The 144,179-nt window shown below is 37.2% G+C and overlaps 7 long non-coding RNA genes across 7 annotated transcripts; all 7 read right to left on the minus strand.

The window, feature by feature from the left end:
* Nucleotides 1-8,853: 8,853 nt before the first annotated feature.
* Nucleotides 8,854-11,133, minus strand: LOC141560872 (uncharacterized). Its single transcript, XR_012487853.1, has 3 exons — nt 10,449-11,133; nt 10,120-10,247; nt 8,854-8,973 (listed from the first exon to the last, which is right to left on the minus strand). It is a non-coding gene; the product is annotated as an uncharacterized LOC141560872 (long non-coding RNA).
* An 8,960-nt stretch (nt 11,134-20,093) lies between these two features.
* Nucleotides 20,094-24,107, minus strand: LOC141560871 (uncharacterized). The gene is made up of 4 exons (XR_012487852.1): nt 23,453-24,107; nt 23,124-23,251; nt 21,856-21,975; nt 20,094-20,406 (listed from the first exon to the last, which is right to left on the minus strand). It is a non-coding gene; the product is annotated as an uncharacterized LOC141560871 (long non-coding RNA).
* Nucleotides 24,108-46,099: 21,992 nt separating this feature from the next.
* LOC141560861 (uncharacterized) lies at nt 46,100-50,189 on the minus strand. Its single transcript, XR_012487841.1, has 4 exons — nt 49,486-50,189; nt 49,157-49,284; nt 47,887-48,006; nt 46,100-46,414 (listed from the first exon to the last, which is right to left on the minus strand). It is a non-coding gene; the product is annotated as an uncharacterized LOC141560861 (long non-coding RNA).
* An 8,939-nt stretch (nt 50,190-59,128) lies between these two features.
* LOC141560866 (uncharacterized) lies at nt 59,129-63,207 on the minus strand. The gene is made up of 4 exons (XR_012487847.1): nt 62,504-63,207; nt 62,175-62,302; nt 60,914-61,033; nt 59,129-59,441 (listed from the first exon to the last, which is right to left on the minus strand). It is a non-coding gene; the product is annotated as an uncharacterized LOC141560866 (long non-coding RNA).
* An 8,944-nt stretch (nt 63,208-72,151) lies between these two features.
* LOC141560864 (uncharacterized) lies at nt 72,152-76,230 on the minus strand. Its single transcript, XR_012487845.1, has 4 exons — nt 75,527-76,230; nt 75,198-75,325; nt 73,937-74,056; nt 72,152-72,464 (listed from the first exon to the last, which is right to left on the minus strand). It is a non-coding gene; the product is annotated as an uncharacterized LOC141560864 (long non-coding RNA).
* Nucleotides 76,231-85,173: 8,943 nt separating this feature from the next.
* LOC141560868 (uncharacterized) lies at nt 85,174-89,257 on the minus strand. The gene is made up of 4 exons (XR_012487849.1): nt 88,555-89,257; nt 88,226-88,353; nt 86,960-87,079; nt 85,174-85,487 (listed from the first exon to the last, which is right to left on the minus strand). It is a non-coding gene; the product is annotated as an uncharacterized LOC141560868 (long non-coding RNA).
* Nucleotides 89,258-98,201: 8,944 nt separating this feature from the next.
* On the minus strand, nt 98,202-108,091 carry LOC141560865 (uncharacterized). The gene is made up of 4 exons (XR_012487846.1): nt 107,565-108,091; nt 107,216-107,340; nt 105,927-106,046; nt 98,202-98,515 (listed from the first exon to the last, which is right to left on the minus strand). It is a non-coding gene; the product is annotated as an uncharacterized LOC141560865 (long non-coding RNA).
* Between the last annotated feature and the right edge of the window lie 36,088 nt (nt 108,092-144,179).

Here is a 144,179-nt window from a genome sequence, read left to right on the forward strand (position 1 = left end):
AGCCAGTACCAAATGGTTTTGGTGACTGCTGCTATATAATATAGCTTTAGATCGGGTACACTTGGACCACCTTCCTCTGACTTTTTTTTCATTAGTTCCCTTGCATATTCTTCCAAAAGGATTTTGTTGTTATTTTTTCTAGATCATTAAAATAGTTTCTTGGGAGTCTGATTGGTATAGCACTAAATAAATAGATTAGTTTGGGGAGTATTGTCATCTTTATTATATTCGCTCGGCCTACCCAAGAGCACTGAATGTCTTTCCAATTATTTAAATCTGACTATTTTTGTGGCAAGTGTTTTGTAATTTTTCTCATATAATTCCTGACTATTCTTTGGTAAATGGATTCCCAAATACTTTGTACTCTCAACATTTGTTTGGAATGGAATTTCTCTTTGTATCTCTTCCTGTTGCATTTTGTTGGTGATATATAAGAATGCTGAGGATTTATGTGGATTTATTTTGTATCCTGCCACTTTGCTAAAATTCTGAATTCTCTCTAATAGCTTTTTAGCAGAGTCTTTGGGGTTCTCTAAGTATACCATCATGTCATCTGCAAAGAGTGATAGTTTGATTTCCTCATTTCCTACTCTAATTCCTTGAATCTCTCTTGGCTCTTATTGCCGAGGCTAGCGTTTCTAGTACTATATTGAATAGTAATGGTGATAGTGGGCAACCTTGTTTCACTCCTGATCTTACAGGGAAAGGTTGCAGTTTATTTCTATTGCATATTATGCTTACTGAAGGTCTTAAATATATGCTCCTGATTATTCTAAGGAAGAATCCATTTATTCCTATACTCTCAAGAGTTTTTAGTAGGAATGGATGTTGGATTTTGTCAAATGCTTTTTCTGCATCTATTGAGATGATCATATGGTTTTTATTAATTTGATTATTAATATGGTCAATTATACTAATAGTTTTCCTAATATTAAACCAGCCCTGCATTCCTGGTATGAATCCTACTTGATCATAGTATATTATCCTGGGGATGATTTTCTGAAGTCTTTTTGCTAATATCTTATTTAAGATTTTAGCATCAATATTCATTAAGGAAATTGGTCTATAATTTTCTTTCTCAGTTTTCGATCGACCTGGTTTAGGTATCAGTACCATGTCTGTGTCATAAAAGGAGTTTGGCAGGACTCCTTCATTCCCTATTTTTTCAAATAGTTTATATAGCATTGGGGCAAATTGTTCTTTAAATGTTTGGTAGAATTCACATGTAAATCCATCTGGTCCTGGGGATTTTTCCTGGGGAGTTGATTAATACCTTGGTCTATTTTTTTTTTCTGAAATGGGACTATTTAAGCAATTTATTTCCTCCTCTGTTAATCTAAGAAGCCTATATTTTTGGAGGAAGTCATCCATTTCACTTAAGTTATCAAATTTATTGGCATAAAGTTGGGTAAAGTAACACATTATTTCTCTAATTTCCTCTTCATTGGTGGAAAGGTCCCCCTTTTCATTTGTAAGACTAACAATTTGATTTTCCTCTTTCTTTTTTCTGATCAGATTTACCAAAGGTTTATCTATTTTATTGGCTTTTTCATAAAACCAACTCTTGGTTTTATTTATTAATTCAATAGTTTTTTACTTTCAATATTATTGATTTCTCCTTTTAATTTTTGTATTTCAAGTTTAATTTTTGGTTGGGGGTTTTTTATTTGGTCTTTTTCTGGCCTTTTAAGTTGCAAGCCCAATTCGTTAATCTTCTCTTTCTCTATTTTCTTCATAGAAGCCTCTAAAGATATAAAATTTCCCCTTATTACTGCTTTAGCTGCATCCCACCGATTTTGGTATGATGTCTCATCATTGTCATTATCTTGGGTGAAATTATTGTTTCTATAATTTGCTCTTTCACCCAGTCATTCTTTAAGATGAGTTTATTCAGTTTCCAATTACTTTTTGGTCTATTTATCCCTAACTTTTTACTGAATGTAGCTTTTATTGCATTGTGATCTGAGAAGAAGGCATTTATTATTTCTGCCTTCCTACATTGAATTTTGAGATCTTTATGTCCTAATATATGGTCAATTTTTGTATAGGATCCATGAACTGCTGAGAAGAAAGTATATTCCTTTCTATTGCCATTCAGTTTTCTCCAAAGATCTATCATACCTAGTTTTTCTAATGTTCTCTTTACTTTTTTAATTTCTTTCTTGTTTGTTTTGTGGTTTGATTTGTCTAAATCTGAGAGTGCAAGGAGGAGATCTCCCACTATTATAGTTTTACTGTCTATTTCTTCTTGCAACTCTCTTAACTTTTCCTTTAGAAAGTTAGATGCTATACCACTTGGTGCATATATGTTTAGTATCGATATGGCTTCATTATTTATGCTACCTTTCAGCAGGATATAGTTTCCTTCCTTATAACTTTTAATTAGATCATCTTCGGCTTTTGCTTGATCTGAGATAAGGATATCTACCCCTGCTTTTTTGGCTTTACCTGAAGCGTAATAGATTCTGCTCCAACCTTTTACCTTTACTCTCTCTATATATATATCTCCCTGATTTAAGTGTGTTTCCTGTAAACAACATATTGTAGGGTTCTGATTTTTGATCCAGTCTGCTATCCGTCTCCATTTGATGGGAGCATTCATCCCATTCACATTTACAGTTAAAATTACTAATTCTGTATTACCTGCCATCATATTATCCCCAGATTATGCCTTTTCCCTTGACCCCCCTGAACCCCTTCCCCGATATTTAATTTATAGACCCCCCTTGTGACACGCAGCCCTCCCTTTTTTTTGTGTCCCTCCCCCCTCCCTCCACATCCCTTCCCTTATTCTCCTTTTCCTTTTCCTTTTTCCTCTCCCCCCTTTTAATGAGGTGAGAGAGAATTCTCTGAAAAACAAATATGACAATTATTTACTCTTTGAGTCTCTTCTGATGAGAGTAAGATTTACACAATGATTCTCCCCCTCTCTAAATTCCCTCAGATATGGTGTATTTTCTATGCCTCTTCCTGGGATGTAGTTTCCCTCTTTTTATCACACCCAACCCTTTTTCTGATAATACCCCCTTCCTTTTACTACACCCCCTCCTTTTTTTTTTCTTTTATATCAGTAAAATCAAATTATCCATGTGTACTTTCTATATACCCACAACAGAGATATAGTTCTCAAGGGTTCTGTGTACCTTTTTCTGTTTCTCTTCAGTCTTGTGGATATAGATCAAATTTTTTGTTTAAGTCTGGTTTTTTTCTTAGAAACATATGGAATTCCTCTATTGCATTGAATGACCATCTTCTTCCATGGAAAAAGATGCTAAACTTAGCTGGGTAGTTTATTCATGGTTGCAATCCTTGATCTTTTGCCTTTCGGAATATCAGGTTCCAGGCCCTTCTATCTTTTAATGTGGAGGCAGCCAGATCTTGTGTGATCCTTATTGTGGCCCCTTGGTATTTAAATTGTTTTTTTCTAGCTGCTTGCAGGATTTTCTCCTTTGTGTGCTAATTCTGCAGCTTAGGCACAATATTCCGTGGTGTTCTTTTTTAGGGTCTATTTCAGAAGGAGTTCGATGAATTCTTACAACATCTACTTTCCCCTCTGTTTCTATTATCTCTGGACAGTTCTCTTTAATAATTTCCTGTAAAATAGAATCTAGGATCTTATTTTGGTCATAGTTTTTGGGAAGTCCAATGATCCGCAGATTATCTCTCCTAGATCTATTTTCCAGGTCTATAGAATTTCCCAGTAAGTATTTGACGTTATTCTCCAGCTTTTCATTTTTTTTTTTTTGTTTTGTTTGACTGATTCTTGGGTTCTCAGTGAATCATTCATTTCTATTTGTTCCATCCTGAATTTTAAGGAGTTATTTTCTTCATTCACAGTTTTTACTTCTTTTTGTAAATGCCCAATTTCATTTTTAAATGAGTTATTTTTGCTCTATTGATTTTTTTTTCCATTTCCCTAATTTTTTTTTTGAGAATTATTTTCTTCTTCCAATTCAGAAATCCTATTTTCTTGGGACTCTTTTATGTTCTCCAATTCAGAAATACTATTTTCTTGAGATTTTTTTATCTTCTCCAGTTCAGAAATCCTACTTTCCTGTTTTTTTTTTTACCTTTTCTAATTCACTAATTTTGTTTCCCTGCATCTCCTGTGAATTCTTTATTTTTTCCAACCCCAATTTCACAACGTTGTTATTCTCTTTCCTTTCCCCATTTTTCTTCAAACTCTCTTAACTTTTTAATAGTCTCTTCAAGGAGAGAGTTATGTGATGGGGGGCAGGAATTATTCCCCTTTAGGTTGTTATCTGCTGACTCTCTGCTGTTAACTTCCTTGGGCTTGGATACCTGCTCTTTCTCTGTGTAGAAGGAATCTATATTTTTGGGGGGCTTTTTGCTCATACTTAAAAAATCTTTTCGGGTCTGTCCCTGGGGTAGGAAATTATTTCTTTCTTTCTTTACCACTTCTTCCCAGACTTGATGGATGCAGCGGCCCCTGCGCCTGAGCTAAGAGAGAGCTCTGGGAGAGAGTTCCCCACCCCCTCCCTGGAAGTGCCTCAGAGGCGATCAGCAGTGCTGTGCTTTGAGGGCACTGTGTTCTAGTGGCTTCCCTGATGTTTGAGACTGTACAGTAAAGGCGACTCAAAGCCTAGCCTATGTGTCCGGGTGAGACGTGGATGTCTGCAGCAGGTGACCTGAAAAGCCCCTGCGCTCACACTGGAAGTGTCTGCCAGAAACCGCGGTCCCTAGTTCAAAGGTTCTGCTTCTCTGGGACTTCCATTCCACAGCCTCTAGCCAAGCCAGGCAATATGAGTTACAGCCCCGCCCACTTTTCAATCTCTTAACTACCCCCCAGGTGAAAGCCTGGATTGCCTATGTCGGCCACACCCACCAGTGCCAAGATGTGCTGAGTCACCCCCGGGATCCAGGAAGATCCAATCTGGTTTTAAATTTTAAAGTTGCTGAGATTTCTCTTCTGAACTGCTGTATTATAAGCAGAGAAGAGCTAACAGCCTGTGCCAGATTCTTCTATCTCAGTGGATTCTCTGATCCCAGAGCCCTCCCCAGCGCGATCAGCGCAGTGTGCCACCACCCCACCGTCTGCACTGGCCTCTCTTCTTCCTCCCCTGGGAGCTGACCTTTCCTGTTCAAATTCCAGATTCTCTTCAGCTGGTAAGTCGTGCTTCCAGTCCTTGTGGATTCTATCAGTCCAGCGCTATTTCTGAGGCTGAGTAAATCTAGTTGGTTGTGAGGGAAGAAAGGAGCTTACACAGTCGCGGTGTATCTTCTCCACCATCTTGGCTCCACCCATGAACCAAGACCATTTTGTTTTCATCTTTATGTCTCCAAGGTCTAGTGTAATACATGACCCCTAGTAAGTATGTAATATATGTTTGCTCCTTGTTTAGTTGTGCTTTGCTGATTGAGTAGTCTAAGGAAGATGGGTGAGGTAGGCTACCAAATGAATGATATGGTCACAAAAGACACAGGGACCAGAAACTGGGGACATGAGTAGAAGCAGCCAGCGGGAAAGGGAGCTAAGCCCCCATATTGCTCTTGGGATGGAACCTACGTTTTGGCTGAAAAGCAAGAGGAGCTAGGGCCACAGTTAAGACCCCAGACAGCTTTATCAGGTAACTTTCATCATATAGAATTTGGAAAACACCCCATTGAACGCTGCAGATCTAGAATCCCCTTGTTAATTAGGCCAGAGTTGTCTGTACAAGACAAGATCTGTTTCAATCTAGCCTCTATTTTGCTGACCTGTTGCCTCAGTTTCTTTAACTGAGAATGTGGATAATAGCACCTACCTCCCAGTGTTGTTGAGGAGAGAATATATGTAAAGTGCTTAGCACAGTGCTTGGTACATAGGAGTTTAATAAATGCTTGTTTCCTTAAGAAATATTGGTAAATTGGAAGTGATTCGAAGTGGAAAAATGGCAGAGCTACCACGGAAAAGCTCCAACAGTTCTTGCCCTCAAGGAGGTGGTTTTCTGTAGATGAGACCCTCCAAGCCCAAGCCCAGAAGTGGAAAGCCCAAGATGGAGGATGAGAAGGTGCTGTCAGAGAGCCATCCAGACCACCTTCTCTTCCACACCCTGGGAGGATTCCCAAGGCCAAACTAAGCACTAGCTCTGGAAGCCGGCTTGACTGGCTTGTCAAAGCCTTCTGGGGCCCTTCATCCAATGAAGGCTGCATTCTGCTTGGGAGTTAGTTTGGTTTCATTTTATTGCCAGGGCCTGTACATCAATTCACAAGAGGTATTGTTCCAGCTTTATCATTCAGTGCAAACATCTTTTGTGGCTAACCTGAGGTTTGCCACTATCTATGGAATCAAATCAGAAGGGGTTTTCCCATCTCCAATCTTGCTGGCTCCAGAGCACCCATTTGCTTTTCTAGCACTCTTACTATCCCCCTTCTTCATCCAGGGGATTTAGGTTCCCAACTTCTGAAGAAAGGTTAGATTTTCAGAAACAGAAATTTTACATTTCAGTCATATAGATTATAATGAGCACAAGTCAGGCAGAAGAAACTTCAAAGGGGGAATGGGGGGCTCTAGCACAAGCCTGTGGGGACACCAATTATTTTCTGGCTCAGCCTTCGCCTGGAGCTGAGGGGAAGCACCTGGATGCAAATCTCTAAGCCAGTCCCTTGTCATTCTGAATTGCCCTCCAGGTATGGAATGGCTGCTCTGCTCCTCCAGGAAGATCCAAAAGACTTCAGCAGGGCCACTTCCTAGCTTCTCTGGGACTTCTCTGGCTAGAACACAACAGACCTGCTGCTTGTTAACCCCCAATAGCTCTTTGCTCCCAGACTTTCAGACGGTCCCAAGCCTCTGATGGCAAAGGTCCTGGTTACAGTTGTTTCACAATCTCAAAGAAGAAGAAATCTGCCTCCCTCTCTTATTCCCAAACCCAGATAGGATATAGCCAGCTTTACCCATCAGCAGTATGGGCTAGCTGCAAATAAGGGAAAAATTTAATTTACCCAATAAGTTTGCCAACAAGTATTTCTTTAGATTAACGAGCTGGCAAATCTAATCACTAGATAGCACAGAAGAAACTGGGAAATATCACTAATCATGTGGAAGCTGAAAGAATGACAACTTGACACTTTTGGAAACAGAAAAAAACTTTTTTTTTTAAAAACCCCATCAAACTCCGCAACATCTGTCCCCTTCCCCCCACCAGTACAATAAACTCCAAAGTATAGATCAAAACTCCCCAACAACAATCAGCAACATCATCTGTCCCCTTCCCCCCACCAGTACAATAAACTCCAAAGTATAGATCAAAAATCCCCAACAACAATTTAAATCCCGTTTGAAGTAGATCTTCAAGGCCCGAAAACATGTGTTCAATATCGCCAGAATCTGGTCACTCTGGGTTCAGTATCTCCTTTGCTTCAGTATTGGCTTATAGGTTGCCTGAAAAGGTAAAATGTTACAGCATAAGTGAAAGATATGTGTCCTTTTAATATACTGGAAAAACCATCCATAAACTGCAATATTTTTGGGGGGGTGTTTGTATATTTTAATCCAGCTATTCATTCTCTTCTGCCTATAAATCTCGTTTCTACCTATAAATCTCTTTTCTGCTTATAAATCCCTTTTTTAATCTAAAAATCTCTTTTCTATTATAAATCACTTTATTATAAATCTCTTTTCTACCTATAAATTGCTTTTCTTCCTATAAATCTCTTTTCTACCTATAAACATTTCTACTACAAATCTATCTTTTCACTTATCTATCCATCATTATCTTTTTAACTATGCATCAAGTGTATCTATTCAATCTATTTGTGTATCCTATCTATCCCATCCATCCATCACCAGTTTTCTATGTATCTAGTCTATTGGTCTATTTGTCCACTCATCCATTCTCATATTCACATACTACTCCCTTTGCTGTCAGGATCCAACTGGGTTGTTGTGGCGAGATCATCACCTTTAAGTCAGAAAAGTTTGGGTGTTCTCCGGCGCGTCACAATGAGCATCACACAATGAGGTCTCCATGGCCAAGGTAAGCAAGGAAACTGCTCATCAGATGAGGATTGTGCCAGGCTTTATGCGGAGGTTTTCTTTTAAAAATATTTTTTAGGAAACCTTTTTATTTTAGAAAACATATGAAGGGGAAAGTTTTCAACACTGAGCCTTGTGAAACCTGCTGTTCCAACATTCCCCCTCCTTCCTTCCACCTCCTTCCCTAGATGACCGGTAATTACATGTTAAATATGTGAAAATATATGATAAATCCAATGTATATAAAAATATTTATGCAATTATCTTGCTTATGCAGAGATTTTCTTCCTACTTCTTTTTTTTGTTGAATAAGTAGTAAAAGCAATAGTAATAATACTAGGAATAGGAGTTACACTACTAGTAGTAGAAATAGTAGTAATAGTAATAGTAAAGTAATAGTAATAGTAATAGTAAAGTAATAGTAATAGTAATAGTAAAGGTAGTATTACAAATAATAGTAGTAGTGGTAGTAGAAGGAGTATTAATAGGAATAAGAGCAATGATAGTAGTAGTAGCAGGAGGAAGAGAACTAGAAGGAATGGGAGTAGTATGAATAGTAACAGTAATAAGAGTGGGAGTAATTGTAGTAGTTGGTGGAAGAGTAATAGTAGTAATCTTAAGAGTGATACTAATAGGAGTAGGAAGAGGAGTAATAGTAGAAGTAGTAGTAATAATAATAGGTGTAAGAGTACGAGTAATAATAGTAGTAGTAAGAATAGTATCTGACATTTACACAGTGCTTCACCATCTCCAAAGTAATATAGACCATGTTTTCTCTGATGCTACCCCTAAGGCTCAGACCCACCCTTATGGGAACAGCCAGACTCTCCCATCCTTGAGCCAGGGAGATGCATGTCCTGTTATTTAGGGTTCAGTACCTGTGTTCCAGGCTTCAGGGAAGAAACAAGATCTTTCACCATTTTGGCTTCCGATATCGTTACCCCACCAACCACAAAGAGGATCTGCAGTGGATGATCACCAGGATGAGGTCGGCTCACCTGTAACATTCACCATAACAAGGATGGGGTCAGCCATCAGACAAGCATGTCAGGTTAATGTATGACTCATTAATGATCAAATAAAGATCTTACGTTAGGACATAATGTTCGTAGATTTTCAGCTGTGGAATCAGAACTTTAGAACTAGAAATGTAGTCTCCTTGTGGTCGTGGAGCTCAAGTATCTCATTTAACATGTGAGGAAACTGACGCTCAGGGAATTTAAGTGATAATAAAAAGTCATGCAGGTAAGAAATAATCAGCACAGCAAAATTCCACTTGTTTAATGTTACTTTATTACAGTGTCTTTCCCGTATCCCATCCCACCACCTTTTTTTTTTTTTTTTTTTTTTTAAGAATTAATATGTTTAGCTGTAGGTTAAAAGATTGAAGTATGGAAATACACACACACATATATGCACACACATACACACATATGTAATGAACACTTAGAGTTAACATGATAGTATAAACAGGATCTGTTTGACTCTTGTCTCTGCCTTTTACAACCTGTATGCGCTGGGACAATATACTAAATATACTTAACCACCCTGAGTCTCAGTAACTTTCTCTGTAAAATATGGAAGCAGAAACCCTGAAATATTCCCGCCAGCTCAAAATCCACGATGCTGTGACTCTACTTGAAACCAAGTATTTCTCAAAGGCTTATTCTCGGTGGAGCAAAAATGATTGTACCATTCCCATTTTACAGATGAGGAAATTGAGGCAAACACAGATTAAGTGACTTGCCCAGAGTCCTACAGTTGGTGTTTGAAATCAGGTGCTGATTCAAGTGTGGTCCAACAGTGTTATCCACTGTACCAGCCAGCTGCCAATAATTTTAGAAAAGGTCTTCATCTATATGTAACTGAATTCAACAAGCATTTATGAAACCTCTAATATGAGCAAGTCATCTTGTTTCTGGGAACCAGGCATAGGATGATGAAAAAGAAAATAGTTTCTGAACTCAAAGAATCTGCTTTTGATTGTTTGTTTGTTTGTAAAGGTAGGCTCTCTATTTCCCAGATTATTTGTACTTCTAGTACATATAGGGTTAGTCAGCAACCTGGCCCTACCTTCAACCCCTTATTAACACTGACTGCAGGAGGGAAACTGAAGATAGATTATCTCTATATAGCTGCTTTACCTTCATGAACATGCTAAATCCCAGTTTATGTAGATCACTGAGGTCCGAAGACATGCCTTCAATATCACCAGCATCTGGTCACAAGTGGTTCAGTATCTCCTCTGCTTTAGCAGTGGCTTATAGGATGCCTGAAAAGGTAAAATGTTACAGCATAAGTGAAAGATATGTGTCCATTTGATCTACTGGAATAACCATCCACAAACTGGAATTTTTTGCGGGTGGGGGAAGAGGGAAGGAAAGAGAAGTCAAATATTTCCCAAGCCAGATAGAAAGCAACCATTTTAGCTTCTATAATATTGAAGAATAAAATATAATAGTTTAATACTGACCTGAAGGCAGTCTCAATCTTTGACAGGAGCACTTGGTATGATGCTGATGAGGACCAGAAAGGATCTCTTTTTCCAGTAATTTATTTACTGATTTACCTAACCCTCCATTGACTCAATCATTATCTATGTATATTTAATGCAGCTATTCATTCTCTTCTGCCTATAAACCCCTTTTCTACCTATAAATCTCTTGTCTAATTAAAAATCACTTTTTTTATCTAATAATCTGTTTTCTACTTATAAATCGCTTTAATTACTATAAATCTTTTCTACTTATAAATTGCTTTTCTTCCTATAAATCTCTTTTCTACCTATGAATCGCTTTTCTTCCTATAAATCTCTTTTCTGCCTATGAATCGCTTTTCTACTTATAAATCTCTTTTCTACCTATATATCACTTTTCTTCCTATAAATCTCTATTCTACCTATAAACTTTTCTACTATAAATCTATCTTTTCACTTATCTATTCATCATTATCTTTTTAACTATGCATCAAGTGTATCTATTCAATCTATTTGTCTATACTATCTATCCCATCCATCCATCACCAGTTATCTATGTATCTAGTCTAATAGTCTATTTGTCCACTCATCCATTCTTCTATACACACATCCTACTCCCTTTGCTTTCAGGATCCAACTGGGTTGTTGTGGCGAGATCATCACCTTTAAGTCAGAAAACCTTGGGTGTTCTCAGGCATGTCACAATGAACTAGAGCATGTCACAATGGGCATCACCCAATGAGGTCTCCATGGCTAAGGTAAGCAAGGCAACTGCTCATCAGATGAGGATTTTGCTCAGGCTGTATGCGGAGGTTTTCTTTTAAAAATATTTTTTAGGAAACCTTTTTATTTAAAAAACATATGAAATGGCAAGTTTTCAACACTGAGCCTTGCTAAACCTCCTGTTCCAACATTCCCCCTCCTTCCTTCCACCTCCTAGCCTGGGTGACCTGTAATTACATGTTAAATATGTGAAAATATATGATAAATCCAATGTATATAAAAATATTTATACAATTATCTTGCTTATGCAGAGATTTTCTTCCTACTTTTTTTTGTTGACATCATTTTCCGCAATAATATGTAAACTTTGAGGGCAAGACCATTTTTTTTAATTCATTTTTCCAAATTATCCCCCCCCTCCATTCTCTCCCCCCCCCGATGACAGGCAATCCCATACATTTTACATGTGTTACAATATACCCTAGATACAATATATGTGTGTAAATACCATTTTCTTGTTGCACATTAAGTATTAGATTCCGAAGGTATAAGTAACCTGGGTAGATAGACAGTAGTGCTAACACTTTACATTCACTTCCCAGTGTTCCTTCTCTGGGTGTAGTTATTTCTGTCCATCATTGATCAACTGGAAGTGAGTTGGATCTTCTTGTTGAACATGTTGAACATTTCCACTTCCATCAGAATACATCCTCATACAGTATTGTTGTTGAAATGTACAGTGATCTTCTGGTTCTATTCATTTCATTCAGCAACAGTTGATTTAAGTCTCTCCAGGCCTCTCTGTATTCCTCCTGCTGGTCATTTCTTACAGAGCACTAATATTCCATAACCTTCATATACCACAATTTACCCAACCATTTTCCAATTGATGGACATCCATTCAACTTCCAGTTTCTAGCTACAACAAAAAGAGCTGCCACAAACATTTTGGCACATGCAGGTCCCTTTCCGCTCTTTAGTATTTCTTTGGGATATAATCCCAATAACAGCAATGCTGGGTCAAAGGGTATGCACAGTTTGATAACTTTTTGGGCATAGTTCCAAATTGCTCTCCAGAATGGCTGGATTCTTCCACAACTCCCCCAACAATGTATCAGTGTCCCAGTTTTCCCACAGCCCCTCCAACATTCATCATTATTTGTTCCTGTCATCTTAGCCAATCTGACAGGTGTGTAGTGGTATCTCAGAGTTGTCTTAATTTGCATTTCTCTGATCAGTAGTGATTTGGAACACTCTTTCATATGAGTGGAAATAGTTTCAATTTCATCATCTGAGAATTGTCTGTTCATATCCCTTGACCATTTATCAATTGGAGAATGGTTTGGTTTCCTATAAATCAGGGTCAGTTCTCTATATATTTTGGAAATGAGACTTTTGTCAGGACCTTTACTTTTAAAAATATTTTGCCAATTTGTTACTTCCATTCTAATCTTGTTTGCATTACTATTGTTTGTAGAGAAACTTTTTAGTTTGATGTAATCAAAATCTTCTATTTTGTGATCAATAATGATCTCTAGTTCTCCTCTGGTCATAAATTCCTTCCTCCTCCACAGGTCTGAGAGGTAGACTATTCTCTGTTCCTCTAATCTATTTATGATCTCATTCTTTATGCCTAAATCATGGACCCATTTTGATCATGGTGTTAAGTGTGGATCCATATCTAATTTCTGCCATACTAATTTCCAGTTTTCCCAACAGTTTTTTTCCGAATAATGAATTTTTGTCCCTAATGGTGGTATCTTTGGGTTTGTCAAAGATTAGATTGCTATAGATGTACCCTTTTTTGTCCTTTGTATCTAATCTGTTCCACTGATCTACCGTTCTATTTCTTAGCCAGTACCAAATGGTTTTGGTGACTGCTGCTATATAATATAGCTTTAGATCGGGTACACTTGGACCACCTTCCTCTGACTTTTTTTTCATTAGTTCCCTTGCATATTCTTCCAAAAGGATTTTGTTGTTATTTTTTCTAGATCATTAAAATAGTTTCTTGGGAGTCTGATTGGTATAGCACTAAATAAATAGATTAGTTTGGGGAGTATTGTCATCTTTATTATATTCGCTCGGCCTACCCAAGAGCACTGAATGTCTTTCCAATTATTTAAATCTGACTATTTTTGTGGCAAGTGTTTTGTAATTTTTCTCATATAATTCCTGACTATTCTTTGGTAAATGGATTCCCAAATACTTTGTACTCTCAACATTTGTTTGGAATGGAATTTCTCTTTGTATCTCTTCCTGTTGCATTTTGTTGGTGATATATAAGAATGCTGAGGATTTATGTGGATTTATTTTGTATCCTGCCACTTTGCTAAAATTCTGAATTCTCTCTAATAGCTTTTTAGCAGAGTCTTTGGGGTTCTCTAAGTATACCATCATGTCATCTGCAAAGAGTGATAGTTTGATTTCCTCATTTCCTACTCTAATTCCTTGAATCTCTCTTGGCTCTTATTGCCGAGGCTAGCGTTTCTAGTACTATATTGAATAGTAATGGTGATAGTGGGCAACCTTGTTTCACTCCTGATCTTACAGGGAAAGGTTGCAGTTTATTTCTATTGCATATTATGCTTACTGAAGGTCTTAAATATATGCTCCTGATTATTCTAAGGAAGAATCCATTTATTCCTATACTCTCAAGAGTTTTTAGTAGGAATGGATGTTGGATTTTGTCAAATGCTTTTTCTGCATCTATTGAGATGATCATATGGTTTTTATTAATTTGATTATTAATATGGTCAATTATACTAATAGTTTTCCTAATATTAAACCAGCCCTGCATTCCTGGTATGAATCCTACTTGATCATAGTATATTATCCTGGGGATGATTTTCTGAAGTCTTTTTGCTAATATCTTATTTAAGATTTTAGCATCAATATTCATTAAGGAAATTGGTCTATAATTTTCTTTCTCAGTTTTCGATCGACCTGGTTTAGGTATCAGTACCATGTCTGTGTCATAAAAGGAGTTTGGCAGGACTCCTTCATTCCCTATTTTTTCAAATAGTTTATATAGCATTGGGGCAAATTGTTCTTTAAATGTTTGGTAGAATTCACATGTAAATCCATCTGGTCCTGGGGATTTTTCCTGGGGAGTTGATTAATACCTTGGTCTATTTTTTTTTCTGAAATGGGACTATTTAAGCAATTTATTTCCTCCTCTGTTAATCTAAGAAGCCTATATTTTTGGAGGAAGTCATCCATTTCACTTAAGTTATCAAATTTATTGGCATAAAGTTGGGTAAAGTAACACATTATTTCTCTAATTTCCTCTTCATTGGTGGAAAGGTCCCCCTTTTCATTTGTAAGACTAACAATTTGATTTTCCTCTTTCTTTTTTCTGATCAGATTTACCAAAGGTTTATCTATTTTATTGGCTTTTTCATAAAACCAACTCTTGGTTTTATTTATTAATTCAATAGTTTTTTACTTTCAATATTATTGATTTCTCCTTTTAATTTTTGTATTTCAAGTTTAATTTTTGGTTGGGGGTTTTTTATTTGGTCTTTTTCTGGCCTTTTAAGTTGCAAGCCCAATTCGTTAATCTTCTCTTTCTCTATTTTCTTCATAGAAGCCTCTAAAGATATAAAATTTCCCCTTATTACTGCTTTAGCTGCATCCCACAGATTTTGGTATGATGTCTCATCATTGTCATTATCTTGGGTGAAATTATTGTTTCTATAATTTGCTCTTTCACCCAGTCATTCTTTAAGATGAGATTATTCAGTTTCCAATTACTTTTTGGTCTATTTATCCCTAACTTTTTACTGAATGTAGCTTTTATTGCATTGTGGTCTGAGAAGAAGGCATTTATTATTTCTGCCTTCCTACATTGAATTTTGAGATCTTTATGTCCTATTACATGGTCAATTTTTGTATAGGATCCATGAACTGCTGAGAAGAAAGTATATTCCTTTCTATTGCCATTCAGTTTTCTCCAAAGATCTATCATACCTAGTTTTTCTAATGTTCTCTTTACTTTTTTAATTTCTTTCTTGTTTGTTTTGTGGTTTGATTTGTCTAAATCTGAGAGTGCAAGGAGGAGATCTCCCACTATTATAGTTTTACTGTATATTTCTTCTTGCAACTCTCTTAACTTTTCCTTTAGAAAGTTAGATGCTATACCACTTGGTGCATATATGTTTAGTATCGATATGGCTTCATTATTTATGCTACCTTTCAGCAGGATATAGTTTCCTTCCTTATAACTTTTAATTAGATCATCTTCGGCTTTTGCTTGATCTGAGATAAGGATATCTACCCCTGCTTTTTTGGCTTTACCTGAAGCGTAATAGATTCTGCTCCAACCTTTTACCTTTACTCTCTCTATATATATATCTCCCTGATTTAAGTGTGTTTCCTGTAAACAACATATTGTAGGGTTCTGATTTTTGATCCAGTCTGCTATCCGTCTCCATTTGATGGGAGCATTCATCCCATTCACATTTACAGTTAAAATTACTAATTCTGTATTACCTGCCATCATATTATCCCCAGATTATGCCTTTTCCCTTGACCCCCCTGAACCCCTTCCCCGATATTTAATTTATAGACCCCCCTTGTGACACGCAGCCCTCCCTTTTTTTGTGTCCCTCCCCCCTCCCTCCACATCCCTTCCCTTATTCTCCTTTTCCTTTTCCTTTTTCCTCTCCCCCCTTTTAATGAGGTGAGAGAGAATTCTCTGAAAAACAAATATGACAATTATTTACTCTTTGAGTCTCTTCTGATGAGAGTAAGATTTACACAATGATTCTCCCCCTCTCTAAATTCCCTCAGATATGGTGTATTTTCTATGCCTCTTCCTGGGATGTAGTTTCCCTCTTTTTATCACACCCAACCCTTTTTCTGATAATACCCCCTTCCTTTTACTACACCCCCTCCTTTTTTTTTTCTTTTATATCAGTAAAATCAAATTATCCATGTGTACTTTCTATATACCCACAACAGAGATATAGTTCTCAAGGGTTCTGTGTACCTTTTTCTGTTTCTCTTCAGTCTTGTGGATATAGATCAAATTTTTTGTTTAAGTCTGGTTTTTTTCTTAGAAACATATGGAATTCCTCTATTGCATTGAATGACCATCTTCTTCCATGGAAAAAGATGCTAAACTTAGCTGGGTAGTTTATTCATGGTTGCAATCCTTGATCTTTTGCCTTTCGGAATATCAGGTTCCAGGCCCTTCTATCTTTTAATGTGGAGGCAGCCAGATCTTGTGTGATCCTTATTGTGGCCCCTTGGTATTTAAATTGTTTTTTTCTAGCTGCTTGCAGGATTTTCTCCTTTGTGTGCTAATTCTGCAGCTTAGGCACAATATTCCGTGGTGTTCTTTTTTAGGGTCTATTTCAGAAGGAGTTCGATGAATTCTTACAACATCTACTTTCCCCTCTGTTTCTATTATCTCTGGACAGTTCTCTTTAATAATTTCCTGTAAAATAGAATCTAGGATCTTATTTTGGTCATAGTTTTTGGGAAGTCCAATGATCCGCAGATTATCTCTCCTAGATCTATTTTCCAGGTCTATAGAATTTCCCAGTAAGTATTTGACGTTATTCTCCAGCTTTTCATTTTTTTTTTTTTGTTTTGTTTGACTGATTCTTGGGTTCTCAGTGAATCATTCATTTCTATTTGTTCCATCCTGAATTTTAAGGAGTTATTTTCTTCATTCACAGTTTTTACTTCTTTTTGTAAATGCCCAATTTCATTTTTAAATGAGTTATTTTTGCTCTATTGATTTTTTTTTTCCATTTCCCTAATTTTTTTTTTGAGAATTATTTTCTTCTTCCAATTCAGAAATCCTATTTTCTTGGGACTCTTTTATGTTCTCCAATTCAGAAATACTATTTTCTTGAGATTTTTTTATCTTCTCCAGTTCAGAAATCCTACTTTCCTGTTTTTTTTTTTACCTTTTCTAATTCACTAATTTTGTTTCCCTGCATCTCCTGTGAATTCTTTATTTTTTCCAACCCCAATTTCACAACGTTGTTATTCTCTTTCCTTTCCCCATTTTTCTTCAAACTCTCTTAACTTTTTAATAGTCTCTTCAAGGAGAGAGTTATGTGATGGGGGGCAGGAATTATTCCCCTTTAGGTTGTTATCTGCTGACTCTCTGCTGTTAACTTCCTTGGGGTTGGATACCTGCTCTTTCTCTGTGTAGAAGGAATCTATATTTTTGGGGGGCTTTTTGCTCATACTTAAAAAATCTTTTCGGGTCTGTCCCTGGGGTAGGAAATTATTTCTTTCTTTCTTTACCACTTCTTCCCAGACTTGATGGATGCAGCGGCCCCTGCGCCTGAGCTAAGAGAGAGCTCTGGGAGAGAGTTCCCCACCCCCTCCCTGGAAGTGCCTCAGAGGCGATCAGCAGTGCTGTGCTTTGAGGGCACTGTGTTCTAGTGGCTTCCCTGATGTTTGAGACTGTACAGTAAAGGCGACTCAAAGCCTAGCCTATGTGTCCGGTTGAGACGTGGATGTCTGCAGCAGGTGACCTGAAAAGCCCCTGCGCTCACACTGGAAGTGTCTGCCAGAAACCGCGGTCCCTAGTTCAAAGGTTCTGCTTCTCTGGGACTTCCATTCCACAGCCTCTAGCCAAGCCAGGCAATATGAGTTACAGCCCCGCCCACTTTTCAATCTCTTAACTACCCCCCAGGTGAAAGCCTGGATTGCCTATGTCGGCCACACCCACCAGTGCCAAGATGTGCTGAGTCACCCCCGGGATCCAGGAAGATCCAATCTGGTTTTAAATTTTAAAGTTGCTGAGATTTCTCTTCTGAACTGCTGTATTATAAGCAGAGAAGAGCTAACAGCCTGTGCCAGATTCTTCTATCTCAGTGGATTCTCTGATCCCAGAGCCCTCCCCAGCGCGATCAGCGCAGTGTGCCACCACCCCACCGTCTGCACTGGCCTCTCTTCTTCCTCCCCTGGGAGCTGACCTTTCCTGTTCAAATTCCAGATTCTCTTCAGCTGGTAAGTCGTGCTTCCAGTCCTTGTGGATTCTATCAGTCCAGCGCTATTTCTGAGGCTGAGTAAATCTAGTTGGTTGTGAGGGAAGAAAGGAGCTTACACAGTCGCGGTGTATCTTCTCCACCATCTTGGCTCCACCCATGAACCAAGACCATTTTGTTTTCATCTTTATGTCTCCAAGGTCTAGTGTAATACATGACCCCTAGTAAGTATGTAATATATGTTTGCTCCTTGTTTAGTTGTGCTTTGCTGATTGAGTAGTCTAAGGAAGATGGGTGAGGTAGGCTACCAAATGAATGATATGGTCACAAAAGACACAGGGACCAGAAACTGGGGACATGAGTAGAAGCAGCCAGCGGGAAAGGGAGCTGAGCCCCCATATTGCTCTTGGGATGGAACCTACGTTTTGGCTGAAAAGCAAGAGGAGCTAGGGCCACAGTTAAGACCCCAGACAGCTTTATCAGGTAACTTTCATCATATAGAATTTGGAAAACACCCCATTGAACGCTGCAGATCTAGAATCCCCTTGTTAATTAGGCCAGAGTTGTCTGTACAAGACAAGATCTGTTTCAATCTAGCCTCTATTTTGCTGACCTGTTGCCTCAGTTTCTTTAACTGAGAATGTGGATAATAGCACCTACCTCCCAGTGTTGTTGAGGAGAGAATATATGTAAAGTGCTTAGCACAGTGCTTGGTACATAGGAGTTTAATAAATGCTTGTTTCCTTAAGAAATATTGGTAAATTGGAAGTGATTCGAAGTGGAAAAATGGCAGAGCTACCACGGAAAAGCTCCAACAGTTCTTGCCCTCAAGGAGGTGGTTTTCTGTAGATGAGACCCTCCAAGCCCAAGCCCAGAAGTGGAAAGCCCAAGATGGAGGATGAGAAGGTGCTGTCAGAGAGCCATCCAGACCACCTTCTCTTCCACACCCTGGGAGGATTCCCAAGGCCAAACTAAGCACTAGCTCTGGAAGCCGGCTTGACTGGCTTGTCAAAGCCTTCTGGGGCCCTTCATCCAATGAAGGCTGCATTCTGCTTGGGAGTTAGTTTGGTTTCATTTTATTGCCAGGGCCTGTACATCAATTCACAAGAGATATTGTTCCAGCTTTATCATTCAGTGCAAACATCTTTTGTGGCTAACCTGAGGTTTGCCACTATCTATGGAATCAAATCAGAAGGGGTTTTCCCATCTCCAATCTTGCTGGCTCCAGAGCACCCATTTGCTTTTCTAGCACTCTTACTATCCCCCTTCTTCATCCAGGGGATTTAGGTTCCCAACTTCTGAAGAAAGGTTAGATTTTCAGAAACAGAAATTTTACATTTCAGTCATATAGATTATAATGAGCACAAGTCAGGCAGAAGAAACTTCAAAGGGGGAATGGGGGGCTCTAGCACAAGCCTGTGGGGACACCAATTATTTTCTGGCTCAGCCTTCGCCTGGAGCTGAGGGGAAGCACCTGGATGCAAATCTCTAAGCCAGTCCCTTGTCATTCTGAATTGCCCTCCAGGTATGGAATGGCTGCTCTGCTCCTCCAGGAAGATCCAAAAGACTTCAGCAGGGCCACTTCCTAGCTTCTCTGGGACTTCTCTGGCTAGAACACAACAGACCTGCTGCTTGTTAACCCCCAATAGCTCTTTGCTCCCAGACTTTCAGACGGTCCCAAGCCTCTGATGGCAAAGGTCCTGGTTACAGTTGTTTCACAATCTCAAAGAAGAAGAAATCTGCCTCCCTCTCTTATTCCCAAACCCAGATAGGATATAGCCAGCTTTACCCATCAGCAGTATGGGCTAGCTGCAAATAAGGGAAAAATTTAATTTACCCAATAAGTTTGCCAACAAGTATTTCTTTAGATTAACGAGCTGGCAAATCTAATCACTAGATAGCACAGAAGAAACTGGGAAATATCACTAATCATGTGGAAGCTGAAAGAATGACAACTTGACACTTTTGGAAACAGAAAAAAACTTTTTTTTTTAAAAACCCCATCAAACTCCGCAACATCTGTCCCCTTCCCCCCACCAGTACAATAAACTCCAAAGTATAGATCAAAACTCCCCAACAACAATCAGCAACATCATCTGTCCCCTTCCCCCCACCAGTACAATAAACTCCAAAGTATAGATCAAAAATCCCCAACAACAATTTAAATCCCGTTTGAAGTAGATCTTCAAGGCCCGAAAACATGTGTTCAATATCGCCAGAATCTGGTCACTCTGGGTTCAGTATCTCCTTTGCTTCAGTATTGGCTTATAGGTTGCCTGAAAAGGTAAAATGTTACAGCATAAGTGAAAGATATGTGTCCTTTTAATATACTGGAAAAACCATCCATAAACTGCAATATTTTTGGGGGGGTGTTTGTATATTTTAATCCAGCTATTCATTCTCTTCTGCCTATAAATCTCGTTTCTACCTATAAATCTCTTTTCTGCTTATAAATCCCTTTTTTAATCTAAAAATCTCTTTTCTATTATAAATCACTTTATTATAAATCTCTTTTCTACCTATAAATTGCTTTTCTTCCTATAAATCTCTTTTCTACCTATAAACATTTCTACTACAAATCTATCTTTTCACTTATCTATCCATCATTATCTTTTTAACTATGCATCAAGTGTATCTATTCAATCTATTTGTGTATCCTATCTATCCCATCCATCCATCACCAGTTTTCTATGTATCTAGTCTATTGGTCTATTTGTCCACTCATCCATTCTCATATTCACATACTACTCCCTTTGCTGTCAGGATCCAACTGGGTTGTTGTGGCGAGATCATCACCTTTAAGTCAGAAAAGTTTGGGTGTTCTCCGGCGCGTCACAATGAGCATCACACAATGAGGTCTCCATGGCCAAGGTAAGCAAGGAAACTGCTCATCAGATGAGGATTGTGCCAGGCTTTATGCGGAGGTTTTCTTTTAAAAATATTTTTTAGGAAACCTTTTTATTTTAGAAAACATATGAAGGGGAAAGTTTTCAACACTGAGCCTTGTGAAACCTGCTGTTCCAACATTCCCCCTCCTTCCTTCCACCTCCTTCCCTAGATGACCGGTAATTACATGTTAAATATGTGAAAATATATGATAAATCCAATGTATATAAAAATATTTATGCAATTATCTTGCTTATGCAGAGATTTTCTTCCTACTTCTTTTTTTTGTTGAATAAGTAGTAAAAGCAATAGTAATAATACTAGGAATAGGAGTTACACTACTAGTAGTAGAAATAGTAGTAATAGTAATAGTAAAGTAATAGTAATAGTAATAGTAAAGGTAGTATTACAAATAATAGTAGTAGTGGTAGTAGAAGGAGTATTAATAGGAATAAGAGCAATGATAGTAGTAGTAGCAGGAGGAAGAGAACTAGAAGGAATGGGAGTAGTATGAATAGTAACAGTAATAAGAGTGGGAGTAATTGTAGTAGTTGGTGGAAGAGTAATAGTAGTAATCTTAAGAGTGATACTAATAGGAGTAGGAAGAGGAGTAATAGTAGAAGTAGTAGTAATAATAATAGGTGTAAGAGTACGAGTAATAATAGTAGTAGTAAGAATAGTATCTGACATTTACACAGTGCTTCACCATCTCCAAAGTAATATAGACCATGTTTTCTCTGATGCTACCCCTAAGGCTCAGACCCACCCTTATGGGAACAGCCAGACTCTCCCATCCTTGAGCCAGGGAGATGCATGTCCTGTTATTTAGGGTTCAGTACCTGTGTTCCAGGCTTCAGGGAAGAAACAAGATCTTTCACCATTTTGGCTTCCGATATCGTTACCCCACCAACCACAAAGAGGATCTGCAGTGGATGGTCACCGGGATGAGGTCGGCTCACCTGTAACATTCACCATAACAAGGATGGGGTCAGCCATCAGACAAGCATGTCAGGTTAATATATGACTCATTAATGATCAAATAAAGATCTTACGTTAGGACATAATGTTCGTAGATTTTCAGCTGTGGAATCAGAACTTTAGAACTAGAAATGTAGTCTCCTTGTGGTCGTGGAGCTCAAGTATCTCATTTAACATGTGAGGAAACTGACGCTCAGGGAGTTTAAGTGATAATAAAAAGTCATGCAGGTAAGAAATAATCAGCACAGCAAAATTCCACTTGTTTAATGTTACTTTATTACAGTGTCTTTCCCGTATCCCATCCCACCACCTTTTTTTTTTTTTTTTTTTTTAAGAATTAATATGTTTAGCTATAGGTTAAAAGATTGAAGTATGGAAATATACACACACATATATGCACACACATACACACATATGTAATGAACACTTAGAGTTAACATGATAGTATAAACAGGATCTGTTTGACTCTTGTCTCTGCCTTTTACAACCTGTATGCGCTGGGACAATATACTAAATATACTTAACCACCCGGAGTCTCAGTAACTTTCTCTGTAAAATATGGAAGCAGAAACCCTGAAATATTCCCGCCAGCTCAAAATCCACGATGCTGTGACTCTACTTGAAACCAAATATTTCTCAAAGGCTTATTCTCGGTGGAGCAAAAATGATTGTACCATTCCCATTTTACAGATGAGGAAATTGAGGCAAACACAGATTAAGTGACTTGCCCAGAGTCCTACAGTTGGTGTTTGAAATCAGGTGCTGATTCAAGTGTGGTCCAACAGTGTTATCCACTGTACCAGCCAGCTGCCAATAATTTTAGAAAAGGTCTTCATCTATATGTAACTGAATTCAACAAGCATTTATGAAACCTCTAATATGAGCAAGTCATCTTGTTTCTGGGAACCAGGCATAGGATGATGAAAAAGAAAATAGTTTCTGAACTCAAAGAATCTGCTTTTGATTGTTTGTTTGTTTGTTTGTAAAGGTAGGCTCTCTATTTCCCAGATTATTTGTACTTCTAGTACATATAGGGTTAGTCAGCAACCTGGCCCTACCTTCAACCCCTTATTAACACTGACTGCAGGAGGGAAACTGAAGATAGATTATCTCTATATAGCTGCTTTACCTTCATGAACATGCTAAATCCCAGTTTATGTAGATCACTGAGGTCCGAAGACATGCCTTCAATATCACCAGCATCTGGTCTCAAGTGGTTCAGTATCTCCTCTGCTTTAGCAGTGGCTTATAGGATGCCTGAAAAGGTAAAATGTTACAGCATAAGTGAAAGATATGTGTCCATTTGATCTACTGGAATAACCATCCACAAACTGGAATTTTTTGCGGGTGGGGGAAGAGGGAAGGAAAGAGAAGTCAAATATTTCCCAAGCCAGATAGAAAGCAACCATTTTAGCTTCTATAATATTGAAGAATAAAATATAATAGTTTAATACTGACCTGAAGGCAGTCTCAATCTTTGACAGGAGCACTTGGTATGATGCTGATGAGGACCAGAAAGGATCTCTTTTTCCAGTAATTTATTTACTGATTTACCTAACCCTCCATTGACTCAATCATTATCTATGTATATTTAATGCAGCTATTCATTCTCTTCTGCCTATAAACCCCTTTTCTACCTATAAATCTCTTGTCTAATTAAAAATCACTTTTTTTATCTAATAATCTGTTTTCTACTTATAAATCGCTTTAATTACTATAAATCTTTTCTACTTATAAATTGCTTTTCTTCCTATAAATCTCTTTTCTACCTATGAATCGCTTTTCTTCCTATAAATCTCTTTTCTGCCTATGAATCGCTTTTCTACTTATAAATCTCTTTTCTACCTATATATCACTTTTCTTCCTATAAATCTCTATTCTACCTATAAACTTTTCTACTATAAATCTATCTTTTCACTTATCTATTCATCATTATCTTTTTAACTATGCATCAAGTGTATCTATTCAATCTATTTGTCTATACTATCTATCCCATCCATCCATCACCAGTTATCTATGTATCTAGTCTAATAGTCTATTTGTCCACTCATCCATTCTTCTATACACACATCCTACTCCCTTTGCTTTCAGGATCCAACTGGGTTGTTGTGGCGAGATCATCACCTTTAAGTCAGAAAACCTTGGGTGTTCTCAGGCATGTCACAATGAACTAGAGCATGTCACAATGGGCATCACCCAATGAGGTCTCCATGGCTAAGGTAAGCAAGGCAACTGCTCATCAGATGAGGATTTTGCTCAGGCTGTATGCGGAGGTTTTCTTTTAAAAATATTTTTTAGGAAACCTTTTTATTTAAAAAACATATGAAATGGCAAGTTTTCAACACTGAGCCTTGCTAAACCTCCTGTTCCAACATTCCCCCTCCTTCCTTCCACCTCCTAGCCTGGGTGACCTGTAATTACATGTTAAATATGTGAAAATATATGATAAATCCAATGTATATAAAAATATTTATACAATTATCTTGCTTATGCAGAGATTTTCTTCCTACTTTTTTTTGTTGACATCATTTTCCGCAATAATATGTAAACTTTGAGGGCAAGACCATTTTTTTTAATTCATTTTTCCAAATTATCCCCCCCCTCCATTCTCTCCCCCCCCCGATGACAGGCAATCCCATACATTTTACATGTGTTACAATATACCCTAGATACAATATATGTGTGTAAATACCATTTTCTTGTTGCACATTAAGTATTAGATTCCGAAGGTATAAGTAACCTGGGTAGATAGACAGTAGTGCTAACACTTTACATTCACTTCCCAGTGTTCCTTCTCTGGGTGTAGTTATTTCTGTCCATCATTGATCAACTGGAAGTGAGTTGGATCTTCTTGTTGAACATGTTGAACATTTCCACTTCCATCAGAATACATCCTCATACAGTATTGTTGTTGAAATGTACAGTGATCTTCTGGTTCTATTCATTTCATTCAGCAACAGTTGATTTAAGTCTCTCCAGGCCTCTCTGTATTCCTCCTGCTGGTCATTTCTTACAGAGCACTAATATTCCATAACCTTCATATACCACAATTTACCCAACCATTTTCCAATTGATGGACATCCATTCAACTTCCAGTTTCTAGCTACAACAAAAAGAGCTGCCACAAACATTTTGGCACATGCAGGTCCCTTTCCGCTCTTTAGTATTTCTTTGGGATATAATCCCAATAACAGCAATGCTGGGTCAAAGGGTATGCACAGTTTGATAACTTTTTGGGCATAGTTCCAAATTGCTCTCCAGAATGGCTGGATTCTTCCACAACTCCCCCAACAATGTATCAGTGTCCCAGTTTTCCCACAGCCCCTCCAACATTCATCATTATTTGTTCCTGTCATCTTAGCCAATCTGACAGGTGTGTAGTGGTATCTCAGAGTTGTCTTAATTTGCATTTCTCTGATCAGTAGTGATTTGGAACACTCTTTCATATGAGTGGAAATAGTTTCAATTTCATCATCTGAGAATTGTCTGTTCATATCCCTTGACCATTTATCAATTGGAGAATGGTTTGGTTTCCTATAAATCAGGGTCAGTTCTCTATATATTTTGGAAATGAGACTTTTGTCAGGACCTTTACTTTTAAAAATATTTTGCCAATTTGTTACTTCCATTCTAATCTTGTTTGCATTACTATTGTTTGTAGAGAAACTTTTTAGTTTGATGTAATCAAAATCTTCTATTTTGTGATCAATAATGATCTCTAGTTCTCCTCTGGTCATAAATTCCTTCCTCCTCCACAGGTCTGAGAGGTAGACTATTCTCTGTTCCTCTAATCTATTTATGATCTCATTCTTTATGCCTAAATCATGGACCCATTTTGATCATGGTGTTAAGTGTGGATCCATATCTAATTTCTGCCATACTAATTTCCAGTTTTCCCAACAGTTTTTTTCCGAATAATGAATTTTTGTCCCTAATGGTGGTATCTTTGGGTTTGTCAAAGATTAGATTGCTATAGATGTACCCTTTTTTGTCCTTTGTATCTAATCTGTTCCACTGATCTACCGTTCTATTTCTTAGCCAGTACCAAATGGTTTTGGTGACTGCTGCTATATAATATAGCTTTAGATCGGGTACACTTGGACCACCTTCCTCTGACTTTTTTTTCATTAGTTCCCTTGCATATTCTTCCAAAAGGATTTTGTTGTTATTTTTTCTAGATCATTAAAATAGTTTCTTGGGAGTCTGATTGGTATAGCACTAAATAAATAGATTAGTTTGGGGAGTATTGTCATCTTTATTATATTCGCTCGGCCTACCCAAGAGCACTGAATGTCTTTCCAATTATTTAAATCTGACTATTTTTGTGGCAAGTGTTTTGTAATTTTTCTCATATAATTCCTGACTATTCTTTGGTAAATGGATTCCCAAATACTTTGTACTCTCAACATTTGTTTGGAATGGAATTTCTCTTTGTATCTCTTCCTGTTGCATTTTGTTGGTGATATATAAGAATGCTGAGGATTTATGTGGATTTATTTTGTATCCTGCCACTTTGCTAAAATTCTGAATTCTCTCTAATAGCTTTTTAGCAGAGTCTTTGGGGTTCTCTAAGTATACCATCATGTCATCTGCAAAGAGTGATAGTTTGATTTCCTCATTTCCTACTCTAATTCCTTGAATCTCTCTTGGCTCTTATTGCCGAGGCTAGCGTTTCTAGTACTATATTGAATAGTAATGGTGATAGTGGGCAACCTTGTTTCACTCCTGATCTTACAGGGAAAGGTTGCAGTTTATTTCTATTGCATATTATGCTTACTGAAGGTCTTAAATATATGCTCCTGATTATTCTAAGGAAGAATCCATTTATTCCTATACTCTCAAGAGTTTTTAGTAGGAATGGATGTTGGATTTTGTCAAATGCTTTTTCTGCATCTATTGAGATGATCATATGGTTTTTATTAATTTGATTATTAATATGGTCAATTATACTAATAGTTTTCCTAATATTAAACCAGCCCTGCATTCCTGGTATGAATCCTACTTGATCATAGTATATTATCCTGGGGATGATTTTCTGAAGTCTTTTTGCTAATATCTTATTTAAGATTTTAGCATCAATATTCATTAAGGAAATTGGTCTATAATTTTCTTTCTCAGTTTTCGATCGACCTGGTTTAGGTATCAGTACCATGTCTGTGTCATAAAAGGAGTTTGGCAGGACTCCTTCATTCCCTATTTTTTCAAATAGTTTATATAGCATTGGGGCAAATTGTTCTTTAAATGTTTGGTAGAATTCACATGTAAATCCATCTGGTCCTGGGGATTTTTCCTGGGGAGTTGATTAATACCTTGGTCTATTTTTTTTTCTGAAATGGGACTATTTAAGCAATTTATTTCCTCCTCTGTTAATCTAAGAAGCCTATATTTTTGGAGGAAGTCATCCATTTCACTTAAGTTATCAAATTTATTGGCATAAAGTTGGGTAAAGTAACACATTATTTCTCTAATTTCCTCTTCATTGGTGGAAAGGTCCCCCTTTTCATTTGTAAGACTAACAATTTGATTTTCCTCTTTCTTTTTTCTGATCAGATTTACCAAAGGTTTATCTATTTTATTGGCTTTTTCATAAAACCAACTCTTGGTTTTATTTATTAATTCAATAGTTTTTTACTTTCAATATTATTGATTTCTCCTTTTAATTTTTGTATTTCAAGTTTAATTTTTGGTTGGGGGTTTTTTATTTGGTCTTTTTCTGGCCTTTTAAGTTGCAAGCCCAATTCGTTAATCTTCTCTTTCTCTATTTTCTTCATAGAAGCCTCTAAAGATATAAAATTTCCCCTTATTACTGCTTTAGCTGCATCCCACAGATTTTGGTATGATGTCTCATCATTGTCATTATCTTGGGTGAAATTATTGTTTCTATAATTTGCTCTTTCACCCAGTCATTCTTTAAGATGAGATTATTCAGTTTCCAATTACTTTTTGGTCTATTTATCCCTAACTTTTTACTGAATGTAGCTTTTATTGCATTGTGGTCTGAGAAGAAGGCATTTATTATTTCTGCCTTCCTACATTGAATTTTGAGATCTTTATGTCCTATTACATGGTCAATTTTTGTATAGGATCCATGAACTGCTGAGAAGAAAGTATATTCCTTTCTATTGCCATTCAGTTTTCTCCAAAGATCTATCATACCTAGTTTTTCTAATGTTCTCTTTACTTTTTTAATTTCTTTCTTGTTTGTTTTGTGGTTTGATTTGTCTAAATCTGAGAGTGCAAGGAGGAGATCTCCCACTATTATAGTTTTACTGTATATTTCTTCTTGCAACTCTCTTAACTTTTCCTTTAGAAAGTTAGATGCTATACCACTTGGTGCATATATGTTTAGTATCGATATGGCTTCATTATTTATGCTACCTTTCAGCAGGATATAGTTTCCTTCCTTATAACTTTTAATTAGATCATCTTCGGCTTTTGCTTGATCTGAGATAAGGATATCTACCCCTGCTTTTTTGGCTTTACCTGAAGCGTAATAGATTCTGCTCCAACCTTTTACCTTTACTCTCTCTATATATATATCTCCCTGATTTAAGTGTGTTTCCTGTAAACAACATATTGTAGGGTTCTGATTTTTGATCCAGTCTGCTATCCGTCTCCATTTGATGGGAGCATTCATCCCATTCACATTTACAGTTAAAATTACTAATTCTGTATTACCTGCCATCATATTATCCCCAGATTATGCCTTTTCCCTTGACCCCCCTGAACCCCTTCCCCGATATTTAATTTATAGACCCCCCTTGTGACACGCAGCCCTCCCTTTTTTTTGTGTCCCTCCCCCCTCCCTCCACATCCCTTCCCTTATTCTCCTTTTCCTTTTCCTTTTTCCTCTCCCCCCTTTTAATGAGGTGAGAGAGAATTCTCTGAAAAACAAATATGACAATTATTTACTCTTTGAGTCTCTTCTGATGAGAGTAAGATTTACACAATGATTCTCCCCCTCTCTAAATTCCCTCAGATATGGTGTATTTTCTATGCCTCTTCCTGGGATGTAGTTTCCCTCTTTTTATCACACCCAACCCTTTTTCTGATAATACCCCCTTCCTTTTACTACACCCCCTCCTTTTTTTTTTCTTTTATATCAGTAAAATCAAATTATCCATGTGTACTTTCTATATACCCACAACAGAGATATAGTTCTCAAGGGTTCTGTGTACCTTTTTCTGTTTCTCTTCAGTCTTGTGGATATAGATCAAATTTTTTGTTTAAGTCTGGTTTTTTTCTTAGAAACATATGGAATTCCTCTATTGCATTGAATGACCATCTTCTTCCATGGAAAAAGATGCTAAACTTAGCTGGGTAGTTTATTCATGGTTGCAATCCTTGATCTTTTGCCTTTCGGAATATCAGGTTCCAGGCCCTTCTATCTTTTAATGTGGAGGCAGCCAGATCTTGTGTGATCCTTATTGTGGCCCCTTGGTATTTAAATTGTTTTTTTCTAGCTGCTTGCAGGATTTTCTCCTTTGTGTGCTAATTCTGCAGCTTAGGCACAATATTCCGTGGTGTTCTTTTTTAGGGTCTATTTCAGAAGGAGTTCGATGAATTCTTACAACATCTACTTTCCCCTCTGTTTCTATTATCTCTGGACAGTTCTCTTTAATAATTTCCTGTAAAATAGAATCTAGGATCTTATTTTGGTCATAGTTTTTGGGAAGTCCAATGATCCGCAGATTATCTCTCCTAGATCTATTTTCCAGGTCTATAGAATTTCCCAGTAAGTATTTGACGTTATTCTCCAGCTTTTCATTTTTTTTTTTTTGTTTTGTTTGACTGATTCTTGGGTTCTCAGTGAATCATTCATTTCTATTTGTTCCATCCTGAATTTTAAGGAGTTATTTTCTTCATTCACAGTTTTTACTTCTTTTTGTAAATGCCCAATTTCATTTTTAAATGAGTTATTTTTGCTCTATTGATTTTTTTTTTCCATTTCCCTAATTTTTTTTTTGAGAATTATTTTCTTCTTCCAATTCAGAAATCCTATTTTCTTGGGACTCTTTTATGTTCTCCAATTCAGAAATACTATTTTCTTGAGATTTTTTTATCTTCTCCAGTTCAGAAATCCTACTTTCCTGTTTTTTTTTTTACCTTTTCTAATTCACTAATTTTGTTTCCCTGCATCTCCTGTGAATTCTTTATTTTTTCCAACCCCAATTTCACAACGTTGTTATTCTCTTTCCTTTCCCCATTTTTCTTCAAACTCTCTTAACTTTTTAATAGTCTCTTCAAGGAGAGAGTTATGTGATGGGGGGCAGGAATTATTCCCCTTTAGGTTGTTATCTGCTGACTCTCTGCTGTTAACTTCCTTGGGGTTGGATACCTGCTCTTTCTCTGTGTAGAAGGAATCTATATTTTTGGGGGGCTTTTTGCTCATACTTAAAAAATCTTTTCGGGTCTGTCCCTGGGGTAGGAAATTATTTCTTTCTTTCTTTACCACTTCTTCCCAGACTTGATGGATGCAGCGGCCCCTGCGCCTGAGCTAAGAGAGAGCTCTGGGAGAGAGTTCCCCACCCCCTCCCTGGAAGTGCCTCAGAGGCGATCAGCAGTGCTGTGCTTTGAGGGCACTGTGTTCTAGTGGCTTCCCTGATGTTTGAGACTGTACAGTAAAGGCGACTCAAAGCCTAGCCTATGTGTCCGGTTGAGACGTGGATGTCTGCAGCAGGTGACCTGAAAAGCCCCTGCGCTCACACTGGAAGTGTCTGCCAGAAACCGCGGTCCCTAGTTCAAAGGTTCTGCTTCTCTGGGACTTCCATTCCACAGCCTCTAGCCAAGCCAGGCAATATGAGTTACAGCCCCGCCCACTTTTCAATCTCTTAACTACCCCCCAGGTGAAAGCCTGGATTGCCTATGTCGGCCACACCCACCAGTGCCAAGATGTGCTGAGTCACCCCCGGGATCCAGGAAGATCCAATCTGGTTTTAAATTTTCAAGTTGCTGAGATTTCTCTTCTGAACTGCTGTATTATAAGCAGAGAAGAGCTAACAGCCTGTGCCAGATTCTTCTATCTCAGTGGATTCTCTGATCCCAGAGCCCTCCCCAGCGCGATCAGCGCAGTGTGCCACCACCCCACCGTCTGCACTGGCCTCTCTTCTTCCTCCCCTGGGAGCTGACCTTTCCTGTTCAAATTCCAGATTCTCTTCAGCTGGTAAGTCGTGCTTCCAGTCCTTGTGGATTCTATCAGTCCAGCGCTATTTCTGAGGCTGAGTAAATCTAGTTGGTTGTGAGGGAAGAAAGGAGCTTACACAGTCGCGGTGTATCTTCTCCACCATCTTGGCTCCACCCATGAACCAAGACCATTTTGTTTTCATCTTTATGTCTCCAAGGTCTAGTGTAATACATGACCCCTAGTAAGTATGTAATATATGTTTGCTCCTTGTTTAGTTGTGCTTTGCTGATTGAGTAGTCTAAGGAAGATGGGTGAGGTAGGCTACCAAATGAATGATATGGTCACAAAAGACACAGGGACCAGAAACTGGGGACATGAGTAGAAGCAGCCAGCGGGAAAGGGAGCTAAGCCCCCATATTGCTCTTGGGATGGAACCTACGTTTTGGCTGAAAAGCAAGAGGAGCTAGGGCCACAGTTAAGACCCCAGACAGCTTTATCAGGTAACTTTCATCATATAGAATTTGGAAAACACCCCATTGAACGCTGCAGATCTAGAATCCCCTTGTTAATTAGGCCAGAGTTGTCTGTACAAGACAAGATCTGTTTCAATCTAGCCTCTATTTTGCTGACCTGTTGCCTCAGTTTCTTTAACTGAGAGTGTGGATAATAGCACCTACCTCCCAGTGTTGTTGAGGAGAGAATATATGTAAAGTGCTTAGCACAGTGCTTGGTACATAGGAGTTTAATAAATGCTTGTTTCCTTAAGAAATATTGGTAAATTGGAAGTGATTCGAAGTGGAAAAATGGCAGAGCTACCACGGAAAAGCTCCAACAGTTCTTGCCCTCAAGGAGGTGGTTTTCTGTAGATGAGACCCTCCAAGCCCAAGCCCAGAAGTGGAAAGCCCAAGATGGAGGATGAGAAGGTGCTGTCAGAGAGCCATCCAGACCACCTTCTCTTCCACACCCTGGGAGGATTCCCAAGGCCAAACTAAGCACTAGCTCTGGAAGCCGGCTTGACTGGCTTGTCAAAGCCTTCTGGGGCCCTTCATCCAATGAAGGCTGCATTCTGCTTGGGAGTTAGTTTGGTTTCATTTTATTGCCAGGGCCTGTACATCAATTCACAAGAGGTATTGTTCCAGCTTTATCATTCAGTGCAAACATCTTTTGTGGCTAACCTGAGGTTTGCCACTATCTATGGAATCAAATCAGAAGGGGTTTTCCCATCTCCAATCTTGCTGGCTCCAGAGCACCCATTTGCTTTTCTAGCACTCTTACTATCCCCCTTCTTCATCCAGGGGATTTAGGTTCCCAACTTCTGAAGAAAGGTTAGATTTTCAGAAACAGAAATTTTACATTTCAGTCATATAGATTATAATGAGCACAAGTCAGGCAGAAGAAACTTCAAAGGGGGAATGGGGGGCTCTAGCACAAGCCTGTGGGGACACCAATTATTTTCTGGCTCAGCCTTCACCTGGAGCTGAGGGGAAGCACCTGGATGCAAATCTCTAAGCCAGTCCCTTGTCATTCTGAATTGCCCTCCAGGTATGGAATGGCTGCTCTGCTCCTCCAGGAAGATCCAAAAGACTTCAGCAGGGCCACTTCCTAGCTTCTCTGGGACTTCTCTGGCTAGAACACAACAGACCTGCTGCTTGTTAACCCCCAATAGCTCTTTGCTCCCAGACTTTCAGACGGTCCCAAGCCTCTGATGGCAAAGGTCCTGGTTACAGTTGTTTCACAATCTCAAAGAAGAAGAAATCTGCCTCCCTCTCTTATTCCCAAACCCAGATAGGATATAGCCAGCTTTACCCATCAGCAGTATGGGCTAGCTGCAAATAAGGGAAAAATTTAATTTACCCAATAAGTTTGCCAACAAGTATTTCTTTAGATTAACGAGCTGGCAAATCTAATCACTAGATAGCACAGAAGAAACTGGGAAATATCACTAATCATGTGGAAGCTGAAAGAATGACAACTTGACACTTTTGGAAACAGAAAAAAACTTTTTTTTTTAAAAACCCCATCAAACTCCGCAACATCTATCCCCTTCCCCCCACCAGTACAATAAACTCCAAAGTATAGATCAAAACTCCCCAACAACAATCAGCAACATCATCTGTCCCCTTCCCCCCACCAGTACAATAAACTCCAAAGTATAGATCAAAAATCCCCAACAACAATTTAAATCCCGTTTGAAGTAGATCTTCAAGGCCCGAAAACATGTGTTCAATATCGCCAGAATCTGGTCACTCTGGGTTCAGTATCTCCTTTGCTTCAGTATTGGCTTATAGGTTGCCTGAAAAGGTAAAATGTTACAGCATAAGTGAAAGATATGTGTCCTTTTAATATACTGGAAAAACCATCCATAAACTGCAATATTTTTTGGGGGGTGTTTGTATATTTTAATCCAGCTATTCATTCTCTTCTGCCTATAAATCTCGTTTCTACCTATAAATCTCTTTTCTGCTTATAAATCCCTTTTTTAATCTAAAAATCTCTTTTCTATTATAAATCACTTTATTATAAATCTCTTTTCTACCTATAAATTGCTTTTCTTCCTATAAATCTCTTTTCTACCTATAAACATTTCTACTACAAATCTATCTTTTCACTTATCTATCCATCATTATCTTTTTAACTATGCATCAAGTGTATCTATTCAATCTATTTGTGTATCCTATCTATCCCATCCATCCATCACCAGTTTTCTATGTATCTAGTCTATTGGTCTATTTGTCCACTCATCCATTCTCATATTCACATACTACTCCCTTTGCTGTCAGGATCCAACTGGGTTGTTGTGGCGAGATCATCACCTTTAAGTCAGAAAAGTTTGGGTGTTCTCCGGCGCGTCACAATGAGCATCACACAATGAGGTCTCCATGGCCAAGGTAAGCAAGGAAACTGCTCATCAGATGAGGATTGTGCCAGGCTTTATGCGGAGGTTTTCTTTTAAAAATATTTTTTAGGAAACCTTTTTATTTTAGAAAACATATGAAGGGGAAAGTTTTCAACACTGAGCCTTGTGAAACCTGCTGTTCCAACATTCCCCCTCCTTCCTTCCACCTCCTTCCCTAGATGACCGGTAATTACATGTTAAATATGTGAAAATATATGATAAATCCAATGTATATAAAAATATTTATGCAATTATCTTGCTTATGCAGAGATTTTCTTCCTACTTCTTTTTTTTGTTGAATAAGTAGTAAAAGCAATAGTAATAATACTAGGAATAGGAGTTACACTACTAGTAGTAGAAATAGTAGTAATAGTAATAGTAAAGTAATAGTAATAGTAATAGTAAAGGTAGTATTACAAATAATAGTAGTAGTGGTAGTAGAAGGAGTATTAATAGGAATAAGAGCAATGATAGTAGTAGTAGCAGGAGGAAGAGAACTAGAAGGAATGGGAGTAGTATGAATAGTAACAGTAATAAGAGTGGGAGTAATTGTAGTAGTTGGTGGAAGAGTAATAGTAGTAATCTTAAGAGTGATACTAATAGGAGTAGGAAGAGGAGTAATAGTAGAAGTAGTAGTAATAATAATAGGTGTAAGAGTACGAGTAATAATAGTAGTAGTAAGAATAGTATCTGACATTTACACAGTGCTTCACCATCTCCAAAGTAATATAGACCATGTTTTCTCTGATGCTACCCCTAAGGCTCAGACCCACCCTTATGGGAACAGCCAGACTCTCCCATCCTTGAGCCAGGGAGATGCATGTCCTGTTATTTAGGGTTCAGTACCTGTGTTCCAGGCTTCAGGGAAGAAACAAGATCTTTCACCATTTTGGCTTCCGATATCGTTACCCCACCAACCACAAAGAGGATCTGCAGTGGATGGTCACCGGGATGAGGTCGGCTCACCTGTAACATTCACCATAACAAGGATGGGGTCAGCCATCAGACAAGCATGTCAGGTTAATATATGACTCATTAATGATCAAATAAAGATCTTACGTTAGGACATAATGTTCGTAGATTTTCAGCTGTGGAATCAGAACTTTAGAACTAGAAATGTAGTCTCCTTGTGGTCGTGGAGCTCAAGTATCTCATTTAACATGTGAGGAAACTGACGCTCAGGGAGTTTAAGTGATAATAAAAAGTCATGCAGGTAAGAAATAATCAGCACAGCAAAATTCCACTTGTTTAATGTTACTTTATTACAGTGTCTTTCCCGTATCCCATCCCACCACCTTTTTTTTTTTTTTTTTTTTTAAGAATTAATATGTTTAGCTATAGGGTAAAAGATTGAAGTATGGAAATATACACACACATATATGCACACACATACACACATATGTAATGAACACTTAGAGTTAACATGATAGTATAAACAGGATCTGTTTGACTCTTGTCTCTGCCTTTTACAACCTGTATGCGCTGGGACAATATACTAAATATACTTAACCACCCTGAGTCTCAGTAACTTTCTCTGTAAAATATGGAAGCAGAAACCCTGAAATATTCCCGCCAGCTCAAAATCCACGATGCTGTGACTCTACTTGAAACCAAATATTTCTCAAAGGCTTATTCTCGGTGGAGCAAAAATGATTGTACCATTCCCATTTTACAGATGAGGAAATTGAGGCAAACACAGATTAAGTGACTTGCCCAGAGTCCTACAGTTGGTGTTTGAAATCAGGTGCTGATTCAAGTGTGGTCCAACAGTGTTATCCACTGTACCAGCCAGCTGCCAATAATTTTAGAAAAGGTCTTCATCTATATGTAACTGAATTCAACAAGCATTTATGAAACCTCTAATATGAGCAAGTCATCTTGTTTCTGGGAACCAGGCATAGGATGATGAAAAAGAAAATAGTTTCTGAACTCAAAGAATCTGCTTTTGATTGTTTGTTTGTTTGTAAAGGTAGGCTCTCTATTTCCCAGATTATTTGTACTTCTAGTACATATAGGGTTAGTCAGCAACCTGGCCCTACCTTCAACCCCTTATTAACACTGACTGCAGGAGGGAAACTGAAGATAGATTATCTCTATATAGCTGCTTTACCTTCATGAACATGCTAAATCCCAGTTTATGTAGATCACTGAGGTCCGAAGACATGCCTTCAATATCACCAGCATCTGGTCACAAGTGGTTCAGTATCTCCTCTGCTTTAGCAGTGGCTTATAGGATGCCTGAAAAGGTAAAATGTTACAGCATAAGTGAAAGATATGTGTCCATTTGATCTACTGGAATAACCATCCACAAACTGGAATTTTTTGCGGGTGGGGGAAGAGGGAAGGAAAGAGAAGTCAAATATTTCCCAAGCCAGATAGAAAGCAACCATTTTAGCTTCTATAATATTGAAGAATAAAATATAATAGTTTAATACTGACCTGAAGGCAGTCTCAATCTTTGACAGGAGCACTTGGTATGATGCTAATGAGGACCAGAAAGGATCTCTTTTTCCAGTAATTTATTTACTGATTTACCTAACCCTCCATTGACTCAATCATTATCTATGTATATTTAATGCAGCTATTCATTCTCTTCTGCCTATAAACCCCTTTTCTACCTATAAATCTCTTGTCTAATTAAAAATCACTTTTTTTATCTAATAATCTGTTTTCTACTTATAAATCGCTTTAATTACTATAAATCTTTTCTACTTATAAATTGCTTTTCTTCCTATAAATCTCTTTTCTACCTATGAATCGCTTTTCTTCCTATAAATCTCTTTTCTGCCTATGAATCGCTTTTCTACTTATAAATCTCTTTTCTACCTATATATCACTTTTCTTCCTATAAATCTCTATTCTACCTATAAACTTTTCTACTATAAATCTATCTTTTCACTTATCTATTCATCATTATCTTTTTAACTATGCATCAAGTGTATCTATTCAATCTATTTGTCTATACTATCTATCCCATCCATCCATCACCAGTTATCTATGTATCTAGTCTAATAGTCTATTTGTCCACTCATCCATTCTTCTATACACACATCCTACTCCCTTTGCTTTCAGGATCCAACTGGGTTGTTGTGGCGAGATCATCACCTTTAAGTCAGAAAACCTTGGGTGTTCTCAGGCATGTCACAATGAACTAGAGCATGTCACAATGGGCATCACCCAATGAGGTCTCCATGGCTAAGGTAAGCAAGGCAACTGCTCATCAGATGAGGATTTTGCTCAGGCTGTATGCGGAGGTTTTCTTTTAAAAATATTTTTTAGGAAACCTTTTTATTTAAAAAACATATGAAATGGCAAGTTTTCAACACTGAGCCTTGCTAAACCTCCTGTTCCAACATTCCCCCTCCTTCCTTCCACCTCCTAGCCTGGGTGACCTGTAATTACATGTTAAATATGTGAAAATATATGATAAATCCAATGTATATAAAAATATTTATACAATTATCTTGCTTATGCAGAGATTTTCTTCCTACTTTTTTTTGTTGACATCATTTTCCGCAATAATATGTAAACTTTGAGGGCAAGACCATTTTTTTTAATTCATTTTTCCAAATTATCCCCCCCCTCCATTCTCTCCCCCCCCCGATGACAGGCAATCCCATACATTTTACATGTGTTACAATATACCCTAGATACAATATATGTGTGTAAATACCATTTTCTTGTTGCACATTAAGTATTAGATTCCGAAGGTATAAGTAACCTGGGTAGATAGACAGTAGTGCTAACACTTTACATTCACTTCCCAGTGTTCCTTCTCTGGGTGTAGTTATTTCTGTCCATCATTGATCAACTGGAAGTGAGTTGGATCTTCTTGTTGAACATGTTGAACATTTCCACTTCCATCAGAATACATCCTCATACAGTATTGTTGTTGAAATGTACAGTGATCTTCTGGTTCTATTCATTTCATTCAGCAACAGTTGATTTAAGTCTCTCCACCCTCTCTGTATTCCTCCTGCTGGTCATTTCTTACAGAGCACTAATATTCCATAACCTTCATATACCACAATTTACCCAACCATTTTCCAATTGATGGACATCCATTCAACTTCCAGTTTCTAGCTACAACAAAAAGAGCTGCCACAAACATTTTGGCACATGCAGGTCCCTTTCCGCTCTTTAGTATTTCTTTGGGATATAATCCCAATAACAGCAATGCTGGGTCAAAGGGTATGCACAGTTTGATAACTTTTTGGGCATAGTTCCAAATTGCTCTCCAGAATGGCTGGATTCTTCCACAACTCCCCCAACAATGTATCAGTGTCCCAGTTTTCCCACAGCCCCTCCAACATTCATCATTATTTGTTCCTGTCATCTTAGCCAATCTGACAGGTGTGTAGTGGTATCTCAGAGTTGTCTTAATTTGCATTTCTCTGATCAGTAGTGATTTGGAACACTCTTTCATATGAGTGGAAATAGTTTCAATTTCATCATCTGAGAATTGTCTGTTCATATCCCTTGACCATTTATCAATTGGAGAATGGTTTGGTTTCCTATAAATCAGGGTCAGTTCTCTATATATTTTGGAAATGAGACTTTTGTCAGGACCTTTACTTTTAAAAATATTTTGCCAATTTGTTACTTCCATTCTAATCTTGTTTGCATTACTATTGTTTGTAGAGAAACTTTTTAGTTTGATGTAATCAAAATCTTCTATTTTGTGATCAATAATGATCTCTAGTTCTCCTCTGGTCATAAATTCCTTCCTCCTCCACAGGTCTGAGAGGTAGACTATTCTCTGTTCCTCTAATCTATTTATGATCTCATTCTTTATGCCTAAATCATGGACCCATTTTGATCATGGTGTTAAGTGTGGATCCATATCTAATTTCTGCCATACTAATTTCCAGTTTTCCCAACAGTTTTTTTCCGAATAATGAATTTTTGTCCCTAATGGTGGTATCTTTGGGTTTGTCAAAGATTAGATTGCTATAGATGTACCCTTTTTTGTCCTTTGTATCTAATCTGTTCCACTGATCTACCGTTCTATTTCTTAGCCAGTACCAAATGGTTTTGGTGACTGCTGCTATATAATATAGCTTTAGATCGGGTACACTTGGACCACCTTCCTCTGACTTTTTTTTCATTAGTTCCCTTGCATATTCTTCCAAAAGGATTTTGTTGTTATTTTTTCTAGATCATTAAAATAGTTTCTTGGGAGTCTGATTGGTATAGCACTAAATAAATAGATTAGTTTGGGGAGTATTGTCATCTTTATTATATTCGCTCGGCCTACCCAAGAGCACTGAATGTCTTTCCAATTATTTAAATCTGACTATTTTTGTGGCAAGTGTTTTGTAATTTTTCTCATATAATTCCTGACTATTCTTTGGTAAATGGATTCCCAAATACTTTGTACTCTCAACATTTGTTTGGAATGGAATTTCTCTTTGTATCTCTTCCTGTTGCATTTTGTTGGTGATATATAAGAATGCTGAGGATTTATGTGGATTTATTTTGTATCCTGCCACTTTGCTAAAATTCTGAATTCTCTCTAATAGCTTTTTAGCAGAGTCTTTGGGGTTCTCTAAGTATACCATCATGTCATCTGCAAAGAGTGATAGTTTGATTTCCTCATTTCCTACTCTAATTCCTTGAATCTCTCTTGGCTCTTATTGCCGAGGCTAGCGTTTCTAGTACTATATTGAATAGTAATGGTGATAGTGGGCAACCTTGTTTCACTCCTGATCTTACAGGGAAAGGTTGCAGTTTATTTCTATTGCATATTATGCTTACTGAAGGTCTTAAATATATGCTCCTGATTATTCTAAGGAAGAATCCATTTATTCCTATACTCTCAAGAGTTTTTAGTAGGAATGGATGTTGGATTTTGTCAAATGCTTTTTCTGCATCTATTGAGATGATCATATGGTTTTTATTAATTTGATTATTAATATGGTCAATTATACTAATAGTTTTCCTAATATTAAACCAGCCCTGCATTCCTGGTATGAATCCTACTTGATCATAGTATATTATCCTGGGGATGATTTTCTGAAGTCTTTTTGCTAATATCTTATTTAAGATTTTAGCATCAATATTCATTAAGGAAATTGGTCTATAATTTTCTTTCTCAGTTTTCGATCGACCTGGTTTAGGTATCAGTACCATGTCTGTGTCATAAAAGGAGTTTGGCAGGACTCCTTCATTCCCTATTTTTTCAAATAGTTTATATAGCATTGGGGCAAATTGTTCTTTAAATGTTTGGTAGAATTCACATGTAAATCCATCTGGTCCTGGGGATTTTTCCTGGGGAGTTGATTAATACCTTGGTCTATTTTTTTTTCTGAAATGGGACTATTTAAGCAATTTATTTCCTCCTCTGTTAATCTAAGAAGCCTATATTTTTGGAGGAAGTCATCCATTTCACTTAAGTTATCAAATTTATTGGCATAAAGTTGGGTAAAGTAACACATTATTTCTCTAATTTCCTCTTCATTGGTGGAAAGGTCCCCCTTTTCATTTGTAAGACTAACAATTTGATTTTCCTCTTTCTTTTTTCTGATCAGATTTACCAAAGGTTTATCTATTTTATTGGCTTTTTCATAAAACCAACTCTTGGTTTTATTTATTAATTCAATAGTTTTTTACTTTCAATATTATTGATTTCTCCTTTTAATTTTTGTATTTCAAGTTTAATTTTTGGTTGGGGGTTTTTTATTTGGTCTTTTTCTGGCCTTTTAAGTTGCAAGCCCAATTCGTTAATCTTCTCTTTCTCTATTTTCTTCATAGAAGCCTCTAAAGATATAAAATTTCCCCTTATTACTGCTTTAGCTGCATCCCACAGATTTTGGTATGATGTCTCATCATTGTCATTATCTTGGGTGAAATTATTGTTTCTATAATTTGCTCTTTCACCCAGTCATTCTTTAAGATGAGATTATTCAGTTTCCAATTACTTTTTGGTCTATTTATCCCTAACTTTTTACTGAATGTAGCTTTTATTGCATTGTGGTCTGAGAAGAAGGCATTTATTATTTCTGCCTTCCTACATTGAATTTTGAGATCTTTATGTCCTATTACATGGTCAATTTTTGTATAGGATCCATGAACTGCTGAGAAGAAAGTATATTCCTTTCTATTGCCATTCAGTTTTCTCCAAAGATCTATCATACCTAGTTTTTCTAATGTTCTCTTTACTTTTTTAATTTCTTTCTTGTTTGTTTTGTGGTTTGATTTGTCTAAATCTGAGAGTGCAAGGAGGAGATCTCCCACTATTATAGTTTTACTGTCTATTTCTTCTTGCAACTCTCTTAACTTTTCCTTTAGAAAGTTAGATGCTATACCACTTGGTGCATATATGTTTAGTATCGATATGGCTTCATTATTTATGCTACCTTTCAGCAGGATATAGTTTCCTTCCTTATAACTTTTAATTAGATCATCTTCGGCTTTTGCTTGATCTGAGATAAGGATATCTACCCCTGCTTTTTTGGCTTTACCTGAAGCGTAATAGATTCTGCTCCAACCTTTTACCTTTACTCTCTCTATATATATATCTCCCTGATTTAAGTGTGTTTCCTGTAAACAACATATTGTAGGGTTCTGATTTTTGATCCAGTCTGCTATCCGTCTCCATTTGATGGGAGCATTCATCCCATTCACATTTACAGTTAAAATTACTAATTCTGTATTACCTGCCATCATATTATCCCCAGATTATGCCTTTTCCCTTGACCCCCCTGAACCCCTTCCCCGATATTTAATTTATAGACCCCCCTTGTGACACGCAGCCCTCCCTTTTTTTTGTGTCCCTCCCCCCTCCCTCCACATCCCTTCCCTTATTCTCCTTTTCCTTTTCCTTTTTCCTCTCCCCCCTTTTAATGAGGTGAGAGAGAATTCTCTGAAAAACAAATATGACAATTATTTACTCTTTGAGTCTCTTCTGATGAGAGTAAGATTTACACAATGATTCTCCCCCTCTCTAAATTCCCTCAGATATGGTGTATTTTCTATGCCTCTTCCTGGGATGTAGTTTCCCTCTTTTTATCACACCCAACCCTTTTTCTGATAATACCCCCTTCCTTTTACTACACCCCCTCCTTTTTTTTTTCTTTTATATCAGTAAAATCAAATTATCCATGTGTACTTTCTATATACCCACAACAGAGATATAGTTCTCAAGGGTTCTGTGTACCTTTTTCTGTTTCTCTTCAGTCTTGTGGATATAGATCAAATTTTTTGTTTAAGTCTGGTTTTTTTCTTAGAAACATATGGAATTCCTCTATTGCATTGAATGACCATCTTCTTCCATGGAAAAAGATGCTAAACTTAGCTGGGTAGTTTATTCATGGTTGCAATCCTTGATCTTTTGCCTTTCGGAATATCAGGTTCCAGGCCCTTCTATCTTTTAATGTGGAGGCAGCCAGATCTTGTGTGATCCTTATTGTGGCACCTTGGTATTTAAATTGTTTTTTTCTAGCTGCTTGCAGGATTTTCTCCTTTGTGTGCTAATTCTGCAGCTTAGGCACAATATTCCGTGGTGTTCTTTTTTAGGGTCTATTTCAGAAGGAGTTCGATGAATTCTTACAACATCTACTTTCCCCTCTGTTTCTATTATCTCTGGACAGTTCTCTTTAATAATTTCCTGTAAAATAGAATCTAGGATCTTATTTTGGTCATAGTTTTTGGGAAGTCCAATGATCCGCAGATTATCTCTCCTAGATCTATTTTCCAGGTCTATAGAATTTCCCAGTAAGTATTTGACGTTATTCTCCAGCTTTTCATTTTTTTTTTTTTGTTTTGTTTGACTGATTCTTGGGTTCTCAGTGAATCATTCATTTCTATTTGTTCCATCCTGAATTTTAAGGAGTTATTTTCTTCATTCACAGTTTTTACTTCTTTTTGTAAATGCCCAATTTCATTTTTAAATGAGTTATTTTTGCTCTATTGATTTTTTTTTTCCATTTCCCTAATTTTTTTTTTGAGAATTATTTTCTTCTTCCAATTCAGAAATCCTATTTTCTTGGGACTCTTTTATGTTCTCCAATTCAGAAATACTATTTTCTTGAGATTTTTTTATCTTCTCCAGTTCAGAAATCCTACTTTCCTGTTTTTTTTTTTTACCTTTTCTAATTCACTAATTTTGTTTCCCTGCATCTCCTGTGAATTCTTTATTTTTTCCAACCCCAATTTCACAACGTTGTTATTCTCTTTCCTTTCCCCATTTTTCTTCAAACTCTCTTAACTTTTTAATAGTCTCTTCAAGGAGAGAGTTATGTGATGGGGGGCAGGAATTATTCCCCTTTAGGTTGTTATCTGCTGACTCTCTGCTGTTAACTTCCTTGGGCTTGGATACCTGCTCTTTCTCTGTGTAGAAGGAATCTATATTTTTGGGGGGCTTTTTGCTCATACTTAAAAAATCTTTTCGGGTCTGTCCCTGGGGTAGGAAATTATTTCTTTCTTTCTTTACCACTTCTTCCCAGACTTGATGGATGCAGCGGCCCCTGCGCCTGAGCTAAGAGAGAGCTCTGGGAGAGAGTTCCCCACCCCCTCCCTGGAAGTGCCTCAGAGGCGATCAGCAGTGCTGTGCTTTGAGGGCACTGTGTTCTAGTGGCTTCCCTGATGTTTGAGACTGTACAGTAAAGGCGACTCAAAGCCTAGCCTATGTGTCCGGTTGAGACGTGGATGTCTGCAGCAGGTGACCTGAAAAGCCCCTGCGCTCACACTGGAAGTGTCTGCCAGAAACCGCGGTCCCTAGTTCAAAGGTTCTGCTTCTCTGGGACTTCCATTCCACAGCCTCTAGCCAAGCCAGGCAATATGAGTTACAGCCCCGCCCACTTTTCAATCTCTTAACTACCCCCCAGGTGAAAGCCTGGATTGCCTATGTCGGCCACACCCACCAGTGCCAAGATGTGCTGAGTCACCCCCGGGATCCAGGAAGATCCAATCTGGTTTTAAATTTTAAAGTTGCTGAGATTTCTCTTCTGAACTGCTGTATTATAAGCAGAGAAGAGCTAACAGCCTGTGCCAGATTCTTCTATCTCAGTGGATTCTCTGATCCCAGAGCCCTCCCCAGCGCGATCAGCGCAGTGTGCCACCACCCCACCGTCTGCACTGGCCTCTCTTCTTCCTCCCCTGGGAGCTGACCTTTCCTGTTCAAATTCCAGATTCTCTTCAGCTGGTAAGTCGTGCTTCCAGTCCTTGTGGATTCTATCAGTCCAGCGCTATTTCTGAGGCTGAGTAAATCTAGTTGGTTGTGAGGGAAGAAAGGAGCTTACACAGTCGCGGTGTATCTTCTCCACCATCTTGGCTCCACCCATGAACCAAGACCATTTTGTTTTCATCTTTATGTCTCCAAGGTCTAGTGTAATACATGACCCCTAGTAAGTATGTAATATATGTTTGCTCCTTGTTTAGTTGTGCTTTGCTGATTGAGTAGTCTAAGGAAGATGGGTGAGGTAGGCTACCAAATGAATGATATGGTCACAAAAGACACAGGGACCAGAAACTGGGGACATGAGTAGAAGCAGCCAGCGGGAAAGGGAGCTAAGCCCCCATATTGCTCTTGGGATGGAACCTACGTTTTGGCTGAAAAGCAAGAGGAGCTAGGGCCACAGTTAAGACCCCAGACAGCTTTATCAGGTAACTTTCATCATATAGAATTTGGAAAACACCCCATTGAACGCTGCAGATCTAGAATCCCCTTGTTAATTAGGCCAGAGTTGTCTGTACAAGACAAGATCTGTTTCAATCTAGCCTCTATTTTGCTGACCTGTTGCCTCAGTTTCTTTAACTGAGAATGTGGATAATAGCACCTACCTCCCAGTGTTGTTGAGGAGAGAATATATGTAAAGTGCTTAGCACAGTGCTTGGTACATAGGAGTTTAATAAATGCTTGTTTCCTTAAGAAATATTGGTAAATTGGAAGTGATTCGAAGTGGAAAAATGGCAGAGCTACCACGGAAAAGCTCCAACAGTTCTTGCCCTCAAGGAGGTGGTTTTCTGTAGATGAGACCCTCCAAGCCCAAGCCCAGAAGTGGAAAGCCCAAGATGGAGGATGAGAAGGTGCTGTCAGAGAGCAATCCAGACCACCTTCTCTTCCACACCCTGGGAGGATTCCCAAGGCCAAACTAAGCACTAGCTCTGGAAGCCGGCTTGACTGGCTTGTCAAAGCCTTCTGGGGCCCTTCATCCAATGAAGGCTGCATTCTGCTTGGGAGTTAGTTTGGTTTCATTTTATTGCCAGGGCCTGTACATCAATTCACAAGAGGTATTGTTCCAGCTTTATCATTCAGTGCAAACATCTTTTGTGGCTAACCTGAGGTTTGCCACTATCTATGGAATCAAATCAGAAGGGGTTTTCCCATCTCCAATCTTGCTGGCTCCAGAGCACCCATTTGCTTTTCTAGCACTCTTACTATCCCCCTTCTTCATCCAGGGGATTTAGGTTCCCAACTTCTGAAGAAAGGTTAGATTTTCAGAAACAGAAATTTTACATTTCAGTCATATAGATTATAATGAGCACAAGTCAGGCAGAAGAAACTTCAAAGGGGGAATGGGGGGCTCTAGCACAAGCCTGTGGGGACACCAATTATTTTCTGGCTCAGCCTTCGCCTGGAGCTGAGGGGAAGCACCTGGATGCAAATCTCTAAGCCAGTCCCTTGTCATTCTGAATTGCCCTCCAGGTATGGAATGGCTGCTCTGCTCCTCCAGGAAGATCCAAAAGACTTCAGCAGGGCCACTTCCTAGCTTCTCTGGGACTTCTCTGGCTAGAACACAACAGACCTGCTGCTTGTTAACCCCCAATAGCTCTTTGCTCCCAGACTTTCAGACGGTCCCAAGCCTCTGATGGCAAAGGTCCTGGTTACAGTTGTTTCACAATCTCAAAGAAGAAGAAATCTGCCTCCCTCTCTTATTCCCAAACCCAGATAGGATATAGCCAGCTTTACCCATCAGCAGTATGGGCTAGCTGCAAATAAGGGAAAAATTTAATTTACCCAATAAGTTTGCCAACAAGTATTTCTTTAGATTAACGAGCTGGCAAATCTAATCACTAGATAGCACAGAAGAAACTGGGAAATATCACTAATCATGTGGAAGCTGAAAGAATGACAACTTGACACTTTTGGAAACAGAAAAAAACTTTTTTTTTTTTAAAAACCCCATCAAACTCCGCAACATCTGTCCCCTTCCCCCCACCAGTACAATAAACTCCAAAGTATAGATCAAAACTCCCCAACAACAATCAGCAACATCATCTGTCCCCTTCCCCCCACCAGTACAATAAACTCCAAAGTATAGATCAAAAATCCCCAACAACAATCTAAATCCCGTTTGAAGTAGATCTTCAAGGCCCGAAAACATGTGTTCAATATCGCCAGAATCTGGTCACTCTGGGTTCAGTATCTCCTTTGCTTCAGTATTGGCTTATAGGTTGCCTGAAAAGGTAAAATGTTACAGCATAAGTGAAAGATATGTGTCCTTTTAATATACTGGAAAAACCATCCATAAACTGCAATATTTTTTGGGGGGTGTTTGTATATTTTAATCCAGCTATTCATTCTCTTCTGCCTATAAATCTCGTTTCTACCTATAAATCTCTTTTCTGCTTATAAATCCCTTTTTTAATCTAAAAATCTCTTTTCTATTATAAATCACTTTATTATAAATCTCTTTTCTACCTATAAATTGCTTTTCTTCCTATAAATCTCTTTTCTACCTATAAACATTTCTACTACAAATCTATCTTTTCACTTATCTATCCATCATTATCTTTTTAACTATGCATCAAGTGTATCTATTCAATCTATTTGTGTATCCTATCTATCCCATTCATCCATCACCAGTTTTCTATGTATCTAGTCTATTGGTCTATTTGTCCACTCATCCATTCTCATATTCACATACTACTCCCTTTGCTGTCAGGATCCAACTGGGTTGTTGTGGCGAGATCATCACCTTTAAGTCAGAAAAGTTTGGGTGTTCTCCGGCGCGTCACAATGAGCATCACACAATGAGGTCTCCATGGCCAAGGTAAGCAAGGAAACTGCTCATCAGATGAGGATTGTGCCAGGCTTTATGCGGAGGTTTTCTTTTAAAAATATTTTTTAGGAAACCTTTTTATTTTAGAAAACATATGAAGGGGAAAGTTTTCAACACTGAGCCTTGTGAAACCTGCTGTTCCAACATTCCCCCTCCTTCCTTCCACCTCCTTCCCTAGATGACCGGTAATTACATGTTAAATATGTGAAAATATATGATAAATCCAATGTATATAAAAATATTTATGCAATTATCTTGCTTATGCAGAGATTTTCTTCCTACTTCTTTTTTTTGTTGAATAAGTAGTAAAAGCAATAGTAATAATACTAGGAATAGGAGTTACACTACTAGTAGTAGAAATAGTAGTAATAGTAATAGTAAAGTAATAGTAATAGTAATAGTAAAGTAATAGTAATAGTAATAGTAAAGGTAGTATTACAAATAATAGTAGTAGTGGTAGTAGAAGGAGTATTAATAGGAATAAGAGCAATGATAGTAGTAGTAGCAGGAGGAAGAGAACTAGAAGGAATGGGAGTAGTATGAATAGTAACAGTAATAAGAGTGGGAGTAATTGTAGTAGTTGGTGGAAGAGTAATAGTAGTAATCTTAAGAGTGATACTAATAGGAGTAGGAAGAGGAGTAATAGTAGAAGTAGTAGTAATAATAATAGGTGTAAGAGTACGAGTAATAATAGTAGTAGTAAGAATAGTATCTGACATTTACACAGTGCTTCACCATCTCCAAAGTAATATAGACCATGTTTTCTCTGATGCTACCCCTAAGGCTCAGACCCACCCTTATGGGAACAGCCAGACTCTCCCATCCTTGAGCCAGGGAGATGCATGTCCTGTTATTTAGGGTTCAGTACCTGTGTTCCAGGCTTCAGGGAAGAAACAAGATCTTTCACCATTTTGGCTTCCGATATCGTTACCCCACCAACCACAAAGAGGATCTGCAGTGGATGGTCACCGGGATGAGGTCGGCTCACCTGTAACATTCACCATAACAAGGATGGGGTCAGCCATCAGACAAGCATGTCAGGTTAATATATGACTCATTAATGATCAAATAAAGATCTTACGTTAGGACATAATGTTCGTAGATTTTCAGCTGTGGAATCAGAACTTTAGAACTAGAAATGTAGTCTCCTTGTGGTCGTGGAGCTCAAGTATCTCATTTAACATGTGAGGAAACTGACGCTCAGGGAGTTTAAGTGATAATAAAAAGTCATGCAGGTAAGAAATAATCAGCACAGCAAAATTCCACTTGTTTAATGTTACTTTATTACAGTGTCTTTCCCGTATCCCATCCCACCACCTTTTTTTTTTTTTTTTTTTTTTTAAGAATTAATATGTTTAGCTATAGGTTAAAAGATTGAAGTATGGAAATATACACACACATATATGCACACACATACACACATATGTAATGAACACTTAGAGTTAACATGATAGTATAAACAGGATCTGTTTGACTCTTGTCTCTGCCTTTTACAACCTGTATGCGCTGGGACAATATACTAAATATACTTAACCACCCGGAGTCTCAGTAACTTTCTCTGTAAAATATGGAAGCAGAAACCCTGAAATATTCCCGCCAGCTCAAAATCCATGATGCTGTGACTCTACTTGAAACCAAATATTTCTCAAAGGCTTATTCTCGGTGGAGCAAAAATGATTGTACCATTCCCATTTTACAGATGAGGAAATTGAGGCAAACACAGATTAAGTGACTTGCCCAGAGTCCTACAGTTGGTGTTTGAAATCAGGTGCTGATTCAAGTGTGGTCCAACAGTGTTATCCACTGTACCAGCCAGCTGCCAATAATTTTAGAAAAGGTCTTCATCTATATGTAACTGAATTCAACAAGCATTTATGAAACCTCTAATATGAGCAAGTCATCTTGTTTCTGGGAACCAGGCATAGGATGATGAAAAAGAAAATAGTTTCTGAACTCAAAGAATCTGCTTTTGATTGTTTGTTTGTTTGTTTGTAAAGGTAGGCTCTCTATTTCCCAGATTATTTGTACTTCTAGTACATATAGGGTTAGTCAGCAACCTGGCCCTACCTTCAACCCCTTATTAACACTGACTGCAGGAGGGAAACTGAAGATAGATTATCTCTATATAGCTGCTTTACCTTCATGAACATGCTAAATCCCAGTTTATGTAGATCACTGAGGTCCGAAGACATGCCTTCAATATCACCAGCATCTGGTCACAAGTGGTTCAGTATCTCCTCTGCTTTAGCAGTGGCTTATAGGATGCCTGAAAAGGTAAAATGTTACAGCATAAGTGAAAGATATGTGTCCATTTGATCTACTGGAATAACCATCCACAAACTGGAATTTTTTGCGGGTGGGGGAAGAGGGAAGGAAAGAGAAGTCAAATATTTCCCAAGCCAGATAGAAAGCAACCATTTTAGCTTCTATAATATTGAAGAATAAAATATAATAGTTTAATACTGACCTGAAGGCAGTCTCAATCTTTGACAGGAGCACTTGGTATGATGCTGATGAGGACCAGAAAGGATCTCTTTTTCCAGTAATTTATTTACTGATTTACCTAACCCTCCATTGACTCAATCATTATCTATGTATATTTAATGCAGCTATTCATTCTCTTCTGCCTATAAACCCCTTTTCTACCTATAAATCTCTTGTCTAATTAAAAATCACTTTTTTTATCTAATAATCTGTTTTCTACTTATAAATCGCTTTAATTACTATAAATCTTTTCTACTTATAAATTGCTTTTCTTCCTATAAATCTCTTTTCTACCTATGAATCGCTTTTCTTCCTATAAATCTCTTTTCTGCCTATGAATCGCTTTTCTACTTATAAATCTCTTTTCTACCTATATATCACTTTTCTTCCTATAAATCTCTATTCTACCTATAAACTTTTCTACTATAAATCTATCTTTTCACTTATCTATTCATCATTATCTTTTTAACTATGCATCAAGTGTATCTATTCAATCTATTTGTCTATACTATCTATCCCATCCATCCATCACCAGTTATCTATGTATCTAGTCTAATAGTCTATTTGTCCACTCATCCATTCTTCTATACACACATCCTACTCCCTTTGCTTTCAGGATCCAACTGGGTTGTTGTGGCGAGATCATCACCTTTAAGTCAGAAAACCTTGGGTGTTCTCAGGCATGTCACAATGAACTAGAGCATGTCACAATGGGCATCACCCAATGAGGTCTCCATGGCTAAGGTAAGCAAGGCAACTGCTCATCAGATGAGGATTTTGCTCAGGCTGTATGCGGAGGTTTTCTTTTAAAAATATTTTTTAGGAAACCTTTTTATTTAAAAAACATATGAAATGGCAAGTTTTCAACACTGAGCCTTGCTAAACCTCCTGTTCCAACATTCCCCCTCCTTCCTTCCACCTCCTAGCCTGGGTGACCTGTAATTACATGTTAAATATGTGAAAATATATGATAAATCCAATGTATATAAAAATATTTATACAATTATCTTGCTTATGCAGAGATTTTCTTCCTACTTTTTTTTGTTGACATCATTTTCCGCAATAATATGTAAACTTTGAGGGCAAGACCATTTTTTTTAATTCATTTTTCCAAATTATCCCCCCCCTCCATTCTCTCCCCCCCCGATGACAGGCAATCCCATACATTTTACATGTGTTACAATATACCCTAGATACAATATATGTGTGTAAATACCATTTTCTTGTTGCACATTAAGTATTAGATTCCGAAGGTATAAGTAACCTGGGTAGATAGACAGTAGTGCTAACACTTTACATTCACTTCCCAGTGTTCCTTCTCTGGGTGTAGTTATTTCTGTCCATCATTGATCAACTGGAAGTGAGTTGGATCTTCTTGTTGAACATGTTGAACATTTCCACTTCCATCAGAATACATCCTCATACAGTATTGTTGTTGAAATGTACAGTGATCTTCTGGTTCTATTCATTTCATTCAGCAACAGTTGATTTAAGTCTCTCCAGGCCTCTCTGTATTCCTCCTGCTGGTCATTTCTTACAGAGCACTAATATTCCATAACCTTCATATACCACAATTTACCCAACCATTTTCCAACTGATGGACATCCATTCAACTTCCAGTTTCTAGCTACAACAAAAAGAGCTGCCACAAACATTTTGGCACATGCAGGTCCCTTTCCGCTCTTTAGTATTTCTTTGGGATATAATCCCAATAACAGCAATGCTGGGTCAAAGGGTATGCACAGTTTGATAACTTTTTGGGCATAGTTCCAAATTGCTCTCCAGAATGGCTGGATTCTTCCACAACTCCCCCAACAATGTATCAGTGTCCCAGTTTTCCCACAGCCCCTCCAACATTCATCATTATTTGTTCCTGTCATCTTAGCCAATCTGACAGGTGTGTAGTGGTATCTCAGAGTTGTCTTAATTTGCATTTCTCTGATCAGTAGTGATTTGGAACACTCTTTCATATGAGTGGAAATAGTTTCAATTTCATCATCTGAGAATTGTCTGTTCATATCCCTTGACCATTTATCAATTGGAGAATGGTTTGGTTTCCTATAAATCAGGGTCAGTTCTCTATATATTTTGGAAATGAGACTTTTGTCAGGACCTTTACTTTTAAAAATATTTTGCCAATTTGTTACTTCCATTCTAATCTTGTTTGCATTACTATTGTTTGTAGAGAAACTTTTTAGTTTGATGTAATCAAAATCTTCTATTTTGTGATCAATAATGATCTCTAGTTCTCCTCTGGTCATAAATTCCTTCCTCCTCCACAGGTCTGAGAGGTAGACTATTCTCTGTTCCTCTAATCTATTTATGATCTCATTCTTTATGCCTAAATCATGGACCCATTTTGATCATGGTGTTAAGTGTGGATCCATATCTAATTTCTGCCATACTAATTTCCAGTTTTCCCAACAGTTTTTTTCCGAATAATGAATTTTTGTCCCTAATGGTGGTATCTTTGGGTTTGTCAAAGATTAGATTGCTATAGATGTACCCTTTTTTGTCCTTTGTATCTAATCTGTTCCACTGATCTACCGTTCTATTTCTTAGCCAGTACCAAATGGTTTTGGTGACTGCTGCTATATAATATAGCTTTAGATCGGGTACACTTGGACCACCTTCCTCTGACTTTTTTTTCATTAGTTCCCTTGCATATTCTTCCAAAAGGATTTTGTTGTTATTTTTTCTAGATCATTAAAATAGTTTCTTGGGAGTCTGATTGGTATAGCACTAAATAAATAGATTAGTTTGGGGAGTATTGTCATCTTTATTATATTCGCTCGGCCTACCCAAGAGCACTGAATGTCTTTCCAATTATTTAAATCTGACTATTTTTGTGGCAAGTGTTTTGTAATTTTTCTCATATAATTCCTGACTATTCTTTGGTAAATGGATTCCCAAATACTTTGTACTCTCAACATTTGTTTGGAATGGAATTTCTCTTTGTATCTCTTCCTGTTGCATTTTGTTGGTGATATATAAGAATGCTGAGGATTTATGTGGATTTATTTTGTATCCTGCCACTTTGCTAAAATTCTGAATTCTCTCTAATAGCTTTTTAGCAGAGTCTTTGGGGTTCTCTAAGTATACCATCATGTCATCTGCAAAGAGTGATAGTTTGATTTCCTCATTTCCTACTCTAATTCCTTGAATCTCTCTTGGCTCTTATTGCCGAGGCTAGCGTTTCTAGTACTATATTGAATAGTAATGGTGATAGTGGGCAACCTTGTTTCACTCCTGATCTTACAGGGAAAGGTTGCAGTTTATTTCTATTGCATATTATGCTTACTGAAGGTCTTAAATATATGCTCCTGATTATTCTAAGGAAGAATCCATTTATTCCTATACTCTCAAGAGTTTTTAGTAGGAATGGATGTTGGATTTTGTCAAATGCTTTTTCTGCATCTATTGAGATGATCATATGGTTTTTATTAATTTGATTATTAATATGGTCAATTATACTAATAGTTTTCCTAATATTAAACCAGCCCTGCATTCCTGGTATGAATCCTACTTGATCATAGTATATTATCCTGGGGATGATTTTCTGAAGTCTTTTTGCTAATATCTTATTTAAGATTTTAGCATCAATATTCATTAAGGAAATTGGTCTATAATTTTCTTTCTCAGTTTTCGATCGACCTGGTTTAGGTATCAGTACCATGTCTGTGTCATAAAAGGAGTTTGGCAGGACTCCTTCATTCCCTATTTTTTCAAATAGTTTATATAGCATTGGGGCAAATTGTTCTTTAAATGTTTGGTAGAATTCACATGTAAATCCATCTGGTCCTGGGGATTTTTCCTGGGGAGTTGATTAATACCTTGGTCTATTTTTTTTTCTGAAATGGGACTATTTAAGCAATTTATTTCCTCCTCTGTTAATCTAAGAAGCCTATATTTTTGGAGGAAGTCATCCATTTCACTTAAGTTATCAAATTTATTGGCATAAAGTTGGGTAAAGTAACACATTATTTCTCTAATTTCCTCTTCATTGGTGGAAAGGTCCCCCTTTTCATTTGTAAGACTAACAATTTGATTTTCCTCTTTCTTTTTTCTGATCAGATTTACCAAAGGTTTATCTATTTTATTGGCTTTTTCATAAAACCAACTCTTGGTTTTATTTATTAATTCAATAGTTTTTTACTTTCAATATTATTGATTTCTCCTTTTAATTTTTGTATTTCAAGTTTAATTTTTGGTTGGGGGTTTTTTATTTGGTCTTTTTCTGGCCTTTTAAGTTGCAAGCCCAATTCGTTAATCTTCTCTTTCTCTATTTTCTTCATAGAAGCCTCTAAAGATATAAAATTTCCCCTTATTACTGCTTTAGCTGCATCCCACAGATTTTGGTATGATGTCTCATCATTGTCATTATCTTGGGTGAAATTATTGTTTCTATAATTTGCTCTTTCACCCAGTCATTCTTTAAGATGAGATTATTCAGTTTCCAATTACTTTTTGGTCTATTTATCCCTAACTTTTTACTGAATGTAGCTTTTATTGCATTGTGGTCTGAGAAGAAGGCATTTATTATTTCTGCCTTCCTACATTGAATTTTGAGATCTTTATGTCCTATTACATGGTCAATTTTTGTATAGGATCCATGAACTGCTGAGAAGAAAGTATATTCCTTTCTATTGCCATTCAGTTTTCTCCAAAGATCTATCATACCTAGTTTTTCTAATGTTCTCTTTACTTTTTTAATTTCTTTCTTGTTTGTTTTGTGGTTTGATTTGTCTAAATCTGAGAGTGCAAGGAGGAGATCTCCCACTATTATAGTTTTACTGTCTATTTCTTCTTGCAACTCTCTTAACTTTTCCTTTAGAAAGTTAGATGCTATACCACTTGGTGCATATATGTTTAGTATCGATATGGCTTCATTATTTATGCTACCTTTCAGCAGGATATAGTTTCCTTCCTTATAACTTTTAATTAGATCATCTTCGGCTTTTGCTTGATCTGAGATAAGGATATCTACCCCTGCTTTTTTGGCTTTACCTGAAGCGTAATAGATTCTGCTCCAACCTTTTACCTTTACTCTCTCTATATATATATCTCCCTGATTTAAGTGTGTTTCCTGTAAACAACATATTGTAGGGTTCTGATTTTTGATCCAGTCTGCTATCCGTCTCCATTTGATGGGAGCATTCATCCCATTCACATTTACAGTTAAAATTACTAATTCTGTATTACCTGCCATCATATTATCCCCAGATTATGCCTTTTCCCTTGACCCCCCTGAACCCTTCCCCGATATTTAATTTATAGACCCCCCTTGTGACACGCAGCCCTCCCTTTTTTTTGTGTCCCTCCCCCCTCCCTCCACATCCCTTCCCTTATTCTCCTTTTCCTTTTCCTTTTTCCTCTCCCCCCTTTTAATGAGGTGAGAGAGAATTCTCTGAAAAACAAATATGACAATTATTTACTCTTTGAGTCTCTTCTGATGAGAGTAAGATTTACACAATGATTCTCCCCCTCTCTAAATTCCCTCAGATATGGTGTATTTTCTATGCCTCTTCCTGGGATGTAGTTTCCCTCTTTTTATCACACCCAACCCTTTTTCTGATAATACCCCCTTCCTTTTACTACACCCCCTCCTTTTTTTTTTCTTTTATATCAGTAAAATCAAATTATCCATGTGTACTTTCTATATACCCACAACAGAGATATAGTTCTCAAGGGTTCTGTGTACCTTTTTCTGTTTCTCTTCAGTCTTGTGGATATAGATCAAATTTTTTGTTTAAGTCTGGTTTTTTTCTTAGAAACATATGGAATTCCTCTATTGCATTGAATGACCATCTTCTTCCATGGAAAAAGATGCTAAACTTAGCTGGGTAGTTTATTCATGGTTGCAATCCTTGATCTTTTGCCTTTCGGAATATCAGGTTCCAGGCCCTTCTATCTTTTAATGTGGAGGCAGCCAGATCTTGTGTGATCCTTATTGTGGCACCTTGGTATTTAAATTGTTTTTTTCTAGCTGCTTGCAGGATTTTTCCCTTTGTGTGCTAATTCTGCAGCTTAGGCACAATATTCCGTGGTGTTCTTTTTTAGGGTCTATTTCAGAAGGAGTTCGATGAATTCTTACAACATCTACTTTCCCCTCTGTTTCTATTATCTCTGGACAGTTCTCTTTAATAATTTCCTGTAAAATAGAATCTAGGATCTTATTTTGGTCATAGTTTTTGGGAAGTCCAATGATCCGCAGATTATCTCTCCTAGATCTATTTTCCAGGTCTATAGAATTTCCCAGTAAGTATTTGACGTTATTCTCCAGCTTTTCATTTTTTTTTTGTTTTGTTTGACTGATTCTTGGGTTCTCAGTGAATCATTCATTTCTATTTGTTCCATCCTGAATTTTAAGGAGTTATTTTCTTCATTCACAGTTTTTACTTCTTTTTGTAAATGCCCAATTTCGTTTTTAAATGAGTTATTTTTGCTCTATTGATTTTTTTTTTCCATTTCCCTAATTTTTTTTTTTGAGAATTATTTTCTTCTTCCAATTCAGAAATCCTATTTTCTTGGGACTCTTTTATGTTCTCCAATTCAGAAATACTATTTTCTTGAGATTTTTTTATCTTCTCCAGTTCAGAAATCCTACTTTCCTGTGTTTTTTTTTTACCTTTTCTAATTCACTAATTTTGTTTCCCTGCATCTCCTGTGAATTCTTTATTTTTTCCAACCCCAATTTCACAACGTTGTTATTCTCTTTCCTTTCCCCATTTTTCTTCAAACTCTCTTAACTTTTTAATAGTCTCTTCAAGGAGAGAGTTATGTGATGGGGGGCAGGAATTATTCCCCTTTAGGTTGTTATCTGCTGACTCTCTGCTGTTAACTTCCTTGGGGTTGGATACCTGCTCTTTCTCTGTGTAGAAGGAATCTATATTTTTGGGGGGCTTTTTGCTCATACTTAAAAAATCTTTTCGGGTCTGTCCCTGGGGTAGGAAATTATTTCTTTCTTTCTTTACCACTTCTTCCCAGACTTGATGGATGCAGCGGCCCCTGCGCCTGAGCTAAGAGAGAGCTCTGGGAGAGAGTTCCCCACCCCCTCCCTGGAAGTGCCTCAGAGGCGATCAGCAGTGCTGTGCTTTGAGGGCACTGTGTTCTAGTGGCTTCCCTGATGTTTGAGACTGTACAGTAAAGGCGACTCAAAGCCTAGCCTATGTGTCCGGTTGAGACGTGGATGTCTGCAGCAGGTGACCTGAAAAGCCCCTGCGCTCACACTGGAAGTGTCTGCCAGAAACCGCTGTCCCTAGTTCAAAGGTTCTGCTTCTCTGGGACTTCCATTCCACAGCCTCTAGCCAAGCCAGGCAATATGAGTTACAGCCCCGCCCACTTTTCAATCTCTTAACTACCCCCCAGGTGAAAGCCTGGATTGCCTATGTCGGCCACACCCACCAGTGCCAAGATGTGCTGAGTCACCCCCGGGATCCAGGAAGATCCAATCTGGTTTTAAATTTTAAAGTTGCTGAGATTTCTCTTCTGAACTGCTGTATTATAAGCAGAGAAGAGCTAACAGCCTGTGCCAGATTCTTCTATCTCAGTGGATTCTCTGATCCCAGAGCCCTCCCCAGCGCGATCAGCGCAGTGTGCCACCACCCCACCGTCTGCACTGGCCTCTCTTCTTCCTCCCCTGGGAGCTGACCTTTCCTGTTCAAATTCCAGATTCTCTTCAGCTGGTAAGTCGTGCTTCCAGTCCTTGTGGATTCTATCAGTCCAGCGCTATTTCTGAGGCTGAGTAAATCTAGTTGGTTGTGAGGGAAGAAAGGAGCTTACACAGTCGCGGTGTATCTTCTCCACCATCTTGGCTCCACCCATGAACCAAGACCATTTTGTTTTCATCTTTATGTCTCCAAGGTCTAGTGTAATACATGACCCCTAGTAAGTATGTAATATATGTTTGCTCCTTGTTTAGTTGTGCTTTGCTGATTGAGTAGTCTAAGGAAGATGGGTGAGGTAGGCTACCAAATGAATGATATGGTCACAAAAGACACAGGGACCAGAAACTGGGGACATGAGTAGAAGCAGCCAGCGGGAAAGGGAGCTAAGCCCCCATATTGCTCTTGGGATGGAACCTACGTTTTGGCTGAAAAGCAAGAGGAGCTAGGGCCACAGTTAAGACCCCAGACAGCTTTATCAGGTAACTTTCATCATATAGAATTTGGAAAACACCCCATTGAACGCTGCAGATCTAGAATCCCCTTGTTAATTAGGCCAGAGTTGTCTGTACAAGACAAGATCTGTTTCAATCTAGCCTCTATTTTGCTGACCTGTTGCCTCAGTTTCTTTAACTGAGAGTGTGGATAATAGCACCTACCTCCCAGTGTTGTTGAGGAGAGAATATATGTAAAGTGCTTAGCACAGTGCTTGGTACATAGGAGTTTAATAAATGCTTGTTTCCTTAAGAAATATTGGTAAATTGGAAGTGATTCGAAGTGGAAAAATGGCAGAGCTACCACGGAAAAGCTCCAACAGTTCTTGCCCTCAAGGAGGTGGTTTTCTGTAGATGAGACCCTCCAAGCCCAAGCCCAGAAGTGGAAAGCCCAAGATGGAGGATGAGAAGGTGCTGTCAGAGAGCCATCCAGACCACCTTCTCTTCCACACCCTGGGAGGATTCCCAAGGCCAAACTAAGCACTAGCTCTGGAAGCCGGCTTGACTGGCTTGTCAAAGCCTTCTGGGGCCCTTCATCCAATGAAGGCTGCATTCTGCTTGGGAGTTAGTTTGGTTTCATTTTATTGCCAGGGCCTGTACATCAATTCACAAGAGGTATTGTTCCAGCTTTATCATTCAGTGCAAACATCTTTTGTGGCTAACCTGAGGTTTGCCACTATCTATGGAATCAAATCAGAAGGGGTTTTCCCATCTCCAATCTTGCTGGCTCCAGAGCACCCATTTGCTTTTCTAGCACTCTTACTATCCCCCTTCTTCATCCAGGGGATTTAGGTTCCCAACTTCTGAAGAAAGGTTAGATTTTCAGAAACAGAAATTTTACATTTCAGTCATATAGATTATAATGAGCACAAGTCAGGCAGAAGAAACTTCAAAGGGGGAATGGGGGGCTCTAGCACAAGCCTGTGGGGACACCAATTATTTTCTGGCTCAGCCTTCGCCTGGAGCTGAGGGGAAGCACCTGGATGCAAATCTCTAAGCCAGTCCCTTGTCATTCTGAATTGCCCTCCAGGTATGGAATGGCTGCTCTGCTCCTCCAGGAAGATCCAAAAGACTTCAGCAGGGCCACTTCCTAGCTTCTCTGGGACTTCTCTGGCTAGAACACAACAGACCTGCTGCTTGTTAACCCCCAATAGCTCTTTGCTCCCAGACTTTCAGACCGTCCCAAGCCTCTGATGGCAAAGGTCCTGGTTACAGTTGTTTCACAATCTCAAAGAAGAAGAAATCTGCCTCCCTCTCTTATTCCCAAACCCAGATAGGATATAGCCAGCTTTACCCATCAGCAGTATGGGCTAGCTGCAAATAAGGGAAAAATTTAATTTACCCAATAAGTTTGCCAACAAGTATTTCTTTAGATTAACGAGCTGGCAAATCTAATCACTAGATAGCACAGAAGAAACTGGGAAATATCACTAATCATGTGGAAGCTGAAAGAATGACAACTTGACACTTTTGGAAACAGAAAAAAACTTTTTTTTTTAAAAACCCCATCAAACTCCGCAACATCTGTCCCCTTCCCCCCACCAGTACAATAAACTCCAAAGTATAGATCAAAACTCCCCAACAACAATCAGCAACATCATCTGTCCCCTTCCCCCCACCAGTACAATAAACTCCAAAGTATAGATCAAAAATCCCCAACAACAATTTAAATCCCGTTTGAAGTAGATCTTCAAGGCCCGAAAACATGTGTTCAATATCGCCAGAATCTGGTCACTCTGGGTTCAGTATCTCCTTTGCTTCAGTATTGGCTTATAGGTTGCCTGAAAAGGTAAAATGTTACAGCATAAGTGAAAGATATGTGTCCTTTTAATATACTGGAAAAACCATCCATAAACTGCAATATTTTTGGGGGGGTGTTTGTATATTTTAATCCAGCTATTCATTCTCTTCTGCCTATAAATCTCGTTTCTACCTATAAATCTCGTTTCTGCTTATAAATCCCTTTTTTAATCTAAAAATCTCTTTTCTATTATAAATCACTTTATTATAAATCTCTTTTCTACCTATAAATTGCTTTTCTTCCTATAAATCTCTTTTCTACCTATAAACATTTCTACTACAAATCTATCTTTTCACTTATCTATCCATCATTATCTTTTTAACTATGCATCAAGTGTATCTATTCAATCTATTTGTGTATCCTATCTATCCCATCCATCCATCACCAGTTTTCTATGTATCTAGTCTATTGGTCTATTTGTCCACTCATCCATTCTCATATTCACATACTACTCCCTTTGCTGTCAGGATCCAACTGGGTTGTTGTGGCGAGATCATCACCTTTAAGTCAGAAAAGTTTGGGTGTTCTCCGGCGCGTCACAATGAGCATCACACAATGAGGTCTCCATGGCCAAGGTAAGCAAGGAAACTGCTCATCAGATGAGGATTGTGCCAGGCTTTATGCGGAGGTTTTCTTTTAAAAATATTTTTTAGGAAACCTTTTTATTTTAGAAAACATATGAAGGGGAAAGTTTTCAACACTGAGCCTTGTGAAACCTGCTGTTCCAACATTCCCCCTCCTTCCTTCCACCTCCTTCCCTAGATGACCGGTAATTACATGTTAAATATGTGAAAATATATGATAAATCCAATGTATATAAAAATATTTATGCAATTATCTTGCTTATGCAGAGATTTTCTTTCTACTTCTTTTTTTTGTTGAATAAGTAGTAAAAGCAATAGTAATAATACTAGGAATAGGAGTTACACTACTAGTAGTAGAAATAGTAGTAATAGTAATAGTAAAGTAATAGTAATAGTAATAGTAAAGTAATAGTAATAGTAATAGTAAAGGTAGTATTACAAATAATAGTAGTAGTGGTAGTAGAAGGAGTATTAATAGGAATAAGAGCAATGATAGTAGTAGTAGCAGGAGGAAGAGAACTAGAAGGAATGGGAGTAGTATGAATAGTAACAGTAATAAGAGTGGGAGTAATTGTAGTAGTTGGTGGAAGAGTAATAGTAGTAATCTTAAGAGTGATACTAATAGGAGTAGGAAGAGGAGTAATAGTAGAAGTAGTAGTAATAATAATAGGTGTAAGAGTACGAGTAATAATAGTAGTAGTAAGAATAGTATCTGACATTTACACAGTGCTTCACCATCTCCAAAGTAATATAGACCATGTTTTCTCTGATGCTACCCCTAAGGCTCAGACCCACCCTTATGGGAACAGCCAGACTCTCCCATCCTTGAGCCAGGGAGATGCATGTCCTGTTATTTAGGGTTCAGTACCTGTGTTCCAGGCTTCAGGGAAGAAACAAGATCTTTCACCATTTTGGCTTCCGATATCGTTACCCCACCAACCACAAAGAGGATCTGCAGTGGATGGTCACCGGGATGAGGTCGGCTCACCTGTAACATTCACCATAACAAGGATGGGGTCAGCCATCAGACAAGCATGTCAGGTTAATATATGACTCATTAATGATCAAATAAAGATCTTACGTTAGGACATAATGTTCGTAGATTTTCAGCTGTGGAATCAGAACTTTAGAACTAGAAATGTAGTCTCCTTGTGGTCGTGGAGCTCAAGTATCTCATTTAACATGTGAGGAAACTGACGCTCAGGGAATTTAAGTGATAATAAAAAGTCATGCAGGTAAGAAATAATCAGCACAGCAAAATTCCACTTGTTTAATGTTACTTTATTGCAGTGTCTTTCCCGTATCCCATCCCACCACCTTTTTTTTTTTTTTTTTTAAGAATTAATATGTTTAGCTATAGGTTAAAAGATTGAAGTATGGAAATATACACACACATATATGCACACACATACACACATATGTAATGAACACTTAGAGTTAACATGATAGTATAAACAGGATCTGTTTGACTCTTGTCTCTGCCTTTTACAACCTGTATGCGCTGGGACAATATACTAAATATACTTAACCACCCTGAGTCTCAGTAACTTTCTCTGTAAAATATGGAAGCAGAAACCCTGAAATATTCCCGCCAGCTCAAAATCCACGATGCTGTGACTCTACTTGAAACCAAATATTTCTCAAAGGCTTATTCTCGGTGGAGCAAAAATGATTGTACCATTCCCATTTTACAGATGAGGAAATTGAGGCAAACACAGATTAAGTGACTTGCCCAGAGTCCTACAGTTGGTGTTTGAAATCAGGTGCTGATTCAAGTGTGGTCCAACAGTGTTATCCACTGTACCAGCCAGCTGCCAATAATTTTAGAAAAGGTCTTCATCTATATGTAACTGAATTCAACAAGCATTTATGAAACCTCTAATATGAGCAAGTCATCTTGTTTCTGGGAACCAGGTATAGGATGATGAAAAAGAAAATAGTTTCTGAACTCAAAGAATCTGCTTTTGATTGTTTGTTTGTTTGTAAAGGTAGGCTCTCTATTTCCCAGATTATTTGTACTTCTAGTACATATAGGGTTAGTCAGCAACCTGGCCCTACCTTCAACCCCTTATTAACACTGACTGCAGGAGGGAAACTGAAGATAGATTATCTCTATATAGCTGCTTTACCTTCATGAACATGCTAAATCCCAGTTTATGTAGATCACTGAGGTCCGAAGACATGCCTTCAATATCACCAGCATCTGGTCACAAGTGGTTCAGTATCTCCTCTGCTTTAGCAGTGGCTTATAGGATGCCTGAAAAGGTAAAATGTTACAGCATAAGTGAAAGATATGTGTCCATTTGATCTACTGGAATAACCATCCACAAACTGGAATTTTTTGCGGGTGGGGGAAGAGGGAAGGAAAGAGAAGTCAAATATTTCCCAAGCCAGATAGAAAGCAACCATTTTAGCTTCTATAATATTGAAGAATAAAATATAATAGTTTAATACTGACCTGAAGGCAGTCTCAATCTTTGACAGGAGCACTTGGTATGATGCTGATGAGGACCAGAAAGGATCTCTTTTTCCAGTAATTTATTTACTGATTTACCTAACCCTCCATTGACTCAATCATTATCTATGTATATTTAATGCAGCTATTCATTCTCTTCTGCCTATAAACCCCTTTTCTACCTATAAATCTCTTGTCTAATTAAAAATCACTTTTTTTATCTAATAATCTGTTTTCTACTTATAAATCGCTTTAATTACTATAAATCTTTTCTACTTATAAATTGCTTTTCTTCCTATAAATCTCTTTTCTACCTATGAATCGCTTTTCTTCCTATAAATCTCTTTTCTGCCTATGAATCGCTTTTCTACTTATAAATCTCTTTTCTACCTATATATCACTTTTCTTCCTATAAATCTCTATTCTACCTATAAACTTTTCTACTATAAATCTATCTTTTCACTTATCTATTCATCATTATCTTTTTAACTATGCATCAAGTGTATCTATTCAATCTATTTGTCTATACTATCTATCCCATCCATCCATCACCAGTTATCTATGTATCTAGTCTAATAGTCTATTTGTCCACTCATCCATTCTTCTATACACACATCCTACTCCCTTTGCTTTCAGGATCCAACTGGGTTGTTGTGGCGAGATCATCACCTTTAAGTCAGAAAACCTTGGGTGTTCTCAGGCATGTCACAATGAACTAGAGCATGTCACAATGGGCATCACCCAATGAGGTCTCCATGGCTAAGGTAAGCAAGGCAACTGCTCATCAGATGAGGATTTTGCTCAGGCTGTATGCAGAGGTTTTCTTTTAAAAATATTTTTTAGGAAACCTTTTTATTTAAAAAACATATGAAATGGCAAGTTTTCAACACTGAGCCTTGCTAAACCTCCTGTTCCAACATTCCCCCTCCTTCCTTCCACCTCCTAGCCTGGGTGACCTGTAATTACATGTTAAATATGTGAAAATATATGATAAATCCAATGTATATAAAAATATTTATACAATTATCTTGCTTATGCAGAGATTTTCTTCCTACTTTTTTTTGTTGACATCATTTTCCGCAATAATATGTAAACTTTGAGGGCAAGACCATTTTTTTTAATTCATTTTTCCAAATTATCCCCCCCCTCCATTCTCTCCCCCCCCGATGACAGGCAATCCCATACATTTTACATGTGTTACAATATACCCTAGATACAATATATGTGTGTAAATACCATTTTCTTGTTGCACATTAAGTATTAGATTCCGAAGGTATAAGTAACCTGGGTAGATAGACAGTAGTGCTAACACTTTACATTCACTTCCCAGTGTTCCTTCTCTGGGTGTAGTTATTTCTGTCCATCATTGATCAACTGGAAGTGAGTTGGATCTTCTTGTTGAACATGTTGAACATTTCCACTTCCATCAGAATACATCCTCATACAGTATTGTTGTTGAAATGTACAGTGATCTTCTGGTTCTATTCATTTCATTCAGCAACAGTTGATTTAAGTCTCTCCAGGCCTCTCTGTATTCCTCCTGCTGGTCATTTCTTACAGAGCACTAATATTCCATAACCTTCATATACCACAATTTACCCAACCATTTTCCAATTGATGGACATCCATTCAACTTCCAGTTTCTAGCTACAACAAAAAGAGCTGCCACAAACATTTTGGCACATGCAGGTCCCTTTCCGCTCTTTAGTATTTCTTTGGGATATAATCCCAATAACAGCAATGCTGGGTCAAAGGGTATGCACAGTTTGATAACTTTTTGGGCATAGTTCCAAATTGCTCTCCAGAATGGCTGGATTCTTCCACAACTCCCCCAACAATGTATCAGTGTCCCAGTTTTCCCACAGCCCCTCCAACATTCATCATTATTTGTTCCTGTCATCTTAGCCAATCTGACAGGTGTGTAGTGGTATCTCAGAGTTGTCTTAATTTGCATTTCTCTGATCAGTAGTGATTTGGAACACTCTTTCATATGAGTGGAAATAGTTTCAATTTCATCATCTGAGAATTGTCTGTTCATATCCCTTGACCATTTATCAATTGGAGAATGGTTTGGTTTCCTATAAATCAGGGTCAGTTCTCTATATATTTTGGAAATGAGACTTTTGTCAGGACCTTTACTTTTAAAAATATTTTGCCAATTTGTTACTTCCATTCTAATCTTGTTTGCATTACTATTGTTTGTAGAGAAACTTTTTAGTTTGATGTAATCAAAATCTTCTATTTTGTGATCAATAATGATCTCTAGTTCTCCTCTGGTCATAAATTCCTTCCTCCTCCACAGGTCTGAGAGGTAGACTATTCTCTGTTCCTCTAATCTATTTATGATCTCATTCTTTATGCCTAAATCATGGACCCATTTTGATCATGGTGTTAAGTGTGGATCCATATCTAATTTCTGCCATACTAATTTCCAGTTTTCCCAACAGTTTTTTTCCGAATAATGAATTTTTGTCCCTAATGGTGGTATCTTTGGGTTTGTCAAAGATTAGATTGCTATAGATGTACCCTTTTTTGTCCTTTGTATCTAATCTGTTCCACTGATCTACCGTTCTATTTCTTAGCCAGTACCAAATGGTTTTGGTGACTGCTGCTATATAATATAGCTTTAGATCGGGTACACTTGGACCACCTTCCTCTGACTTTTTTTTCATTAGTTCCCTTGCATATTCTTCCAAAAGGATTTTGTTGTTATTTTTTCTAGATCATTAAAATAGTTTCTTGGGAGTCTGATTGGTATAGCACTAAATAAATAGATTAGTTTGGGGAGTATTGTCATCTTTATTATATTCGCTCGGCCTACCCAAGAGCACTGAATGTCTTTCCAATTATTTAAATCTGACTATTTTTGTGGCAAGTGTTTTGTAATTTTTCTCATATAATTCCTGACTATTCTTTGGTAAATGGATTCCCAAATACTTTGTACTCTCAACATTTGTTTGGAATGGAATTTCTCTTTGTATCTCTTCCTGTTGCATTTTGTTGGTGATATATAAGAATGCTGAGGATTTATGTGGATTTATTTTGTATCCTGCCACTTTGCTAAAATTCTGAATTCTCTCTAATAGCTTTTTAGCAGAGTCTTTGGGGTTCTCTAAGTATACCATCATGTCATCTGCAAAGAGTGATAGTTTGATTTCCTCATTTCCTACTCTAATTCCTTGAATCTCTCTTGGCTCTTATTGCCGAGGCTAGCGTTTCTAGTACTATATTGAATAGTAATGGTGATAGTGGGCAACCTTGTTTCACTCCTGATCTTACAGGGAAAGGTTGCAGTTTATTTCTATTGCATATTATGCTTACTGAAGGTCTTAAATATATGCTCCTGATTATTCTAAGGAAGAATCCATTTATTCCTATACTCTCAAGAGTTTTTAGTAGGAATGGATGTTGGATTTTGTCAAATGCTTTTTCTGCATCTATTGAGATGATCATATGGTTTTTATTAATTTGATTATTAATATGGTCAATTATACTAATAGTTTTCCTAATATTAAACCAGCCCTGCATTCCTGGTATGAATCCTACTTGATCATAGTATATTATCCTGGGGATGATTTTCTGAAGTCTTTTTGCTAATATCTTATTTAAGATTTTAGCATCAATATTCATTAAGGAAATTGGTCTATAATTTTCTTTCTCAGTTTTCGATCGACCTGGTTTAGGTATCAGTACCATGTCTGTGTCATAAAAGGAGTTTGGCAGGACTCCTTCATTCCCTATTTTTTCAAATAGTTTATATAGCATTGGGGCAAATTGTTCTTTAAATGTTTGGTAGAATTCACATGTAAATCCATCTAGTCCTGGGGATTTTTCCTGGGGAGTTGATTAATACCTTGGTCTATTTTTTTTTCTGAAATGGGACTATTTAAGCAATTTATTTCCTCCTCTGTTAATCTAAGAAGCCTATATTTTTGGAGGAAGTCATCCATTTCACTTAAGTTATCAAATTTATTGGCATAAAGTTGGGTAAAGTAACACATTATTTCTCTAATTTCCTCTTCATTGGTGGAAAGGTCCCCCTTTTCATTTGTAAGACTAACAATTTGATTTTCCTCTTTCGTTTTTCTGATCAGATTTACCAAAGGTTTATCTATTTTATTGGCTTTTTCATAAAACCAACTCTTGGTTTTATTTATTAATTCAATAGTTTTTTACTTTCAATATTATTGATTTCTCCTTTTAATTTTTGTATTTCAAGTTTAATTTTTGGTTGGGGGTTTTTTATTTGGTCTTTTTCTGGCCTTTTAAGTTGCAAGCCCAATTCGTTAATCTTCTCTTTCTCTATTTTCTTCATAGAAGCCTCTAAAGATATAAAATTTCCCCTTATTACTGCTTTAGCTGCATCCCACAGATTTTGGTATGATGTCTCATCATTGTCATTATCTTGGGTGAAATTATTGTTTCTATAATTTGCTCTTTCACCCAGTCATTCTTTAAGATGAGATTATTCAGTTTCCAATTACTTTTTGGTCTATTTATCCCTAACTTTTTACTGAATGTAGCTTTTATTGCATTGTGGTCTGAGAAGAAGGCATTTATTATTTCTGCCTTCCTACATTGAATTTTGAGATCTTTATGTCCTATTACATGGTCAATTTTTGTATAGGATCCATGAACTGCTGAGAAGAAAGTATATTCCTTTCTATTGCCATTCAGTTTTCTCCAAAGATCTATCATACCTAGTTTTTCTAATGTTCTCTTTACTTTTTTAATTTCTTTCTTGTTTGTTTTGTGGTTTGATTTGTCTAAATCTGAGAGTGCAAGGAGGAGATCTCCCACTATTATAGTTTTACTGTCTATTTCTTCTTGCAACTCTCTTAACTTTTCCTTTAGAAAGTTAGATGCTATACCACTTGGTGCATATATGTTTAGTATCGATATGGCTTCATTATTTATGCTACCTTTCAGCAGGATATAGTTTCCTTCCTTATAACTTTTAATTAGATCATCTTCGGCTTTTGCTTGATCTGAGATAAGGATATCTACCCCTGCTTTTTTGGCTTTACCTGAAGCGTAATAGATTCTGCTCCAACCTTTTACCTTTACTCTCTCTATATATATATCTCCCTGATTTAAGTGTGTTTCCTGTAAACAACATATTGTAGGGTTCTGATTTTTGATCCAGTCTGCTATCCGTCTCCATTTGATGGGAGCATTCATCCCATTCACATTTACAGTTAAAATTACTAATTCTGTATTACCTGCCATCATATTATCCCCAGATTATGCCTTTTCCCTTGACCCCCCTGAACCCCTTCCCCGATATTTAATTTATAGACCCCCCTTGTGACACGCAGCCCTCCCTTTTTTGTGTGTCCCTCCCCCCTCCCTCCACATCCCTTCCCTTATTCTCCTTTTCCTTTTCCTTTTTCCTCTCCCCCCTTTTAATGAGGTGAGAGAGAATTCTCTGAAAAACAAATATGACAATTATTTACTCTTTGAGTCTTTTCTGATGAGAGTAAGATTTACACAATGATTCTCCCCCTCTCTAAATTCCCTCAGATATGGTGTATTTTCTATGCCTCTTCCTGGGATGTAGTTTCCCTCTTTTTATCACAACCAACCCTTTTTCTGATAATACCCCCTTCCTTTTACTACACCCCCTCCTTTTTTTTTTCTTTTATATCAGTAAAATCAAATTATCCATGTGTACTTTCTATATACCCACAACAGAGATATAGTTCTCAAGGGTTCTGTGTATCTTTTTCTGTTTCTCTTCAGTCTTGTGGATATAGATCAAATTTTTTGTTTAAGTCTGGTTTTTTTCTTAGAAACATATGGAATTCCTCTATTGCATTGAATGACCATCTTCTTCCATGGAAAAAGATGCTAAACTTAGCTGGGTAGTTTATTCATGGTTGCAATCCTTGATCTTTTGCCTTTCGGAATATCAGGTTCCAGGCCCTTCTATCTTTTAATGTGGAGGCAGCCAGATCTTGTGTGATCCTTATTGTGGCCCCTTGGTATTTAAATTGTTTTTTTCTAGCTGCTTGCAGGATTTTCTCCTTTGTGTGCTAATTCTGCAGCTTAGGCACAATATTCCGTGGTGTTCTTTTTTAGGGTCTATTTCAGAAGGACTTCGATGAATTCTTACAACATCTACTTTCCCATCTGTTTCTATTATCTCTGGACAGTTCTCTTTAATAATTTCCTGTAAAATAGAATCTAGGATCTTATTTTGGTCATAGTTTTTGGGAAGTCCAATGATCCGCAGATTATCTCTCCTAGATCTATTTTCCAGGTCTATAGAATTTCCCAGTAAGTATTTGACGTTATTCTCCAGCTTTTCATTTTTTTTTTTTGTTTTGTTTGACTGATTCTTGGGTTCTCAGTGAATCATTCATTTCTATTTGTTCCATCCTGAATTTTAAGGAGTTATTTTCTTCATTCACAGTTTTTACTTCTTTTTGTAAATGCCCAATTTCGTTTTTAAATGAGTTATTTTTGCTCTATTGATTTTTTTTTTCCATTTCCCTAATTTTTTTTTTTTTGAGAATTATTTTCTTCTTCCAATTCAGAAATCCTATTTTCTTGGGACTCTTTTATGTTCTCCAATTCAGAAATACTATTTTCTTGAGATTTTTTTATCTTCTCCAGTTCAGAAATCCTACTTTCCTGTGTTTTTTTTTTACCTTTTCTAATTCACTAATTTTGTTTCCCTGCATCTCCTGTGAATTCTTTATTTTTTCCAACCCCAATTTCACAACGTTGTTATTCTCTTTCCTTTCCCCATTTTTCTTCAAACTCTCTTAACTTTTTAATAGTCTCTTCAAGGAGAGAGTTATGTGATGGGGGGCAGGAATTATTCCCCTTTAGGTTGTTATCTGCTGACTCTCTGCTGTTAACTTCCTTGGGGTTGGATACCTGCTCTTTCTCTGTGTAGAAGGAATCTATATTTTTGGGGGGCTTTTTGCTCATACTTAAAAAATCTTTTCGGGTCTGTCCCTGGGGTAGGAAATTATTTCTTTCTTTCTTTACCACTTCTTCCCAGACTTGATGGATGCAGCGGCCCCTGCGCCTGAGCTAAGAGAGAGCTCTGGGAGAGAGTTCCCCACCCCCTCCCTGGAAGTGCCTCAGAGGCGATCAGCAGTGCTGTGCTTTGAGGGCACTGTGTTCTAGTGGCTTCCCTGATGTTTGAGACTGTACAGTAAAGGCGACTCAAAGCCTAGCCTATGTGTCCGGTTGAGACGTGGATGTCTGCAGCAGGTGACCTGAAAAGCCCCTGCGCTCACACTGGAAGTGTCTGCCAGAAACCGCGGTCCCTAGTTCAAAGGTTCTGCTTCTCTGGGACTTCCATTCCACAGCCTCTAGCCAAGCCAGGCAATATGAGTTACAGCCCCGCCCACTTTTCAATCTCTTAACTACCCCCCAGGTGAAAGCCTGGATTGCCTATGTCGGCCACACCCACCAGTGCCAAGATGTGCTGAGTCACCCCCGGGATCCAGGAAGATCCAATCTGGTTTTAAATTTTAAAGTTGCTGAGATTTCTCTTCTGAACTGCTGTATTATAAGCAGAGAAGAGCTAACAGCCTGTGCCAGATTCTTCTATCTCAGTGGATTCTCTGATCCCAGAGCCCTCCCCAGCGCGATCAGCGCAGTGTGCCACCACCCCACCGTCTGCACTGGCCTCTCTTCTTCCTCCCCTGGGAGCTGACCTTTCCTGTTCAAATTCCAGATTCTCTTCAGCTGGTAAGTCGTGCTTCCAGTCCTTGTGGATTCTATCAGTCCAGCGCTATTTCTGAGGCTGAGTAAATCTAGTTGGTTGTGAGGGAAGAAAGGAGCTTACACAGTCGCGGTGTATCTTCTCCACCATCTTGGCTCCACCCATGAACCAAGACCATTTTGTTTTCATCTTTATGTCTCCAAGGTCTAGTGTAATACATGACCCCTAGTAAGTATGTAATATATGTTTGCTCCTTGTTTAGTTGTGCTTTGCTGATTGAGTAGTCTAAGGAAGATGGGTGAGGTAGGCTACCAAATGAATGATATGGTCACAAAAGACACAGGGACCAGAAACTGGGGACATGAGTAGAAGCAGCCAGCGGGAAAGGGAGCTAAGCCCCCATATTGCTCTTGGGATGGAACCTACGTTTTGGCTGAAAAGCAAGAGGAGCTAGGGCCACAGTTAAGACCCCAGACAGCTTTATCAGGTAACTTTCATCATATAGAATTTGGAAAACACCCCATTGAACGCTGCAGATCTAGAATCCCCTTGTTAATTAGGCCAGAGTTGTCTGTACAAGACAAGATCTGTTTCAATCTAGCCTCTATTTTGCTGACCTGTTGCCTCAGTTTCTTTAACTGAGAGTGTGGATAATAGCACCTACCTCCCAGTGTTGTTGAGGAGAGAATATATGTAAAGTGCTTAGCACAGTGCTTGGTACATAGGAGTTTAATAAATGCTTGTTTCCTTAAGAAATATTGGTAAATTGGAAGTGATTCGAAGTGGAAAAATGGCAGAGCTACCACGGAAAAGCTCCAACAGTTCTTGCCCTCAAGGAGGTGGTTTTCTGTAGATGAGACCCTCCAAGCCCAAGCCCAGAAGTGGAAAGCCCAAGATGGAGGATGAGAAGGTGCTGTCAGAGAGCCATCCAGACCACCTTCTCTTCCACACCCTGGGAGGATTCCCAAGGCCAAACTAAGCACTAGCTCTGGAAGCCGGCTTGACTGGCTTGTCAAAGCCTTCTGGGGCCCTTCATCCAATGAAGGCTGCATTCTGCTTGGGAGTTAGTTTGGTTTCATTTTATTGCCAGGGCCTGTACATCAATTCACAAGAGGTATTGTTCCAGCTTTATCATTCAGTGCAAACATCTTTTGTGGCTAACCTGAGGTTTGCCACTATCTATGGAATCAAATCAGAAGGGGTTTTCCCATCTCCAATCTTGCTGGCTCCAGAGCACCCATTTGCTTTTCTAGCACTCTTACTATCCCCCTTCTTCATCCAGGGGATTTAGGTTCCCAACTTCTGAAGAAAGGTTAGATTTTCAGAAACAGAAATTTTACATTTCAGTCATATAGATTATAATGAGCACAAGTCAGGCAGAAGAAACTTCAAAGGGGGAATGGGGGGCTCTAGCACAAGCCTGTGGGGACACCAATTATTTTCTGGCTCAGCCTTCGCCTGGAGCTGAGGGGAAGCACCTGGATGCAAATCTCTAAGCCAGTCCCTTGTCATTCTGAATTGCCCTCCAGGTATGGAATGGCTGCTCTGCTCCTCCAGGAAGATCCAAAAGACTTCAGCAGGGCCACTTCCTAGCTTCTCTGGGACTTCTCTGGCTAGAACACAACAGACCTGCTGCTTGTTAACCCCCAATAGCTCTTTGCTCCCAGACTTTCAGACCGTCCCAAGCCTCTGATGGCAAAGGTCCTGGTTACAGTTGTTTCACAATCTCAAAGAAGAAGAAATCTGCCTCCCTCTCTTATTCCCAAACCCAGATAGGATATAGCCAGCTTTACCCATCAGCAGTATGGGCTAGCTGCAAATAAGGGAAAAATTTAATTTACCCAATAAGTTTGCCAACAAGTATTTCTTTAGATTAACGAGCTGGCAAATCTAATCACTAGATAGCACAGAAGAAACTGGGAAATATCACTAATCATGTGGAAGCTGAAAGAATGACAACTTGACACTTTTGGAAACAGAAAAAAACTTTTTTTTTTAAAAACCCCATCAAACTCCGCAACATCTGTCCCCTTCCCCCCACCAGTACAATAAACTCCAAAGTATAGATCAAAACTCCCCAACAACAATCAGCAACATCATCTGTCCCCTTCCCCCCACCAGTACAATAAACTCCAAAGTATAGATCAAAAATCCCCAACAACAATTTAAATCCCGTTTGAAGTAGATCTTCAAGGCCCGAAAACATGTGTTCAATATCGCCAGAATCTGGTCACTCTGGGTTCAGTATCTCCTTTGCTTCAGTATTGGCTTATAGGTTGCCTGAAAAGGTAAAATGTTACAGCATAAGTGAAAGATATGTGTCCTTTTAATATACTGGAAAAACCATCCATAAACTGCAATATTTTTGGGGGGGTGTTTGTATATTTTAATCCAGCTATTCATTCTCTTCTGCCTATAAATCTCGTTTCTACCTATAAATCTCGTTTCTGCTTATAAATCCCTTTTTTAATCTAAAAATCTCTTTTCTATTATAAATCACTTTATTATAAATCTCTTTTCTACCTATAAATTGCTTTTCTTCCTATAAATCTCTTTTCTACCTATAAACATTTCTACTACAAATCTATCTTTTCACTTATCTATCCATCATTATCTTTTTAACTATGCATCAAGTGTATCTATTCAATCTATTTGTGTATCCTATCTATCCCATCCATCCATCACCAGTTTTCTATGTATCTAGTCTATTGGTCTATTTGTCCACTCATCCATTCTCATATTCACATACTACTCCCTTTGCTGTCAGGATCCAACTGGGTTGTTGTGGCGAGATCATCACCTTTAAGTCAGAAAAGTTTGGGTGTTCTCCGGCGCGTCACAATGAGCATCACACAATGAGGTCTCCATGGCCAAGGTAAGCAAGGAAACTGCTCATCAGATGAGGATTGTGCCAGGCTTTATGCGGAGGTTTTCTTTTAAAAATATTTTTTAGGAAACCTTTTTATTTTAGAAAACATATGAAGGGGAAAGTTTTCAACACTGAGCCTTGTGAAACCTGCTGTTCCAACATTCCCCCTCCTTCCTTCCACCTCCTTCCCTAGATGACCGGTAATTACATGTTAAATATGTGAAAATATATGATAAATCCAATGTATATAAAAATATTTATGCAATTATCTTGCTTATGCAGAGATTTTCTTTCTACTTCTTTTTTTTGTTGAATAAGTAGTAAAAGCAATAGTAATAATACTAGGAATAGGAGTTACACTACTAGTAGTAGAAATAGTAGTAATAGTAATAGTAAAGTAATAGTAATAGTAATAGTAAAGTAATAGTAATAGTAATAGTAAAGGTAGTATTACAAATAATAGTAGTAGTGGTAGTAGAAGGAGTATTAATAGGAATAAGAGCAATGATAGTAGTAGTAGCAGGAGGAAGAGAACTAGAAGGAATGGGAGTAGTATGAATAGTAACAGTAATAAGAGTGGGAGTAATTGTAGTAGTTGGTGGAAGAGTAATAGTAGTAATCTTAAGAGTGATACTAATAGGAGTAGGAAGAGGAGTAATAGTAGAAGTAGTAGTAATAATAATAGGTGTAAGAGTACGAGTAATAATAGTAGTAGTAAGAATAGTATCTGACATTTACACAGTGCTTCACCATCTCCAAAGTAATATAGACCATGTTTTCTCTGATGCTACCCCTAAGGCTCAGACCCACCCTTATGGGAACAGCCAGACTCTCCCATCCTTGAGCCAGGGAGATGCATGTCCTGTTATTTAGGGTTCAGTACCTGTGTTCCAGGCTTCAGGGAAGAAACAAGATCTTTCACCATTTTGGCTTCCGATATCGTTACCCCACCAACCACAAAGAGGATCTGCAGTGGATGGTCACCGGGATGAGGTCGGCTCACCTGTAACATTCACCATAACAAGGATGGGGTCAGCCATCAGACAAGCATGTCAGGTTAATATATGACTCATTAATGATCAAATAAAGATCTTACGTTAGGACATAATGTTCGTAGATTTTCAGCTGTGGAATCAGAACTTTAGAACTAGAAATGTAGTCTCCTTGTGGTCGTGGAGCTCAAGTATCTCATTTAACATGTGAGGAAACTGACGCTCAGGGAATTTAAGTGATAATAAAAAGTCATGCAGGTAAGAAATAATCAGCACAGCAAAATTCCACTTGTTTAATGTTACTTTATTGCAGTGTCTTTCCCGTATCCCATCCCACCACCTTTTTTTTTTTTTTTTTTAAGAATTAATATGTTTAGCTATAGGTTAAAAGATTGAAGTATGGAAATATACACACACATATATGCACACACATACACACATATGTAATGAACACTTAGAGTTAACATGATAGTATAAACAGGATCTGTTTGACTCTTGTCTCTGCCTTTTACAACCTGTATGCGCTGGGACAATATACTAAATATACTTAACCACCCTGAGTCTCAGTAACTTTCTCTGTAAAATATGGAAGCAGAAACCCTGAAATATTCCCGCCAGCTCAAAATCCACGATGCTGTGACTCTACTTGAAACCAAATATTTCTCAAAGGCTTATTCTCGGTGGAGCAAAAATGATTGTACCATTCCCATTTTACAGATGAGGAAATTGAGGCAAACACAGATTAAGTGACTTGCCCAGAGTCCTACAGTTGGTGTTTGAAATCAGGTGCTGATTCAAGTGTGGTCCAACAGTGTTATCCACTGTACCAGCCAGCTGCCAATAATTTTAGAAAAGGTCTTCATCTATATGTAACTGAATTCAACAAGCATTTATGAAACCTCTAATATGAGCAAGTCATCTTGTTTCTGGGAACCAGGTATAGGATGATGAAAAAGAAAATAGTTTCTGAACTCAAAGAATCTGCTTTTGATTGTTTGTTTGTTTGTAAAGGTAGGCTCTCTATTTCCCAGATTATTTGTACTTCTAGTACATATAGGGTTAGTCAGCAACCTGGCCCTACCTTCAACCCCTTATTAACACTGACTGCAGGAGGGAAACTGAAGATAGATTATCTCTATATAGCTGCTTTACCTTCATGAACATGCTAAATCCCAGTTTATGTAGATCACTGAGGTCCGAAGACATGCCTTCAATATCACCAGCATCTGGTCACAAGTGGTTCAGTATCTCCTCTGCTTTAGCAGTGGCTTATAGGATGCCTGAAAAGGTAAAATGTTACAGCATAAGTGAAAGATATGTGTCCATTTGATCTACTGGAATAACCATCCACAAACTGGAATTTTTTGCGGGTGGGGGAAGAGGGAAGGAAAGAGAAGTCAAATATTTCCCAAGCCAGATAGAAAGCAACCATTTTAGCTTCTATAATATTGAAGAATAAAATATAATAGTTTAATACTGACCTGAAGGCAGTCTCAATCTTTGACAGGAGCACTTGGTATGATGCTGATGAGGACCAGAAAGGATCTCTTTTTCCAGTAATTTATTTACTGATTTACCTAACCCTCCATTGACTCAATCATTATCTATGTATATTTAATGCAGCTATTCATTCTCTTCTGCCTATAAACCCCTTTTCTACCTATAAATCTCTTGTCTAATTAAAAATCACTTTTTTTATCTAATAATCTGTTTTCTACTTATAAATCGCTTTAATTACTATAAATCTTTTCTACTTATAAATTGCTTTTCTTCCTATAAATCTCTTTTCTACCTATGAATCGCTTTTCTTCCTATAAATCTCTTTTCTGCCTATGAATCGCTTTTCTACTTATAAATCTCTTTTCTACCTATATATCACTTTTCTTCCTATAAATCTCTATTCTACCTATAAACTTTTCTACTATAAATCTATCTTTTCACTTATCTATTCATCATTATCTTTTTAACTATGCATCAAGTGTATCTATTCAATCTATTTGTCTATACTATCTATCCCATCCATCCATCACCAGTTATCTATGTATCTAGTCTAATAGTCTATTTGTCCACTCATCCATTCTTCTATACACACATCCTACTCCCTTTGCTTTCAGGATCCAACTGGGTTGTTGTGGCGAGATCATCACCTTTAAGTCAGAAAACCTTGGGTGTTCTCAGGCATGTCACAATGAACTAGAGCATGTCACAATGGGCATCACCCAATGAGGTCTCCATGGCTAAGGTAAGCAAGGCAACTGCTCATCAGATGAGGATTTTGCTCAGGCTGTATGCAGAGGTTTTCTTTTAAAAATATTTTTTAGGAAACCTTTTTATTTAAAAAACATATGAAATGGCAAGTTTTCAACACTGAGCCTTGCTAAACCTCCTGTTCCAACATTCCCCCTCCTTCCTTCCACCTCCTAGCCTGGGTGACCTGTAATTACATGTTAAATATGTGAAAATATATGATAAATCCAATGTATATAAAAATATTTATACAATTATCTTGCTTATGCAGAGATTTTCTTCCTACTTTTTTTTGTTGACATCATTTTCCGCAATAATATGTAAACTTTGAGGGCAAGACCATTTTTTTTAATTCATTTTTCCAAATTATCCCCCCCCTCCATTCTCTCCCCCCCCGATGACAGGCAATCCCATACATTTTACATGTGTTACAATATACCCTAGATACAATATATGTGTGTAAATACCATTTTCTTGTTGCACATTAAGTATTAGATTCCGAAGGTATAAGTAACCTGGGTAGATAGACAGTAGTGCTAACACTTTACATTCACTTCCCAGTGTTCCTTCTCTGGGTGTAGTTATTTCTGTCCATCATTGATCAACTGGAAGTGAGTTGGATCTTCTTGTTGAACATGTTGAACATTTCCACTTCCATCAGAATACATCCTCATACAGTATTGTTGTTGAAATGTACAGTGATCTTCTGGTTCTATTCATTTCATTCAGCAACAGTTGATTTAAGTCTCTCCAGGCCTCTCTGTATTCCTCCTGCTGGTCATTTCTTACAGAGCACTAATATTCCATAACCTTCATATACCACAATTTACCCAACCATTTTCCAATTGATGGACATCCATTCAACTTCCAGTTTCTAGCTACAACAAAAAGAGCTGCCACAAACATTTTGGCACATGCAGGTCCCTTTCCGCTCTTTAGTATTTCTTTGGGATATAATCCCAATAACAGCAATGCTGGGTCAAAGGGTATGCACAGTTTGATAACTTTTTGGGCATAGTTCCAAATTGCTCTCCAGAATGGCTGGATTCTTCCACAACTCCCCCAACAATGTATCAGTGTCCCAGTTTTCCCACAGCCCCTCCAACATTCATCATTATTTGTTCCTGTCATCTTAGCCAATCTGACAGGTGTGTAGTGGTATCTCAGAGTTGTCTTAATTTGCATTTCTCTGATCAGTAGTGATTTGGAACACTCTTTCATATGAGTGGAAATAGTTTCAATTTCATCATCTGAGAATTGTCTGTTCATATCCCTTGACCATTTATCAATTGGAGAATGGTTTGGTTTCCTATAAATCAGGGTCAGTTCTCTATATATTTTGGAAATGAGACTTTTGTCAGGACCTTTACTTTTAAAAATATTTTGCCAATTTGTTACTTCCATTCTAATCTTGTTTGCATTACTATTGTTTGTAGAGAAACTTTTTAGTTTGATGTAATCAAAATCTTCTATTTTGTGATCAATAATGATCTCTAGTTCTCCTCTGGTCATAAATTCCTTCCTCCTCCACAGGTCTGAGAGGTAGACTATTCTCTGTTCCTCTAATCTATTTATGATCTCATTCTTTATGCCTAAATCATGGACCCATTTTGATCATGGTGTTAAGTGTGGATCCATATCTAATTTCTGCCATACTAATTTCCAGTTTTCCCAACAGTTTTTTTCCGAATAATGAATTTTTGTCCCTAATGGTGGTATCTTTGGGTTTGTCAAAGATTAGATTGCTATAGATGTACCCTTTTTTGTCCTTTGTATCTAATCTGTTCCACTGATCTACCGTTCTATTTCTTAGCCAGTACCAAATGGTTTTGGTGACTGCTGCTATATAATATAGCTTTAGATCGGGTACACTTGGACCACCTTCCTCTGACTTTTTTTTCATTAGTTCCCTTGCATATTCTTCCAAAAGGATTTTGTTGTTATTTTTTCTAGATCATTAAAATAGTTTCTTGGGAGTCTGATTGGTATAGCACTAAATAAATAGATTAGTTTGGGGAGTATTGTCATCTTTATTATATTCGCTCGGCCTACCCAAGAGCACTGAATGTCTTTCCAATTATTTAAATCTGACTATTTTTGTGGCAAGTGTTTTGTAATTTTTCTCATATAATTCCTGACTATTCTTTGGTAAATGGATTCCCAAATACTTTGTACTCTCAACATTTGTTTGGAATGGAATTTCTCTTTGTATCTCTTCCTGTTGCATTTTGTTGGTGATATATAAGAATGCTGAGGATTTATGTGGATTTATTTTGTATCCTGCCACTTTGCTAAAATTCTGAATTCTCTCTAATAGCTTTTTAGCAGAGTCTTTGGGGTTCTCTAAGTATACCATCATGTCATCTGCAAAGAGTGATAGTTTGATTTCCTCATTTCCTACTCTAATTCCTTGAATCTCTCTTGGCTCTTATTGCCGAGGCTAGCGTTTCTAGTACTATATTGAATAGTAATGGTGATAGTGGGCAACCTTGTTTCACTCCTGATCTTACAGGGAAAGGTTGCAGTTTATTTCTATTGCATATTATGCTTACTGAAGGTCTTAAATATATGCTCCTGATTATTCTAAGGAAGAATCCATTTATTCCTATACTCTCAAGAGTTTTTAGTAGGAATGGATGTTGGATTTTGTCAAATGCTTTTTCTGCATCTATTGAGATGATCATATGGTTTTTATTAATTTGATTATTAATATGGTCAATTATACTAATAGTTTTCCTAATATTAAACCAGCCCTGCATTCCTGGTATGAATCCTACTTGATCATAGTATATTATCCTGGGGATGATTTTCTGAAGTCTTTTTGCTAATATCTTATTTAAGATTTTAGCATCAATATTCATTAAGGAAATTGGTCTATAATTTTCTTTCTCAGTTTTCGATCGACCTGGTTTAGGTATCAGTACCATGTCTGTGTCATAAAAGGAGTTTGGCAGGACTCCTTCATTCCCTATTTTTTCAAATAGTTTATATAGCATTGGGGCAAATTGTTCTTTAAATGTTTGGTAGAATTCACATGTAAATCCATCTAGTCCTGGGGATTTTTCCTGGGGAGTTGATTAATACCTTGGTCTATTTTTTTTTCTGAAATGGGACTATTTAAGCAATTTATTTCCTCCTCTGTTAATCTAAGAAGCCTATATTTTTGGAGGAAGTCATCCATTTCACTTAAGTTATCAAATTTATTGGCATAAAGTTGGGTAAAGTAACACATTATTTCTCTAATTTCCTCTTCATTGGTGGAAAGGTCCCCCTTTTCATTTGTAAGACTAACAATTTGATTTTCCTCTTTCGTTTTTCTGATCAGATTTACCAAAGGTTTATCTATTTTATTGGCTTTTTCATAAAACCAACTCTTGGTTTTATTTATTAATTCAATAGTTTTTTACTTTCAATATTATTGATTTCTCCTTTTAATTTTTGTATTTCAAGTTTAATTTTTGGTTGGGGGTTTTTTATTTGGTCTTTTTCTGGCCTTTTAAGTTGCAAGCCCAATTCGTTAATCTTCTCTTTCTCTATTTTCTTCATAGAAGCCTCTAAAGATATAAAATTTCCCCTTATTACTGCTTTAGCTGCATCCCACAGATTTTGGTATGATGTCTCATCATTGTCATTATCTTGGGTGAAATTATTGTTTCTATAATTTGCTCTTTCACCCAGTCATTCTTTAAGATGAGATTATTCAGTTTCCAATTACTTTTTGGTCTATTTATCCCTAACTTTTTACTGAATGTAGCTTTTATTGCATTGTGGTCTGAGAAGAAGGCATTTATTATTTCTGCCTTCCTACATTGAATTTTGAGATCTTTATGTCCTATTACATGGTCAATTTTTGTATAGGATCCATGAACTGCTGAGAAGAAAGTATATTCCTTTCTATTGCCATTCAGTTTTCTCCAAAGATCTATCATACCTAGTTTTTCTAATGTTCTCTTTACTTTTTTAATTTCTTTCTTGTTTGTTTTGTGGTTTGATTTGTCTAAATCTGAGAGTGCAAGGAGGAGATCTCCCACTATTATAGTTTTACTGTCTATTTCTTCTTGCAACTCTCTTAACTTTTCCTTTAGAAAGTTAGATGCTATACCACTTGGTGCATATATGTTTAGTATCGATATGGCTTCATTATTTATGCTACCTTTCAGCAGGATATAGTTTCCTTCCTTATAACTTTTAATTAGATCATCTTCGGCTTTTGCTTGATCTGAGATAAGGATATCTACCCCTGCTTTTTTGGCTTTACCTGAAGCGTAATAGATTCTGCTCCAACCTTTTACCTTTACTCTCTCTATATATATATCTCCCTGATTTAAGTGTGTTTCCTGTAAACAACATATTGTAGGGTTCTGATTTTTGATCCAGTCTGCTATCCGTCTCCATTTGATGGGAGCATTCATCCCATTCACATTTACAGTTAAAATTACTAATTCTGTATTACCTGCCATCATATTATCCCCAGATTATGCCTTTTCCCTTGACCCCCCTGAACCCCTTCCCCGATATTTAATTTATAGACCCCCCTTGTGACACGCAGCCCTCCCTTTTTTGTGTGTCCCTCCCCCCTCCCTCCACATCCCTTCCCTTATTCTCCTTTTCCTTTTCCTTTTTCCTCTCCCCCCTTTTAATGAGGTGAGAGAGAATTCTCTGAAAAACAAATATGACAATTATTTACTCTTTGAGTCTTTTCTGATGAGAGTAAGATTTACACAATGATTCTCCCCCTCTCTAAATTCCCTCAGATATGGTGTATTTTCTATGCCTCTTCCTGGGATGTAGTTTCCCTCTTTTTATCACAACCAACCCTTTTTCTGATAATACCCCCTTCCTTTTACTACACCCCCTCCTTTTTTTTTTCTTTTATATCAGTAAAATCAAATTATCCATGTGTACTTTCTATATACCCACAACAGAGATATAGTTCTCAAGGGTTCTGTGTATCTTTTTCTGTTTCTCTTCAGTCTTGTGGATATAGATCAAATTTTTTGTTTAAGTCTGGTTTTTTTCTTAGAAACATATGGAATTCCTCTATTGCATTGAATGACCATCTTCTTCCATGGAAAAAGATGCTAAACTTAGCTGGGTAGTTTATTCATGGTTGCAATCCTTGATCTTTTGCCTTTCGGAATATCAGGTTCCAGGCCCTTCTATCTTTTAATGTGGAGGCAGCCAGATCTTGTGTGATCCTTATTGTGGCCCCTTGGTATTTAAATTGTTTTTTTCTAGCTGCTTGCAGGATTTTCTCCTTTGTGTGCTAATTCTGCAGCTTAGGCACAATATTCCGTGGTGTTCTTTTTTAGGGTCTATTTCAGAAGGAGTTCGATGAATTCTTACAACATCTACTTTCCCATCTGTTTCTATTATCTCTGGACAGTTCTCTTTAATAATTTCCTGTAAAATAGAATCTAGGATCTTATTTTGGTCATAGTTTTTGGGAAGTCCAATGATCCGCAGATTATCTCTCCTAGATCTATTTTCCAGGTCTATAGAATTTCCCAGTAAGTATTTGACGTTATTCTCCAGCTTTTCATTTTTTTTTTTTGTTTTGTTTGACTGATTCTTGGGTTCTCAGTGAATCATTCATTTCTATTTGTTCCATCCTGAATTTTAAGGAGTTATTTTCTTCATTCACAGTTTTTACTTCTTTTTGTAAATGCCCAATTTCGTTTTTAAATGAGTTATTTTTGCTCTATTGATTTTTTTTTTCCATTTCCCTAATTTTTTTTTTTTGAGAATTATTTTCTTCTTCCAATTCAGAAATCCTATTTTCTTGGGACTCTTTTATGTTCTCCAATTCAGAAATACTATTTTCTTGAGATTTTTTTATCTTCTCCAGTTCAGAAATCCTACTTTCCTGTGTTTTTTTTTTACCTTTTCTAATTCACTAATTTTGTTTCCCTGCATCTCCTGTGAATTCTTTATTTTTTCCAACCCCAATTTCACAACGTTGTTATTCTCTTTCCTTTCCCCATTTTTCTTCAAACTCTCTTAACTTTTTAATAGTCTCTTCAAGGAGAGAGTTATGTGATGGGGGGCAGGAATTATTCCCCTTTAGGTTGTTATCTGCTGACTCTCTGCTGTTAACTTCCTTGGGGTTGGATACCTGCTCTTTCTCTGTGTAGAAGGAATCTATATTTTTGGGGGGCTTTTTGCTCATACTTAAAAAATCTTTTCGGGTCTGTCCCTGGGGTAGGAAATTATTTCTTTCTTTCTTTACCACTTCTTCCCAGACTTGATGGATGCAGCGGCCCCTGCGCCTGAGCTAAGAGAGAGCTCTGGGAGAGAGTTCCCCACCCCCTCCCTGGAAGTGCCTCAGAGGCGATCAGCAGTGCTGTGCTTTGAGGGCACTGTGTTCTAGTGGCTTCCCTGATGTTTGAGACTGTACAGTAAAGGCGACTCAAAGCCTAGCCTATGTGTCCGGTTGAGACGTGGATGTCTGCAGCAGGTGACCTGAAAAGCCCCTGCGCTCACACTGGAAGTGTCTGCCAGAAACCGCGGTCCCTAGTTCAAAGGTTCTGCTTCTCTGGGACTTCCATTCCACAGCCTCTAGCCAAGCCAGGCAATATGAGTTACAGCCCCGCCCACTTTTCAATCTCTTAACTACCCCCCAGGTGAAAGCCTGGATTGCCTATGTCGGCCACACCCACCAGTGCCAAGATGTGCTGAGTCACCCCCGGGATCCAGGAAGATCCAATCTGGTTTTAAATTTTAAAGTTGCTGAGATTTCTCTTCTGAACTGCTGTATTATAAGCAGAGAAGAGCTAACAGCCTGTGCCAGATTCTTCTATCTCAGTGGATTCTCTGATCCCAGAGCCCTCCCCAGCGCGATCAGCGCAGTGTGCCACCACCCCACCGTCTGCACTGGCCTCTCTTCTTCCTCCCCTGGGAGCTGACCTTTCCTGTTCAAATTCCAGATTCTCTTCAGCTGGTAAGTCGTGCTTCCAGTCCTTGTGGATTCTATCAGTCCAGCGCTATTTCTGAGGCTGAGTAAATCTAGTTGGTTGTGAGGGAAGAAAGGAGCTTACACAGTCGCGGTGTATCTTCTCCACCATCTTGGCTCCACCCATGAACCAAGACCATTTTGTTTTCATCTTTATGTCTCCAAGGTCTAGTGTAATACATGACCCCTAGTAAGTATGTAATATATGTTTGCTCCTTGTTTAGTTGTGCTTTGCTGATTGAGTAGTCTAAGGAAGATGGGTGAGGTAGGCTACCAAATGAATGATATGGTCACAAAAGACACAGGGACCAGAAACTGGGGACATGAGTAGAAGCAGCCAGCGGGAAAGGGAGCTAAGCCCCCATATTGCTCTTGGGATGGAACCTACGTTTTGGCTGAAAAGCAAGAGGAGCTAGGGCCACAGTTAAGACCCCAGACAGCTTTATCAGGTAACTTTCATCATATAGAATTTGGAAAACACCCCATTGAACGCTGCAGATCTAGAATCCCCTTGTTAATTAGGCCAGAGTTGTCTGTACAAGACAAGATCTGTTTCAATCTAGCCTCTATTTTGCTGACCTGTTGCCTCAGTTTCTTTAACTGAGAGTGTGGATAATAGCACCTACCTCCCAGTGTTGTTGAGGAGAGAATATATGTAAAGTGCTTAGCACAGTGCTTGGTACATAGGAGTTTAATAAATGCTTGTTTCCTTAAGAAATATTGGTAAATTGGAAGTGATTCGAAGTGGAAAAATGGCAGAGCTACCACGGAAAAGCTCCAACAGTTCTTGCCCTCAAGGAGGTGGTTTTCTGTAGATGAGACCCTCCAAGCCCAAGCCCAGAAGTGGAAAGCCCAAGATGGAGGATGAGAAGGTGCTGTCAGAGAGCCATCCAGACCACCTTCTCTTCCACACCCTGGGAGGATTCCCAAGGCCAAACTAAGCACTAGCTCTGGAAGCCGGCTTGACTGGCTTGTCAAAGCCTTCTGGGGCCCTTCATCCAATGAAGGCTGCATTCTGCTTGGGAGTTAGTTTGGTTTCATTTTATTGCCAGGGCCTGTACATCAATTCACAAGAGGTATTGTTCCAGCTTTATCATTCAGTGCAAACATCTTTTGTGGCTAACCTGAGGTTTGCCACTATCTATGGAATCAAATCAGAAGGGGTTTTCCCATCTCCAATCTTGCTGGCTCCAGAGCACCCATTTGCTTTTCTAGCACTCTTACTATCCCCCTTCTTCATCCAGGGGATTTAGGTTCCCAACTTCTGAAGAAAGGTTAGATTTTCAGAAACAGAAATTTTACATTTCAGTCATATAGATTATAATGAGCACAAGTCAGGCAGAAGAAACTTCAAAGGGGGAATGGGGGGCTCTAGCACAAGCCTGTGGGGACACCAATTATTTTCTGGCTCAGCCTTCGCCTGGAGCTGAGGGGAAGCACCTGGATGCAAATCTCTAAGCCAGTCCCTTGTCATTCTGAATTGCCCTCCAGGTATGGAATGGCTGCTCTGCTCCTCCAGGAAGATCCAAAAGACTTCAGCAGGGCCACTTCCTAGCTTCTCTGGGACTTCTCTGGCTAGAACACAACAGACCTGCTGCTTGTTAACCCCCAATAGCTCTTTGCTCCCAGACTTTCAGACGGTCCCAAGCCTCTGATGGCAAAGGTCCTGGTTACAGTTGTTTCACAATCTCAAAGAAGAAGAAATCTGCCTCCCTCTCTTATTCCCAAACCCAGATAGGATATAGCCAGCTTTACCCATCAGCAGTATGGGCTAGCTGCAAATAAGGGAAAAATTTAATTTACCCAATAAGTTTGCCAACAAGTATTTCTTTAGATTAACGAGCTGGCAAATCTAATCACTAGATAGCACAGAAGAAACTGGGAAATATCACTAATCATGTGGAAGCTGAAAGAATGACAACTTGACACTTTTGGAAACAGAAAAAAACTTTTTTTTTTTAAAAACCCCATCAAACTCCGCAACATCTGTCCCCTTCCCCCCACCAGTACAATAAACTCCAAAGTATAGATCAAAACTCCCCAACAACAATCAGCAACATCATCTGTCCCCTTCCCCCCACCAGTACAATAAACTCCAAAGTATAGATCAAAAATCCCCAACAACAATCTAAATCCCGTTTGAAGTAGATCTTCAAGGCCCGAAAACATGTGTTCAATATCGCCAGAATCTGGTCACTCTGGGTTCAGTATCTCCTTTGCTTCAGTATTGGCTTATAGGTTGCCTGAAAAGGTAAAATGTTACAGCATAAGTGAAAGATATGTGTCCTTTTAATATACTGGAAAAACCATCCATAAACTGCAATATTTTTTGGGGGGTGTTTGTATATTTTAATCCAGCTATTCATTCTCTTCTGCCTATAAATCTCGTTTCTACCTATAAATCTCTTTTCTGCTTATAAATCCCTTTTTTAATCTAAAAATCTCTTTTCTATTATAAATCACTTTATTATAAATCTCTTTTCTACTTATAAATTGCTTTTCTTCCTATAAATCTCTTTTCTACCTATAAACATTTCTACTACAAATCTATCTTTTCACTTATCTATCCATCATTATCTTTTTAACTATGCATCAAGTGTATCTATTCAATCTATTTGTGTATCCTATCTATCCCATTCATCCATCACCAGTTTTCTATGTATCTAGTCTATTGGTCTATTTGTCCACTCATCCATTCTCATATTCACATACTACTCCCTTTGCTGTCAGGATCCAACTGGGTTGTTGTGGCGAGATCATCACCTTTAAGTCAGAAAAGTTTGGGTGTTCTCCGGCGCGTCACAATGAGCATCACACAATGAGGTCTCCATGGCCAAGGTAAGCAAGGAAACTGCTCATCAGATGAGGATTGTGCCAGGCTTTATGCGGAGGTTTTCTTTTAAAAATATTTTTTAGGAAACCTTTATATTTTAGAAAACATATGAAGGGGAAAGTTTTCAACACTGAGCCTTGTGAAACCTGCTGTTCCAACATTCCCCCTCCTTCCTTCCACCTCCTTCCCTAGATGACCGGTAATTACATGTTAAATATGTGAAAATATATGATAAATCCAATGTATATAAAAATATTTATGCAATTATCTTGCTTATGCAGAGATTTTCTTCCTACTTCTTTTTTTTGTTGAATAAGTAGTAAAAGCAATAGTAATAATACTAGGAATAGGAGTTAGACTACTAGTAGTAGAAATAGTAGTAATAGTAATAGTAAAGTAATAGTAATAGTAATAGTAAAGTAATAGTAATAGTAATAGTAAAGGTAGTATTACAAATAATAGTAGTAGTGGTAGTAGAAGGAGTATTAATAGGAATAAGAGCAATGATAGTAGTAGTAGCAGGAGGAAGAGAACTAGAAGGAATGGGAGTAGTATGAATAGTAACAGTAATAAGAGTGGGAGTAATTGTAGTAGTTGGTGGAAGAGTAATAGTAGTAATCTTAAGAGTGATACTAATAGGAGTAGGAAGAGGAGTAATAGTAGAAGTAGTAGTAATAATAATAGGTGTAAGAGTACGAGTAATAATAGTAGTAGTAAGAATAGTATCTGACATTTACACAGTGCTTCACCATCTCCAAAGTAATATAGACCATGTTTTCTCTGATGCTACCCCTAAGGCTCAGACCCACCCTTATGGGAACAGCCAGACTCTCCCATCCTTGAGCCAGGGAGATGCATGTCCTGTTATTTAGGGTTCAGTACCTGTGTTCCAGGCTTCAGGGAAGAAACAAGATCTTTCACCATTTTGGCTTCCGATATCGTTACCCCACCAACCACAAAGAGGATCTGCAGTGGATGATCACCAGGATGAGGTCGGCTCACCTGTAACATTCACCATAACAAGGATGGGGTCAGCCATCAGACAAGCATGTCAGGTTAATGTATGACTCATTAATGATCAAATAAAGATCTTACGTTAGGACATAATGTTCGTAGATTTTCAGCTGTGGAATCAGAACTTTAGAACTAGAAATGTAGTCTCCTTGTGGTCGTGGAGCTCAAGTATCTCATTTAACATGTGAGGAAACTGACGCTCAGGGAATTTAAGTGATAATAAAAAGTCATGCAGGTAAGAAATAATCAGCACAGCAAAATTCCACTTGTTTAATGTTACTTTATTACAGTGTCTTTCCCGTATCCCATCCCACCACCTTTTTTTTTTTTTTTTTTTTTTTAAGAATTAATATGTTTAGCTGTAGGTTAAAAGATTGAAGTATGGAAATACACACACACATATATGCACACACATACACACATATGTAATGAACACTTAGAGTTAACATGATAGTATAAACAGGATCTGTTTGACTCTTGTCTCTGCCTTTTACAACCTGTATGCGCTGGGACAATATACTAAATATACTTAACCACCCTGAGTCTCAGTAACTTTCTCTGTAAAATATGGAAGCAGAAACCCTGAAATATTCCCGCCAGCTCAAAATCCACGATGCTGTGACTCTACTTGAAACCAAGTATTTCTCAAAGGCTTATTCTCGGTGGAGCAAAAATGATTGTACCATTCCCATTTTACAGATGAGGAAATTGAGGCAAACACAGATTAAGTGACTTGCCCAGAGTCCTACAGTTGGTGTTTGAAATCAGGTGCTGATTCAAGTGTGGTCCAACAGTGTTATCCACTGTACCAGCCAGCTGCCAATAATTTTAGAAAAGGTCTTCATCTATATGTAACTGAATTCAACAAGCATTTATGAAACCTCTAATATGAGCAAGTCATCTTGTTTCTGGGAACCAGGCATAGGATGATGAAAAAGAAAATAGTTTCTGAACTCAAAGAATCTGCTTTTGATTGTTTGTTTGTTTGTAAAGGTAGGCTCTCTATTTCCCAGATTATTTGTACTTCTAGTACATATAGGGTTAGTCAGCAACCTGGCCCTACCTTCAACCCCTTATTAACACTGACTGCAGGAGGGAAACTGAAGATAGATTATCTCTATATAGCTGCTTTACCTTCATGAACATGCTAAATCCCAGTTTATGTAGATCACTGAGGTCCGAAGACATGCCTTCAATATCACCAGCATCTGGTCACAAGTGGTTCAGTATCTCCTCTGCTTTAGCAGTGGCTTATAGGATGCCTGAAAAGGTAAAATGTTACAGCATAAGTGAAAGATATGTGTCCATTTGATCTACTGGAATAACCATCCACAAACTGGAATTTTTTGTGGGTGGGGGAAGAGGGAAGGAAAGAGAAGTCAAATATTTCCCAAGCCAGATAGAAAGCAACCATTTTAGCTTCTATAATATTGAAGAATAAAATATAATAGTTTAATACTGACCTGAAGGCAGTCTCAATCTTTGACAGGAGCACTTGGTATGATGCTGATGAGGACCAGAAAGGATCTCTTTTTCCAGTAATTTATTTACTGATTTACCTAACCCTCCATTGACTCAATCATTATCTATGTATATTTAATGCAGCTATTCATTCTCTTCTGCCTATAAACCCCTTTTCTACCTATAAATCTCTTGTCTAATTAAAAATCACTTTTTTTATCTAATAATCTGTTTTCTACTTATAAATCGCTTTAATTACTATAAATCTTTTCTACTTATAAATTGCTTTTCTTCCTATAAATCTCTTTTCTACCTATGAATCGCTTTTCTTCCTATAAATCTCTTTTCTGCCTATGAATCGCTTTTCTACTTATAAATCTCTTTTCTACCTATATATCACTTTTCTTCCTATAAATCTCTATTCTACCTATAAACTTTTCTACTATAAATCTATCTTTTCACTTATCTATTCATCATTATCTTTTTAACTATGCATCAAGTGTATCTATTCAATCTATTTGTCTATACTATCTATCCCATCCATCCATCACCAGTTATCTATGTATCTAGTCTAATAGTCTATTTGTCCACTCATCCATTCTTCTATACACACATCCTACTCCCTTTGCTTTCAGGATCCAACTGGGTTGTTGTGGCGAGATCATCACCTTTAAGTCAGAAAACCTTGGGTGTTCTCAGGCATGTCACAATGAACTAGAGCATGTCACAATGGGCATCACCCAATGAGGTCTCCATGGCTAAGGTAAGCAAGGCAACTGCTCATCAGATGAGGATTTTGCTCAGGCTGTATGCAGAGGTTTTCTTTTAAAAATATTTTTTAGGAAACCTTTTTATTTAAAAAACATATGAAATGGCAAGTTTTCAACACTGAGCCTTGCTAAACCTCCTGTTCCAACATTCCCCCTCCTTCCTTCCACCTCCTAGCCTGGGTGACCTGTAATTACATGTTAAATATGTGAAAATATATGATAAATCCAATGTATATAAAAATATTTATACAATTATCTTGCTTATGCAGAGATTTTCTTCCTACTTTTTTTTGTTGACATCATTTTCCGCAATAATATGTAAACTTTGAGGGCAAGACCATTTTTTTTAATTCATTTTTCCAAATTATCCCCCCCCTCCATTCTCTCCCCCCCCGATGACAGGCAATCCCATACATTTTACATGTGTTACAATATACCCTAGATACAATATATGTGTGTAAATACCATTTTCTTGTTGCACATTAAGTATTAGATTCCGAAGGTATAAGTAACCTGGGTAGATAGACAGTAGTGCTAACACTTTACATTCACTTCCCAGTGTTCCTTCTCTGGGTGTAGTTATTTCTGTCCATCATTGATCAACTGGAAGTGAGTTGGATCTTCTTGTTGAACATGTTGAACATTTCCACTTCCATCAGAATACATCCTCATACAGTATTGTTGTTGAAATGTACAGTGATCTTCTGGTTCTATTCATTTCATTCAGCAACAGTTGATTTAAGTCTCTCCAGGCCTCTCTGTATTCCTCCTGCTGGTCATTTCTTACAGAGCACTAATATTCCATAACCTTCATATACCACAATTTACCCAACCATTTTCCAACTGATGGACATCCATTCAACTTCCAGTTTCTAGCTACAACAAAAAGAGCTGCCACAAACATTTTGGCACATGCAGGTCCCTTTCCGCTCTTTAGTATTTCTTTGGGATATAATCCCAATAACAGCAATGCTGGGTCAAAGGGTATGCACAGTTTGATAACTTTTTGGGCATAGTTCCAAATTGCTCTCCAGAATGGCTGGATTCTTCCACAACTCCCCCAACAATGTATCAGTGTCCCAGTTTTCCCACAGCCCCTCCAACATTCATCATTATTTGTTCCTGTCATCTTAGCCAATCTGACAGGTGTGTAGTGGTATCTCAGAGTTGTCTTAATTTGCATTTCTCTGATCAGTAGTGATTTGGAACACTCTTTCATATGAGTGGAAATAGTTTCAATTTCATCATCTGAGAATTGTCTGTTCATATCCCTTGACCATTTATCAATTGGAGAATGGTTTGGTTTCCTATAAATCAGGGTCAGTTCTCTATATATTTTGGAAATGAGACTTTTGTCAGGACCTTTACTTTTAAAAATATTTTGCCAATTTGTTACTTCCATTCTAATCTTGTTTGCATTACTATTGTTTGTAGAGAAACTTTTTAGTTTGATGTAATCAAAATCTTCTATTTTGTGATCAATAATGCTCTCTAGTTCTCCTCTGGTCATAAATTCCTTCCTCCTCCACAGGTCTGAGAGGTAGACTATTCTCTGTTCCTCTAATCTATTTATGATCTCATTCTTTATGCCTAAATCATGGACCCATTTTGATCATGGTGTTAAGTGTGGATCCATATCTAATTTCTGCCATACTAATTTCCAGTTTTCCCAACAGTTTTTTTCCGAATAATGAATTTTTATCCCTAATGGTGGTATCTTTGGGTTTGTCAAAGATTAGATTGCTATAGATGTACCCTTTTTTGTCCTTTGTATCTAATCTGTTCCACTGATCTACCGTTCTATTTCTTAGCCAGTACCAAATGGTTTTGGTGACTGCTGCTATATAATATAGCTTTAGATCGGGTACACTTGGACCACCTTCCTCTGACTTTTTTTTCATTAGTTCTCTTGCATATTCTTCCATATGAATTTTGTTGTTATTTTTTCTAGATCATTAAAATAGTTTCTTGGGAGTCTGATTGGTATAGCACTAAATAAATAGATTAGTTTGGGGAGTATTGTCATCTTTATTATATTCGCTCAGCCTACCCAAGAGCACTGAATGTCTTTCCAATTATTTAAATCTGACTATTTTTGTGGCAAGTGTTTTGTAATTTTTCTCATATAATTCCTGACTATTCTTTGGTAAATGGATTCCCAAATACTTTGTACTCTCAACATTTGTTTGGAATGGAATTTCTCTTTGTATCTCTTCCTGTTGCATTTTGTTGGTGATATATAAGAATGCTGAGGATTTATGTGGATTTATTTTGTATCCTGCCACTTTGCTAAAATTCTGAATTCTCTCTAATAGCTTTTTAGCAGAGTCTTTGGGGTTCTCTAAGTATACCATCATGTCATCTGCAAAGAGTGATAGTTTGATTTCCTCATTTCCTACTCTAATTCCTTGAATCTCTCTTGGCTCTTATTGCCGAGGCTAGCGTTTCTAGTACTATATTGAATAGTAATGGTGATAGTGGGCAACCTTGTTTCACTCCTGATCTTACTGGGAAAGGTTGCAGTTTATTTCTATTGCATATTATGCTTACTGAAGGTCTTAAATATATGCTCCTGATTATTCTAAGGAAGAATCCATTTATTCCTATACTCTCAAGAGTTTTTAGTAGGAATGGATGTTGGATTTTGTCAAATGCTTTTTCTGCATCTATTGAGATGATCATATGGTTTTTATTAATTTGATTATTAATATGGTCAATTATACTAATAGTTTTCCTAATATTAAACCAGCCCTGCATTCCTGGTATGAATCCTACTTGATCATAGTATATTATCCTGGGGATGATTTTCTGAAGTCTTTTTGCTAATATCTTATTTAAGATTTTAGCATCAATATTCATTAAGGAAATTGGTCTATAATTTTCTTTCTCAGTTTTCGATCGACCTGGTTTAGGTATCAGTACCATGTCTGTGTCATAAAAGGAGTTTGGCAGGACTCCTTCATTCCCTATTTTTTCAAATAGTTTATATAGCATTGGGGCAAATTGTTCTTTAAATGTTTGGTAGAATTCACATGTAAATCCATCTGGTCCTGGGGATTTTTCCTGGGGAGTTGATTAATACCTTGGTCTATTTTTTTTTCTGAAATGGGACTATTTAAGCAATTTATTTCCTCCTCTGTTAATCTAAGAAGCCTATATTTTTGGAGGAAGTCATCCATTTCACTTAAGTTATCAAATTTATTGGCATAAAGTTGGGTAAAGTAACACATTATTTCTCTAATTTCCTCTTCATTGGTGGAAAGGTCCCCCTTTTCATTTGTAAGACTAACAATTTGATTTTCCTCTTTCGTTTTTCTGATCAGATTTACCAAAGGTTTATCTATTTTATTGGCTTTTTCATAAAACCAACTCTTGGTTTTATTTATTAATTCAATAGTTTTTTACTTTCAATATTATTGATTTCTCCTTTTAATTTTTGTATTTCAAGTTTAATTTTTGGTTGGGGGTTTTTTATTTGTTCTTTTTCTGGCCTTTTAAGTTGCAAGCCCAATTCGTTAATCTTCTCTTTCTCTATTTTCTTCATAGAAGCCTCTAAAGATATAAAATTTCCCCTTATTACTGCTTTAGCTGCATCCCACAGATTTTGGTATGATGTCTCATCATTGTCATTATCTTGGGTGAAATTATTGTTTCTATAATTTGCTCTTTCACCCAGTCATTCTTTAAGATGAGATTATTCAGTTTCCAATTACTTTTTGGTCTATTTATCCCTAACTTTTTACTGAATGTAGCTTTTATTGCATTGTGGTCTGAGAAGAAGGCATTTATTATTTCTGCCTTCCTACATTGAATTTTGAGATCTTTATGTCCTATTACATGGTCAATTTTTGTATAGGATCCATGAATTGCTGAGAAGAAAGTATATTCCTTTCTATTGCCATTCAGTTTTCTCCAAAGATCTATCATACCTAGTTTTTCTAATGTTCTCTTTACTTTTTTAATTTCTTTCTTGTTTGTTTTGTGGTTTGATTTGTCTAAATCTGAGAGTGCAAGGAGGAGATCTCCCACTATTATAGTTTTACTGTCTATTTCTTCTTGCAACTCTCTTAACTTTTCCTTTAGAAAGTTAGATGCTATACCACTTGGTGCATATATGTTTAGTATCGATATGGCTTCATTATTTATGCTACCTTTCAGCAGGATATAGTTTCCTTCCTTATAACTTTTAATTAGATCATCTTCGGCTTTTGCTTGATCTGAGATAAGGATATCTACCCCTGCTTTTTTGGCTTTACCTGAAGCGTAATAGATTCTGCTCCAACCTTTTACCTTTACTCTCTCTATATATATATCTCCCTGATTTAAGTGTGTTTCCTGTAAACAACATATTGTAGGGTTCTGATTTTTGATCCAGTCTGCTATCCGTCTCCATTTGATGGGAGCATTCATCCCATTCACATTTACAGTTAAAATTACTAATTCTGTATTACCTGCCATCATATTATCCCCAGATTATGCCTTTTCCCTTGACCCCCCTGAACCCCTTCCCCGATATTTAATTTATAGACCCCCCTTGTGACACGCAGCCCTCCCTTTTTTGTGTGTCCCTCCCCCCTCCCTCCACATCCCTTCCCTTATTCTCCTTTTCCTTTTTCTTTTTCCTCTCCCCCCTTTTAATGAGGTGAGAGAGAATTCTCTGAAAAACAAATATGACAATTATTTACTCTTTGAGTCTTTTCTGATGAGAGTAAGATTTACACAATGATTCTCCCCCTCTCTAAATTCCCTCAGATAATGTGTATTTTCTATGCCTCTTCCTGGGATGTAGTTTCCCTCTTTTTATCACACCCAACCCTTTTTCTGATAATACCCCCTTCCTTTTACTACACCCCCTCCTTTTTTTTTTCTTTTATATCAGTAAAATCAAATTATCCATGTGTACTTTCTATATACCCACAACAGAGATATAGTTCTCAAGGGTTCTGTGTACCTTTTTCTGTTTCTCTTCAGTCTTGTGGATATAGATCAAATTTTTTGTTTAAGTCTGGTTTTTTTCTTAGAAACATATGGAATTCCTCTATTGCATTGAATGACCATCTTCTTCCATGGAAAAAGATGCTAAACTTAGCTGGGTAGTTTATTCATGGTTGCAATCCTTGATCTTTTGCCTTTCGGAATATCAGGTTCCAGGCCCTTCTATCTTTTAATGTGGAGGCAGCCAGATCTTGTGTGATCCTTATTGTGGCCCCTTGGTATTTAAATTGTTTTTTTCTAGCTGCTTGCAGGATTTTCTCCTTTGTGTGCTAATTCTGCAGCTTAGGCACAATATTCCGTGGTGTTCTTTTTTAGGGTCTATTTCAGAAGGAGTTCGATGAATTCTTACAACATCTACTTTCCCCTCTGTTTCTATTATCTCTGGACAGTTCTCTTTAATAATTTCCTGTAAAATAGAATCTAGGATCTTATTTTGGTCATAGTTTTTGGGAAGTCCAATGATCCGCAGATTATCTCTCCTAGATCTATTTTCCAGGTCTATAGAATTTCCCAGTAAGTATTTGACGTTATTCTCCAGCTTTTCATTTTTTTTTTTTGTTTTGTTTGACTGATTCTTGGGTTCTCAGTGAATCATTCATTTCTATTTGTTCCATCCTGAATTTTAAGGAGTTATTTTCTTCATTCACAGTTTTTACTTCTTTTTGTAAATGCCCAATTTCGTTTTTAAATGAGTTATTTTTGCTCTATTGATTTTTTTTTTCCATTTCCCTAATTTTTTTTTTTTGAGAATTATTTTCTTCTTCCAATTCAGAAATCCTATTTTCTTGGGACTCTTTTATGTTCTCCAATTCAGAAATACTATTTTCTTGAGATTTTTTTATCTTCTCCAGTTCAGAAATCCTACTTTCCTGTGTTTTTTTTTTACCTTTTCTAATTCACTAATTTTGTTTCCCTGCATCTCCTGTGAATTCTTTATTTTTTCCAACCCCAATTTCACAACGTTGTTATTCTCTTTCCTTTCCCCATTTTTCTTCAAACTCTCTTAACTTTTTAATAGTCTCTTCAAGGAGAGAGTTATGTGATGGGGGGCAGGAATTATTCCCCTTTAGGTTGTTATCTGCTGACTCTCTGCTGTTAACTTCCTTGGGGTTGGATACCTGCTCTTTCTCTGTGTAGAAGGAATCTATATTTTTGGGGGGCTTTTTGCTCATACTTAAAAAATCTTTTCGGGTCTGTCCCTGGGGTAGGAAATTATTTCTTTCTTTCTTTACCACTTCTTCCCAGACTTGATGGATGCAGCGGCCCCTGCGCCTGAGCTAAGAGAGAGCTCTGGGAGAGAGTTCCCCACCCCCTCCCTGGAAGTGCCTCAGAGGCGATCAGCAGTGCTGTGCTTTGAGGGCACTGTGTTCTAGTGGCTTCCCTGATGTTTGAGACTGTACAGTAAAGGCGACTCAAAGCCTAGCCTATGTGTCCGGTTGAGACGTGGATGTCTGCAGCAGGTGACCTGAAAAGCCCCTGCGCTCACACTGGAAGTGTCTGCCAGAAACCGCGGTCCCTAGTTCAAAGGTTCTGCTTCTCTGGGACTTCCATTCCACAGCCTCTAGCCAAGCCAGGCAATATGAGTTACAGCCCCGCCCACTTTTCAATCTCTTAACTACCCCCCAGGTGAAAGCCTGGATTGCCTATGTCGGCCACACCCACCAGTGCCAAGATGTGCTGAGTCACCCCCGGGATCCAGGAAGATCCAATCTGGTTTTAAATTTTAAAGTTGCTGAGATTTCTCTTCTGAACTGCTGTATTATAAGCAGAGAAGAGCTAACAGCCTGTGCCAGATTCTTCTATCTCAGTGGATTCTCTGATCCCAGAGCCCTCCCCAGCGCGATCAGCGCAGTGTGCCACCACCCCACCGTCTGCACTGGCCTCTCTTCTTCCTCCCCTGGGAGCTGACCTTTCCTGTTCAAATTCCAGATTCTCTTCAGCTGGTAAGTCGTGCTTCCAGTCCTTGTGGATTCTATCAGTCCAGCGCTATTTCTGAGGCTGAGTAAATCTAGTTGGTTGTGAGGGAAGAAAGGAGCTTACACAGTCGCGGTGTATCTTCTCCACCATCTTGGCTCCACCCATGAACCAAGACCATTTTGTTTTCATCTTTATGTCTCCAAGGTCTAGTGTAATACATGACCCCTAGTAAGTATGTAATATATGTTTGCTCCTTGTTTAGTTGTGCTTTGCTGATTGAGTAGTCTAAGGAAGATGGGTGAGGTAGGCTACCAAATGAATGATATGGTCACAAAAGACACAGGGACCAGAAACTGGGGACATGAGTAGAAGCAGCCAGCGGGAAAGGGAGCTAAGCCCCCATATTGCTCTTGGGATGGAACCTACGTTTTGGCTGAAAAGCAAGAGGAGCTAGGGCCACAGTTAAGACCCCAGACAGCTTTATCAGGTAACTTTCATCATATAGAATTTGGAAAACACCCCATTGAACGCTGCAGATCTAGAATCCCCTTGTTAATTAGGCCAGAGTTGTCTGTACAAGACAAGATCTGTTTCAATCTAGCCTCTATTTTGCTGACCTGTTGCCTCAGTTTCTTTAACTGAGAGTGTGGATAATAGCACCTACCTCCCAGTGTTGTTGAGGAGAGAATATATGTAAAGTGCTTAGCACAGTGCTTGGTACATAGGAGTTTAATAAATGCTTGTTTCCTTAAGAAATATTGGTAAATTGGAAGTGATTCGAAGTGGAAAAATGGCAGAGCTACCACGGAAAAGCTCCAACAGTTCTTGCCCTCAAGGAGGTGGTTTTCTGTAGATGAGACCCTCCAAGCCCAAGCCCAGAAGTGGAAAGCCCAAGATGGAGGATGAGAAGGTGCTGTCAGAGAGCAATCCAGACCACCTTCTCTTCCACACCCTGGGAGGATTCCCAAGGCCAAACTAAGCACTAGCTCTGGAAGCCGGCTTGACTGGCTTGTCAAAGCCTTCTGGGGCCCTTCATCCAATGAAGGCTGCATTCTGCTTGGGAGTTAGTTTGGTTTCATTTTATTGCCAGGGCCTGTACATCAATTCACAAGAGGTATTGTTCCAGCTTTATCATTCAGTGCAAACATCTTTTGTGGCTAACCTGAGGTTTGCCACTATCTATGGAATCAAATCAGAAGGGGTTTTCCCATCTCCAATCTTGCTGGCTCCAGAGCACCCATTTGCTTTTCTAGCACTCTTACTATCCCCCTTCTTCATCCAGGGGATTTAGGTTCCCAACTTCTGAAGAAAGGTTAGATTTTCAGAAACAGAAATTTTACATTTCAGTCATATAGATTATAATGAGCACAAGTCAGGCAGAAGAAACTTCAAAGGGGGAATGGGGGGCTCTAGCACAAGCCTGTGGGGACACCAATTATTTTCTGGCTCAGCCTTCGCCTGGAGCTGAGGGGAAGCACCTGGATGCAAATCTCTAAGCCAGTCCCTTGTCATTCTGAATTGCCCTCCAGGTATGGAATGGCTGCTCTGCTCCTCCAGGAAGATCCAAAAGACTTCAGCAGGGCCACTTCCTAGCTTCTCTGGGACTTCTCTGGCTAGAACACAACAGACCTGCTGCTTGTTAACCCCCAATAGCTCTTTGCTCCCAGACTTTCAGACGGTCCCAAGCCTCTGATGGCAAAGGTCCTGGTTACAGTTGTTTCACAATCTCAAAGAAGAAGAAATCTGCCTCCCTCTCTTATTCCCAAACCCAGATAGGATATAGCCAGCTTTACCCATCAGCAGTATGGGCTAGCTGCAAATAAGGGAAAAATTTAATTTACCCAATAAGTTTGCCAACAAGTATTTCTTTAGATTAACGAGCTGGCAAATCTAATCACTAGATAGCACAGAAGAAACTGGGAAATATCACTAATCATGTGGAAGCTGAAAGAATGACAACTTGACACTTTTGGAAACAGAAAAAAACTTTTTTTTTTTAAAAACCCCATCAAACTCCGCAACATCTGTCCCCTTCCCCCCACCAGTACAATAAACTCCAAAGTATAGATCAAAACTCCCCAACAACAATCAGCAACATCATCTGTCCCCTTCCCCCCACCAGTACAATAAACTCCAAAGTATAGATCAAAAATCCCCAACAACAATCTAAATCCCGTTTGAAGTAGATCTTCAAGGCCCGAAAACATGTGTTCAATATCGCCAGAATCTGGTCACTCTGGGTTCAGTATCTCCTTTGCTTCAGTATTGGCTTATAGGTTGCCTGAAAAGGTAAAATGTTACAGCATAAGTGAAAGATATGTGTCCTTTTAATATACTGGAAAAACCATCCATAAACTGCAATATTTTTTGGGGGGTGTTTGTATATTTTAATCCAGCTATTCATTCTCTTCTGCCTATAAATCTCGTTTCTACCTATAAATCTCTTTTCTGCTTATAAATCCCTTTTTTAATCTAAAAATCTCTTTTCTATTATAAATCACTTTATTATAAATCTCTTTTCTACTTATAAATTGCTTTTCTTCCTATAAATCTCTTTTCTACCTATAAACATTTCTACTACAAATCTATCTTTTCACTTATCTATCCATCATTATCTTTTTAACTATGCATCAAGTGTATCTATTCAATCTATTTGTGTATCCTATCTATCCCATCCATCCATCACCAGTTTTCTATGTATCTAGTCTATTAGTCTATTTGTCCACGCATCCATTCTCATATTCACATACTACTCCGTTTGCTGTCAGGATCCAACTGGGTTGTTGTGGCGAGATCATCACCTTTAAGTCAGAAAAGTTTGGGTGTTCTCCAGCGCGTCACAATGAGCATCACACAATGAGGTCTCCATGGCCAAGGTAAGCAAGGAAACTGCTCATCAGATGAGGATTGTGCCAGGCTTTATGCGGAGGTTTTCTTTTAAAAATATTTTTCAGGAAACCTTTTTATTTTAGAAAACATATGAAGGGGAAAGTTTTCAACACTGAGCCTTGTGAAACCTGCTGTTCCAACATTCCCCCTCCTTCCTTCCACCTCCTTCCCTAGATGACCGGTAATTACATGTTAAATATGTGAAAATATATGATAAATCCAATGTATATAAAATCTTCCTACTTCTTTTTTTTTGTTGTTGTTGACATCATTTTCCGCAATAATATATATACTTTGAGGGCAAGACCATTTTGTTTTTAACTTTATGTCTCCAGGGTCTAGTATAACATATGAGACATAGCAAGTCTGTAATATATGTTTGCTCCTTGTTTATTTGTGCTTTGCTGATTGAGTAGTCTAAGGCTGATGGATGAGGTAGGCTACCAAATGAATGATACGGTCACAAAAGACACAGAGACCAGAAACTGGGGACATGAGTAGAAGCAGACAGCGGTAAAGGGAGCTAAGCCCACATATTGCTCTTCGGATGGAGCCTAGGGCCACAGTGAAGTTCCCGGACCTCTTTATCAGGTACCTTTCATCTTGGAAAATTTGGAAAATACCCCTTTGAACGATGCAGATCTTGGATCCCTTTGTTAATTAGGAGAGAGGTGTCTGTACAAGACACGTCGAATCTTATGCCAAGGTTATCATGTTAGATCCATAGGATAGTAAGTCTGGAAGAGGTCACAAGCAACATGCCCTGAGAACAACATCTGCTTAATACAGCAATAAATCAAATGTTGCAACAACTGGGGGAAGAGATTGAAGCTCACATTAAACAGAAGCATTTGCTTGGAGAAATTGTAGGGTAAAGACCCTTTTCAATGAAATAAAACGATGTGTTCCAATCGTCAGGCAGCCGAGCACCCTGAATAAATCCAACCAATTTAAATCGAGGGCTAAGAACAGGCCAGGATGTCTCCCTTTTAGGAAGAGTGAATTGAAGGGGAGTGGGTCTGGAACTGCTGAGGTTAGAGGGAGGTATGGCCCTAATCCAGGTTGTGGAGAAACCCTGGCAAATATTTCTCCTACCAGGCTTTCCACAAAGATAAAAGGTGATAGGGACATTCTAGCCTTAAAAAAGTGCTTTGTACAATGCCTGGTAATCATCTTCATCATCCCCATTCCAGTCCCCAGCACCCTCACCATCTCACCTAGCACAGCGCTCCCCAGATGCTACCTCCCATGCTAAACTTTGCATTTATCCCAGTTGGATCCTCCTCTCAAACTTGGAAGTGGGGGTATTCTTTTTTCTCCCTTTTAAAAATGAGGCAGCTGGGCAACCTCTCCCTGGGTGACAAGGCCAGTGAGCCTGAGGCCACATCTGGCTTCAGGCCTGGGATCTGTCTGCTGCACTGGGCATTTGATGAATGCTTGGTGACTAAAAACCAAGAACATTACCACTGCCTCACTGGCTCAGACCTCCAACTTACCCCTCCCCTCAGTAACCTGTCTCTGCCCCGTGAAGCCCAAGGCTGTGCCATGGACACTGGAGCGGCTGCATCTCCTGGTAACCAATGCACAATGAAGGAAAAGCACTCAGCGCCTTCCCATGCCAGTATCACGGCAGCCGGGGAGCTCCTTCTCTGCTCAGTGAGCATGGGTAAGATTTAGAGCCTTCCAGGAGGCGGAAGGGGATCTAAGCTGTTTGCAGAGACCTTCCTAAAAGGATGCCAGGGTGACTCCCTACAATTATTTACCATTCATTCTTGCTTCATGATTGTCCTGAGTAATGGAATTTTTTGAGTTTTCAGACTAAGAGGGATTAGAGCTTGGTGCTGTGGGATGCAAGGCCTCCCTTTGTGTGTCTGTGTGTGCCTTACATCCCAGGGAGTGCATTCTGTGGATCTATGAGAAATTATTCTGTCTGTATTAATAAATACAGCCAGGCTTTTAAAGAAGTAATTGGCAACAGAGAAGCAACAAGTGCCTCTGGCATTGCCCACAGAATTAGAACTGGTTCTTCACCAGCTCCAAGGTGGAGGCTGATAGTTCTGTATGGGTTCCTCACAGAACCACAGCTCAAGTAACTAAGGAGTAGGCCTGGGGAGACTCAGCCAGGTCTATACCTCCTTCAGTTTCCCAAGGAACTCAGAGCAACCTCAGGTTGGAAAGAGGGGACCAACAGAGTGACCTCATAAAGAATGGAGACATTTCCAGGATCAGAGAGAGGGGGAAAATTTCAAGTGCCTAGTTCAGAGGTTCTCAACCTGGGATATATCAGGTTGATTTTCAAAACGAATTGTAATAATGAATGTCGAAAACTATCTTTACCTGTATTTGGAAAAAAATAAAATACTATTGAGAAAAAACATATTTTAAAACTGTATTTCAGTAATACTGATTCCCTTGTTATCCTGTTCCTTTATTTTAAGCATTTAAAAACGACTATTCCTAGAAGAGGCAGTCACCAGACTGTCAAAAAAGTCCATGATCCAAAAATAAGAAAGAAAGGATGTTAAAAAGAAGACAGGACTCGACTTTAGACTCTGTCTACTACTGTGTGCCTGTAGTTGTCTGTATTTGAAACAAAAATTGTTAGTCTTAAAAATGAAAAGGGGGAACTCACCACTAATGAAGAGGAAATTAGAACAATATTTAGGAGCTAATTGGCCCAACTTTACAGCAATAAATTCGATAACTTAAATGAAATGGAAGAATACCCTCAAAAATAAGCTTGCCCAGATTAACAGAGGAAGAAGTAAATAGTCTAAATAGTCCCATTTCAGAAAAAGCAATAGAAGAAGCTATTAACCAACAGCCTAAGAAAAAATCCTCAGGAAGAGATGGATTGACATGTGAATTCTACCAAACATTTAAAGAACAACTAACAATAAATGCTATTTAAAAATTTTGAAAAAAAAAGAAAAGGGAAATTGAGGGAGGCCTACCAAATTTCTTTTATGATCCAGACATGGTACTGATACCTAAAACCAAGTAGACTGTAAACTGAGAAAGAAAACTAAAGACCAATTTCCTTCTTGAATATTGATGCTAAAATCTTAAATAAGATATTAGCAAAAAGACTTCAGATAATCATCCCCAGGATAATACATTATGATCAAGCAGGATTTATCCCAGGAATGCTGGGTTGGTTTAATATTAGGAAAACTATTAGTATAATTGTCCACATTAATAATCCAATTAATAAAAACCATATGATCATCTCAATAGATGCAGAAAAAGCATTTGATAAAATCCAACATCCATTCCTACAAAAAACACTTGAGAGTATAGGAATAAATGGACTATTCCTTAAAATAATAAGGAACATATATTTAAAACCGTCAGTAAGTATCTTATGGAACCTTTCCCTGTAAGATAAGGAGTGAAACAAGGTTTCCCACTATCACCATTATTATTCAATATAGTACTAGAAATGCTAGCCTTGGCAAAGAGTGCTGAGAAAGAGATTCAAGGAATTAGAGTAGGAAATGAGGAAATCAAACTATCACTCTTTGCAGATGACATAATGGTATACTTAGAGAACCCCAAACACTCTGCTAAAAAGCTATTAGAAATAATTCAGAACTTTAGCAAAATTGCAGGATATAAAATAGATCCACATAAATCCTCAGCATTTTTATACATTACCAACACAATCCAACAGCAAGAGATACAAAGAGAAACTCCATTCAAATAACTGTTGATAGTATAAAATATTTGGGAATATATCTAACAAAGGAAAGTTAGGAATTATATGAGCAAAATTACGAAACACTTGCCACAAAAAGGAAATCAGATTTAAATAATTAGAAAGACATTCAGTGCTTTTGGATAGGCCAAGAGAATATAATGAAGATGACAATACGCCCTAAACTCATCCATTTATTTAGTGCTACACCAATATGACTCCCAAGGAACTTTTTTTAAAGACCTAGGAAAAATAACAACAGAATTCATATGGAACAACAAAAGTTCGATTATTTCAAGGGAAGGAATGAAAAAAAAATGAAGGTGGTCTAGCTGTCTAGCTGTGCCTGATCTAGAACTATATTATAAAGCTACACTCACCAAAACCATTTGGTATTGCTTAAGAAATAGACTAGTTGTTCAGTGGAGTAGGATACTTTCACAAGGCAAGATAGTGAATAAAAATAGCAATCTTGTCTTTGACAAACCCAAAGATCCCAACTTTTGGCATAAGAATTCATTATTTGACAAAAACTGCTGGAAAAACTGGAAATTAGTAGGGCAGAAACTAGGCATGGACCCATACTTAACACCATATACTAAGATAAGATCAAAATGGGTCCATGATTTAGGCATAAAGAACGAGATCATAAATAAATTAGAGGAACATAGGATAGTTTACCTCTCAGACTTGTGGAGGAGGAAGGATTATGTAACCAAAGGAAACCTAGAGATCATTATTGATCAGAAAATAGAAAATTTAGATTACATCAAATTAAAAAGTTTTCCCAGGGGGGGTAAACTAATGCAAACAAGCTTAGAATGGAAGTAACAAATTGGGAAAACATTTTTACAGTTAAAGGTTCTGATGAAGGCCGCATCTCCAAGATATACAGAGAATTGACTCTAATTTATATGTAATCAAGCCATTCTCAAATTGAAAAATGGTGAAAGGATATGAACAGACAATTTTCCGATGATGAAATTAAAACTATTTCCACTCACAAGTTCCAAATCACAAGTGTGAGATACCACTACACACCTGTCACATCCGTTAAGATGACAGGAAAAAATAATGATGAATGTTGGAGGGGCTGTGAGAAAATTGGGAATATGATGCATTGTTGGTGGAGTTGTGAAAGAATCCAACCATTCTGGAGAGCAATCTGGAATTATGCCCCAAAAGTTATCAAAATCTGCAAATCCGTTGACCCAGCAGTGCTACTACTGGGCTTATATCCCAAGGAAATACTAAAGAAGGGAAAAGGACCTGTATGTGCCAAAGTGTTTGTGGCAGCACTTTTTGTAGTGGCTAGAAACTGGAAAATGATCGGATTTCCATCAATTGGAGAATGGTTGGGTAAATTATGGTATAAGAATGTTATGGAATATTATTTTTCTCTAAGAAATGACCAACAGGAGGAAAACAGAGAGGATTGGAGAGACTTACATCAACTGATGCAGAGTCAAACGAGCAGAATTAGGAGATCTTTATACACTTCAACAATGATATTGTGTGAGGATGTATTCTAATGGAAGTGTATATCTTCAATATGGAGAAGAGCTAATCCAATTCCAATTGAGCAATGATGGAGAGAATCAGCTACACCCAGAACCTGAACACTGGGATATGTAAACTGTGAGCATTTTTGTTTGTTTGTTTGTTTTTTTTATTTTTCTTCACAGATTATTTTTACCTTCTGAATACAATTCTTCCTTTGCAATAACAACAACAATAAAATTTCGTTCTGCACATATATATTGTACCAAGAATATACTATAAGATATTTAATATGTATGGGAATGCCTGCCCCCTATTGCAGGGCATGGAGGGAAGTAGGGGAATAATTCAGAATAGAAAGGAGTAGAAGGGATAATGTTGTAAAGAAAAATTACTTATGCATATGTACTGTCAAAAAAATGCTATAATTAAAAATCAATAAAAAATAATAATAACTTGCTGGCATTTGCACTATTTTATAATTATGATATCATTTGACTCTCACAACAACTTAGGCAATAGGGATTATTGTAAACAACGTTTCACTATTGAGAAAACTGAGGGCAGATGTAAAATGACTTATTTAATTTCAAAACATATAGTAAGTTTTGGAAGGTAAATTAGACTCTAAGTCTTCCTGCCTTGAAGCCCCTGCCCTCTATCAGCTGTACCATCTCACTTTCACCTTTTCTGTTGTTGTAATGGTTAAGTTGTCTGCTCCTAGAAGGGCAAGAAATTGGTCATCGCACTAGGAAAACTTAACAGTACTCCTAGTACGAATAATAATAGTAATAGAAGAGTAGCAATAGTAGTAGTAGTAATAGTAGTAGTAGTAGTAGTAGTAGTAGTAGTAGTAGTAGTAGTAGTAGTAGTAGTAGTAGTAGTAATTATAGTAATAGTAGTGAGAAAGGAGCAGTGGTAATAGTAGGAGGTGGAGGAGTAGAAGAAGTAGGAGTAGTATGAGTAGTAACAGTAATAAGAGGAGGAATAATAGTAGTGATAAAAGTAGTAGGAAGAGTAGTAATGATAAAAGTAATAGTAATGGTAGTAGTACTAATAATAATAGCAGTAGGAATAATAGTAGTAGAAGAAGTAGTAATAGCAATAGTAATAACAATAGGAATGGGAGTTATACTAGTAGTAGGAGTAGTAGGAGTAGGAATTGTAGTAGTAATAGTAATGGTAAAAGTGGTAGTAGAAATAATAGTAGTGGTAGTAAAAGGAGTATTAATAGGAAGAGGAGCAATGATAGTACTAGTAGCAGGAGGAAGAGATCTAGAAGGAATAATAACAGTAATAAGAGTGGGAGTAATTGTAGTAGTTGGTGAAATAATAATAGTAGTAATCGTAGGAGTAATACTAATAGGAGTAGGAAGAGGAGTAATAGTAGAAGTAGTAATAATAATAATAGGGTAAGAGTATGAGTAATAATAGTAGTAGTAAGAGTAGTATCTGATATTTACACAGTGCTTCACCATCTCCCAAGTTCTATAGATCATCTCCTCTGATGCTACCCCTAAGGCTCAGAACAAGTCTTGTGGGAAGAGCCAGACACTCCCATCCTTGGGCCAGGGAGACACATGTCCTGTTATTTCGGGTTCGGTACCTGTGTTCCAGGCTTCAGGGAAGAAACGAGATCTTTCAACATTTTGGCTTTTGATATCGTCACCCCACCAACCACAAAGAGGATCTGGAATGGATGGTCACCGGGATGAGGGCGGCTCACCTGTAACAGTCACCACAACAAGGACGGGTTCAGCCCTCAGACAAGAATGCCAGGTTAATGTTGCTGCAAATGAACTATATAAAATCCAAGATAAAATATATGACTCATTAATGATCAAATACAGACCTTACATTAGGAGGCAATGTTCCTAGATTTTCAGCTGTGGAATCACAATTTTAGAAATGGAAATGTAGTTTCCTAGTGGTCATGGAGCTCAAGTCTCTCATTTAACATGTGAGGAAACTGAGGCTCAGGGAGTTTAAAGTGTTAATAAAAAGTCATGAAGGTAAGAAACAAACAGCAGAGCAAAATACCACTTGTTTAATGTTACTTTATTACAGTGTCTTTTCCCTACCCCATCCCACCACTTTTTTTTTTTTTAAGACTTAATACGTTTAGCTATAGGTTAGAAGATTGGAGTATGGAACTATACACACACATATATGCACAAACATACACACATATATAATGAACACTTAGAGGTAACATGATAGTATTAACAGGATCTGTTTGAATCTTGTCTCTGCCATTTACAACTTGTATGTGCTTGAACAATATATTAACTATACTAAACTTCCTTGAATCTCAGTGACTTTCTCTGTAAAATATGGAAGTAGAAACCCTGAAATATTCCTGCCAGCTCAAAATCCACGATGCTGTGACTCTACTTGAAAACAAATAGTTCTCAGAGGCTTATTCTCTGTGGAGCCAACATGATTGTATCATTCCCATTTTACAGAGGAGGAAATTGAGGCAAACACAGATTAAGTGACTTGCCCAGAGTCCTACAGCTGGTGTTTGAAATCACTTGCTGATTCAAGGGAGGTCGAACAGTGTTATCCACTGAACCAGCCAGCTGCCAATAATTTTAGAAAAAGTCTACATCTATATGTAATTGAATTCAACAAGCATTTATGAAACCTCTAATATGAGCAAGTCATCTTGTTTCTGGGAACCAGGCATAGGATGAGGAAAAGGAAAATAGTTTCCGAACTAAAAGAATTTGCTTTTGTTTGTTTGTTTTTAAGTGTAAGCTCTCTATTTCCCACATTATTTGTAGTTCTAGTATATATAGGGCTAGTCAGCAACCTGGTCCTACCTTGATCTCCTATTAATACTGACTGCAGGAGGGAAGCTGCAGGTAGATTATCTCTATGTAGATGTTTTACCTTCATGAACATGTTAAATCCCGTTTAAAGTAGATCCTGAGGCCCAAAGATGCGTTCAATATCACCAGCATCTGGTCACAACTGGTTCAATATCTCCTCTGCTTCAGCAGTGGCTTATAGGATGCCTGAAAAGGTAAAATGTTACAGCATAAGTGAAAGATATGTGTCCAATTGATCTACTGGAATAACCATCCACATCTACTGGAATAACCATCCACAAACTGCAATTGTTTTGGGGGTGGGGGAAGAGGGGAAGAAAGAGAAATCAACAATTTCCCAAGCCAGATAGAAAGCAACCATTTTAGCTTCTATAATATTGAAGAATAAAATATAATATTTTAATACTGACGTGAAGGCAGTCTCAATCTTTGACAGCAGCCCTTTGTATCATACTGATGAGGGCCTGAATGGATCTCTCTATCCAGTAATTTATTTACTGATTTACTTAACCCTCCATTGACTCATTCATTATCTTTTTATAATTTAATGCAGCTATTCATTCTCTTCTGCCTATAAATCTCTTTTCTACATATAAATCTCTTTTCTTCTTCTAAATCACTTTTTTTACTTATATATCTCTTTTCTACTTATATATCGCTTTTTTTCATATAAATCTCTTTTCTAATTATAAATTTCTTTTCTTCCTATAAATATCTTTTCTACCTATAAACTTTTCTACTATAAATCTATCTTTTCACTTATCTTCCCATCATTATCTATTTAACTATGCATCAAGTGTATCCATTAGATCTATTTGTTTATCCTTTCTATTCCATCTATCACCAGTTATCTATGTATCTAGTCTATTAGTCTATTTGTCCACTCATCCATCCTTCTATTCACACTTCCTTCGCCCTTTGCTGTCAGGATCCAACTGGGTTATTGGGGCGAGAACATCACCTTTAAGTCAGAAAACCTTGAGTGTTCTCAGGCGTGTCACAATGGGCATGACACAATGAGGTCTCCATGGAGAAAGTAAGCTTAGCCTGTATGTGGAGTTTTTTCTTTTAAAAAATTGTTTTAAGAAAGCTTTTTATTTACAAAACATATGAAGGGGTAAGTTTTTAACACTGACCCTTGCAAAACCTTCTCTTCCAACTTTTCCCTCCTTCCTTCCACCTCTGCCCCTAGATGACAGGTAATTACATATTAAATGTGTGAAAATATATGCTTAATCCAATGTATGTAAAATATTTATCCAATAATCTTGGTTATGCATAGATTTTCTTCCTAGTTCTTTTTGTTGACATCATTTTCCCCAATAGAATATAAATTTTGAGGGCAAGACCATTTTGTTTTTATCTTTATGTCTCCAGGGTCTAGTGTAATATATGACCCCTAGTAAGTATGTAATATATGTTTGCTCCTTGTTTAATTGTGCTTTGCTGATTGAGTAGTCTAAGGAAGATGGATGAGGAGGGCTACCAGATGAATGATATGGTCACAAAAGACACAGGGACCAGAAACTGGGGACATGAGTAGAAGCAGCCAGCGGGAAACTTGGCAACAACATCTCTCCCCTTCCCACCACCAGTACAATAAACTCCAGAGTATAGATCAAAACTCCCCAACAGCAATCTCTCTCCTTTTCCCCCACTCCTCTCCCCATTATCCAGGACCTTAAGGCAGGATTCAATTATTCCCAAAATTGGTTAACAGGGTAGAGTTTAGGAAACATATCTCTACTGGTGTCAATAGAGAGGGTCTTTGGAGATGGCTAAGTCTTATCTCCTTAGCAGATGCATTTGGCATAGATGCCAATGTCTGGATGAAGTTGTAGTGTTTAGGAAGTGTTATCTCTAATGGTCACAATAGAGAGGGTCTTTAGAGATGGCTAAGTCTTATCTTCTTAGCAGATGAATCTGGCTCAGTTGCCAATGTCAGGATGAAGTCCTTCCATTGCAAATAACAGCTCTGTAATGTTAAATAGGCTCAGGAGTCCCCTGGACAGCACAATACCTAAGAACAGGAGGGGGTGGGGAAGCACCACATATAATTAGGGAGGGAAAGTCCACTCCTGCCTTAGCCATGGTGAAAGAAACACAAAGGGCATGGGTTATTACCTTTTAATTGACTCGGGTTTCGGGGCAGACAGACCCCATTTCCAAGTTTCAAGAACGGAATGCAATCTAATTTAAGATTTTCTGAGGTTCATGGCTTGGGGGAGCAAGATGGTAGCTACCTTATGCTCCATCTCAGAATGTGTGCTCATCACTCCTCATCATCACTCTGAACTTGGACCCTCAGAATCTGTGCTCATCACTCCTCATCATCCCTCCCAACTTGGATCCTCAGAATCTGTGCTCTTCACTCTTCATCCTTCCTCAGAACCTGTACACTTGGTTTCTGTTATCTACTACTGTGGACGCAACAGTACTGCTGAGAATTTGGACAGAACGTTATTTTGCTTTCAGTTAGAATTGCTCCCTCCTTCTAATACCACTCTCTCTCTCGCTCCAAAGACGAATAGCTGCTCCATTTTCAAGCCTGGGTTCCTGAGGCTCTGGCTACTCCACCTCCTAACTCAAACCTTCCTCTGATTTGGGTCTCCATTCCTGGCACAAGGGGCCTTCCAGGACCAAGCAAGCATTGGGTCAACGATAATCTTTGCTTTAGGCTTCTCTACCTTAGAAAGGAAGAAGTCTGGTACACTGGGAAAGTCTGGCTTTGGAGCTGGGGGCTGTGGATTCAAATACCAGATCTTCTGCATTGGCTGTGTAAAATGGAGTTGGACAGCTCTAAATCTAGGCTCAGAGGGCAATGGTAGCCAGTGTCTTTGTCAAGAAAACCCCAAATGTGGTCACAACTAAACAACAAATGTGCCATATAAATGTCAATTATTGTGACCTTGAGGTTGAATGTTGTTAGTCCTCTTTAGAAATAAAGGGTGAACCACAACTGACAGTGAACAAAGCTGCTGTCCTTAGTTTCCTCATCTATATAATAGAGACAAAAGTTCCCACCTTGTCTTACTGCATCAGATGAAATATTTCTAAAGTTCTCTGCAAACTTTCAAACATTAAATAAATGCTATTTCATTACTTCATTATTATTATTATTAGAAGCTGTGATATAAAAAATGTAAATGACAATAAAACTTTAAAAAAAAAAAGAAAGTGAAAGAATTCTAATTTGGGTCGGAGAAGAAAGAAAATCTAACTAGAAGTGGAATTCAAGCATAACTGGCAACATCTACTCATTCTGGTTTAAATATAGGCCTTACCCTTAAAAAAATTGGTGTTTCCAAAGAGAAAATGACTTTTTAAAATCAATATGGTGTCATCTTTGCTCTTTTTGAGGCAGATAAAAAAAAAATCTTAAATACAAGAAAAAAAGGACAAATCCTTCCATGGATAATATAAAGTTTGAACTCAAGGAAAACACTTCTCCATTTGTAGTTTACATTATCTCACTATCAACAAGGCCCTCAGAGACTCTGGTATAGTATGAGTTTCTATATGGAATATACAGACATGTACTCACACACGCATACACACACAAGCACACACACACACACACACACACACACACACACACTATATTCAGCCACAATGGCCATATAATTCACCCAAATAGTCAAAGCACATCAGCTTTAGGCTTTGAAAATGCTGGCCCTAAAGTATATATGAAGGTATCTTATTGGGAATGGAAAGGGAGATTGAAATTTAATGGAAGCTTTATGAGCACCATGTTGTTTAGGAGCAGTATGATTGGGGTTAAGTAATTCTAACTTTTGAAGCCTTCCCATTCCATTGTGAGGTACAGGCTAAGTTCCAGTGGTCCTCAAACTTTTTAAATAGGGGCCAGTTCACTGTCCCTCAGACTGTGGGAGGGCCGGACTATAGTAAAAACAAAAACTCACACTCTGTCTCCGCCCCTCAGCCCATTTGCCATAACCCGAGGGCTGCATAAACTTTCTCCTGCTGTAGTTTGAGAACCCCTGTACCCCTCTAGGAATCAGAAAGTGATGGTTGGAAGCATTTGGTCTTCACTGAGAAAGAGTAAGTCTTGGAGCTAGACTTTCAAAGATAAGAAAAAAGGTGGGACAGGAAAAGTACATTAAAAGTAAGAATTCCTAATTCACTAAGGTTTGAAAATAGAAGAGTTTAGTTGAAGAGGTAAGGCATAAGGAGTGACTGAAGAGGTTGAGCAGAGTAGGATTTTTTTTTTTTTTTTGTAAAGCACCCTATCTGGAAACATAATTGAGCTTTAGTGTGGAGGAGTAGTGTGGAGGAGTAGTATCACCAACTTTATACAGATTAATCTGACAATGAGGTGTAGACTAATTAGGGAAAGAGAACCTTTAAAAATAGTCAGGCTGACTTTTAGGAGGCTGTTAGTATAATTATTTCTTTAAATAATGAGGGCCCTAGATTTTTTTTTTTTTTTTTAATTTTTTATTTTATTTTATAATTATAACATTTTTTAACAGTACATATGCATGGGTAATTTTTTACCACATTATCCCTTGCACTTACTTCTATTCAGATTTTTTCCCTTCCTCCCCCAACCCCCTCCCCCAGATGGCAAGCAGTCTTATATATGTTAAATATATTACAGTATAATTTAGATACAATATATGTGTGTAGAACCGAATTTTTTTGTTGCACAGGAAGAATTGGATTCAGAAGGTAAAAATAACAGTTTACATTCATTTCCCAGTGTTCCTTTTCTGGATGTAGCTGGTTCTGTCCATCATTAATCAATTGGAATTGGATTAGTTCTTCTCTATGTTGAAGAAATCCACTTCCATCAGCATACATCCTCGTACAGTATCATTGTTGAAGTGTATAATGATCTTCTGGTTCTGCTCATTTCACTCAGCATCAGTTGATGTAAGTCTCTCCAAGCCTCTCTGTATTTCTCCTGTTGGTCATTTCTTATAGAACAATAATATTCCATAACATTCATATACCATAGTTTACCCAACCATTCTCCAATTGATGGACATCCATTCATCTTCCAACTTCTAGCCACTATGAAAAGGGCTGCCACAAACATTTTGGCACATACAGGACCCTTTCCCTTCTCTAGTAGTTCCTTGGGGTATAAGCCCAGTAGTAGTATGGCTGGGTCAAAGGGTATGCACATTTTGATAACTTTTTGGGCATAATTCCAGATTGCTCTCCAGAATGGTTGGATTCTTTCACAACTCCACCAACAATGCATCAGTGTCCCAGTTTTCCCACAGCCCCTCCAACATTCATCGTTATTTGTTCCTGTCATCTTAGCCAATCTGACAGGTGTGTAATGATACCTCAGAGTTGTCTTAATTTGCATTTCTGGGCCCTAGATTTGGACAGTGGTGATGTAGATAGAAAAAAAAATCAAATCTGAAATACATTTTGGAGAAATTAACAGGATTTGGCTGTGATTATTTTAAATCAAAGTTGAATGAGTGAGTCAAATGACCAAGACAACTGAATTGGGAAGGCAGAATCTGATTTGGAGGAAATGATTTCAGCTTGGACATTTTGATTTGAAGGTAATGGTGAGACATCTTGATGGAAGCTCCTCTGAAAACAAACATTGGCAAGCATGTGTGGCTTTTTTAATGCGAAAAGATCAGGGACTCAAACAGAAATTTGATAGCTGAGTATTATATCTTGTCTCTCGTACTTTACAATTAATAATGTGTTCTCTTCTTATATCCTTTATTAAGAGTAAAATCTTTGTAAAGTCTTCCTTGAAACCCCCCCTTCAAATAAACAAATAACATACCTAGTTTTCCTGCTCCTTTCTCATGTTTCTCCTTATCAAAGAACATGCTGTATGAGCAAAGCAGAATTGAATTAGTCCAACGGAAATGCTAGATACGCAAAATTAGAGAAGCTATCCCAAATGTTCGTATGGACTGTTTATGTCTGACCAGAGCATTCTGGGCTTGTGTTGGTCTGATCAGCCACAGTCAAACACATTGTAACTTAACTCTAATATAATGATGTCATTATGGTCCTATTCGAGAATGAAGGACTGCAGCTAACCATTTCTCCTTTGAGATATTCAGTGTTCCATATCTTGTTGCTTCAGTGATTCTTTTGATCCACACTAATCTCTTCCTGTCTTGACTTTCTATGATACTTATGTACTGGTTTCCTAAGACTGTCAAGGTTTGGCCCACCTTCTCCTTTGAATCTTTTCTATCATTTTTTGGAGGCAATCACAGTGACTGGTTTGGAGATATACAGCTAAGTAACTGAGGCCAAATTTGAACTCAGGGTTCATGACCCTAGGCTTAATGCTTTCTACATTGTACCATCTAGCTGCCCCATACTACATGCATTTTTCAGCACCCATGTCCTCTGTGGAAAGGGTGATAGATTTTTTTTTCCTCCTAAGGGGCAAAGCTTTATTGAAGTATAACACCAATACACAGCAGACTGAATTGTAAGGGAATTCAGTAAAGAAACAGAAGCAAGGAGATACACTTATACAGCTTTCAATCAGATATGCTAATTCTATGACTCAAGGGTAGGTCAGGAAGTAATCTCCAGATGAATTGAGGATGGTCTCTGAAATTTGATAGTCACTGAGGAGATCATCAGTCAGAAATGAACTGAGAAGTAGTCCATTCAGAATCAGATGTACTGGTCATAGGAGTTTCCTGAGGCAGATTCCAAAACCAAAAGTTTTAGGGTTTCATATTACATCATTTTCCCCCCTCAAGCAATCATCCCCAAATTCATTTGGGACAAAGGGATGGAGGTCTCATCTTTTGAAGCTGCTCATTGCTGACAAGGGAGGTAAAGCTGTCCTTGCCCAGTGGGGGTCCAGACTGAGAAGGGGAAGTAAGATGGCGGCAGCATTCAGTGAGGTGCTGAGTATCAGAGTCAGTTAGCAAGTGTGGTATTCAGGGTGAACAAATAGTTTGAAGTTCATAGCTTGGAGCCTTGAGGAAACAAATCTTACAAGTAGATTAAAAATGCAGGGGCCAAATAGGAGCGATAATTAAAAGTAGAGTTAGTAGGGACAATAGCCAGGAACCCCACCCAGAGGAAGGCTGGGGTGGGGGGAAGATGAGGCTATCATGAAGGCCTCATCCAGACAGCTTTTCCTAGGATAAACACCCCAAATCCCCACTCTTGTCTCCTTGAAGGGGTGACAGCAGTGTTTGAAGCAGTGGCATTATACACAGTGAAAGAAGCACTCAGATGACCTAGGGTGCAAGTAACATCTGTAAAGATGTTAAGCATTGGGTAGAGAGGATTACATGCAGAGTGGAAATAATAATTGATCTTAAATGGGTTTGATGTCTTTTAGCAAAAACCTGAACCTTCAAAGAAGACTTTTACCCAATTAGTAAAGGTGACAACAAAAACCAAAAAGCAGTTTGAAGCCCCTGAGAGGGCGCATATGTGTAAAAGCCTTCTAGTAAAAAAAAAAAAAAAAAAAAAAAAAAAAAATTCTGTAAAATCTACTAGTCCTTCCCTAAATATGCAGCCCTCAGGATGGGGGTTTTAGCAGCCCTTTCACAAACTAGGCACATTTGATAGATCTATTTAATTATTTCTCCTAGCTTGTAACCAGTGAAAATAGGTTTCAAAATTTGGAAAGCAGTTTTTTTTGTTTGTTTTGTTTTGTTTTGTTTTGTTTTGTTTTTGTTCAAGTGAGTATGAAGAAGCTTCAAGAAAGGTGGAATAGAAGCATTATGAGTGCATTTGCCAGAAAAAAAATTTTGGAATACATATTCTACAATTATTATCTTTCTGGCAAGAAGACAAAGGAGAGTCAGGTTAAAGTTATTCCCCTGGGAGGACAGGTAGCTAGTACAAATGGGGTTATATACAGGGTGGAGATGGTAACATTTGTGAAAAGGGCCTTTGCAAATAATGCATCAGGGGTGACAGGTTTTCACTTCCTGTTTCGTGTTGTCCTTAAAGAGATACATAACCTTTTTAAAATTTCTTTTTTTAGGGATTTTTAGTTACTAGCTGCAGAGAAACAAAAGTTGTAAAATTAAAAGTCTTAGAAGACTTCAATAGTACATTATTTTTCTGGTTTCTAAATAAGTTAATCTAACTCCTAGTCACTCTTCTTCAACTAACATCTTGAATTGGGTGTCCTATAGATGACTTAAAATTTATTTTGTCCAAAACTGAACTCATTATCTTTCTCTCCCTGCTCACCTCCCAACTTCCCTATTACCATGTGGGTATCTTTCAGTTACTCAGATTTGCAATGTAGTTTTTATCATCAATCCTCACTCTCTCACCTCACTGTACACAATCTGTTACCAAATCCTTTTGCTTTTACCTTCTTTTGTCTGCTTCTGCCACCACTGATGAAGATCAGAATAGCACCATCTTTGCACAAGACTATCCATCTCCCCAACTCTTCAGCATTTTTCATTACCTGTTCCTTATGCCTGGAATTCTCATTCTCTCTCTCTCTCTCTCTCTCTCTCTCTCTCTCTCTCTCTCTCTCTCTCTCTCTCTCTCTCTCTCTCTCTCTCACATCTCTCTCTCTCACATCTCTCTCTCTCTCTCACATCTCTCTCTCACATCTCTCTCTCACATCTCTCTTCACTTGGCTTTCTTGTTTTTCAGGCCCCAGCTAAAATTATACCTTCTGCAAGAAGCTTTTGCCAATATCTCTTTAATGTTGGTGCTTTCCACATGAGATTATCATCAATTTATCCTGTTTATTGTTTATAGATGATTGTTTGAGTGTTGTCTCCTCTACTGGAATGTGAATTCCTATTGGTCTGTGAGCAAGAGTAACTATTTACCTTTCTTTATATGCTCCATATTTTGCACAGGGTCTGGCAATGGTTAATAAATGCTTTTTTCAGTTTCTCTGGTTCAGGTTCTGGTCTTTACTTTGTCCAATTAATCAAACATTTATTAAACATTAATAAGTGCTGGTAAGAGCTCTATTCCAGATGTGTGGGAACTAGAAATTTTAGAAAGGTTTTGTTGGAGAATTTGCTATATCCAGCTACAACAAATAAGTTCATTAAAGAGGTACAAGCATGGTACTTTGTAAGAGGTTCAAGGGGAGGAAGTTCACAGCTGAGAAAGTGGTATGAGAGGCTTATTATTTGTGAGTGTGTGTGTGTGTGTGTGTGTGAGAGAGAGAGAGAGAGAGAGAGAGAGAGAGAGAGAGAGAGAGAGAGAGAGAGAGAGAGAGAGAGAGAGGGAGAGAGGGGGGGGAGAGAGAGAGAGGGGGAGGAAGGGGAGAAATCACAGAAAGCATCTTAAGAGGGGATGACTTTTATTTAAGCTTTCAAAGATGATTTGGAATTCAGTGGTCAGGATTGGGCTTTGCTTGCTAAAAGGTGTTAAACAGTGTGAAACCACTGAAATTTTTAAAAATAATAATAGTATTATTATAGATATCTTTTGCTTTATACAGAGTACATTTCTCAATGTAACACTCTCTCTCTTGGAAAGCTATTTATTGTTTTATACTGATAGCTTTTTATTTTTCAAAATCTATAAGATAGTTTTCAACATTCACCCTTGTAAAATCTTGTGTTTAAAATTTTTCTCCCTCCTCTCCTCTTCCTTAGACAGCAAGCAATCCAATATAGATTAAACATGTGCCATTCTTCTAAATATATTTCCACATTTATCATGTTGTGCAAGAAAAATCAGATCAAAAGAAAAAAAAATGAGGGGGGAGGACAAGCAAGCAAACTACAAAAATGAAAATACTATGTTGTAATGCATAGCCTATGGGCCTCTCTTTGAATGCAGATGTCTCTGTTCATTATTAGTCTATTGAAATTGACCGGAATGCCCTCATTGTTGAAAAGAGTCATATCCATCAAAAGTGATTGAATCTCACACTTGTGGTTCCTGTGTACAATGTTCTCATTTCACTTAACATCAGTTCCTGTAAATCCCTCCAGCCTTTCTGAAATGATCCTGCTGATTGGAACAATAGTATTTATTACATTCATATACCATAACTTATTCAGCTATTCCCTAGCTGATAGGCATCCACTCAGTTCCTGTTCCTTGTCACTACAAAAAAAGGCTGCTACAAACATCTGTGCACGAGTGGATCCTTTTTCCTTTTTACTTATGTCAAAGAGATACAGACCCAGTTAGAGACACTGCTGGATCAAAGGTATGCATAATTCAGTAGCCCTTTGGGCATAGTTCCAAATGGGAGAACTATTTACTTATTTTTTATTTTTTTTTAAAGAGAGGGAGAACAATTCAGTAAAATTAACTAACAAATGGAAAAAAGTCTAACCTGCAGTTAAATGCATCACATATATACACCTTACATTCTGGTTCCTTTGTATCTTTCTAATCTTACATTTGAATCTTCTCCATGCATTTTATTATCAGCAAACTGCCCTCATTGCTATTTCTTGATCAATAAACTCTAACTCTTACCTTTCCACTGGTTCTCTTCCATGCCTGGAATGTTCTCTCCCGTTTATGTCTGACTATCGGATTCCTTGACTTCTTTCAAGATTGCCCAAATCTGACCTTTTATAAGAGACATTTTTTGATTGCCCTTCTCTTTCTCCCCTTTGTGCCTTCCCTTTGAGATTACTTCCCATTTTCTTAAATGATGTATGTATGTGGTATATATATGGTGTATGTATATTACTTATTATTATTACTTATTTATTTCTTGGTGTATGTATATTACTTCCCATTTTCTTAAATGGTTTATGTATATGGTGATTACCCAGAACTCCTCATCCCCCAGAATATGAACTTCTTGAAGCCAGAGAATGTTTTTTGCCTTTCTCATTATCCCTAGTGTTTACCATAGTACCTAACACATAGTAAGTGATTAACAAATGCTTGTTGGCTAATTTTATAGCTTTACCTCTGTGGATTAGAGGGGCCAAGCTTAGTTACTGTAATTTTATAATATTCCTTTTTTATTGTTTTCTTGTCCTTATTTACATTTATACAGTAGTAATCGTCAGTATTGCTTTCCTGTTTCTGTTTCATTTTGCTTTAGTTTTTTAAATCTTTTCATGTGTCTCTATATTAATCATTTCATGATTTCTTACAGGCTGTTGAAAATTTTGGAGCATTTTCCTTGTGAAGGCCTGTTATATTACTTCATTTGTCTGAACTGGAAGTAGTGAGGGCCTACACTAGGGTGGTTACAGCAGGAATAGGAAGGGATAAGGGGATTGAATGAAGTTTCTGTGGGAGAGCAATTAGAGAAAGCTAAGAAATTCAACTGAAAAGTCTTAGAATAGTACCTATACTTGAATCCCCAAGGGACAGGGAAGAATAGATAGAAAAATAGAAGTAACGTAGAGATTATGTGAATTGGAAATCAAGAGAAGAAAATATCTCCAGTTGGGTATTTTGCTTATCTCATGATGTCTAGTACTGGGAAGGAGACCATATATATATATAGATATATAGTTATTTATTTTTTGTTATAGCTTTTTGTTGACAAAACATATGCATGGGTAATTTTTCAAAATTGACCCTTGCAAAAACTTCTGTTCCAACTTTTCCTCTCCTTCCCTCCACCCCCTCCCCTAGATAGCAGGTAGTCCCATACATGTTAAATATATTAAAGTACATGTTAAATACACTATATGTATACATATTTACTCAGTTACCTTGCTGCACCAAAAAAAAATCGGATTTAGAAAGAAGGTAAAAATAACCTGAGAAGAAAAACAAAAATGTAAGCAAATAATAACAGAAAGAGTGGAAACGCCATCTTGCGATCCATACTCATTTCCCGATGTTCTTTCATTGGGTGTAGCTGGTTTTGTTCATTACTGATCAATTGGAACTGATTTGGATCCTCTCATTGATGAAGGTAGCAACTTCCATCAGAATTGATCCTCATATAGTATTGTTGTTGAAGTATATAAAGATCTCCTGGTTCTTCTCATTTCACTTAGCATCAGTTCATGTCAGTCTCTTCAAGTCTTTCTGTATTCATCCTGCTGGTCATTTCTTACAGTACAGAAATAATATTCCATAACATTCATATACCACAATTTACTCAGCCATTCTCCAATTGATGGGCATCCATTCAGTTTCCAGTTTCTAGCTATGAAAAAGGCTGCCTTTTTCCTTTCCCCTCTTTAATATCTCTTTGGTATGTAAGCCCAGTAGTAACACTGCTAGATCAAAGGGTATTGAACAGTTTGATAACTTGAGTATAGTTCCAAATTGCTCTCCAGAATGGTTGGATCCGCTCACAACTCCACCAACAATGTATCAGTGTCCCAGTTTTCTCACATCCCCTCCAACATTCGTCATTATCTTTTCCTGTCATCTTAGCCAATCTGAGAGGTGTGTAGTGGTATCTCAGAGTTATCTTAGTTTGCATTTCTCTGATCAATAATGATTTGGAATATCTTTTTGTAAGAATTAGAAATAGTTTCAATTTCTTCATCTGAAAATTGTCTGTTCATAACTTTTGACCATTTTTCAATTGGAAAATGGCTTGATTTCTTATAAATTGGAGTCAATTCTCTATTTGTTTTGGAAATGAGGCCTTTATCAGAGTCTTTAACTGTAAAAATGTTTTTCCAGTTTATTGCTTCCCTTCTAATCTTGTCTGCATCAGTTTTGTTTGTGTAAAGGTTTTTAACTTGATATAATCAAAATTTCCTGTTTTGTGATCAGTAATGATCTCTAGTTCTTCTTCGGTCACAAATTCCTTCCTTCTCCACAGGTCTGAGAGGTAAACTATCCTATGTTCTTCTAATTTATTTATAATCTCATTCTTTATCCCTACATCATGAACCCATTTTGATCTTATCTTGGTGTATGGTGTAAACTGTAGGTAAGTTCCTAATTTCTGCCATACTAATTTCCAATTTCCCCAGCAGTTTTTCTCAAATAGTGCATTCTTATCCCAAAAGTTGGGGTTCTTTGGGTTTGTCAAATATTAGATTGCCGTAGGACTATTTTGTCCTGTGAACCTAACCTATTCCACTGATCAACTAGTCTATTTTTTAGCCAATACCAAATGGTTTTCATGACTGCTACTTTATAATATAGTTTTAGATCAGGTTCAGCTAGGCCACCTTAATTTGATTTTTTTTTTCATTAGTTCCCTTGAAATTCTTGACCTTTTATTCTTCCAGATGTTGTTATTTTTTTCTAGGTCATTAAAACAGCTCCTTGGGAGTCTGATTGGTATAGCACTAAAGAGATTAGTTTAGGTAGTATTGTCATCTTTATTATATTCGCTCGGCCTATCCAAAACCACTTAATATTTTTCCAATTGTTTAGATCTGACTTTATTTGTATGGAAAGTGTTTTATAGTTTGGCTCATATAGTTTCTGACTTTCCTTTGGCAAATAGATTCCCAAATATTTTATGGTATCGACAGTTATTTTAAATGGAGTTTCTCTTTGTATCTCTTGCTGTTGGATTTTTTTTGGTGAAGTATAAAAATGCTGAGGATTTATGTATCCTGCAACTTTGCTAAAGTTGTGGATTTTTTCTAATAACTTTTTAGTAGAATCTCTGGGGTTCTCTAAATACACCATCATATCATCTGCAAAGAGTAATGATTTGGTTTCCTCATTACCTACTCTAGTTCCTTTAATCTCTTTTTCATTTCTTATTGCCAAAACTAGCATTTCTAATACAATATTGAATAGTAATGGTGATAGTGGGCAACCTTGTTTCACTCCTTATTTTCTTGAGAGTGGTTCCTTTTATCACCATTACATATGATGCTTATTGACGGTTTTAAATAGATGCTACTGACTATTTTAAGGAAAGGTCCATTTATTCCTATACTCTCTGATGTTTTTAATAGGAATGGGTGTTGGATTTTATCAAATGCTTTTTCTGCATCTATTGAGATGATCATATGTTTTTTGTTAATTTGGTTATTGATACATTTATGTTAATAGTTTAGAGGAAGATATTTTTAAGATTATGAGAGATCTAAGGCAGTCTAGAGGCAATAATACTTTAATCAGAAGACCTGGATGTTATTCCTGCCTTTGGCATTTACTACATTTGCAGCTTTTGGCATGGTATTTAACTCCAAGGGCCTCATTTTCTTTTTGTGTGTGATAAAGAATTAAGACTAGATAACTTTTTGAAATGTCTTCCAGTTCTGCAGCATATTATCTTATGGTTGTTTGACCCATGTTTGTTGACAGTTGGGAAAGAACCTGTAGAGCAGGGGTTCTCAAACTATGGCGGGGCCAATGCAGCTGGCTGAGGACTTTTATGTGGCCAGCTGGGTTATGGCAAATGGGCTGAGGGGTGGAGACCGAATGGGAGCTTTTGTTTTTACTATCGTCCGGTCCTCCAACAGTCTGAGGGACAGTGAACTGGCCCCCTATTTTAAAAAGTTTGAGGACCACTGCTGTAGAGGAAGAGAGATTATTGACTGTATAAAAGGGGATGTGACTCCTAGAGTAAAGGCCTGGAAGAGTAAAAGTGGGTGGGAGTAAGCATACAAGTAAAGGAATTGTCTTTATAGAGATACTACTTACTCATCTTTTTGAAATTTATTTATATAAACATATTTGCATATGTACTTTAGGAAAGATAGGTGGAGAATGGATTGGAGAGGAAAGAAACTCTTAGGTTAATAATGCAGGTGAGACAGGCTGAATATCTGAACTAGGATTATGACAGCAGAAAGAAGGAATTGTATGAAATTTACTTATCTAAACATATTTACATATGTACTTTAGGAAAGATAGGTGGAGAATGGATTGGAGAGGAAAGAAACACTTAGTAGGTTAATAATCCAGGTGAAACAGGCTGAATATCTGAACTAGGATTATGATAGCAGAAAGATGGAATTGTATGTGAGAGATGCTGTGGAGTTAGAAATGGCAAGATTTAGCAAGTGACTGAGTATTTGAGATGAAGGAGAGTATATGATCTTGGGCAAGTCACTTAAGTTACCAATTTCTTTGTAAAATGAAGGGCCTTGAAATTGATGAGGAGTAAACTGAGGTCTAAACTGAGATGGGTCAGTTCCTTTTCTCTCTCTCCTTCCTTCCCCAAAGTAACCAAGGGCGGGGTCAGCAGCAAATGAATTTGCTACTCAATGCTGTATGGAAACATAGTCTTTATTGATTAGAATGGAAACTCCAGAGAGCCTGTGGACAAAATGGCTGCATGGTACAAGGCCAATTTTGCAAAGAATAGATTTTTGAGGACTCTGTTTTATACAAGAGCACAATCATTCAGATGCAGTGATGTAAGGAGGTTCTGGAGAATGATGTAAATAAGATAAGGATTCTTTTGTTATCTTTTGGGGACAGACAGAAGTCTCTTCCTGAAAAGGAATTTCCTGATGGCATTTGGTCTATCTGAGCAGATTAGAATGGGGGCTGTAAAACCCTGGCCAGCTCAGATAGCCCAAACTAGTTTGACCAGATCTTGTATCAAAGGTCCAAGTCCCAAAGGAAGTTGGAGATCAAACAAGGAATATCAAGAGGCTAACGCCCTCAACAAAATGCTTGTACTCAATTTGGATTTATGTTATTCAGTTATTTTTTCAGTCATGTATGACTCTTCATATAGTATTTCCTTGGTAGCTACTAGAATGTTTTGTCAATTCCTTTTCCATTTAATTTTACAGATGAGAAAATGTAAACAAACAGGGTTAAGTGATTTGTCCAGGGTCAAAAAGCTAGTTAGGTGTCTGAGAGCAGATTTCTCTTCCTTACTTCAGACCAGGCACTTGATTGAATCACCTAGCTGCAGTGATAAAGCATTTTATTTAACTCCTTTATAATGTGATAAACTGGAGCTGGGGGTGCTAGGGAAGGGGATAGAATATTAATAGACAAAACTAGCTCTGCCCTCATAGAGTCTGCATTCTAATGAGAGAAGAAAATACATTAGGGGAATCTCTAAAAACAGGTAGTGCTGAAGGTCTGGTGAGGCAAAAACTCTAAAGTCCTAACATTGGGTCTCTGGCATGAGGTCTTTAAGAATGGGGATGTGATTTATTCCAATGTGCTCATTATGTCCAAATTCTATTGGAAGAAAACAATTTGATTGCCTCATAGCATCTATAATGGAATTTTATCTGTAGTACTTTTTTCTTAAATAAAAAAAATGTAATCTAATAGATTTTGATTTTAATTTATTAGTCTTTTTGTTTTTGAATCATTCTCATTTCTAAATATATACTCACCCCCTTCTTCTATTCAGCAATCCATCCTTTATAACAAAACTGAATAAAAGAAGAAAAAATAAACCTCAGCCAAACTAACCCCATCTCTGCAAAGAAGGGAAGGAGTAAATTACTCCTTGTTCTCTTTCCTCTTTCTGTTATTATCTCCCTGATCTCAACTAGTTACTTTTTATTTTTCTTCTTTTTGAACCTAGTAAAACTTGAAGTTAGCAGAAATCCAGGCTTGGTTCCCTTCATTCTTGTTTACAAGAAAATCTCCCAAACCTATGCATTAACTTTGTTCACTTTAAAGGAACATATGACTTGTATAAATAAATGTATATCTGCATGCATTAGATTTTAGGGCTTAGTCTGTTAATTCTCCATTGTGCATATTAATGGAAATAGGTCCCTAGATAATCTAAAGGCAGATTTGGCTTTATAATGCATTATAAGTTTTGAAACTGCAGATGAACTTTTTATATTATGTTTAGTTCATTAAAGTAAACTTATTCCTTGAGTACACACCAGCTGAGTGCAGAAAACATTCAGGAATAAACTAGATGGCATCTAGGATTTAAAAAAAATGCCATGGATAATCTGCAAAGCATATAGAGAACCTAGATATAAGTTATAGAGATTTAATTCATCTGGGTTATATTTTTTTAAAAATGGTCAAGTTATTAAGAGTATTATAAATGCTAAAATCAATTTCTAAGAATTTATGAAAGAAGAAACTGTAATTGTAGAGGGCTGAAACTTTGAAGAAGTATACTTGAAACAAGGATACTTACAACAAGGTGTTAACTCAGTGGAATTGATGAGATGATGGTTCTTTAGTATACATATACTTGGTGTGTTGCATTGTAGTGTTATGGTTCTCTAGTTCACACATAATCAGTATGCTGTAATGATGTAATTACAATAAAGTATAAAAGGGCTGAGAAGGACTAGAAATGAGATGTTCCATTTTTGACCATCCTCCTGGTGTGTCTCTTGCCTCCTGCACTCCTTCACTAAGATCAAGACTGGGTCAGACTGTGATAGACACAGACTGTAAAGGAGAAAGACTGTGAAGGAGACAATAAAAACTCTACACTCTGTTCCTGACTATTCTTGAGACTAAGCTTCGAAAGACCTTCAGAAAGCTAACCCGAACATTTTAGTATACCTTCAGAGAAATAATTGTTAAATGAAGATATACATAGTATAATTATTGTGTGTCTGTGTATATGTATCAAATGATGGCTCTCTAATATGGAGTGAGTAGGGAGAGATTCAGTTTGGAACTTAAAGTATAAGCAAAATTAAAATAAAAAAATAAAAAAAAATAGCAGATGACCACATTTCACATCGATAGGAGGTTGTGGGGAACAGGATTTATAGTGTCCATTAAAAAGTTTATGAGGAAATTAAATTGAAATAATATATCTAAAGAGTTCTTTATACAGTGGCATTTCATGAATTTCAACAACATTTTGGTCCGTAATATGTTTAGAATATGCACAATATAGAGCTAGAGACTGAAGTCAAGATATAAACTGGAAAGAGGCAAGTTTGAATTCACCATCCAACTTCAGCATTTCTTCTTGTAGGAGTTAGAGTTAAAAGGAAGAACTCTAGTTGAAACCAAAGAAAACAGAGCTGGAAAGGTGAAGTAGTTTACCCAAGGAGAAGAGGAAGGAAATAAATATTTACTTATCACCTACTATGTGCCAAATAAGACTAAATGTTTTACGGTTACCATCTCATTTAATCCTTACAATAAGCTTGTGAAGCAGGTGCCCATACTTGCCCAGAGTCATGCTGCTAGTTAAGTGTCTAAAGCTGGATTTGAATTCAGATTGTGACTCCAGACCCTAGAGCTTATCCACCTAACTGAGTTATACTGGTCTTAAATAAACAAGAATTGTAGCTAATCCAGGATATTTGACTACTTCTTTTGTACAATTAACTCAATTCTCCTTTTCCCCATTATAGCTCTTGATGTGAGAACTAGTATCTAAAATAGCACTAATGTTCATAGTTTTCTGGATATATGCATATAGTTGTACTTTTCATATTACATACGGTTTTATACTAATCTCCAACTATCATTTATACACAGATTCTGCCAGTGACTGTCATACTCATTAAAAAAAACAAAGATCTAAGTTGCCAAAGGATAGCAAAGATTTTGGGCTTGAAAGCTCATCATTGTGAACCAACTCTGTAGGATTATTTCTCTCTAACTTTGGGGAGAAGAAGGGGAGAGGAATCAGAAGAGGGTAATGCTTCTTGGTTGCAAAGAACAGACAGTTAAAATGGACCTTGGAGTCCCCAGTTTATGGAAATCCAAGGTCCTAGTGGAATCTAGATCATGGGATTGATGGTTAGGATAAGCACAACATACAAAATCTTTTTAACAGTAAAGTACCAGGTCAGCTATTATTATTATTAATCTTTGAGCTATTGGAGATGCCTGAAAAACAGAGGGAAATAGTGAGTGAAAACAGTGAACCCTGTAATCCTTGGGCTCTTGGTGAACCAAAGGGTTGTTGCTCTAGAGCCAGAAGAATCTCAGAGGCCATTTGATCCATTTTACAGATGAAGCCCAAAGTTTTGAGGTCACATAAATAGGAAGACCAACTCTTACCGCCATAGTACTATACCGCTTCACCTTGTTGCCCTTCTAGACTCTTAAGGATTTAAGTTGAAATTCAGCCTCAGACCTTTAGTAGCTGTATGACTCTGGGCAAATCACTTAACCCTGTTTGCCTTACTTCCTCATTGGTAAAATATTCTGGAGAAAGAAATGGGAACCCATTCCAGTGTCTTTGCCAAGAAAACTCCAAATAGAATCATATAATAATAGTCAGACATAACTAATGACTAGACAACAATATTAACAATAAAGTAATGAGCCCTGTCCCAATCCTGGAACCTACACATAGAAAAGGAAGTTGGTTCCTGCTATCAGAAGGATTCCTCTTCAGCTGTGGGTTGGACCAGATGGCTTCATACATACATGTAGGTTCTTTAATCTTCCTGTAAAGCCAGCACTAATGACTCATGGCATGAGAGTAAACATAGATTCAAAAAAAGGTTGTTTGTTGTTGTTTTTTCCTTTGAAACATGAGCCTCCGATAGGTCCTTCCTACTTAGCTTGAAAGAGTAAAGGTCTAGGAATGGACAGCACACATGTGACCATCCAAATGACCAAATCAAAGAAATTTATCATAGTCTGACAAATTTTTTTAAATGCAGAAACTTTTACAGACTATTAAAATCATGGAGAAGTTTTAGTCTGCATGTTTTAATCAGTGTAGCCACACTGATGTTATAAGGCCTCTAAATGATTCTGTGAATAGAGGGCAGAACAGTGAATCAAAACATCTGGATTCGAATTCTACCTCAGAAACATATTGTGTGACCCTGGGAATATTATTTATTATCTTCTGCCTTTAGTTCCCTCATCTGGAATATGGGGATTTTAATTTTACTTACTACACAAAATTGGGAGGACCAAATAAGGCAGTATTATATAAAGCATTGTGTAAAACACAAAATGTTTCATAAATGCTAGATGTTATCAAATATAACCTTATACAAAATCTTTTTTGATAAAATCACTAAACCTTAATGTATTGAAGTATCAAGCTTGCAATGGACTTGACTTAAGAAGATCAAGGTTTGGCACTTGGGGCAAGCCACTACACTGTAGTTTTTCTCATCTGTACCTTATAAGGTATTTGTGAGGTTCCAATGCCTTACTTGAAGCCATAAGATATCATGTAAGTATCAAATGATATTATTACCTTTAAGGGTACATTTTCTTTGACAAAACTTTTCCCTTTCAATTTTCCAGTGGAAAGACTGATTAAATTTTTTACCTAGAGAAAATATTTTCTATTGCAACTGTACCAAAGCAAAGCCATCGTTACATTTTTTTTCTCTTTATCATTGCATTCTGAGGTGATTTTGATGTATACCTTGTAGCCAACTCTGTCTTCTCATGTGTGTTTACATTTTTTCACTTTTTTTCTGGAGATGTTTTTTGTCATTCATATTTGTCTTCTAAATAAAGAATAGATTTTTTTTTTTTTGCAAAAATCAAAAACAGCCTGCTTCGTAGTCTCTCTCCATCCTTCCCTGTCTCTTTCCTCCTGATTTTTATGCCTATTCAGATTTAGTGTTTGAGCTAGGTTTTTGAATGTTTATTGGTTGGTCTCAGTTTTCCTCATATGTAAGATAAGTTTGAACTAGATGACGTCTGAAGTTCTTCTCTTGTTCTAAATTTAAGATTCTATGAAATAAATATTGATGCCTTTGAGAAGTGGGAATGACATGTATGAGAGCAGAATGTGTTTGTCAAATGTTTCCTTGTCCTGCTGTGACTATGCAAAAGCTGGAGAACTTTCCCATGTAAAGAATTGCAAATAGAAGAGTTGCCCTTCAGTTCTGTTTATTTCAAGTTGTTCAGAGAATTCTTTTTCCCACACTGTAATATGCAGGTAGTTCTATGTAAATCTTCAGTTAAATATTGAGTTGAAATGGAGGAACTTGCTAGTCCATAATAATATATTGCTTCAGGGACTGTGCTGAGAACCTAGGACATACACAGAGAGTTACACTATCCCAGGAAGACAAATTGAGCAAGAAGGTGTACCATGTTAGGGATACAGAATGCTTAAAGTGGTACATTGTAGCAAGGATACAGAATAGTCACTGTTCAGACTTTCAGCTGGCCTAAGAAGTTATAAGTATCCCTGATAGTTTATTTGTGCTTTATTTTTAGTCAAAAGTGGCTATTTGTTTTTGGTCTTTATTTCCCATTTAAGCTATTTCATAGCTTCCTGAATTAATTCCCAATTTTCTCATAGGCATTTTAATTTGCACTCTCTCACTAAGTATTCTGAACTTTCAACATCCATATGTTAAAGAATGGTACAATGAATTTGCAACCTAATAAATTAGATTGACTTTAGGTTATGAGGAAATATTTAAGGTTAAAAGGATGCTGGCTGAAAAAAAAGCTCATCTTGTCCAGTTCAATTTTTAAAAAGCAAAAAATATATTAATAGGAGGAGTTGAGTTTTAAAATAAAAACTTATTGATAGCTTTTATTGTTTATGTTGCTGGAATTTCTCCAAGCGTTCCTTTCCCTTCCTCTCCTAGAGAGTATTTTTAAACAACAAAAAATAATAGACTTTTAAAAAATCATCAAAACCTGTTAATACAGTGAAATAAGTCTGAAAATATAGTTAATATGCCAAGCTAGTGAACTTTCCACCTCTGTAAAGTACTGAGCTAGGTGTGTCTTCTCATGTCTAAGTATGCATTGACTCTACTATTTTTGGTAGAGTAAGCCCTTGGTTTATCTTAGTAAATGTCTTTAGTTTAAGGTAATACATAAGGATCCCTGTAGATCATATATTGATTTAGAAAATATCATCTATATTCTATTGTATTTTTTATTTGCTAAATATTTCCCAATTGCATTTTAATATACTTCATGTCATATTCTTGAGTTTCAAGCCAAAATGTAGGCTCCAGGGCACGTGTTTCATGTCTACTGTCTAGACAGGGATATACAGCTAGATGAATAGTTGGTTTATCCATACATATATCTTATACAAATATTATTGATTGTGTTTGGGAAGTTGTACAGCACTTTCAGCTATCTACAGCAGCTTCTTAACCTAAAACTCCATCAATTAAATATCCTTCAACGATACTGCATGGTTTCAAATTCTATAATTTCACAATTCCCAAAGAATCAAAATTGTCACCCATAGGAAAATAGAGAGATATTTGGTGAGCATGAGTAGGCTGTACAATATTGTCAATGAAGAATTTAGTACAAAGGGAGGATTCTGAGAAGATGGCAGAGTAGGTTGGTAAATTTCAAGCTCTCCAGATTTCCCCCACAAATAGAACAAATTAACACTTCAGGGTGAATATAGAGTAGTGAAAAATCAAGAAGATCTAGAACAGAAGAGGGGTCCTCCTAGTATAATCCAACCAGATCTAAAGAAAGACCCCAGTCCAGGATTAATCCATGTGAAGTGCAAACACCTCAGGGCTAGCTCTGCAGAAACACCAAGTGCTACAAAAAAAGATGGCAGGTCCTGAAATCATACCTACCAACAATCAAAAGAATGAGACTTGTGGCCAAAAAATCCTATACAACAAAATTATCCATAATATTGAATGAGAAAAAATGAACATTCAACAAACTTACAGTTTTTCAGGACTTTCTGTCAACCAAAACTAAACTTAATAGAAAAGTAAACATATAAGAGCCAATATCAAAGATCAGTTTCAAGAAACTCAATATGCACAAATGGTTTGTTGTTTTGTACACTATGTATTTAAGATTCATATCAACAATAGTGTAGCTCAAAACAAAGATAGAGTTAAGGTAAAAATAGTAATGATATTGTACAAATGAAGTACAGAGGAAGAATAGACACAGAGGTATTAAAGGGGGGAAAGAGGACACATAGTTCTGAAAACTTCTTCACATCACAAATGGGTTTAATAGGCAATACTACATATATATGAAGAAGGGTATATCACCCTCCAAAATCTGTAAAGAAATAAGGGGGAAGGAATGGGTAGATGGGGATGTAAGGAATATGGGAAGAAGATAATAAAAGGATCCATGAATGGGGAAGGTTAAATAATAGCAAGGCAAGTTAAGGAGAAGAATTAAAGCAAAGTCAGCAGGTTTAGGAAAGATATGTGTGTATGTGGTGTGTGTGTTTGTGTGTGTGTGTGTGTGTGTGTGTACTATATACATATACATATGTATACATAAATATATTTTTTTATAACTATAGCTTGTTTGGGGTTGGTGGGGAATAACAAAGGGAAAATTAAGTAAATAAGGTATACAGCGGAGAATAAAAGAACAATTTATGAGGAAATAAGAAGTGGACATTCATTAATATAATTTCTTCTACATATATATATGTATTATATTCTTGATCTGGTGATTTATTATTACTTATTTTGAATCCTCCCTGATGTTCTTTTATATATATATATATATATATTTTATAATATTATCCCTTGTATTCATTTTTCCAAATTACCCCCCCTCCCTCTATTCCCTCCCCCCGACGACAGGCAATACCATACATTTTACATGTGTTACAATATAGTCTAGGTACAATACATGTGTGTGAATATCATTTTCTTGTTGCACAATAAACATTAGAATCCGAAGGTACATGCAACCTGGGCAGACAGATATTAGTGCTAACAATTTACATTCCCCTCCCAGTGTTTCTTCTCTGGGTGTAGCTACCTCTGTCCATCATTGATCAACTGGAAGTGAGTTGGATCTTCTTTATGTTGAAGATTTCCACTTCCATCAGAATACATCCTCATACAGTATTGTTGTTGAAGTGTACAGTGATCTTCTGGTTCTGCTCATTTCACTCAGCATCAGTTGATTTAAGTCTCTCCAACCCTCTCTGTATTCCTCCTGCTGGTCATTTCTTACCGAGCAATAATATTCCATAGCCTTCATATACCACAATTTACCCAACCATTCTCCAACTGATGGACATCCATTCATCTTCCAGTTTCTAGCTACAACAAAAAGAGCTGCCACAAACATTTTGGCACATATATGTTTCTTTCCGCTCTTTAGTATTTCTTTGGGATATAATCCCAATAGTAGCGCTGCTGGGTCAAAGGGTATGCACAGTTTGATAACTTTTTGGGCATAATTCCAGATTGCTCTCCAGAATGGCTGGATTCTTTCACAACTCCACCAGCAATGTATTAGTGTCCCAATTTCCCCACATCCCCTCCAACATTTGTCATTATTTGTTCCTGTCATCTTAGCCAATCTGACAGGTGTGTAGTGGTATCTCAGAGTGGTCTTAATTTGCATTTCTCTGATCAGTAGTGATTTGGAACACTCTTTCATGTGAGTGGATATAGTTTCAATTTCTTCCTCTGAGAATTGTCTGTTCATATCCTTTGACCATTTATCAATTGGAGAATGGTTCGGTTTCTTATAAATTATAGTCAGTTCTCTATATATTTTGGAAATGAGACCTTTGTCAGAACCTTTGTTTTTAAAAATATTTTCCCAATTTGTTACTTCCCTTCTAATCTTGTTTGCATTAGTATTATTTGTACAGAAACTTTTTAGTTTGATGTAATCAAAATCTTCTATTTTGTGATCAATAATGATCTCTAGTTCTCCTCTGGTCATAAATTCCTTCCTCCTCCACAAGTCTGAGAGGTAGATTATCCTCTGTTCCTCTAATCTATTTATGATCTCCCTCTTTATGCCTAAATCATGGACCCATTTTGATCTTATCTTGGTATATGGTGTTAAGTGTGGATCCATATCTAATTTCTGCCATACTAATTTCCAGTTTTCCCAACAGTTTTTTCCGAATAATGAATTTTTATCCCTAATGTTGGAATCTTTGGGTTTGTCAAAGATTAGATTGCTATAGATGTACCCTTTTTTGTCCTTTGTATCTAATCTGTTCCACTGATCTACCGGTCTATTTCTTAGCCAATACCAAATGGTTTTGGTGATTGCTGCTATATAATATAGCTTTAGATCAGGTACACTTAGACCACCTTCCTCTGAGTTTTTTTCATTAGTTCCCTTGCAATTCTTGACCTTTTATTCTTCCATATGAATTTTGTTGTTATTTTTTCTAGGTCATTAAAATAGTTTCTTGGGAGTCTGATTGGTATAGCACTAAATAAATAGATTAGTTTGGGGAGTATTGTCATCTTTATTATATTCGCTCGGCCTATCCAAGAGCACTGAATGTCTTTCCAATTATTTAAATCTGATTTTATTTTTGTGGCAAGTGTTTTGTAATTTTTCTCATATAATTCCTGACTTTTCTTTGGTAGATGGATTCCCAAATATTTTATACTCTCAACATTTGTTTGGAATGGAATTTCTCTTTGTATCTCTTGCTGTTGCATTTTGTTAGTGATATATAAAAATGCCGAGGATTTATGTGGATTTATTTTGTATCCTGCCACTTTGCTGAAATTTTGAATTATTTCTAGTAGCTTTTTAGCAGAGTCTTTGGGGTTCTCTAAGTATACCATCATGTCATCTGCAAAAAGTGATAGTTTAATTTCCTCATTTCCTACTCTAATTCCTTGAATCTCTTTCTCGGCTCTTATTGCCAAGGCTAGCGTTTCTAGTACTATATTGAATAGTAATGGTGATAGTGGGCAACCTTGTTTCACTCCTGATCTTACTGGGAAAGGTTGCAGTTTATTTCTATTGCATATTATGCTTACTGAAGGTCTTAAATATATGCTCCTGATTATTCTAAGGAAGAATCCATTTATTCCTATACTCTCAAGAGTTTTTAGTAGGAATGGATGTTGGATTTTGTCAAATGCTTTTTCTGCATCTATTGAGATGATCATATGGTTCTTATTAATTTGATTATTAATATGGTCAATTATATTAATAGTTTTCCTAATATTAAACCAGCCCTGCATTCCTGGAATAAATCCTACTTGATCATAGTGTATTATCTTGGAGATGATTTTCTGAAGTCTTTTTGCTAATATCTTATTTAAGATTTTAGCATCAATATTCATTAAGGAGATTGGTCTATAATTTTCTTTCTCAGTTTTCGATCTACCAGGTTTAGGTATCAGTACCATGTCTGTGTCATAAAAGGAATTTGGTAGGACTCCTTCATCCCCTATTTTTTCAAATAATTTATATAACATTGGGGCTAATTGTTCTTTAAATGTTTGGTAGAATTCACATGTGAATCCATCTGGCCCTGGGGATTTTTTCCTGGGGAGTTGATTAATAGCTTGTTCTATTTCTTTTTATGAAATGGGACTATTTAAGCAATTTATCTCCTCCTCTGTTAATCTAGGGAGCCTCTATTTTTAGAGGAAGTCATCCATTTCACTTAAGTTATCAAATTTATTGGCATAAAGTTGGGCAAAGTAACTCCTTATTATTTCTCTAATTTCCTCTTCATTGGTGGAAAGATCCCCCTTTTCATTTGTAAGACTATCAATTTGATTTTCCTCTTTCTTTTTTCTGATCAGATTTACCAAAGGTTTATCTATTTTATTGGCTTTTTCATAAAACCAACTCTTGGTTTTATTTATTAATTCAATAGTTTTTTTACTTTCAATTTTATTGATTTCTCCTTTTAATTTTTGTATTTCGAGTTTAATTTTTGGTTGGGGGTTTATAATTTGGTCTTTTTCTAGCCTTTTAAGTTGTAAGCCCAATTCGTTAATCTTCTCTTTCTCAATTTTCTTCAAATAAGCCTCTAAAGATATAAAATTTCCCCTTATTACTGCTTTAGCTGCATCCCAAAGATTTTGATATGATGTCTCATCATTATCATTATCTTGGGTGAAATTGTTAATTGTTTCTATAATTTGCTCTTTCACCCAGTCATTCTTTAAGATGAGATTATTCAGTTTCCAATTACTTTTTGGTCTATTTACCCCTAACTTTTTACTGAATGTAGCTTTTATTGCATTGTGATCTGAGAAGAAGGCATTTATTATTTCTGCCTTCCTACATTTAATTTTCAGATCTTTATGTCCTAGTATATGGTCAATTTTTGTATAGGATCCATGAACTGCTGAGAAGAAAGTATATTCCTTCCTATTGCCATTCAGTTTTCTCCAAAGGTCTATCATACCTAGTTTTTCTAATGTTCTCTTTACTTTTTTAATTTCTTTCTTGTTTGTTTTGTGGTTTGATTTGTCTAAATCTGAGAGTGCAAGATTGAGATCTCCCACTATTATAGTTTTACTGTCTATTTCTTCTTGCAACTCTCTTAACTTTTCCTTTAGAAAGTTAGATGCTATACCACTTGGTGCATATATGTTTAGTATTGATATGGCTTCATTATTTATGCTACCTTTCAGCAGGATATAGTTTCCTTCCTTATCTTTTTTAACAAGATCTACTTCTGCTTTTGCTTGATCTGAGATAAGGATAGCTACCCCTGCTTTTTTGGCTTTACCTGAAGCATAATAGGCTCTGTTCCAACCTTTTACCTTTACTCTGTATGTATCTCCCTGCTTTAAGTGTGTTTCCTGTAGGCAACATATTGTAGGGTTCTGCTTTTTGATCCAATCTACTATCCGTCTCCGTTTGATGGGATCGTTCATCCCATTTACATTTACAGTTAAAATTACTAATTCTGTATTTCCTGCCATCGTATTATCCCCAGATTATGCTTTTTTCCCTTGACCACCCTGATCCCCCTCCCCGATATTTAATTTACAGACCCCCCCTTGTGACGCGCAACCCTCCCTCTTTTTTTTTTTTTTTTTTTTTTTAGGATTCTCTCCCCCCTCCCTCCAAGTCCCTTCACTTATTCTCCTTTTCCTTTTCCCTTTTCCTCTCCCCCCTTTTAATGAGGTGAGAGAAAATTCTCTGAAAAACAAATATGTTAATTATTTACTCTTTGAGCCTCTTCTGATGAGAGTAAGATTCACACAATGATTCTCCCCCTCACTAAGTTCCCTCAGATATGGTGTATTTTCTATGTCTCTTCCTGGGATGTAGTTTCCCTCTTTTTATCACTCCTTCCCCTTTTTCTGAACCGACCTCCTTCCCTTTACTACACCCCCCTTTTTTTCTTTTATATCAGTAAAATCAAATTATCCATGTGTACTTTCTATATACCCACAACAGAGTTACAGTTCTCAAGGGTTCTGTGTACCTTTTTCTGTTTCTCTTCAGTCTTGTGGATGTAGATCAAATTTTTTGTTTATGTCTGTTTTTTTTCTTAGAAACATATAGAATTCCTCTGTTTCATTGAATGACCATCTTCTTGCATGGAAAAAGATGCTAAACTTAGCTGGGTAGTTCATTCTTGGTTGCAGTCCTTGATCTTTTGCCTTACGGAATATCAGGTTCCAGGCCCTTCTATCTTTTAATGTGGAGGCAGCCAGATCTTGGGTGACCCTTATTGTGGCACCTTGGTATTTAAATTGTTTTTTTCTAGCTGCTTGCAGGATTTTCTCCTTTGTGTGGTAATTCTGCAGCTTAGCCACAATATTCCGTGGTGTTCTTTTTTTAGGGTCTATTTCAGAAGGAGTTCGATGAATTCTTTCCACATCTACTTTCCCTTCTGTTTCTATTATCTCTGGACAGTTCTCTTTGATAATTTCCTGTAAAATAGAATCTAGGCTCTTTTTTTGGTCATAGTTTTCTGGAAGTCCAATAATCCGCAGATTCTCTCTCCTAGATCTATTTTCCAGGTCTATAGATTTTCTTAGTAAGTATTTGACATTGTTCTCCAGCTTCTCATTTTTTTTGTTTTGTTTGACTGATTCTTGGGTTCTCTGTGAATCATTCATTTCTATTTGTTCCATCCTGACTTTTAAGGAGTTATTTTCTTCTTTCACAGTTTTTAGTTCTTTTTGTAAATGCCCAATTTCGTTTTTAAATGAATTATTTTGCTCTATTGAATTTTTTTCCATTTCCCTAATTTTTTTTTGAGAATTATTTTCTTTTTCCAATTCAGAAATTCTATTTTCTTGAGACTTTTTTATCTTTTCCAATTCAGAAATCCTACTTTCCTGTGTTTTTTTAACCTTTTCTAATTCACTAATTTTGTTTCCCTGCATCTCCTGTGAATTCTTTATTTTTTCCAACTCCAATTTCAGGACGTTGTTATTCTCTATCATAGTTTCCCTTTCCTTTCCCCATTTTTCTTCGATCTCCCTCAATTTTTTAAGAGCTTCTTCTAGGAGAGAGTTATGTGATGGGGGGCAGGAATCGTTCCCCTTTAGGTTGTTATCTGCTGATTCTCTGTTGTCAACTTCCTCGGGGTTGGATACCCGCTCTTTCTCTGTATAGAAGGAATCTATAGTTTTTCTAGCTTTTTTGCTCATATTTAAAAAAATGTTTTGGGGTCTGTCCCTGGGGTAGGAAATTATTTACTTCTTTACCAGCTTCCTCCCAGACTGGATGGATGCAGCGGCCCCTGCGCCTGAGCTAAGAGAGAGCTCTGGGAGAGAGTTCCCCACCCCCTCCCTGGAAGTGCCTCAGAGGTGATTAGCACTACTGTGCTTGGAGGGCGTAGAATAGTGAAGACAGCACAAAGCCCAGCCTATGTGTCCGGGTGGGGAGTGGATGTCTGCAGCAGGTGACGTGAGAAGCCCCTGTGCTCAAACTGGAAGTGTCTGCCAGAAACCGCTGTCCCTAGTTCAAAGGTTCCGCTTCTCTGGGACTTCCTGGAGCTGAGTTCCACTCCCTCCAGCTAAGCTAGGCAGTGTGTGTTGCCTTGGACCGTATCCACCCACTTGTCAATCTCTTAACTATTCTCAGGTGGTAGCTGAGGCCACACCCCCTGGTGCCGAGTCTGCTGAGTCACCCCCAGGATCGGGGAAAATCTAATTTGAGTTTTAAAATATTTTGGCTTTCTCTTCTGAACTGCTAAATAATTAGCAGAGAAGAGCTAACAGCCTGTGCCAGATTCCTTTACCTCAGTGGCTTCTCTGATCCCAGAGCCCTTCCCAGGGCAATGGGCGCAGTGTGCCCCTACCCCACCGTCTGTGCTGGTCTTTCTTATTCCTCCCCTGAGAACTGACCTTTCCTGTTGAAACTCCAGATTCTCTTCAGCTGGTAAGTCGTGCTTCCAGTCCTTGTGGTATCTATCAGTCCTGAGCTAATTCTGAGACTTAATTTATCTAATTGGTTGTGAGGGAGTGAGGACGTTCACTGAGTCGTGTGTTTCTTCTCCGCCATCTTGGCTCCTACTGGGCATATGATAATGTTCTCTTTTGTTTTGTTTTATTTTGTTTTGTATTCCTTTTGATTTTTTTATTATTCTATTTCTTCTTTTAAAATTTTTTAAATAATAAAAAAAATAATTTAGTACAAACTATGACATATAATATCATCAAAAATAGGAGTAGAAAGAGAGACTAAATGTGAAGTAGATGTATTTCACTAACTGCCTATGCATTCCAGTAACACTTAGGCAGCATCAAAAATTCTAAGGAGGAAGCTCCCATCCATTGAGTTTATCTTCTGTGAAAGAACTATGAGAGTCTGTAAATAAGAGTTGTACAGAATTATATTGGCTAGATGAGTTAAAATCAATGGTATTATTCTCCAATTGAGAAATGGTCAAAGGATATGAATAATTTCAAATGAAGAAATTAAAACCATTTCTAATTGTTGTTGGTTTTTTTAATGTTCTAAATCACTATTGATAAGAGAAATGCAGGTTAAGACAGCTCTGAGATATCACTACACAGCTCTCAGATTGGCTAATATGAAGGAAAAGAAAATGATGAATGTTGAAGGGATGTGGGAAAACTTGGACACTAATACATTGTTGGTGGAGTTGTGAACTGATCCAGCCATTCTGGAGAGCAATGTGGAACTGTGCTCAAAGAGCAAAGGAACTGTGCATAGCCTTTGATTTAACAGTGTCTCTATTGGGCTGTATCCCAAAGAGATCACACAAAAATAAAAGGACCCATATGTGCAAAAATGTTTGTAGCAGTCCATCTTGTAGTGGCAGGGAACTGGAAACTGAGTGGATGCCCATCAGCTGGAGAATAGCTAAATAAGTTATGGCACATGAATGTTATGGAATATTATTGTTCTACAAGAAACAATCAGCAGGATGATTTCAGAGAGGCCTGGAGAAACTTGCATGAACTTATGCTGAGTGAAGTGAATATAACCAAGAGAACATTATACAAAGGAACAAGATTATATGATGATCAATTGTGAAGGATGTGGCTCTTTTCAACAACCAGGTGATTCAGGCCAGTTTCAATGGTCTTGTGATATAGAAAGCCATTTGCACCCAGAGACTGTGCAGACTGAGTATGAATCCCAATGTAATATTTTCACTTTTTTGTTGTTGTTTGCTCTCTTTTTATTTTCTTTCTCGTTTTTCCTTTTTAATCTAATTTTTCTTGTGCAGCATATTGATATGTGTATAAAAGAATTGCACATGTTTAACATATATTGGATTACTTGCTGCCTAAAGGAGGGGGATGGGGAAGGGAGGGATGGAGAAAAAATTTGAAATACAAAGTTTTGCAAAGTGAATGTTGAAAACTATGCATATATTTTGAAAATATGAAAACTTTAAAAAAGAAAATGTAAAAAAATACAACAAAATAAAGAAAAAAATAAATCAGCAATATTGTAGAGAAGATCTACATTAACTTTTTTGTGGCCTTGTCAGAATAATATTTTAAGTGAATAAAATAAAATGCATAATATTGTAAAGAAAGGTTCTTTCTTTGCAATATAGCTATTAAAACATCTTTAAGTACATAAACTAGTATGAATACAGATTGAAGCATGCTATTTTCACCTTATTTGTTTTTGTGCTTATTTTTAATTTTTGTTCTGTTTCTTCTTCCACAATATGATTAATTCGGATTGCACATATATAACCTAAATAAATTAATAAAATTACATATATATATATATATATATATATATAATATATATATATATATATATATATATATATATATATATATATATACATATAACCTATATAAAATTATTTGCTATCTTGGGGTGGGGGAGAAAGAAGGGAGAAAAACTTGCAACTCAAAATTTTATAAAAAATGAATGTTAAAAAGTGTCTTTTCATGTAATGAAAAAAATGTTTTTAAAAGTTCATAAACTGCAAGTAAAAAACCCTTACATTAGCAGGCAGAAGTGTTGAACCACACAGGCTAAAAAGGCATGTGTGGATTATGAACTATATTTTGGAGGGAATGTTCAGATCAATGAGACCAAGATCACGGATCCATTTTTCAATGGAAAATTAGATAATGGATTTTGACCAAATGTAACAAAAAGGAACCAATCCTCTAGGCAGAACTCACAATGAATAATTAGATGATTATGAGTCAGTATGATATAGAAGAGTGTATTAGAATAAAAACACCAAGATGGTTCTACCACCAACTGACTGTGTGACCTTGAGTAAGTGACTCTAATCCACCTCAGTTTCCTGAAATATATTTGTCTTACTAATCTCACCAAAGTATTTGCAAAGAACACATGAAAAAGCATATCGGAAAGTACCACAAAAACTATAAGACAGAATAACCAATATAAAGCATTATTATTTTCCCCAAATTAATGATGCTTAGTGACACCAAACAGTCCAAAAATAATTTATCAGAGTTCATTTGGAAAATCACAAAAATCACAAAAATTGCAGACTTTGGGGCAGCTACATGGTGCAGTGGATAGAAAACCAGCCCTGAAGTCAGGAGGATCGAATTCAGACACTTAATACTTCCTGGCTGTGTCACCCTGGGCAGGTCACTTAACCCCAATTGCCTCAGGGGAAAAAATTGTGAGCTTTATGGGGCAAATGAGGGGGAAACCTCAGAACAGTGAAACATCTTGGATGAGCTAAGGGCCTTTAATTTACCTGTAGTTCATTTTCTTTTGCCATACCAATAGAGTGATAGCATACATAATAAAAATAATTCCTAATTTTCTTGGGGAAAGATGATTAGTTTTAATATCAATTTAAGTATAATATAATTAAGGAGCCAAGAGTCCAGCAAAAATAATTTGCATTGCTTGCACACACACTGAGTGGGCAGCAGGGGGAAGCAACATTCAAGTTATGATCCATAGTATACACTGTATGGAGATAGAGAATGGATCCTAAGATACACAAGCATCTACAATACATTGTATAAGATTAAAATAAACACTTTTAAAAGAAAATGAATCATAACCACCTTTGCATCATAACCTCCGAGGATACAATTGAAAGCTGCTGGAACAGAAAAACTAAAATCAGTATATTAGTCTAGCTTCAGTGAGCAGAGGAGTCTAGACAACAAAGCCCCAAAAAGAGGAGAGAAAAAGGAAGATTATTGTCACTCCTGTCAGGGACAGTGTTATAAATCATTCTCCTTAACTCCATATAGGCCATGCTGGTACTAGCAGTAGGAGGCATTTCCTCACAGTTGTGTCAGACTTAGGATAGTTTGATTATTCCTGGTAGATAGTAGGAAGCATTTGCCTCTCCTACTTTCTGAGAGGAAGCTTACTTTGTAGTGCATCAGCACTCTTATGGTGAAACACAGCAACTGTGCTTCATCATTGGTTTTATTGAACAAATTTATAATCATCACCACCACTATATCCTCTACTCCCCCCGCCCCCAACCAGCCAACAAGACCATGCAGCAACGAGGGCAGAAATCAATGAACATAATCATAATTATAATTATAATAATATATAATCATGTTCATAATCTTCTATACTACAAGTTGGTGACTGGAAATGGGTAGTGTAAGCATTTATTATTTCATTTATCTACCTGCTATTTATTTTGCTTTCTGTTTTAGGGTATCCTAGATGAGCTAGGAAATACAGTGGTTAAATATACTAGGCCTGGGGTCAAAAAGACCAAGATTCGAACCAAATCAGTTCCACTAGAGCAATAATGAACTGAACCAGCTACACCCAGTGAAGGAACTCTGGGAGATGATTATGGACCACTACATAGAATTCCCAATCCCTCTATTTTTGTCCATCTACATTTTTGATTTACTTCACAGGCTAATTGTACACTATTTCAAAGTCGATTCTTTTTGTACAGCAAAACAACTATTTGGACATGTGTACATATATTGTATTTAATTTATACTTTAACCTATTTAACATGTATTGGTCAACCTGCCATCTTAGGGGTGGGGGAAGGAGGGGAAAAATTAGAACAAAAGGTTTGGCAATTGTCAATGCTGTAAAATTACCCATGCATATATCTGGTAAATAAAAACTATTTTTAAAAAAAGAAAAGAAAAATAACATCCATATTAGAACCTGAAACAGACTATTTGCATTTAAATCAAAATAAATGATTTTGCTTTTTAGCTGTGAAAAAAAAAAAAAAGACCAACATTCAAATTCTGCCTCAGACAATTAAGCAAAGGAGCATTTACAAAAAAGCATATTATGTGCCAGATACTATACTAAGCACTTTACAAGAATTAATTCTTTTGATATTCACAACTCTATGAAATAGATACTATTATCCCCATTTTACAGTTGAACAAACTGAGGCAGACAGGTGTTAAGTGACTTGCCTAGTCCTAAACAGGTAGCAAGTGCCAGAGGCCACATTAGTACTCAGGTTTTCCTGATCTGAGCATTCTATCTCTTGTGCCACCTAGTTATCTCTAACATGGCATAATGGATAGAGCACTGGGCCTAAAGTCAAAAAAAAGACCCAAGTCTCTTATTTGATTGTAATAGGGTAAATTTCACTTTGGACACTTACTAGCTATTTGACTTGAGCAAATTACTTCTCTGTGACTTAGTTTTTTCTTCTATAAAAACAAAAGGGCTGGACAATATGGTCTCTAAGATCCTTTCTAGGACTAAATGATCACTAGTCTCTGGGGAACTATTTTTGATGATACCCTACTACTTATTATTTTCCTACTGAAATTTAAAAGTTTTAGACATAGATTATGGGGGGGAAGTATCTTCTAAACCTTCATCTGGACAGAGCAAACTCAGCCTTATGAGAAATGGAACAATTAAATCCTTTGTCATTCTCTTCTAGTGGGAAGAGAAGATTAAAGGGATAGGGTAAAAAGAGAGGCTGTGAAAGAAAATAATGATTAAAAATAAAACGAAGGGAAACTCACAAATAGTAATTATCACTTTGAATGTGAATTGGATAGTTATGGCACTTGTCTTCATGATGGCAAAGAACTGGGAATTACAAGACTCTCTATCCACTGGGGAATGGCTGGCTGAACATTTTTTTGTGGAGTATGGTTGTGATGGAATACTACTGCATCATGAGAAATGAGAAATTCAGTGACTTTAGAAGGCATGAAAAATATATACAAAATGATGTAGTGAAGTGAGCAAGACAATGAAAACATATACAGTAAAAGCAATATTGTGTTAAAAATTACTTCAAATGAGGAATTAATTGTGACAATTATAAGTATATACATTAAAAACAAAGAACAAATAAAGATGCTATCTCCATCCAGGGAAAGAATTGATGAATAAATATGTAGAATTATATATATATATATATATATATATATATATATATATATATATATATATATATATATACATATATACATATATATATATATATTCCAATTTGTGTCTAATATAGTTACCTTTAGTGTGGAAGGGAGAAAAAAAGGAAAAAAGAAATTTATAATAACTTTGCTTTTAGTTTCATGTGCAAAAAAATGGAGAAAGAATTAAGAAAATATATTACCCAAAATTTAGGGAAATGTCAAACAATGTTACATCTCTAAAATTGAAACTAGCAAGAAGCAGCACAAAATGTATTAGATCAGTTCTCTGTGGAAAAATTCCCAGAAAATAATGTACCTAAAAAGAGATAATTGATAAATATGATCATAAGATCATTGAGCATCTTCTGACTCCCACCTAAAACATAAGGAGATTGTTACCAGACAAATCATATTATGTCCATCACAAGTTGTGTTGTGATAATGAAAGCCTTTGGCGATTGATGAGAAACATTGGGAAAATAGAATCGCAGTAAAGTAGAGCTATTGTAAAGATTATCTCCAATAGCATGAAGAGAAGAAGGTACCCTGATCAGGCAACACAATATCCCAATATTCTTTATAGACTGAAAGCCCTAAAATGGGAAATATCAAATTAGATTGGTAAACTAATAATAATCATAATAACATCAACAATAACATATGATACAAGTAATGATAGTAACTTATCTTTATATATAATGCATACTATGTAACAGACACTATGCTAAATATTTAACAAATATTTTTTCACAACAATCCTGAGAGGTATGTACTATTATTATTCCCATTTTACAGATGAGAAAACTGAAGTAACAGTGATTAAGTGATTTATTCTGGGTTACAGAGTTATTAAATGTTTGAGGCTAGATTTGAACTTGGGTCTTCCAAGCAAAAATCCAATTACCTGTATTCTGACTCTATTATCGAAAAAACTCTGTCTTGACTTTGTTTTTACAAATGAATATTTCTACTGGTCAAAGAACTTGCAGACATGCAGGTGTGTTTTATTGGTAGTGACAAGTACTTCTTAGTGAAACTTTGAGTTTATGAGCCAATTTCTTATTTTTAATTAAGCTACATTATATCTCCTTTGATCATCAAACTGGTCTTAATGGATGAAATCTATTTTAAATATACAAAGCAACAAAATAAACTTTGACTAGAGATATTACTGTCAAAGGCATAAATACCTCAATCACAATAGTCAGTCAGCCTCCATTTTTTGTAGATTCATGACCAAATACAATAATATTTTAAATTAATTTACTTTTAATTTATGCATTTCCATAGCATCGTATAATAAAAAGATAATTGCACCTGAAATTGTAAACCTATTATATACAACTTTCTATTCCTTTTAAATATATAATAAAGTTATATAAAAATTTTCCCTCATTTCTTTAAAAAAAATAAATTTAGACAAAATGATAAACCTAGAGATAGCTTGAAGCAGTAAATAGAGTGCTGAGTCTAGAATCAGGAAAACTAGGTTAAAGTCTCAACATTGATACTAGAGGTTTAATCTGGAGCAAGTCACTTAATCTCTGTCTCTAAGATTTACCTATTCAAGTCTTAGGTCTAAGAAAAGGACTTGAAGACAACTCAGCTGTTCCAGATAAGCTATGACAAGCTTCCATATTATAATGTTTCTGTCTTAAAGTTCAAATGTTTACATTAAAGATGGGGCATGCCAGGGTGCCTTTCCATTGCTAAAAGTCAAATATTCAATGCAAGTCCACTATAATCAATGCATCAACCTAGAACAAAAGTTCTTAAATATGGATCCTCAAGGATTCTATTCATAAATTTCAGAGAATCTTTAAACTTGGAAGTGAAAATTACAACTTTATT

The sequence above is a fragment of the Sminthopsis crassicaudata genome, chromosome 3 (assembly GCF_048593235.1).
Source record: "Sminthopsis crassicaudata isolate SCR6 chromosome 3, ASM4859323v1, whole genome shotgun sequence".
In the NCBI taxonomy this organism is placed as follows: domain Eukaryota; kingdom Metazoa; phylum Chordata; class Mammalia; order Dasyuromorphia; family Dasyuridae; genus Sminthopsis; species Sminthopsis crassicaudata.